Source organism: Dendronephthya gigantea, unplaced genomic scaffold, assembly GCF_004324835.1.
Source record: "Dendronephthya gigantea isolate DGI-Jeju-01 unplaced genomic scaffold, DenGig_1.0 000051F, whole genome shotgun sequence".
NCBI lineage: Eukaryota > Metazoa > Cnidaria > Anthozoa > Malacalcyonacea > Nephtheidae > Dendronephthya > Dendronephthya gigantea.
In genome coordinates this window covers 1,177,153-1,282,225 of record NW_021163061.1, presented here as the reverse complement: position 1 = coordinate 1,282,225, position 105,073 = coordinate 1,177,153, and the positions used below count along the sequence as shown (strand labels likewise).

The window sequence follows — 105,073 nt, the reverse complement described above, 5'->3', positions numbered from 1 at the left end:
TGCTCTAAACAAGTTAAAATGCTCTCAAATGAAGATAACTGACATTCTAACAATATATACGAGTAAATATAGACACATTACATGCTAAGCTATATGAAATATTAATATTTTGTTGACCCTCCTTTGGCCTTATAATTGATGACGGCCTTACACCGGCGTGGCATACTTTCTGTTAAGGTGGTAATCTTCACGGTCAACTGAGAAATTCATCCTATGGACAGTCTTTACAGCAACGTATAAATCATGGACGCTTTATGAATGAATTCCTTTCTTGCACTATCCCCTTGACATTGTCCCATAGATTTTCAATAGGGTTAAGTCTTTTGACTGTGCAGGCCAATCCATTTCTGTCACTCCTTCTTCCTGAAACCATTGTTTGACTATATCTTGGAAGTGTGGCAGGTTGCATTACATTATTGAAATATTGTTTGGAATAAGAGAATTATACAAAATGCCTATGAAGCTCTCTCCTATATTCGCTTCTTTTTTATGAATTTGTATCGAAACAGTTCTTTTTGACCGCTAGTGTACAATAAAAGATTGATTGTTACGATTCCTGTTACATACGACAATAGCAACATTTGAGCAGTTCTTTTTGACCGCTAATGTATAACGAGCAAAAAACAAAGTTTTGGAAGCCACTTCAGTTCTTGCTTGGCGACTGGCTGGCGAAAGAGCCGGCAAGAATGCTGCAGCGCATTGTATAAATAAATAAACTAATATTTTTCTAGTACGGACCTCAAATTCGGTTTTAATAAGTGGTATGTATAATTATTAGTCATTTTGAGAAACAGTGCAAAGAACTGACGTCAAAATCAGCCGTCATTTATGGACCTAGTGCAACTTTGTAACAACCACCATTCCCGATCTTCTGCTTCCGATAAAAACCGCCCAGAAATCCACCCAGAATCTTAATTTCTTTTGAAGGAACTCTCACTATAACAGCACCCTCTCCACCTTTGAAAATAAAGATTCGTATTTAAATATAAGGAACTTCAACCGCGGGTTTTCAGAACTCTGAGAAAATGATAATGCGATGATAATGAAGACCAGAACAATTTGTGTTTATTGTGTGACCACGCAATAAAGCCTCTTACAGACGAGCAAGTTTTCTATGACAAGTTTTTATATGACAAGTTTTAATTGGCAATTGTACGTGTGTATGTACAACAAATTTTCTATGACAAGTTTTTGTGAGACAAGTTTTATTTGTTCGTGTTAACGTGCCAACAATGACAATTTAGTTTGCAGCCAGCGATGTAATCGTACAGCGGACAACGTGAACGCGCCAATGCAAATTACTATAGTCCGCTGGCCAACTGCATAAAAGTGCTCACATTATGTGACAAGTTTTCTTTGTTGAATGATACAGACGAGCAAAATTTGTACTTTGACAATTTTTTCGATGACAAGTACACTTTTTCAAAATCAAGTATACTTAATTTTGAACAAGTGTACTTGTCATAGAAAAAATTGTCAAAGTTGGGCGTACATACGAAGAATTAAAACTTGTAACATCATAGGTAGCCGAGAATTGATATTTTATACAACAATATTATAATAATATCAATATTGATATATCAATATATAATACAGTAATTAATACAGACAGTAGAAGCTGACCGCGCGCGTAAGCAATGTAGTCGAAGACTGAGTAGAAACAGATATCTGGGCTACCTATGGTAACATCCAAACTTGTCACAGAAAACTTGCTCGTCTGTAAGAGGCTTAAGAGGCTTTAACATGGATGATTACTCGCTTGGAGACGGTTCTAAATGCCCGCTAGTATAGCTGGGTAATAAACTAAAACAAACCTTGCATGCTTGATGCAAACGGATATCCGTGACAACTTTCTCCCCGTACTTTTTTCAATTTTGGACAACCGGAGTCTCTTCTGTTCTGTGCTATTTCGTTCGGATCTGTGATGCGGGTTAACATTGTAGGTCTTCCCATTGAGATGGCGTTTCGCATATTATTGCAGACGTTTGGGATACGAGAACAGGGAAAGGTGATGGTCGGACACCATAGAGATTCTTTAAGAAATAAGAAATAACTTCAGTAAAGTTGTTGTGAAAGTTGTTGTGTTTCATCCCGTAAGTTTTTCACAGGAAATATTCGTATATGTAATAGTTAGCGATTAGGTTAGTTTTAATTTAAGCCGATTTTGAGACAAAAGTCAATGGTCACGTGAGGGGTAGTGTCGCAGCTCCTCGCAAGAATGATTTTCATTGGCTGAACTTTACAATACATTTCTGTTTCAACCAATAGCATAGCTTCGTTCTTTAGACAGCATAGAAAAGCATTATCCAATTGGACGAAAGCTTCCGAGAGCTGCGACATACATGAGTACGTATCGTATTTAGCTATATTTGCGTCATTTATAAGAAAGTTTGTTTGGCGGAAAATTATTGAAAAGATTGATTAATTACGTTACTTCGTGGCAAGAATCACATTTATAATTATTAGTCATTTTGAGAAACATCAGTGCAAAGAATTGACGTCAAAATTAGCCGTCATTTATGGACCTAGTGCAACTCTGTAACAGTCACGATTCCCGATCTGCTGCTTCACATAAAAATCGTCCAGTAATTCACCCAGAATCTCGTTTTCTCTTGAAGGAACTCTCACTATAACAGCACCCTCTCCACCTTTGAAAATAAAGATTCGTATTTAAATATAAGGAACTTCAACCGCGGGTTTTCAACTCTGAGAAAATGATAATGCGATGATAATGAAGACCAGAACAATTTGTGTTTATTGCGTGACCATTCAGTAAAGCCTCTTACAGATGAGCAAGTTTTCTATGACAAGTTTTTCTATGACAAGTTTTTCTATGACAAGTTTTTATATGACAAGTTTTTATATGACAAGTTTCTATATGACAAGTTTCTATATGACAAGTTTCTATATGACAAGTTTCTATATGACAAGTTTCTATATGACAAGTTTTTCTATGACAAGTTTTTCTATGACAAGTTTTTATATGATAAGTTTTTATATGACAAGTTTTTATATGACAAGTTTCTATATGACAAGTTTTTATATGACAAGTTTCTATATGACAAGTTTCTATATGACAAGTTTTAATTGGCAATTGTACGTGTGTATGTACAACAAATTTTCTATGACAAGTTTTTGTGAGACAAGTTTTATTTGTTCGTGTTAACGTGCCAACAATGACAATTTAGTTTGCAGCCAGCGATGTAATCGTACAGCGGACAACGTGAACGCGCCAATGCAAATTACTATAGTCCGCTGGCCAACTGTATACAAGTGCTCACATTATGTGACAAGTTTTGGTAACATACTATGTTACTATGGTAACATAAAAACGTGTCACAGACAACTTGCTCGTCTGTAAGAGGCTTTAACATGGATGATTACTCGACTTGGAGACGGTTCTAAATGCCCGCTAGTATAGCTGGGTAATAAACTAAGACAAACCTTGCATGCTTGATGCAAACGGATATCCGTGACAACTTTCTCCCGGTACTGTTTCCAAATTTGTCGGACAACTGGAGTCTCTTCTGTTCTTTGCTATTCTGTTCGGATCTGTGATGCGGGTTAACAATGTAGGTCTTCCCATTGAGATGGCGTTTCGCATATTATTGCAGACGTTTGGGATACGAGAACAGGGAAATATGATAGTGGGACACCGTGCAGATTCTTTAAGAAATAAGAAATAACTTCAGTAAAGTTGTTGTGAAAGTTGTTGTGTTTCATCCCGTAAGTTTTTCACAGGCAATATTCGTATATGTAATAGTTAGCGATTAGGTTAGTTTTAATTTAAGCCGATTTTGAGACAAAAGTCAGTGGTCACGTGAGGGGTAGTGTCGCAGCTCCTCGCAAGAATGATTTTCATTGGCTGAACTTTACAATACATTTCTGTTTCAACCAATAGCATAGCTTCGTTCTTTAGAAAGCATAGAAAAGCATTATCCAATTGGACGAAAGCTTCCGAGAGCTGCGACATACATGAGTACGTATCGTATTTAGCTATATTTGTGTCATTTATAAGAAAGTTTGTTTGGCGGAAAATTATTGAAAAGATTGATTAATTACGTTACTTCGTGGCAAGAATCACATTTATAGTTAGTCATTTTGAGAAATAGTCAGAATTAGCCGTCATTTATGGACCTAGTGCAACTCTGTAACAGTCACCATTCCCGATCTTCTGCGTCCGATAAAAAGCGGCCAGTAATCCACCCTGACAGCTGTTTTCTATTGAAGGAACATTCATGATCTCAGCACCCGCTCCACCTTTGAAAATAAAGATTCGTATTTAAATATAAGGAACTTGAATCCCGGATTTTCAGAAACTGAGACTTAAGCCATATACGTCGTATTTTGAGACAATATATGATTGATTTGTACAAAATATATAGATTCATAGGCAATCATAGCATCAGAATGTCGACGTTAGCATTTAGGCAGTTCTTCTCAAAGACAGGTCATAACATGGACGATAACTCGACTTTGATACGGTTTTAAATGCCCGCTAGTATAGCTGGGTAATAAACTGTTACTAACCTTGCCTGCTTGATGCAAACGGATATTCGTCACAATTTTGTCCCGGTACTTTTGGCAATCTTGGACAACCGGAGTTTCTTCTGTTCTGTTCCATTTTCGTCCGGTCTGTGATGCGGTTTAACGTTGTAGGTCTTCCCTTTGAAATGGCGTTTTGCATATTTTTGCAGACGTTTGGGATAAGAGAACAGGGAAATGTGATACGGGGACATGCTTTAAGAAATAAGAAATAACTTAAAGTTGTTGTGAAACTTATTGTGTTTCATCCCGTTCAACGAGTCTATAAACAAATATCAAAACTAAAATTTTCATCTTGTGTGTCCGAGTCTGCTCCCAAAATCTCGTACACATCTGCTCAGTACTTCAACTCGGTGATAAGATAAAGTTGAAGTAATTTCGTTCATGTTTCACTGCAAGAGAATACTCATGCACACAGAAATACTAAAGGTATATCCACGCATACAGTAAAATGAAACAAAAATTGCATAGTAGTCAATACACACCATCAGACTTCGCCATTAAAGTCGAAATGAAAGCAACCAAACCAATGAATAATAGGATGGACTTCATTTTTAAACTTTCAGATTCTACAAAATAAAATAATTCGCATTTATACCATACTGTATTAAACCATAACTGCATGAAAGCACATTATATATAGCGAGGCGAAAGCCAGTTCTAAGAATATCATTGACTATTTGCTACAGTCTATATCATCTTGTTTGCCAACCTACTAACTCAGCCTTCAGATATCTTACTTTTTAACTTCAAGACTTCCTTTTGTTTTCACTCCTACGAAAACGACGTGGTTATAGATCCAAGCTGCTGACTCAACAAGAAGTTAACCGCGTAGTTTAGCCTACTCGAAACGTACCTTTCAAATGTCCACCGAAGCAGTTTTCATTTACTTAGAAGTACCGCCCCAAAGCCGGAAATCAAGAAAGTGGAGATATTGACATTATTTGTTGTCTCGCTAAAACCCAGGGTTTGGTAAAATACATGTCCTAATAAGGTCTGGATGACTTGACAAATGTTTGGTCAACCATTGACTCACCACGCGACTGTCAACAGTAAAAATAGGCAACAAAAATACCTAAAACATCAGCGGAAAAAAGAGAACAAACGACAGGTGGATCCAGCACAAATTTGCATTACAAAACAAAGTGATTTTAATATATTTTAGCAGTTTTCTTGTGTCATGCAAATTAATTAGTGCTGGATAAGACGCTCACGCAAATAAGACGTTTGTTAAAGAAATGTCGTATTACGTTTCTGACAATATTTATTTTGTGACAGCACAAAAGAAACGTCTACAACACCAGTAGGTATAGACCACACGATATGAAGAACTGAATCTAGCAACTGACTACTCATCCTTGTCCCAAATAAGTTCGATGTCGTAAGAATCGCCATTTTTGATATCATATTTCTTGTAAAATTGTGCCAGTAGGCCATCTTGGATGTCGTGTTCAGTTATCGGAACCACGCTCATAACAGCACCTTTTCCACCTTAGAAAATGAAATCTGTGTTAGATTAATATGTCACATGTGTTTCACGTGCTCATCAGTTACCACTGAACTATATATACTTATCATTACTGTTAAAATGCTTGTTTTGACCGCGATATCTTACCCTGGGCACTGGATGCAAACGGGTACTCGTCAGTATTATAGCCAATTGGTGTCGTTCCATACGTGGTGTACCCAGCATCCACTCTGTTTTTCCAGATTAGGGCCTTGTCTGTAATGCGGGTCAAAGTTGAAGGTTTTCCCATGAAATTAATAGCGTAGTACATGTTATCATAGACGGCAGGAAGTGAAGTGCGATACAGTTTGAAAACCGGGCGTGTGGCAGCACGCTTCTCTGATGATTCCTTGTTACTAGGTCCTTCATGTTTCACTGCAAGAGAATACTCGTGCACACAGGAATACTAATAAAGGTATCATCCATGCATACAGAATACAGTAAAATGAAACAAAATTGCACTGTAGTCAGTACCCACCATCAGACTTCGCCATTAAAGTCGGAATGAAAGCAACCAAAGCAATGAATAAAAGGATGGACTTCATTTTTAAACTTTCAAACTTCTACAAAATCAAATAACTCGCATTTACCATACTGTATTAAACCATAACTGAAATTAAGCACATTATATAGCGAGGCGGAAGTCATATAATTGACTATTTGCTACCCTACAGTCTATATCATCTAGTTTGTCAACCTACTAAACTCAGCCTTCAGATATCTTACTTTTCAACTTCAAGACTTCCTTTTGTTTTCACTCCTACGAAATACGCCGTCAGTGGTTATAGATCCAAGCTACTGAATCAAGAAGAAGTTAACCGCCTTTTAAGACCGTTTTCCACTTCAACAGTATCGTAGCGAAACGTAGCGTATCTTATTGTTTTAAAGTCATTCGTTCTGGTCGAATACTTCGGAAACAAAGAAATACGCTACGTTACGTTACGATACGGTTGAAGTGGAAAACAAGCCTTAGCCTACTCAAAACGTACCTTCAGTCAAATGCCCAGCGAAGCAGTTTTCCTTTTTTCAGAAGAACCGCCCGAGAGCCGGAAATCAAGGAAGTGGAGATATTGACATTATTTGTTGTCTCGCTAAAATCCAGGGTTTGGTAAATGCATGTCCCAATAAGGTCTGGATGACTAAACAAATGTTTGGTCAACCATTGACTCACGGGTCTGGACATTCCTTATTAATTTCTTTTCTCGCATTTTCAATTGTCTTCATACAATTTGACTGGTCGTTACTGCCATAACAGGGAGAGAAATATGAATACAGGAATATCGCGTCAGGACAGTTGCCTTTCGAATTTTGCTTGTACGACTGCAACATTTTCTCCAGCGCCAGAGCAAGAAGAAAATATTCTGAATGACCTGCATTACTTACGGGTTTGTGTAGATTTTGATCAAAACCAGCAGTCGCTACATTAGGATGCTGATTTTTACAATATTTTTCAAGGAGAGTCTTTGTCGGCCATATTGGATCTTTTTTTCCTTTCCAATTTGCTATAGAATCTTTTATGATGTTTGCATTTTCATTCATGCCAGTACACAAGTTCTGAACATCGTATACAACTAAGTTCTTGTTCTTCTGGACTATCAAATTCGTGTTCTGGACTTTCGGCACCTGGTGAAGATAAAGAACACAAAACTGTGGCCCGGGTGGAAATGCGCCGCGAAAGTCGTCGCGAAGGGTCGTCAGTATAGCTGTCTCGTCTTCAAACACCGCAGAGGAAAAAGACAGGATGAGAACAAGACCAATGAACCGTCTGATTTGCATCTTCCTGAAGCTTAACAAAAAGAAAAACATAATCACAGATAACAAAAATGAAATTAAAAACATTAGAAAAAATTCTCTTTTCAACCAGAAGAGGTTTGCATGAAGAACAGTATACTGGAAAATTTCATTTCTAAATTCTTAACCAGGGCCGTAGCTAGAAGCTTAATTGGGGGGGTGCATATTCATATATTCGTCATATGTCCGAATGATTTCTTTTGTATGCTATTGTTCCTATGGTATATAAACATGAATATATGAATATACACCCCCCAATTAAGTGCTCTAGCTACGGCCCTGTTCTTAACCTGGGTAAAGCTAACCGCAGCTCTTTAAAAGCCAATCCCTGGTGTCAAAACGTAAACTAAAACACTGCAACTATACTATATAATGAATAACTTCGCAGTTCGTGTGTGAGATCTTTACATGCGGATGAATACTTTGAATAGAATAAAAACGAACGATGAAAAAGATAAATATATAATTGCATGTTCAATACATCAGTTCTCCACACCTGCTTTCATGTGTCATGTGTCATACGTATGAAGAATTATCACACGGTGTTAATTGTACTAATTTCACACGTTAACGATTTCATTGTTTTCAATGACACTTTAAACACTTTTTTGCGGGTTCTTTATTGTCCATTATCTTGCCATAATCTTGTATGGTTGACAAAATGTCTTCTAAACCATGAAATCGTTACTTTTAAACTGACGACCGTTGCTGCTTCTGTGTTTTCTCACAAAAATATAACATTTCCGTGAGTATTTTAAGTATATTTTCTACACTATTTATTAACAGGCGATATTCGTGTGTATATATGAAGTAGTTCACGTCAGTAAACCCAGGTTTTGAGAGAAATTTCGGCCCCTTAAAATCACTTGAAGTTATTCAAAAACTCAATACCCACATCATGCATCACCAGGGGCGAAATTACCAGAGGTGTGAGCATCGCGGGGATCGTATCTGTGGGGGGGGGCTTGGGGTTACACCCCTAATGCGTAATTCGCAAGCGATTTTGAGAAACATCAGTGCAAAGAACTGGCGACAAAGTCAGCCGTCATTTATGGACCTAGTGCAACTTTGTAACAACCACCTTTCCCAATCTTCTGCTTTCGATAAAAACCGGCCAGTAATCCACCCTGAATGCTGTAGTCTGACTCTACAGACATTTGTTTGTTATTTTTAGTGATGAAAATCACAGTAGTTATCTACAACAAAAGAAAAAGAGAAGAAAGATTGAACTTCAATATTCCCCGAAAATACAACAAAATCAACGAAGATAAACAATAAAAACTTGTGAAATAAATACATACAATTTAGGCCCAAAGTGTACCGGCGAATCAAGCGGCTATACTAAACACAAAATTAACAAGACATTTTAGCAAACTAAGCCGTTCAGTCACTTATATTGAGTTTCTTTTTGAGAATGACGATTATTTTGACGTTAAAAACCAACAAGGATTGTTTCAAAACACTAAAAGAATATCAAAACACTAAGATTTCTCGCTAAAAATACTTAAAAAACGTTCAGTCGTTTAAATCTTGTTATTTCCAAGCGTGTGCCTTATTAGTCGTTTTCTATGCATATACTTGTTAAGGACCGCCCCCCGAGACCAGGAAAAGCTTAAATACGTTAAATTTATCTTCGCTCTCAGGGCTAGTCACTGTAGCTGATTCGTCTATGACGCTAGGCTTGTGGCGATGCATACTCTGTTTCTCACTGAGACGTAACGGTTAGGTGCACATACATCATGGTCTGGGGGCCGTAGTGCATCTCCCCCTTAGACGGCCGTTAAGATGTGAGTTATGGGGGGAGTTCTTCCTATAGCAACCGCCTTGCACCTTTCGTAGTTGTAACTATGCTGAATATTGCAGCCGGTTGTATAACCAGGTTAGATTGTGGCATAGGCTGGATGATCTCTTTTGGGTGTTTTTCCCCAAATTTTTTTTTTCGGCACGCTTTCCAAATTTTTGTTTTACATACAAAAAAAATACTGTTATTAAACATATATGGAACGGATATGGTTCGAAAAAAATTCATATCGACTAAAAACCACCTTAATTAACCCCTGAATACTCTCCCCAGTCTCTGCATGGCTTAGTTTCTGAATTAAACAATAGTACAATACCAGAAATCATTCATAAACATCAAACATCTTCATCAACCTTACAGCAGTAAAACAGCGACAAAGACATTCAGACAGTCAACTCTGTGTTCTCGTCAGTGCCTTCAGCCCGAGAACTGTCAATCAAAAGTCTGGATAAATCCCCTGGCTTTCCCTGCGAGTTTTCAAATTCATATTTCAAAATGTCTGACATTGAAAACAACTCAAGATTTTCTACTAATTGTGGACTTAGTTTATTCATTAATACTGATCCATGAGATAGTTTGAACGAAGACTCCACCATTGTTGAGTATACCAGTGCAGTATGGTAATCCAGGTTATATCCCAATGATAGACCATACTCTTGATGAATCAGCCTGAATTATTCTGTAGCTAAATTTTCATTCAACAACAAGAAACACGGGATATTTATGGCCGTTTTAAGAGCACATTCAATTGTTATTCCCAATTTATTGCATATAAAATCCAACTTTGATTTAATTTCAAATACATAACTTCAAGGTGTGGGACAGCACTTGTAGAGAAAGTGGACAAACCTACTGCGACCATTCTATTCCTCGCCGCAATGAATCGGACCACGCAGGTATTATACACTGAAGCCAGAGTTAGCCAAACTTAACATCAGCGCACGGGGGCTGCTTTTCAACATCTCTCCGCTTAATGAAGGCTCGTCGAGACAATTAACCAAGACCGTTATACACACTTTAATATACAAACATGGACACTTGATCTCTTGCTCAGCACGCAAGCATCATAGAAACCAGTTCTTTGTTTAAAGGCTGCATCAAGTCGGTTCTTGCTCAAATATTCCACAAAACGACAACTTCAATTCTTGACACTAGCTGTTGGAAGATGGAATTGCACTTTGTCCGCCATCTTGAATTGGGACAACTGAGTCAGCACTTTTCCTTTGAAAGGGGAGGCTGGGAGGCCAGGCCAGGGAGGGATCCGACCAAAACCAACACCGTCATATCATGGATAGTTAGTAAAAGAAATAAAGAAGAAAGATCGGACTTAAATATTCCCCGAAAATAGAACAGAATCAGCGAAGATAAAAAATAAAAACTTGTGAAATAAATACATACAATTTAGGCCCAAAGTGTACCGGCGAATCAAGCGGCTATACTAAACACAAAATTAACAAGACATTTTAGCAAACTAAGCCGTTCAGTCATTTATATTGAGTTTCTTTTAGAGAATGACGATTATTTTGACGTTAAAAACCAACAAGGATTGTTTCAAAACACTAAAAGAATATCAAAACACTAAAATTTCTCGCTAAAAATACTTAAAAAACGTTCAGTCGTTTAAATCTTGTTATTTCCAAGCGTGTGCCTTATTAGTCGTTTTCTATGCATATACTTGTTAAGGACCGCCCCCCGAGACCAGGAAAAGCTTAAATACGTTAAATTTATCTTCGCTCTCAGGGCTAGTCACTGTAGCTGATTCGTCTATGACGCTAGGCTTGTGGCGATGCATACTCTGTTTCTCACTGAGACGTAACGGTTAGGTGCACATACATCATGGTCTGGGGGCCGTAGTGCATCTCCCCCTTAGACGGCCGTTAAGATGTGAGTTATGGGGGGGAGTTCTTCCTATAGCAACCGCCTTGCACCTTTCGTAGTTGTAACTATGCTGAATATTGCAGCCGGTTGTATAACCAGGTTAGATTGTGGCATAGGCTGGATGATCTCTTTTGGGTGTTTTTCCCCAAATTTTTTTTTCGGCACGCTTTCCAAATTTTTGTTTTACATACAAAAAAAATACTGTTATTAAACATATATGGAACGGATATGGTTCGAAAAAAAATTCATATCGACTAAAAACCACCTTAATTAACCCCTGAATACTCTCCCCAGTCTCTGCATGGCTTAGTTTCTGAATTAAACAATAGTACAATACCAGAAATCATTCATAAACATCAAACATCTTCATCAACCTTACAGCAGTAAAACAGCGACAAAGACATTCAGACAGTCAACTCTGTGTTCTCGTCAGTGCCTTCAGCCCGAGAACTGTCAATCAAAAGTCTGGATAAATCCCCTGGCTTTCCCTGCGAGTTTTCAAATTCATATTTCAAAATGTCTGACATTGAAAACAACTCAAGATTTTCTACTAATTGTGGACTTAGTTTATTCATTAATACTGATCCATGAGATAGTTTGAACGAAGACTCCACCATTGTTGAGTATACCAGTGCAGTATGGTAATCCAGGTTATATCCCAATGATAGACCATACTCTTGATGAATCAGCCTGAATTATTCTGTAGCTAAATTTTCATTCAACAACAAGAAACACGGGATATTTATGGCCGTTTTAAGAGCACATTCAATTGTTATTCCCAATTTATTGCATATAAAATCCAACTTTGATTTAATTTCAAATACATAACTTCAAGGTGTGGGACGGCACTTGTAGAGAAAGTGGACAAACCTACTGCGACCATTCTATTCCTCGCCGCAATGAATCGGACCACGCAGGTATTATACACTGAAGCCAGAGTTAGCCAAACTTAACATCAGCGCACGGGGCTGCTTTTCAACATCTCTCCGCTTAATGAAGGCTCGTCGAGACAATTAACCAAGACCGTTATACACACTTATACAAACATTGTGGACACTTGATCTCTTTCTCAGCACGCAAGCATCATAGAAACCAATTTTTTGTTTAAAGGCTGCATCAAGTCGGTTCTTGCTCAAATATTCCACAAAACGACAACTTCAATTCCTGACACTAGCTGTTGGAAGATGGAATTGCACTTTGTCCGCCATCTTGAATTGGGACAACTGAGTCAGCACTTTTCCTTTGAAAGGGGAGGCTGGGAGGGGAGGCCAGGCCAGGGAGGGATCCAACCAAAACCAACACCGTCATATCATGGATAGTTAGTAAAAGAAATAAAGAAGAAAGATCGGACTTAGATATTCCCCGAAAATAGAACAGAATCAGCGAAGATATAAAAACTTGTGAAATAAATACATATGATTTAGGCCCAAAGTGTACCGGCGAATCAAGCGGCTATACTAAACACAAAACTAACAAGACATTTTAGCAAACTAAGCCGTTCAGTCATTCATATTGAGTTTCTTTTAGAGAATGACGATTATTTTGACGTTAAAAACCAACAAGGATTGTTTCAAAACACTAAAAGAATATCAAAACACTAAAATTTCTCGCTAAAAATACTTAAAAAACGTTCAATCGTTTAAATCTTGTTATTTCCAAGCGTGTGCCTTATTAGTCGTTTTCTATGCATATACTTGTTAAGGACCGCCCCCCGAGACCAGGAAAAGCTTAAATACGTTAAATTTATCTTCGCTCTCAGGGCTAGCCACTGTACCTGATTCGTCTATCACGCTAGGCTTGTGGCGATGCATACTCTGTTTCTCACTGAGACGTAACGGTTAGGTGCACATACATCATGGTCTGGGGGCCGTAGTGCATCTCCCCCTTAGACGGCCGTTAAGATGTGAGTTATGGGGGGGAGTTCTTCCTATAGCAACCGCCTTGCACCTTTCGTAGTTGTAACTATGCTGAATATTGCAGCCGGTTGTATAACCAGGTTAGATTGTGGCATAGGCTGGATGATCTCTTTTGGGTGTTTTTCCCCAAATTTTTTTTTGGCACGCTTTCCAAATTTTTGTTTTACATACAAAAAAAATACTGTTATTAAACATATATGGAACGGATATGGTTGGAAAAAAAATTCATATCGACTAAAAACCACCTTAATTAACCCCTGAATACTCTCCCCAGTCTCTGCATGGCTTAGTTTCTGAATTACACAATAGTACAATACCAGAAATCATTCATAAACATCAAACATCTTCATCAACCTTACAGCAGTAAAACAGCGACAAAGACATTCAGACAGTCAACTCTGTGTTCTCGTTAGTGCCTTCAGCCCTGAGAATCTAACAAAAGTCGGATAAACCCTGGCTTTTCCCTGAGAGTTTCAAATTCATATTTCAAAATGTCTGACATTGAAAACAACTCAAGATTTTCTACTAATTGTGGACTTAGTTTATTCATTAATACTGATCCATGAGATAGTTTGAACGAAGACTCCACCATTGTTGAGTATACCAGTGCAGTATGGTAATCCAGGTTATATCCCAATGATAGACCATACTCTTGATGAATCAGCCTGAATTATTCTGTAGCTAAATTTTCATTCAACAACAAGAAACACGGGATATTTATGGCCGTTTTAAGAGCACATTCAATTGTTATTCCCAATTTATTGCATATAAAATCCAACTTTGATTTAATTTCAAATACATAACTTCAAGGTGTGGGACGGCACTTGTAGAGAAAGTGGACAAACCTACTGCGACCATTCTATTCCTCGCCGCAATGAATCGGACCACGCAGGTATTATTCACTGAAGCCAGAGTTAGCCAAACTTAACATCAGCGCACGGGGCTGCTTTTCAACATCTCTCCGCTTAATGAAGGCTCGTCAAGACAATTAACCAAGGCCGTTATACACACTTATACAAACATTGTGGACACTTGATCTCTTGCTCAGCACGCAAGCATCATAGAAACCAGTTCTTTGTTTAAAGGCTGCATCAAGTCGGTTCTTGCTCAAATATTCCACAAAACGACAACTTCAATTCTTGACACTAGCTGTTGGAAGATGGAATTGCACTTTGTCCGCCATCTTGAATTGGGACAACTGAGTCAGCACTTTTCCTTTGAAAGGGGAGGCTGGGAGGCCAGGCCAGGCCAGGCCAGGGAGGGATCCAACCAAAACCAACACCGTCATATCATGGATAATTAGTAAAAGAAATAAAGAAGAAAGATCGGACTTTAATATTCCCCGAAAATAGAACAGAATCAGCGAAGATAAACAATAAAAACTTGTGAAATAAATACATACAATTTAGGCCCAAAGTGTACCGGCGAATCAAGCGGCTATACTAAACACAAAATTAACAAGACATTTTAGCAAACTAAGCCGTTCAGTCATTTATATTGAGTTCTTTTAGAGAATGACGATTACTTTGACGTTAAAAACCAACAAGGATTGTTTCAAGACACTAAAAGAATATCAAAACACTAAGATTTCTCGCTAAAAATACTTAAAAAACGTTCAGTCGTTTAAATCTTGTTATTTCCAAGCGTGTGCCTTATTAGTCGTTTTCTATGCATATACTTGTTAAGGACCGCCCCCCGAGACCAGGAAAAGCTTAAATACGTTTAAATTTATCTGCTCTCAGGGCTAGCCACTGTAGCTGATTCGTCTATGACGCTAGGCTTGTGGCGATGCATACTCTGTTTCTCACTGAGACGTAACGGTTAGGTGCACATACATCATGGTCTGGGGGCCGTAGTGCATCTCCCCCTTAGACGGCCGTTAAGATGTGAGTTATGGGGGGGAGTTCTTCCTATAGCAACCGCCTTGCACCTTCGTAGTTGTAACTATGCTGAATATTGCAGCCGGTTGTATAACCAGGTTAGATTGTGGCATAGGCTGGATGATCTCTTTTGGGTGTTTTTCCCCAAATTTTTTTTTTCGGCACGCTTTCCAAATTTTTATTTTACATACAAAAAAAAATACTGTTATTAAACATATATGGAACGGATATGGTTCGAAAAAAAATTCATATCGACTAAAAACCACCTTAATTAACCCCTGAATACTCTCCCCAGTCTCTGCATGGCTTAGTTTCTGAATTAAACAATAGTACAATACCAGAAATCATTCATAAACATCAAACATCTTCATCAACCTTACAGCAGTAAAACAGCGACAAAGACATTCAGACAGTCAACTCTGTGTTCTCGTCAGTGCCTTCAGCCCGAGAACTGTCAATCAAAAGTCTGGATATATCCCCTGGCTTTCCCTGCGAGTTTTCAAATTCATATTTCAAAATGTCTGACATTGAAAACAACTCAAGATTTTCTACTAATTGTGGACTTAGTTTATTCATTAATACTGATCCATGAGATAGTTTGAACGAAGACTCCACCATTGTTGAGTATACCAGTGCAGTATGGTAATCCAGGTTATATCCCAATGATAGACCATACTCTTGATGAATCAGCCTGAATTATTCTGTAGCTAAATTTTCATTCAACAACAAGAAACACGGGATATTTATGGCCGTTTAAGAGCACACTCAATTGTTATTCCCAATTATTGCATATAAAATCCAACTTTGATTTAATTTCAAATACATAACTTCAAGGTGTGGGACGGCACTTGTAGAGAAAGTGGACAAACCTACTGCGACCATTCTATTCCTCGCCGCAATGAATCGGACCACGCAGGTACTATACACTGAAGCCAGAGTTAGCCAAACTTAACATCAGCACACGGGGGTGCTTTTCAACATCTCTCCGCTTAATGAAGGCTCGTCGAGACAATTAACCAAGACCGTTATACACACTTATACAAACATTGTGGACACTTGATCTCTTGCTCAGCACGCAAGCATCATAGAAACCAGTTCTTTGTTTAAAGGCTGCATCAAGTCGGTTCTTGCTCAAATATTCCACAAAACGACAACTTCAATTCTTGACACTAGCTGTTGGAAGATGGAATTGCACTTTGTCCGCCATCTTGAATTGGGACAACTGAGTCAGCACTTTTCCTTTGAAAGGGGAGGCTGGAAGGCCAGGCCAGGCCAGGGAGGGATCCAACCAAAACCAACACCGTCATATCATGGATAGTTAGTAAAAGAAATAAAGAAGAAAGATCGGACTTAAATATTCCCCGAAAATAGAACAGAATCAGCGAAGATAAACAATAAAAACTTGTGAAATAAATACATACAATTTAGGCCCAAAGTGTACCGGCGAATCAAGCGGCTATACTAAACACAAAATTAACAAGACATTTTAGCAAACTAAGCGTTCAGTCATTTATATTGAGTTTCTTTTAGAGAATGACGATTATTTTGACGTTAAAAACCAACAAGGATTGTTTAAAGACACTAAAAGAATATCAAAACACTAAGATTTCTCGCTAAAAATACTTAAAAAACGTTCAATCGTTTAAATCTTGTTATTTCCAAGCGTGTGCCTTATTAGTCGTTTTCTATGCATATACTTGTTAAGGACCGCCCCCCGAGACCAGGAAAAGCTTAAATACGTTAAATTTATCTTCGCTCTCAGGGCTAGCCACTGTAGCTGATTCGTCTATGACGCTAGGCTTGTGGCGATGCATACTCTGTTTCTCACTGAGACGTAACGGTTAGGTGCACATACATCATGGTCTGGGGGCCGTAGTGCATCTCCCCCTTAGACGGCCGTTAAGATGTGAGTTATGGGGGGGAGTTCTTCCTATAGCAACCGCCTTGCACCTTTCGTAGTTGTAACTATGCTGAATATTGCAGCCGGTTGTATAACCAGGTTAGATTGTGGCATAGGCTGGATGATCTCTTTTGGGTGTTTTTCCCCAAATTTTTTTTTTTCGGCACGCTTTCCAAATTTTTGTTTTACATACAAAAAAAATACTGTTATTAAACATATATGGAACGGATATGGTTCGAAGAAAAATTCATATCGACTAAAAACCACCTTAATTAACCCCTGAATACTCTCCCCAGTCTCTGCATGGCTTAGTTTCTGAATTAAACAATAGTACAATACCAGAAATCATTCATAAACATCAAACATCTTCATCAACCTTACAGCAGTAAAACAGCGACAAAGACATTCAGACAGTCAACTCTGCGTTCTCGTTAGTGCCTTCAGCCCGAGAACTATCAATCAAAAGTCTGGATAAATCCCCTGGCTTTCCCTGCGAGTTTTCAAATTCATATTTCAAAATGTCTGACATTGAAAACAACTCAAGATTTTCTACTAATTGTGGACTTAGTTTATTCATTAATACTGATCCATGAGATAGTTTGTACGAAGACTCCACCATTGTTGAGTATACCAGTGCAGTATGGTAATCCAGGTTATATCCCAATGATAAACCATAATCTCAATGAATCAGCCTGAATTCTTCTGTAGCTAAATTTTTATTCAACAACAAGAAACACAGGATATTTATGGCCATTTTAAGAGCACAGTCAATTGTTATTCCCAATTGATTGCATATAAAATCCAACTTTGATTTAATTTCAAATACATAACTTCGAAGTTTGGGACGGCACTTGTAGAGAAAGTGGACAAACCAACTGCGACCATTCTATTCCTTGCCACAATGAATCAAACCATGCAGGTATTACACACTGAAGCCAGAGTTAGCCAAACTTAACATCAGCACACGGGGGTGCTTTTCAACAATTAACCAAGACCATTACACACTTTTACAAACATTTTGGACAGTTGATGTCTTGCTCAGCACACAAAGCATCACCAAAACCAGTCCTTTGTTTAAAAGCTGCACCTACTCCTTCAAAAAGGTTGGGACAAATACTCAAAGCTACAATAAACTGGATAACAGTCTTGATGATTTGTTGATCTTTCACGCCCAGATCCATCACGGGAACTCGTGTTAAGTTTTCAGACCTCTTGAGACTTTTCAAAGACAATTTAAGAGGCTATAAAGAGCTCAGTTCTTGCTCAAATATTCCACAAAACGACAACTTCAATTCCTGACATGATCTCAAATGCTCCTCCGTTTCTAAAGCTCGCCAAAGCAAACATAGATTCAAGTCATTCAACGCTAACAAATCATCAAAATTGGTTGAGGCTTTAACGGCTAAGTGCATGTCTGTAGCTTTACTTCGATTGGTGTTCGATAAAACCTGAAATATTGAAATTATTTCCTTCAAATCCAGATTCCCAATTCCCACTACTAGCTGTTGGAAGATGAAATTGCACTTTGTCCGCCATATTGAATTGGAACAACTGAGTCAGCACTTTTGAAAACACCAAAACACGTGAAGAAAAGAAAACAAAAACTAGCCCAAGTTAAAAAGGGAAAAAAGTAGTTTGTGCTGATGTAATACGTGTGCAACTATAATCATGCAATTTAAGAGAAATGTAAACTATATTTTCTTCTATGGCTATATTTTATTAATAATTGTTTTCCCTTCTAAATTATTGTTTAAAGCCTTGTTAACTATACTACAGACATACTACAGATATACTATAAACAACCGATGTGTTTCCTGTGAAATTTTTTCTTTGGTTGCATTAGACTATAGGAATCAACTGTTCACGAATGAATCACTTTTGCAACAAGTTTTTTTTAATGTCGGAGCGTCTGCCCATGCACTATAGTACTTTAATCAAACGTATCCTTTCCCGTCGCAGCGCCAGGAACGCGGCGTCCCAGTCCTTCTTATTTCCGTGGAACATCGTAGTAAATCCAACATAAAATGGTATTTCTGGTATGCCTGGACATCTTTTATTAATTACTTCTCTTCTGGCTTTTATAATTTCCTTCATACAATTAGACTGGTAGTTACTGCCATAACAGGGAGTGAAATATGTATACAGAAATATTGCTGTAGGACATCTACTATCATACGAGTTATTGATGTACGACTGCAACATTTTCTCCAGCGCCAGGTTAAGAAGAAGGTATTCTGAATGACCTGCATTACTCACGGGTTTGTGTAAACTTTTATCATAACCAGCAGTCGCTACATTAGGATGTTCTCTTCCACAATAATCTTCAAGGAGCGAAAGACTCGGCCATATTGGGGGATCACTCGTCATGATATAATTACGTTCATCATTATACCCTCGAGACCAAAATCCGGCAGTTTCTCTTATGATGTTTTTCCACATACCCAGCCCACTAGTTCTGACACTACACAAGTCATGTACATCGTACTGGACAGGGTCGTTGGCGACGCTTCCTTGGTGAAGATAAAGAACACCAAACTGTTGTCGCCCGGCTGGATATGCGTTGCGAAAGGTGTCGCGAAGGGTCTTCATTATAGCTTTCTGGTCTCCAAGCACCGCGAAGCAAAAAGACAGGATAAGAACAAGACCAAAGAATCGTCTGATTTGCATCTTCCTGAAGTTTAACAAAAAGAGAAACAGAAAAAATGAAATTAAAACATTAGAAAAAATTCACTTTTCAACCAGAAAAGGTTTTTTCATGAACTGCAACAACACTGGAAAATTTCATTTCTGTGGATTTTAATTTAACCTGGGTTAGTTTAACTGCGGCTCTTTGAAAGCGAATCTTTGGTGTCAAAACGTAAACTAAAACACTGCAACTATACAAGTTCATAACATTGATAATAATAAACGATAATATAAATCAATAATAAACGCTTATACCTTGGCTTTGGATAATGAATAACTTCGCCTTTAAGTTCGTGTGAGATCTTTACATGCGGATGAATACTTTGAATAAAGCACAAAGAATGAGAAACAAATATATAATTGCATGTTCAACACATCAGTTCTCCACACCTGCTGTCATGTGTCATGTGTCTTACCGTATTAAAGAATTATCGCAGGGTGTTTAATTGTACTAATTTCATACTTTAACCACCTCATTGTTTTCGATGGCACATTAAACACTTTTTAGCGGGGTTTTTAATTAATGTCCATTATCTTCCCATAATCTTCGACTTGTATTGTTCAGTTGACAAAATGTCTTCTAAACCATGAAATCGCTGTCGACCGCGTTGCTGCTTCAGCGTTTCCTCACCAATTCTAAGTATACTTTACTTAACAGGTTATATTCGTGTGTATATGTAATATAGTAAGCGTCAGTAAACCAGGCTCGTACCCACGCGCAATAATAAAAAATGTTGCATTCAGTTATTGTATACAGGTCAGGTGAAAAAAACGCGAGCGCGCGGGGGTGCTTGGGGTGGTTTTGGCCAAAACTGAAAACCCAGTGAACGATAACTCAGGGGGGAAATCGAAGCCAGTGCTTTTTACTTTTTCTGAGTTTTGAGCTGAAATACTTGACGTCAAATGTTGAGCCGTATATGAAATTAAAGCTATTAAAAAGTTATTTCGTGTAGAAATTTCGGGACTTTAGCTTAAAGGGAAATATCTAGAAAATATTTCAAAATTTCATTCGTAGACTGGGTCTGTGGCGACGCTTCCTTGGTGAAGATAAAGAACACCAAACTGTCCTTGCCCGGGGGGAAATGCGTTGCTAAAGGTGTTGCGAAGGGTCGTCAGTATAGCTTTCTCGTCTCCAAACACCGCAGAGGAAAAAGACAGGATAAGAACAAGGCCAATGAACCGTCTGATTTGCATCTTCCTGAAGTTTAACAAAAAGAAAAACATAGTCACAGATAACAAAAATGAAATTAAAAACATTAGAAAAAATTCTCTTTTCAACTAGAAGCGGTTTGCATGAGGAAAAGTATACTGGAAAATTTCATTTCTAGATTCTTAACATGCATGGGTAAAGCTAACCGCGGCTCTTTAAAAGCCAACCCCTGGTGTCAAAACGTACAACAAAACACTGCAACAATATAAGTTCAATAGTTCATAACATTAAATCACTAAAAACACATTTTAATCAACTCATTCGTCAAGCCGTTCGTTTTTTCTTCACAAGCCGTCTTGACTATTGCAATAGTCTGACTGTACTATCACTACTATGCATATGGTTTGCCTTCGTCTCAAGTATCAACTTATTAACAAGCTTCAACGGATGCAAAATGCAGTAGCGAGATTGATTTGTAATCTTCCTCGATTTGAACATATTACTCCAACCCTGAAAGGTTTACATTGGCTTCCAATTAAGTTCATGCAGGGTAGATTTTAAAACTGATTTTATTAATCGTTTTTAAAGCACTTCATCATCAGTCTTCATGGGCTGTCGTCTAATTAGATTTCGGAGTAAGTTTATAAGTATCAAACCTCCATCATGCATCATCATATAACATCAGATCAAACTAGAAACGTTTGCTTCAGCAACCCACATTCAATTTTTTACCGACTCTTATAGTGCTCGCTCACTTGGGCCTAATTTGTGGAACGCCTTATTCCTCCTTATACCCAAAAGCAGACACTATTGAATGTTTTAAATGAACGTTTAAAAACTTATCTATTTCTAGAAAAGCTTTTCATGATATATAGGATTTTATATATTTTAGAAATATTTTATCTCATCTGTATATTTCGAATGGAACTTGCGAACTATAATATATTTTTATTATTATTATTATATTATTATACCTTGGCTTTCGATAATGAATAACTTCGTCTTTAACTTCGTGTTAGATCGCGGATGAAAATTTTGAATAGAATATAAACACGAACGTTGAAAAACATAAATATATGATTGCATGTTCAACACATCAGTTTTCCACACCTGCTTTCATGTGTCATGTGTCGTACCGTATTAAAGAATCATCACACGGTGTTAATTGTACTAATTTCACACGTTAACGATTTCATTGTTTCCATTCAGGGGCGTCGGAACGCCGCCAGAAGTGAGGGGGGCCACAAAGTGCCTGCCAAGTGCCAAATGTGGGCAACTTTCTAAGAGGTTACACTGTTACAGGGGCATGCCTTCCCTCTGGGAAATTTTTAAAACCAGAGTCTGAACACTGAAACGCCATATCCTGTACTTTGGGAGAAGATTTACCAGAATTCTAACAATTTACCAATTAACAACTTACCTTTGTCAAAAAGTGGGGGGGCCCAATGATACTTAGGCCCCCCCAAATAAAAAAGTGAGGGGGCCTGAGCCCCCCCGGCCCCCCCGCTTCCGACGCCCCTGTTTCCATTTTCCAATGGTACTTTAAACACTTTTTTGCGGGTTCTTTATTGTTCATTATCTTGCCATAATCTTGTATAGTTGACAAAATGTCTTCTAAACCATGAAATCATTACTTTTTTAAACTTTTGACCGTTGATGCTTCTGTTTTTTCTCACAAAAATATAACATTTCCGTGATTATTTTAAGAATACTTTCTACACTAGTTTTTAACAGGCGATATTCGTGTGTAAATGTAGTAGTTCGCGTCAGTAAACCCAGGCTTTGAGAAAAATCTCGGTCCTTAAAATCACTTGAAGTTATTCAAAAACTCAATACCCACGGCGTGCATCACCAGGGGCACCGAAATTACCAGAGGTGTGAGGATCGCGGAATCTTGTCTGTGTGGGGGAGAGGGAGGTCTGGGTGACACCCCTAATGCGTAATTCGCAAGCGATTTTGAGAAACATCAGTGCAAAGAACTGGCGACAAAACCAACCGTCATGTATGGACCTAGTGCAACTTGGTAACAACCACCTTCCCAATCTTCTGCTTCCGATAAAAACCAGCCAGTAATCCACCCTGAATGCTGTAGTCTGACTCTACTGACATTTGTTTGTTATTTTTAGTGATGGAAATCACAGTAGTTATCTACAACAAAAGAAAAAAAAGAAGAAAGATCGAACTTCAATATTCCCCGAAAATACAACAGAATCAACGAAGATAAAAAATAAAAACTTGTGAAATAAATACACACAATTTAGGCCCAAATTGTACCGGCGAATCAAGCGGCTATACTAAACACGAAACATTTTAATAAACTATAAAGCCGTTCAGTCATTTATATTGAGTTTCCTTTCGAGAATGATGACTATTTTGACGTTAAAAACCAACAAGGATTGTTTAAAAATGCTAAAAGAATACCAAAACACTAAAATTTCTCGCTAAAATCACTTAAAAAACGTTTAGGCGTTTAAATCTTGACATTTCCAAGCGTATGCCTTATTAATCGTTTTCTATGCATATACTTGTTAGGGACCGCCCCCGAGACCAGGAAAAGCTTAAATACGTTAAATTTATCGTCGCTCTCAGGGCTAGCCACTGTAGCTGATTCGTCTATGACGCTAGGCTTGTGGCGATGCATACTCTGTTTCTCACTGAGACGTAACGGTTAGGTGCACATACATCATGGTCTGGGGGCCGTAGTGCATCTCCCCCTTAGACGGCCGTTAAGATGTGAGTTATGGGGGGAGTTCTTCCTATAGCAACTGTCCTTGCACCTTTCGTAGTTGTAACTATGTTGGTATATTGCAGCCGGTTGTATAACCAGGTTAGATTGTGGCATAGGCTGGATGATCTCTTTTGGGTGTTTTTACGTTCTTTCCCAAATTTTCTTTTTTTTGGCGTGCTTTCCAAATTTTTCTTTTACATACAAAAAACACTGTTATTAAACATATATGAAACGGATATAAAAATTTGTATCGACTGAAAACAACCTTAATTTACCCCTGAATACTCTCCCCAGTCTCTGCATGGCTGAGTCAGCTCAACACGAATTATTATGCAAGAAAAAAAGTCAAACAACTACTTGAACAACTAATACAATTCCTGTTGAGTATAGGAATCTAAAAAAAACCCCAAAAAAAACTCTGGGATAGACCAGAAATCAACTGTTCACGAATGAATCACTTCTGCAACAATTTTTTTTTAAATGTCAAAGCGCCTGCCCACTATTGTACATGAATTACTTTTATTTTTGCCATAGTCAGCCACATTTGCCCTTGATCCCAATCACCGTCCTCGTCCTGGTACTCAGTTGTGTAACCAACATAAAATGGTATCACTGGGTCTGGACATTTCTTATCAATTTTTTTTCTAGCTTCTCTAATGACATTTACACAATTAGCCGTTGAAACGTCGCGAAAACAGGGAGAGAGATATGAATACAGGAATATCGCTCCAGGACAGATATGGCCATTCGAGTTTTGCTTGTATGACTGTAACATTTCCTCCAGCGCCAGGTTAAGAAGAAAATATTCCGAATGACCTGAATTCAGTGATAAACTTTTATCATAACCAGCAGTCGCTACATTAGGATGTTGTTTTTCGCAATCAATTGCAAGGAGTGGAGTCAGAGTTGGCCATATTGGGGGTTAAACAATGCGACGCTATTATCTGGATCATAATTTGTAGACCAAAACGCTGCAGCTTCTTTTATGACGTTTTTCCGCCTACCCATTTCATCCTTGGTTTTACACAGGTTCTGAACATCGTAGACAGGGGGGTTGGCGACGCTTCCCTGGTGAAGATAAAGAACACCAAACTGCTCTTGCTCAGGTGGATATGCGTTGCGAAAGTTGTTGCGAAGGGTCGTCAGTATTCTTCTCTCGTCTTCAAATTCCGCAGAGGAAAAAGACAGGATGAGAACAAGACCAATGAACCGTCTGATTTGCATCTTCCTGAAGTTTAACAAAAAGAGAAACATCAGGAGTCACAGATCATAAAAATGAAATGAAAGCATTAAAAAAAAACTCTTTTCAACAAGAAGAGGTTTGCATGAAGAACAGTTCTGGAAAATTTCTTTCCTAGATTCTTAACCTGGGTAAAGCTAACCGCGGCTCTTTGAAAGCCAATCCATATAGTGTCAAAATGTACACTAAAATACTGCAACTATACAAGTTGATACATTAAATCATCAATAAACAGTTATAGTCTTATACCTTGGCTTTGGATAATGAATAACTTCGCCTTTAACTTCGTAAGATCTTTACATGCAGATGAATACTTTGAATACAATAAAAAACAAATATATAATTGCATGTTCAACACATGCATCAGTTCTCCACACCTGCTTTCATGTGTCATTTGTCGTACCGTATTAAAGAATTATCGCAGGGTGTTTAATTGTACTAATTTCATACTTTAACCACTTCATTGTACTCAATGACACTTTAAACACTTTTTTTAATTAATGTCCATTATCTTCCCATAATCTTCGACTTGTATTGTTGAGTTGACAAAATGTCTTCTAAACCATGAAATCCTTACTTTTAAACTGTTGACCGTTGCTGCTTCAGTGCTTCTGCGTTTTTTCACAAATTTCAAGTATACTTTCCGGCTATACGATTATTTAACAGGTAATATTCGTGTGTATATGTAATATAGTAAGCGTCAGTAAACCCTGGCTTTGAGAAAAATTTCGGCCCTCAATCAATCGATCAATCAAATTTACTTAAAACACGGTAAAATCTTCAGTATAACAAATTACAAGAACATTAACGAAACATGATTACATATAACTATTGAGTTACATAATATTACAAGGGTTAAAATCTCACTGATTTACAAGATTGCCATGCAATTGAAATAAAATATTTCGTATAGCGGTGAAACTGCATTTCCTGTGCAAGGCAGATGTAAATAACGATATACTTGAATACAGAGTTCTTGAAACATTGTAAAATACCAGTAATCTGTCTGTACTGAAATACAACAGGGCCGGTCTGGTCGTCTTTACCGCAGTGGCGTAGGTCAGGCTGGCTACGCTACTGTTTTAGGCGTACCGTATAAATAAAAATGGTCTAGGAACCTGTAGACCAGACTAAAAATGAAGGATAGACTAGAAATCAACTGTTCACGAATGAATTACTTTTGCAACAAGTTTTTTAATGTCGGAGCGCCTGACTATGCACTATGGTACCTGAATTACATCTACGTTTACCGATTCCAGCGCTTCTTTCTCGGCCTTCCAGTCCTCTTTCTTTCCATTGTACTTCTTCGTGTAACCAACATAGAATGGTACTTCAGTTGTGCCTGAACATTCCACATTAATTGTATCTTTTCTCGCAAATCCAATTGAATTCATACAATTGAACCCGTACTTCCCGTATGGCAGGCTATAACAAGGAGAGTTGTATGAATATAGGAATATCGCTCCAGGACAGACGTTTCCTTCCGAGTTTTGTTTGTACGACTGCAACATTTTCTTCAGCGCCAGGGTAAGAAGAAAATATTCTGAATGATCTGCATTGCTCACGGGCTTGTGTATACTTTGATCATAACCAGCAGTCGCCACATTAGGATGCCGATTTTTACAATCTTCTGCAAGGAGTGGAGTCATAGTTGGCCCTATTGGGGGATTAAACCTCATGACACCATTAGCTGGATTAAAGATATTTGTAGACCAAGATGCTGCGGTACTTCTTATGATGTTTTTCTGCGTACCCGATTTATCCACGAATGTACACAGGTTCTGAACATCGTAACTGACAACTGGGTCTGTGGCGACGCTTCCTTGTGAAGATAAAGAACACCAAACTGTTGCCCGGCTGGATATGCGTTGCGAAAGTTGTTGCGAAGGGTCGTCATTATACTTCTCTCCTTTTCAAATTCCGCGGAGGAAAAAGACAGGATGAAAACAAGACCAATGAACCGTCTGATTTGCATCTTTCTGAAGTTTAACAAAAAGAAAAACATATAGTCACATAACAAAAATGGAATCAAAAACATTGAAAAAAAATTCTCTTCTCAACAGTCGCGTCCCAAATCGTTTTGTAGAGCATAAATATAAACCACACTGAGTGGTATCCTTGTCGCTTTGGCAATCAAACCGCCCGGCCTATACACCTTTTTATGTACCAAAAGTGTCCCTGAAAGCTGGTGCCCCCCCCCCGCGCAATCTCTGGATGCTTCCTACGTCCCAGCTTTTCAACTAGAAGAGGTTCCTGCGTGAAGTGCAACAGTACTGGAAAATTTCGTTTCTAGATTCTTAACCTGGGTAAAGCCAACCGCGGCTTTTTTTAAAAGCCAGCCTATAATGTCAAAACGTACACTAAAACACTGCAACTATACAAGTTGATACATTAAATCATCAATAAACGCTTGTACCTTGGCTTTGGATAATGAATAACTTCGCCTTTAAGTTCGCATAAAATCTTTTCACGCGAATGAATATAATAAATACGAAGGATGAGAAAGATAGATATATATAATTGCGTGTTCAACACATCAGTTCTCTAGACCTGCTTTCATGTGTCATGTGTCTTACTACGTATGAAGAATTATCGCAGGGTGTTCAATTATACTTTTCATACTTTAACAACTTCGTTCACACTTTAAACACCTTTTTTGCGGGTTTTTTAATCGGTCCATTATCTTGCCACAATCTTCGATTTGAATATATTGCTGAGTTGACAAAATGTCTTCTAAACCATGAAATCATTACTTTTTTAAACTGTTGAACGTTGATGTTTCTGTTTTCTCACAAAAATATAACATTTCAGTGAGTATTTTAAGTATATTTTCTACACTAGTTATTAACAGGCGATATTCGTGTATATATGTAGTAGTTCGCATCAGTAAACCCTGGCTTTGAGAGAAAATTTCGGCCCTCAAAATCACTTGAAGTTATTCGGGACGAAATTACCAGAGGTGTGAGGATCGCGGGGATCGTGTGGGGTTTGGGTAACACCCCTAATGCGTAATTCGCAAGCGATTAGGTTAGTTTTAATTTAAGTCGATTTTGAGACAAAAGTCAGTGGTCACATGAATACGTATCGTATTTAACTATATTTGTGACATTTATAAGAAAGTATTATGTTTGGCGGAAAAATATGGAAAAGATTGATTAATTACGTTACTTTGTGGCAAGAACTACATGTATAATTATTAGTTATTTTGAGAAACATCAGTGCAAAGAACTGACGACAAAATCAGCCGTCATTTATGGACCTAGTGCAACCTTGTAACAGTCACCATCCCCGATCTTCTGCGCACGATAAAAACCAGCCAGTAATCCACCTTGAATACTGTTTTCTCTTGAAGGAACATTCATGATCTCAGCACCCTTTCCACCTTTGAAAATAAAGATTCGTATTTAAATATATGGAACTTGAATCACGACTTAAGTTATATGTCGTATTTTGAGACAATTTATGATTGATTTGTACAAAATATATACATTCATTGCATCAGAATCTCGACGTTAGCATTCAGGCAGTTCTTCTCACAGACGGGTCATAACTACTGCTACATGGATGATAACTCGACTTTGATACGGTTCTAAATGCCCGCTAGTATAGCTGGGTAATAAACTGTAACAAACCTTGTCTGCTCGATGCAAACGGATATTCGTCACAATTTTTTCCCGGTACTTTTGGCAATTTTGGACAACCGGAGTTTCTTCTGTTCTGTGCTATAATCTTAGGGTCTGTGACGCGGTTTAACATTGTAGGTTTTCCCTTTGAAATGGCGTTTCGCATATTGTTGCAGACGTTTGGGATACGAGAACATGGAAATGTGATGGTGGGACATTCTTTAAGAAATAAGAAATAACTTAAAGTTGTTGTGAAAGTTGTTGTGTTCATCCCGTTCAGCGAGTCTATAAACGAATATCAAAACTAAACTTTTCATCATGTGTGCCCGAGTCTGCCCCCAAAATTTCGTACACATCTGCTCAGTACTTAAGCGCAGTGAATATAAAGATAAAGTTGGAGTAATTTCGTTCATGTTTCACTGTAAGAGAATACTCGTGCACACAGGAATACTAAAGGCATCCATGCGTACAGTAAAATGAAACAAAAATTGCACAGTAGTCAATACACACCATCAGACTGCGCCATTAAAGTCGGAATGAAAGCAACAAAACTTTCAGATTCTACAAAATCAAATAACTCGCATTTACCATACTGTATTAAACCATAACTGAAAGCAAATTATATAGGAGGCGGAAGTCATATAATTGACTATTTGCTACCCTACAGCCTATATCATCTAGTTTGTCAACCCACTAAACTCAGCCTTCAGATATCTTACTTTTCAACTTCAAGACTTCCTTTTGTTTTCACTCCAACGAAAACGACGTGGTTATAGATCCAAGATACTGACTCAACAAGAAGTTAACCGTGTTTTAGCCTACTCAAAACGTACCTTTCAAATGTCCAGCGAAGCAGTTTTCCTTTATTTATTTATTTATTTATAAATAAATAAATAAATAAATTATTTCCTTTATTTATTTCCGCCCCAGAGCCGGAAATCAAGAAAGTGGAGATATTGACATTATTTGTTGTCTCGCTAAAACCCAGGGTTTGGTAAATGGAAGTCCTATAATAAGGTCTGGATGACTTGACAAATGTATGGTCAACCATTGACTCACCACACGACTGTCAACAGTAAAAATAGGCAACAAAAATACCCAAAACATCAGCGGAAAAAAGAGAACAAACCAGGGCTGGATCCAGCACTAAGGCACAAATTTGCATTACAAAACAAAGTGGTTTATATTTTTAGCAGTTTTCTTGTGTCATGCAAATTAGTGCACTAGTGCTGGATCCACCCAGGAACAAACGTTTGTCTCTGTCTCGCGCACGCAAATAAGACGTTTGTTAAAGAAATGTCGTATTACGTTTCTGACAATATTTATTTTGTGACAGCACAAAAGAAACGTCTACAACATCAGTAGCTTTAGACCACACGATATGAAGACCTGGCTCTAATAAGTTTGATCTTGAAAGAATCGCCATCTTTGATATCATTTTTCTTGAAAAATTGTGCCAGTTTGCCCCCTTGGATGTTGTTTTCTCTTATCGGAACCGGCCTCAAAACAGCACCTTTTCCACCTTAGAACATGAAATCTGTGTTAGATTAATATGTCACATGTGTTTCACGTGATCATCAGTTACCACTGAACTATATATACTTATCATTATGTGAAAATGCTTGTTTTTGACCGCGAGATCTTACCCTGGGCACAGCGCGCAAACGGGTACTCGTCAATATTATAGCCTGCTGGTCTCCATCCTGTGCGTGAGGCAGCAGTCTCGTGAGTTGCGGAGTCTAAATAATAATAACTAGGAGTTACTATCGCAAGGAGATTGCTGCCTTGGGAAAACAACTATATATTAGCTTGAAAAAAAACTTTATCTACAAGTGATATCAGTGATTAAGTCTAAACAGATAAACTTACAGCACTTCAAAACTTACTACTTACACTTATTTGATGAAGTCTGAAATATTTACATCTTAATAGTAACAAGCAATTAATACTGATAATAACTTTTTATTAATAAGGCATTAATAGTAACAAACACTATGTATGCAATACAGTGCTATACATAAGTGTTTGTGATTGACTTATTGGTGGGGGGAGGGGTTTACATTATGTTTTCTCAACTGGTATATTATTTATATGAAGAAGATTTGCAATGCTTTTAAAATAAAAGTAAGATCAATTTATATTAAAGGAAGAACAGGAAATGTCAACATAATCGTACAAAATGTCAAATGCACTATCAAATTTAAATGTCAATTTCAGCAGCACAGTAACATGTGCCATAAATAGTTATTTAATGTTACATGTCAATAACATCTATAAAAGGGTACACAAAAACAAAACTAGAACATTTCTAATGTGATAATGGGGACTGTTGACACAGTAGAAAGACAAATGTCTTGGGGAACTATGTCTACCAAGGCTTTTACATTTGCACTATTAAGTCTATATTGTCAAGCCAAATCAGTTTCATTACACTGTTGTTTGCTTGTATACTCCCTCATATTTTTCATGATCATTTTCCTTTGAATGTTTAGCTTTTTTGTAATTCTCTATTTTTTCGGGGCCTTACACTCTGGATAAAATTCCCAGTTTTAGTTGAGGTGCAATTTTAAAAAAGAAGTTCTGTAAACTGAACAGGCACAATTTCAAACAAATTGCAATGCTATGCCTCAGAAAGAAATACAAATATTGCTCTAAATCTGAAATGTTAAGTTTGCAAAAGTTCTGCAATACTACTGCTGTACCATTAGGCTTGGACATTCCAAAACAATTATGTGCATGAGAATCAAACAGATAGAAACACTCCATATTATGCTTTATCAAAGAACATATTTATATTTAACCAATGTATTTGCAATTGCTATGTGAAGTTTATGAGAGGGAATGTCCTCATGAATGATAACAAGCCCTTGCAGTTCTTCAATTACACAAATTACTTCCCCATCATTTGTTGTGACCATTGAGTCAGCCACAATGGACGACTCATAATTGTCATTTACCACAACAGGTCACTATCACTCACCACGATGGGTGGTTCATTTCGCTCAGATGTCGAAATAAAGCTCATTCTCAAAACATGATACACTAACAAGTTTTGGCAGGTCTTTCGCGGATAAATACACGGCACCTGGTGGCAAATTGTCAAGTGATTTCTGTGATTATTCATCGCTTTTATATACATTTTGTCGCCTTGTATTAATAAAAAAGTGTTTAATGTCGTTAGCGACCATTGATTGCCATTGGCGCAAAGGCTTTTGTGGGCTGTTAAAAGTCCTAATAAACTATTAAAAGCACACTGTTTACCTCTAGAGGTAACATGAAAACAGTCATCAGCCATAATTTGTCGATTGTTTCAGCGTCAAGTCTTTTTTTAATACTTGCCTTGGAGTACGAACTTGCTTGTTATTAAAATACCGCAGCGTCACTGCGTCAAACTCCGCCCGGTCACAAAGCCCGATGTCACAGGATAATTGCCCCCCCCCCGATATATAATTGCATGTTCAATACATCAGTTCTCCACACCTGCTTTCATGTGTCATGTGTCATACCTTATTAAACTAATTAGAGAATTATCACACGGTGTTAATTGTACTAATTTCACATTTTAACGACTTCATTGTTTTCAATGGCACTTTAAACACTTTTTTGTGGGTTTTTTATTGTCCATTATCTTGCCATAATCTTGTATGGTTGACAAAATGTCTTCTAAACCATGAAATGGTTACTTTTAAATTGTTAACCGCGTTGATGCTTCTGCGTTTTCTCACAAAAATATAACATTTCCGTGAGTATTTTAAGTATACTTTCTACACTAGTTTTAACAGGCGATATTCGTGTGTATATGTAGTAGTTCGCGTCAGTGAACCCAGGCTTTGAGAGAAATTTCGGCCCTTAAAATCACTTGAAGTTATTCGGGGCGAAATTACCAGAGGTGTGAGGATCGCGGGGATCGTATCGGGGTTTGGGTGACACCCCTAATGCGTAATTCGCAAGCGATTAGGTTAGTTTTAATTTAAGTCGATTTTGAGACAAACGTCAGTGGTCACATGAATACGTATGGTATTTAGCTATATTTGTGTCATTTATAAGAAAGAATTGTTTAGCGGAAAATCGTTGAAAAGATTGATTAATTACGTTGCTTTGGCGGCAAGAATTACATGTATAATTATTAGTTGAGAAACATCAGTGCAAAGAACTGACGACAAAATCAGCCGTCATTTATGGACCTAGTGCAACTTTGTAACAGTCACCATCCCCGATCTTCTGCGCACGATAAAAACCAGCCAGTAATCCACCCTGAATGCTGTTTTCTCTTGAAGGAACATTCATGATCACAGCACCCGCTCCACCTTTGAAAATAAAGATTCGTATTTAAATATATGGAACTTGAATCACGACTTAAGTTATAAGTCGTATTTTGAGACAATTTATGATTGATTTGTACAAAATATATAGATTCATAGCAACAGAATCTCGACGTTAGCATTTGGGCAGTTCTTCTCAAAGACAGTCATAACATGGACGATAACTCGACTTTGATACGGTTTTAAATGCCCGCTAGTATAGCTGGGTAATAAACTGTTACTAACCTTGTCTGCTCGATGCAAAAGGATATTCGTCACAACTTTGTCCCGGTACTTTTGGCAATCTTGGACAACCAGAGTTTCTTCTGTTCTGTGCTATAATCTTAGGGTCTGTGACGCGGTTTAACATTGTAGGTTTTCCCTTTGAAATGGCGTTTCGCATATTGTTGCAGACGTTTGGAATACGAGAACATGGAAATGTGATGGTGGGACACGGTGCAAATGCTTTAAGAAATAACTTAAACTTGTTGCGTTTCATCCTGTTCAGCGAGTCTATAAACAAATATCAAAACTGAAATTTTCATCACGTGTGCCCGAGTCTGCCCTCAAAGTCTCGCACACATCTGCTCAGTACTTAAGGGCAGTGAATATAAAGATAAAGTTGGAGTAATTTCCTTTATGTTTCACTGCAAGAGAATACGCATGCACTGAGAATCCAAAGGCATCCATGCATACAGTAAAATGAAACAAAACATAGTAGTCAGTACCCACCATCAGACTTCGCCATTAAAGTCGGAATGAAAGCAACCAAAGCAATGAATGATAGGATGGACTTCATTTTTAAGCTTTCAGACTTCTAGAAAACCAAATAACTCACATTTACCATACGGTATTAAACCATATAACTGAAAGCACATTATATAGCGAGGCGGAAGTCATATGAATGACTATTTGCTACAGTCTATATCATCTAGTTTGTCAACAAACTAAACTCAGCCAGCCTCAGATATCTTACTTTTCAACTTCAAGACTTCCTTTTGTTTTCACTCCTACGAAAACGACGTGTTTATAAATCCAAGCTACTGACTCAACAAGAAATTAACCGCGTAGTTTAGCCTTCTCAGAACGTACCTTTCAAATGTCCACCGAAGCAGTTTTCATTTACTTAGAAGTACCGCCCCAAAGCCGGAAATCAAGTAAGTGGAGATATTGACATTATTTGTTGTCTCGCTAAAACCCAGGGTTTGGTAAAATACATATCCTAATAAGATCTGGATGACTTGACAAATGTTTGGTCAACCATTGACTCACCACGCGACTGTCAACAGTAAAAAAAGGCAACAAAAATACCCAAAACAACAGCGGAAAAAAGAGAACAAACCAGGGATAGATCATGCAGTACTAATGCACAAATTTGCATTACAAAACAAAGTGGTTTATATTTTTAACAGTTTTCTTGTGTCATGCAAATACGTGCACTAGTGCTGGATCCACCCCAGGAACAAACGCTGGTCTCTGTCTCGCGCACGCAAATAAGACGTTTGTTAAAGAAATATCGTATTACGTTTCTGACAATATTTATTTTGTGACAGCACAAAAGAAACGTCTACAACACCAGTAGCTATTGACTACACGATATGAAGAACTGAATCTAGCAACTGACTAACTAATTTGTGTCGTTAATAAGTTCGATGTCGTAAGAATCGCCATTTTTGATATCATTTTTCTTGTAAAATTGTGCCAGTTTGCCCCCTTGCCTGCTGTTTTCTCTTATCGGAACCAGCCTCAAAACAGCACCTTTTCCACCTTAGAATATGAAATCTGTGTTACATTAATATATGTCACATGTGTTTCACGTGCTCATCAGCTACCACTGAATTATATATACTTATCATTATGTAAAAACTGTGAAAATGATACTTTGAAATATTTTTACTTGTTTTTGACCGCGATATCTTACCCTGTGCACTGGATGCAAACGGGTACTCGTCAACATTATAGCCTTTTGGTCTCCATCCATACTTAGTACATCCAGAATCCACTCTGTTTTTCCTGATTCGGGCCTTGTCTGTAATGCGGGTCAAAGTTGAAGGTTCTCCCTTGTCATAAATAGCGTTGTACATGTTATCCCAGACGTGCGGAAAGTCACTGCGACGCATTTTTAAAACCGGGCGAAAGAAAGCGCGTTTCTCAGATGATGATTCCTTGTTACTAATCTCGTGAGTTGCGGAGTCTAAATAATTATAAAAACAAATTTGATAGCACTTTTTGCTTTGTTTTTCTTTTCAAGGCCTTTTTTCCATATTTCGCCTCGAGTCATACTTTACGACATTATACAGCTTTACGGTATAAATACAGTAAGTTGATCGGGGTTGAAATAAAATAGACGGTTTAAAAAGTGAATTAGATACAAACCTCTTCCATGAATGGTTGTTGTGAATGCGGCGAGAAGAGCACAAACAAGAAATGGCAAAAAAACTTTCATCTTTAAAACGTTGATGCGAGTGTTTAAAAGCTAATCTTCTGACTTCTGTAAGTCTGAAAAAATAATCATACTCAGTTAGGCTATTGCTGCATGTGTATTTTATGGCATTATTTTCATTAATAAAAGCATACAATAAAACCGCAAAACAAAATGACCCAACAATGTGGTAAATTGTTTAGTTAAAAATGTTGCGTATTTATTGAAGAAAGAAGAAGTTTCTGCATGAAGAAAAGTATTGGAAATTCCTTTTTTTGTTCTTAACCTGCGTTAAACTAACCATGGTCCACGCGGTGTCACTAAAACACTAAAATACTGCAACTATATACAAGTTCATAACATTAAATTATCAATAAAAGTTTATACCTTGGTTTTGGATAATGAATAACTTCGTCTTTTAGTTCGTGTGAGATCTTTACATGCGGATAATAAACACGAACGATGAAAAAGATAAATATATAATTGCATGTTCAACACATCAGTTCTCCACACCTGCTTTCATGTGTCATGTGTCATACGTGTGAAGAATTATCACACGGTGTTAATTGTACTAATTTCACACCATAACGATTTCATTGTTTCCAATGGCAGTTTAAACACTTTTTTGCGGGTTTTTTATTGTCCATTATCTTGCCATAATCTTGTATAGTTGACAAAATGTCTTCTAAACCATGAAATCATTACTTTTTTAAACTGTTGACCGTTGCTGCTTCTGCGTTTTCTCACAAAAATAACATTTCCGTGAGTATTTTAAGTATATTTTCTACACTAGTTTTTAACAGGCGATATTCGTGTGTATATATGTAGAAGTTATTCAAAAACTCAATACCCACATCATGCATCACCAGGGGCGAAATTACCAGAGGTGTGAGGATCGCGGGGATAGTGTGGGGGTTTGGGTAACACCCCTAATGCGTGATTCGCAAGCGATTAGGTTAGTTTTACTGATTTAAGTCGATTTTGAGACAAAAGTCAGTGTTCACATGAGTATGTATCGTATTTAGCTACACTTGTGTCGTTTATAGGAAAGAATTGTTTGGCGGAAAATTATTGAAAAGATTGATTAATTACGTTACTTTGTGGCAAGAATTACATGTATAGTTATTAATTATTTTGAGAAACATCAGTGCAAAGAACTGACGACAAAATTATTAGTTTGTGACAATTTTATGCAGTAGTTACTACATTGAGGAAAGAAAACAAAAACTAGACCAAGTGAAGAAGGGAAAAAGTAGTTTGTGTTGATGTTAGTACAGTGTGTGACTTATCATGATTTCATAAGAGAAATATGTGCAACTATGCAAGTTCATAACATTAAATCATTAATAAACACTTATACCTTGGCTTTGGATAATGAATAACTTCGTCTTTAAGTTCGTGTAAGATCTTTACATGCGGATGAATACTTTGAATAAACAAAACGATGAAAAACATAAATATATAATTGCATGTTCAATACATCAGTTCTCCACACCTGCTTTCATGTGTCATGTGTCATACGTATGAAGAATCATCGCAGGACGCAGGGTGTTTAATTGTACTAATTTCATACTTCAACCGACTTCATTGTTTTCAATGACACTTTAAACACTTTTTTGCGGGATAATGTCAATTATCTTGCTATGATCTTGTATATAGTTGACAAAATGTTTTCTAAAGCATCAAACCATTACTTTTAAACTGTTGACCTTCTGCATGAAGAAAAGTATTGAAAATTCCATTTCTAGATTCTTAACCTGGTTCTTAAGATAACCCCGGTTCTTTAAAAGCCAATCCCTGGTGTCAAAACGTACACTAAAGTCCTGCAACTTGACAAAATTAAATCATGAATAAAAGCTTATACCTTCGCTTTCTATTAATGAATAACTTCGTGTGTGAGATCTTTACATGCGGATGAAAATTTTGAATAGAATAAACATGCATGAACGATGAAAAAGATAAATATATAATTGCATGTTCAACACATCAGTTCTCCACATCTGCTTTCATGTGTCATGTGTCATACGTATGAAGAATTATCACACGGTGTTAATTGTACTAATTTCATACCATAACGATTTCATTGTTTCCAATGACACTTTAAACACTTTTTTGCGGGTTCTTTATTGTCCATTATCTTGCCATAATCTTGTATAGTTGACAAAATGTCTTCTAAATCATGAAATCATTACTTTTTCAAACTGTTGACCGTTGATGCTTCTGCGTTTTCTCACAAAAATATAACATTTCAGTGAGTATTTTAAGTATATTTTCTACACTATTTATTAACAGGCGATTTTCGTGTGTATATATGTAGTAGTTCGCGTCAGTAAACCCAGGTTTTGAGAGAAATTTCGGCCCTTAAAATCACTTGAAGTTATTCAAAAACTCAATACCCACGGCGTGCATCACCAGGGGCACCGAAATTACCAGAGGTGTGAGGATCGCGGAATCTTGTCTGTGTGGGGGGAGAGGGGAGGTCTGGGTGACACCCCTAATGCGTAATTCGCAAGCGATTTTGAGAAACATCAGTGCAAAGAACTGGCGACAAAACCAACCGTCATGTATGGACCTAGTGCAACTTGGTAACAACCACCTTCCCAATCTTCTGCTTCCGATAAAAACCAGCCAGTAATCCACCCTGAATGCTGTAGTCTGACTCTACTGACATTTGTTTGTTATTTTTAGTGATGAAAATCACAGTAGTTATCTACAACAAAAGAAAAAAAAGAAAAAAGATCGAACTTTAATATTCCCCGAAAATACAACAGAATCAACGAAGATAAAAAATAAAAACTTGTGAAATAAATACACACAATTTAGGCCCAAATTGTACCGGCGAATCAAGCGGCTATACTAAACACGAAACATTTTAATAAACTATAAAGCCGTTCAGTCATTTATATTGAGTTTCCTTTCGAGAATGATGACTATTTTGACGTTAAAAACCAACAAGGATTGTTTAAAAATGCTAAAAGAATACCAAAACACTAAAATTTCTCGCTAAAATCACTTAAAAAACGTTTAGGCGTTTAAATCTTGACATTTCCAAGCGTATGCCTTATTAATCGTTTTCTATGCATATACTTGTTAGGGACCGCCCCCCGAGACGGAAAAGCTTAAATACGTTAAATTTATCGTCGCTCTCAGGGCTAGCCACTGTAGCTGATTCGTCTATGACGCTAGGCTTTGTGGCGATGCATACTCTGTTTCTCACTGAGACGTAACGGTTAGGTGCACATACATCATGGTCTGGGGCCGTAGTGCATCTCCCCTTAGACGGCCGTTAAGATGTGAGTTATGGGGGGGAGTTCTTCCTATAGCAACTGTCCTTGCACCTTTCGTAGTTGTAACTATGTTGGTATATTGCAGCCGGTTGTATAACCAGGTTAGATTGTGGCATAGGCTGGATGATCTCTTTTGGGTGTTTTTACGTTCTTTCCCAAATTTTTCTTTTTTTTGGCGTGCTTTCCAAATTTTTCTTTTACATACAAAAAACACTGTTATTAAACATATATGAAACGGATATAAAAATTTGTATCGACTGAAAACAACCTTAATTTACCCCTGAATACTCTCCCCAGTCTCTGCATGGCTGAGTCAGCTCAACACGAATTATTATGCAAGAAAAAAAGTCAAACAACTACTTGAACAACTAATACAATTCCTGTTGAGTATAGGAATCTATAAAAAACCCCCCAAAAAAAACTCTGGGATAGACCAGAAATCAACTGTTCACGAATGAATCACTTCTGCAACAATTTTTTTTTTAAATGTCAAAGCGCCTGCCCACTATTGTACATGAATTACTTTTATTTTTGCCATAGTCAGCCACATTTGCCCTTGATCCCAATCACCGTCCTCGTCCTGGTACTCAGTTGTGTAACCAACATAAAATGGTATCACTGGGTCTGGACATTTCTTATCAATTTTTTTTCTAGCTTCTCTAATGACATTTACACAATTAGCCGTTGAAACGTCGCGAAAACAGGGAGAGAGATATGAATACAGGAATATCGCTCCAGGACAGATATGGCCATTCGAGTTTTGCTTGTACGACTGTAACATTTCCTCCAGCGCCAGGTTAAGAAGAAAATATTCCGAATGACCTGAATTCAGTGATAAACTTTTATCATAACCAGCAGTCGCTACATTAGGATGTTGTTTTTCGCAATCAATTGCAAGGAGTGGAGTCAGAGTTGGCCATATTGGGGGGTTAAACAACGCGACGCTATTATCTGGATCATAATTTGTAGACCAAAACGCTGCAGCTTCTTTTATGACGTTTTTCCGCCTACCCATTATCCACGACTGTACACAGGTTCTGAACATCGTAGACGGGGGGATTGGCGACGCTTCCCTGGTGAAGATAAAGAACACCAAACTGCTCTTGCTCAGGTGGATATGCGTTGCGAAAGTTGTTGCGAAGGGTCGTCAGTATTCTTCTCTCGTCTTCAAATTCCGCAGAGGAAAAAGACAGGATGAGAACAAAACCAATGAACCGTCTGATTTGCATCTTCCTGAAGTTTAACAAAAAGAAAAACATCAGGAGTCACAGATCATAAAAATGAAATGAAAGCATTAGAAAAAAAAACTCTTTTCAACCAGAAGAGGTTTGCATGAAGAACAGTTCTGGAAAATTTCTTTCCTAGATTCTTAACCTGGGTAAAGCTAACCGCGGCTCTTTGAAAGCCAATCCATATAGTGTCAAAATGTACACTAAAATACTGCAACTATACAAGTTGATACATTAAATCCTCAATAAACAGTTATAGTCTTGTACCTTGGCTTTGGATAATGAATAACTTCGCCTTTAACTTCGTGTAAGATCTTTACATGCAGATGAATACTTTGAATACAATAAAAAACAAATATATAATTGCATGTTCAACACATGCATCAGTTCTCCACACCTGCTTTCATGTGTCATTTGTCGTACCGTATTAAAGAATTATCGCAGGGTGTTTAATTGTACTGATTTCATACTTTAACCACTTCATTGTATTCAATGACACTTTAAACCCTTTTTACTCCGGCGTCAGCGACGGAGTTGAAAATTCGCCCCGGTTTTGTTTTGTTTTTGGTTTTTTTTTTTTTATTTTTTTTTTTATTATTTTTCGTCGTCGCAAGTCTGTAATGGCGCGAAATATACTAGTATTTGAATAGTGTATGTGATCGTATTTATCTACGTCCCAGTCTTATCTCCCAAGAGTTGTGGTGCACAGCTTTGGCTAATTTTCCAATGCGCGATTCGATTTCGCTCGCATGATATGGCAATTCCTCCAAGAGGAACAAATAAACCGTTCTTTTTATGCTGTTCGATTAAGTTTAGATTGAATTGGGGTAAGAATATATTTAATACATGTAGACTCGGTCCTATTTTAATAATATCGCTGCTATTTCGCCGTTTAACAAGATGATGTGGTCGTGTATGGGCGCGTTGACACGTCGCGTAGTTTGCACAGGATCGAAGATTTAATACAACTATATATAAGCGCGAATTCCAAAGGCAAAGTGTAAGACGAAGCGAATGTATCATGCGGTTTATTTACATTTTTGAACAATTGAACTTCTATACTGCGATGTGCTTCTGAATTTTGCGATCGAACATTTAGGTTCGCAAGGCATCTAAATGCGAATATGTATGCGAAACAATACGCGAACTGTATTGTTTATGTTCAGAAGCTCTATATTGAAGACTGGCACGTGCGCCGGAGTTAACGCCAGAACGGCGTCTTGTTTTAATTAATGTCCATTATCTTGCCATAATATTCGACTTGTATTGTTCTGTTGACAAAATGTCTCCTAAACCATGAAATCCTTACTTTTAAACTGTTGACCGTTGCTGCTTCAGTGCTTCTGCGTTTTTTCACAAATTTCAAGTATACTTTCCGGCTATACGATTATTTAACAGGTAATATTCGTGTGTATATGTAATATAGTAAGCGTCAGTAAACCCTGGCTTTGAGAAAAATTTCGGCCCTCAATCAATCGATCAATCAAATTTACTTAAAACACGGTAAAATCTTCAGTATAACAAATTACAAGAACATTAACGAAACATGATTACATATAACTATTGAATTACATAATATTACAAGGGTTAAAATCTCACTGATTTACAAGATTGCCATGCAATTGAAATAAAATATTTCGTATAGCGGTGAAACTGCATTTCCTGTGCAAGGCAGATGTAAATAACGATATACTTGAATACAGAGTTTTTGAAACATTGTAAAATACCAGTAATCTGTCTGTACTGAAATACAACAGGGCCGGTCTGGTCGTCTTTACCGCAGTGGCGTAGGTCAGGCTGGCTACGCTACTGTTTTAGGCGTACCGTATAAAAAAAATGGTCTAGGAACCTGTAGACCAGACTAAAAATGAAGGATAGACTAGAAATCAACTGTTCACGAATGAATTACTTTTGCAACAAGTTTTTTTAATGTCGGAGCGCCTGACTATGCACTATGGTACCTGAATTACATCTACGTTTACCGATTCCAGCGCTTCTTTCTCGGCCTTCCAGTCCTCTTTCTTTCCATTGTACTTCTTCGTGTAACCAACATAGAATGGTACTTCAGTTGTGCCTGAACATTCCACATTAATTGTATCTTTTCTCGCAAATCCAATTGAATTCATACAATTGAACCCGTACTTCCCGTATGGCAGGCTATAACAAGGAGAGTTGTATGAATATAGGAATATCGCTCCAGGACAGACGTTTCCTTCCGAGTTTTGTTTGTACGACTGCAACATTTTCTTCAGCGCCAGGGTAAGAAGAAAATATTCTGAATGACCTGCATTGCTCACGGGCTTGTGTATACTTTGATCATAACCAGCAGTCGCTACATTAGGATGCCGATTTTTACAATCTTCTGCAAGGAGTGGAGTCATAGTTGGCCATATTGGGGGATCAAACCTCGTGACACCATTAGCTGGATTAAAGATATTTGTAGACCAAGATGCTGCGGTACTTCTTATGACGTTTTTCTGCGTACCCGATTTATCCACGTCAGTACACAGGTTCTGAACATCGTAACTGACAACTGGGTCTGTGGCGACGCTTCCCTTGTGAAGATAAAGAACACCAAACTGTTGCCCGGCTGGATATGCGTTGCGAAAGTTGTTGCGAAGGGTCGTCATTATACTTCTCTCCTTTTCAAATTCCGCGGAGGAAAAAGACAGGATGAAAACAAGACCAATGAACCGTCTGATTTGCATCTTTCTGAAGTTTAACAAAAAGAAAAACATATAGTCACATAACAAAAATGGAATCAAAAACATTGAAAAAAAATTCTCTTCTCAACAGTCGCGTCCCAAATCGTTTTGTAGAGCATAAATATAAACCACACTGAGTGGTGTCCTTGTCGCTTTGGCAATCAAACCGCCCGGCCTATACACCTTTTTATGAACCAAAAGTGCCCCTGAAAGCTGGTGCCCCCCCCCCCCGCGCAATCTCTGGATGCTTCCTACTTCCCAGCTTTTCAACTAGAAGAGGTTTCTGCACGAAGTGCAACAGTACTGGAAAATTTCATTTCTAGATTCTTAACCTGGGTAAAGCTAACCGCGGCTCTTTGAAAGCCAGCCTATAATGTCAAAACGTACACTAAAACACTGCAACTATACAAGTTCATAACATTAAATCATCAATAAACGCTTGTACCTTGGCTTTGGATAATGAATAACTTCGTCTTTAAGTTCGTGTAAAATCTTTTCACGCGGATGAATATAATAAATACGAAGGATGAGAAAGATATATATATATAATTGCGTGTTCAACACATCAGTTCTCTAGACCTGCTTTCATGTGTCATGTGTCTTACTACGTATGAAGAATTATCGCAGGGTGTTCAATTATACTAATTTCATACTTTAACAACTTCGTTCACACTTTAAACACCTTTTTTGCGGGTTTTTTAATCGGTCCATTATCTTGCCACAATCTTCGATTTGAATCTATTGCTGAGTTGACAAAATGTCTTCTAAACCATGAAATCATTACTTTTTTAAACTGTTGAACGTTGATGTTTCTGTGTTTTCTCACAAAAATATAACATTTCAGTGAGTATTTTAAGTATATTTTCTACACTAGTTATTAACAGGCGATATTCGTGTATATATGTAGTAGTTCGCATCAGTAAACCCTGGCTTTGAGAGAAATTTCGGCCCTCAAAATCACTTGAAGTTATTCGGGACGAAATTACCAGAGGTGTGAGGATCGCGGGGATCGTGTGGGGGTTTGGGTAACACCCCTAATGCGTAATTCGCAAGCGATTAGGTTAGTTTTAATTTAAGTCGATTTTGAGACAAAAGTCAGTGGTCACATGAATACGTATCGTATTTAACTATATTTGTGACATTTATAAGAAAGTATTATGTTTGGCGGAAAAATATGGAAAAGATTGATTAATTACGTTACTTTGTGGCAAGAACTACATGTATAATTATTAGTTATTTTGAGAAACATCAGTGCAAAGAACTGACGACAAAATCAGCCGTCATTTATGGACCTAGTGCAACCTTGTAACAGTCACCATCCCCGATCTTCTGCGCACGATAAAAACCAGCCAGTAATCCACCTTGAATACTGTTTTCTCTTGAAGGAACATTCATGATCTCAGCACCCTTTCCACCTTTGAAAATAAAGATTCGTATTTAAATATATGGAACTTGAATCACGACTTAAGTTATATGTCGTATTTTGAGACAATTTATGATTGATTTGTACAAAATATATACATTCATTGCATCAGAATCTCGACGTTAGCATTCAGGCAGTTCTTCTCACAGACGGGTCATAACTACTGCTACATGGATGATAACTCGACTTTGATACGGTTCTAAATGCCCGCTAGTATAGCTGGGTAAACTGTAACAAACCTTGTCTGCTCGATGCAAACGGATATTCGTCACAATTTTTTCCCGGTACTTTTGGCAATTTTGGACAACCGGAGTTTCTTCTGTTCTGTGCTATAATCTTAGGGTCTGTGACGCGGTTTAACATTGTAGGTTTTCCCTTTGAAATGGCGTTTCGCATATTGTTGCAGACGTTTGGGATACGAGAACATGGAAATGTGATGGTGGGACATTCTTTAAGAAATAAGAAATAACTTAAAGTTGTTGTGAAAGTTGTTGTGTTCATCCCGTTCAGCGAGTCTATAAACGAATATCAAAACTAAACTTTTCATCATGTGTGCCCGAGTCTGCCCCCAAAATTTCGTACACATCTGCTCAGTACTTAAGCGGTGAATATAAAGATAAAGTTGGAGTAATTTCGTTCATGTTTCACTGTAAGAGAATACTCGTGCACACAGGAATACTAAAGGCATCCATGCGTACAGTAAAATGAAACAAAAATTGCACAGTAGTCAATACACACCATCAGACTGCGCCATTAAAGTCGGAATGAAAGCAACAAAACTTTCAGATTCTACAAAATCAAATAACTCGCATTTACCATACTGTATTAAACCATAACTGAAAGCAAATTATATAGGAGGCGGAAGTCATATAATTGACTATTTGCTACCCTACAGCCTATATCATCTAGTTTGTCAACCCACTAAACTCAGCCTTCAGATATCTTACTTTTCAACTTCAAGACTTCCTTTTGTTTTCACTCCAACGAAAACGACGTGGTTATAGATCCAAGATACTGACTCAACAAGAAGTTAACCGTGTTTTAGCCTACTCAAAACGTACCTTTCAAATGTCCAGCGAAGCAGTTTTCCTTTATTTATTTATTTATTTATAAATAAATAAATAAATAAATTATTTCCTTTATTTATTTCCGCCCCAGAGCCGGAAATCAAGAAAGTGGAGATATTGACATTATTTGTTGTCTCGCTAAAACCCAGGGTTTGGTAAATGGAAGTCCTATAATAAGGTCTGGATGACTTGACAAATGTATGGTCAACCATTGACTCACCACACGACTGTCAACAGTAAAAATAGGCAACAAAAATACCCAAAACATCAGCGGAAAAAAGAGAACAAACCAGGGCTGGATCCAGCACTAAGGCACAAATTTGCATTACAAAACAAAGTGGTTTATATTTTTAGCAGTTTTCTTGTGTCATGCAAATTAGTGCACTAGTGCTGGATCCACCCAGGAACAAACGTTTGTCTCTGTCTCGCGCACGCAAATAAGACGTTTGTTAAAGAAATGTCGTATTACGTTTCTGACAATATTTATTTTGTGACAGCACAAAAGAAACGTCTACAACATCAGTAGCTTTAGACCACACGATATGAAGACCTGGCTCTAATAAGTTTGATCTTGAAAGAATCGCCATCTTTGATATCATATTTCTTGAAAAATTGTGCCAGTTTGCCCCCTTGCCTGTTGTTTTCTTTTATCGGAACCGGCCTCAAAACAGCACCTTTTCCACCTTAGAACATGAAATCTGTGTTAGATTAATATGTCACATGTGTTTCACGTGATCATCAGTTACCACTGAACTATATATACTTATCATTATGTGAAAATGCTTGTTTTTGACCGCGATATCTTACCCTGGGCACAGCACGCAAACGGGTACTCGTCAATATTATAGCCTGCTGGTCTCGATCCATACGCGGCACATCCAGCTTCCACTCTGTTTTTACGGATTAGGGCCTTGTCTGTAATGCGGTTCAAGGTTGAAGGTTTTCCCATGATATTAATAGCGTAGTCTATGTTATCCCAGACGTTCGGAATTTTACTGCGAGACATTTCTAAAACTGGGCGTGAGGCAGCAGTCTCGTGAGTTGCGGAGTCTAAATAATAATTATAACTAGGAGTTACTATCGCAAGGAGATTGCTGCCTTGGGAAAACAACTATATATTAGCTTGAAAAAAAACTTTATCTACAAGTGATATCAGTGATTAAGTCTAAACAGATAAACTTACAGCACTTCAAAACTTACTACTTACACTTATTTGATGAAGTCTGAAATATTTACATCTTAATAGTAACAAGCAATTAATACTGATAATAACTTTTTATTAATAAGGCATTAATAGTAACAAACACTATGTATGCAATACAGTGCCATACATAAGTGTTTGTGATTGACTTATTGGTGGGGGGAGGGGTTTACATTATGTTTTCTCAACTGGTATATTATTTATATGAAAAAGATTTGCAATGCTTTTCAAAAAAAGTAAGATAAATTTATATTAAAAGAAGAACAGGAAATGTCAACATAATCGTACAAAATGTCAAATGCACTATCAAATTTAAATGTCAATTTCAGCAGCACAGTAACATGTGCCATAAATAGTTATTTAATGTTACATGTCAATAACATCTATAAAAGGGTACACAAAAACAAACATTTCTAATGTGACAATGGGGACTGTCGACACAGTAGAAAGACAAATGTCTTGGGGAACTATGTCTACCAAGGCTTTTACATTTGCACTATTAAGTCTATATTGTCAAGCCAAATCAGTTTCATTACACTGTTGTTTGCTTGTATACTCCCTCATATTTTTCATGATCATTTTCCTTTGAATGTTTAGCTTTTTTGTAATTCCCTATTTTTTCGGGGCCTTACACTCTGAATAAAATTCCCAGTTTTGGTTGAGGTGCAATTTTAAAAAAGAAGTTCTGTAAACTGAACAGGCACAATTTCAAACAAATTGCAATGCTATGCCTCAGAAAGAAATACAAATATTGCTCTAAATCTGAAATGTTAAGTTTGCAAAAGTTCAGCAATACTACTGCTGTACCATTAGGATTGGACATTCCAAAACAATTATGTGCATGAGAATCAAACAGATAGAAAACACTCCATATTATGCTTTATCAAAGAACATATTTATATTTAACCAATGTATTTGCAATTGCTATGTGAAGTTTATAAGAGGGAATGTCCTCATGAATGATAACAAGCCCTTGCAGTTTTTCAATTACACAAATTACTTCCCCATCATTTGTGTGACCATTGAGTCAGCCACAATGGACGACTCATAATTGTCATTTACCACAACAGGTCACTATCACTCACCACGATGGGTGGTTCATTTCGCTCAGATATCGAAATAAAGCTCATTCTCAAAACATGATACACTAACAAGTTTTGGCAGGTCTTTCGCGGATAAATACACGGCACCTGGTGGCAAATTGTCAAGTGATTTCTGTGATTATTCATCGCTTTTATATACATTTTGTCGCCTTGTATTAATAAACAAGACGCTTTCTCGAGCGTGTAGCCGTTGGGCATATCTACAGGGTGTCCCAAAAAAACGAAAACTATTGAAATCACTCATTGTTAAAATTTGAATGCCGTGTTCACGAATTTCAGCCCGTGGGGATTTAATGCAACTTATAAAATGCTAAATGTTGTGTTGCTAGAGAAAGGGGACGTATCGAAGGTCATGGTCCTTGAGATGCACATTTAAATAATGTTGCGCCCTTAGTGAAACGTTCCAAAAGACCAAAATGAAAATTGTGTACAAACCTACACGCTCCATAGACGGCAGTGAAACGTCTTGATAACTTTATGGGGAATCTTAAATCCCAAAAGAAAAAAACAACTGAACAAAAATTTATTACAATACGCTATAATTGGCGTGCGTACAGGCTATAAATCATCTATGCTATAAATTGTGTATGTTTCATAACATGGTCGCCATTTTGAATTTTATTTCGTAAAAATTACGTAAATTGAATGACGTAATTTGTCATTTTGTGAACTACCAATACCGAAACCTATAGTCGTTGGCGCCGCAGGCGGCCCAACGACTAAAAAGTGTTTAATGTCGTTAGCGACCATTGATTGCCATTGGCGCAAAGGCTTTTGTGGGCTGTTAAAAGTCCTAATAAACTATTAAAAGCACACTGTTTACCTCTAGAGGTAACATGAAAACAGTCATCAGCCATAATTTGTCGATTGCTTCAGCGTCAAGTCTTTTTTTAATACTTGCCTTGGAGTACGAACTTGCTTGTTATTTTAAAAAATACCGCAGCGTCACTGCGTCAAACTCCGCCCGGTCACAAAGCCCGATGTCACAGGATAATTGCCCCCCCCCCGATATATAATTGCATGTTCAATACATCAGTTCTCCACACCTGCTTTCATGTGTCATGTGTCATACCTTATTAAACTAATTAGAGAATTATCACACGGTGTTAATTGTACTAATTTCACATTTTAACGACTTCATTGTTTTCAATGGCACTTTAAACACTTTTTTGTGGGTTTTTTATTGTCCATTATCTTGCCATAATCTTGTATAGTTGACAAAATGTCTTCTAAACCATGAAATCATTACTTTTTTAAACTGTTAACCGCGTTGATGCTTCTGCGTTTTCTCACAAAAATATAACATTTCCGTGAGTATTTTAAGTATATTTTCTACACTAGTTATTAACAGGCGATATTCGTGTATATATGTAAGCAGTTCGCGTCAGTGAACCCTGGCTTTGAGAGAAATTTCGGCCCTTAAAATCACTTGAAGTTATTCGGGGCGAAATTACCAGAGGTGTGAGGATCGCGGGGATCGTGTGGGGGTTTGGGTAACACCCCTAATGCGTAATTCGCAAGCGATTAGGTTAGTTTTAGTTTAAGTCGATTTTGAGACAAAAATCAGTGGTCACATGAATACGTATCGTATTTAGCTATATTTGTGTCATTTATAAGAAAGAATTGTTTAGCGGAAAATCATTGAAAAGATTGATTAATTCATTACTTTGTGAGAAATCACATATATAGTTATTAGTTATTTTGAGAAACATCAGTGCAAAGAATTGACGACAAAATCAGCCGTCACTTATGGACCTAGTGCAACCTTGTAACAGTCACCATTCCCGATCTTCTGCTTTCGATAAAAACTGGCCAGTAATCCACCTTGAATACTGTTTTCTCTTGAAGGAACATTCATTATAACAGCACCCGCTCCACCTTTGAAAATAAAAATTTGTATTTAAATATATGGAACTTGAATTTAAATGTATGGACTTAAGTTATACGTCGTATTTTGAAACAATTTATGATTGATCTGTACAAAATATACAGATTCATAGCATCAGAATCTCGACGCTAGCATTCAGTAGGCAGTTCTTCTCACAGACGAGTCATAACATGACCGATAACTCGACTTTGATACGGTTTTAAATGCCCGCTAATATAGCTGGGTAATAAACTGTTACTAACCTTGCATGCTTGATGCAAACGGGTATTCGTCACAATTTTTTCCAGGTACTTTTGGCAATTTTGGACAACCGGAGTTTCTTCTGTTCTTTGCTATTGTCTTCGGGTTTGTGACGCGGTTTAATGTTGTAGGTCTTCCCTTTGAAATGGCGTTTCGCATATTTTTGCAAACGTTTGGCATACGAGAACAGGGAAATTTGATGCGCGGACACGGTGTTAATGCTCTAAGAAATAACTTAAAGTTGTTGTGAAAGTTGTTGTGTTTCATCCCGTTCATCGAGTCTATAAACAAATATCAAAACTGAAATTTTCATCATGTGTGCCCGAGTCTGCCCTCAAAATCTCGTACACATCTGCTCAGTACTTCAACTCGGTGATAAGATAATGCAAGAGAATAAACTCGTGCACACAGGAATACAAAAGGTATCCATGCGTACAGTAGAATGAAACAAAAATTGCACTGAGTAGTCAGTACCCACCATCAGACTTCGCCATTAAAGTCGGAATAAAAGCAACCAAAGCAATGAATAATAGGATGGACTTCATTTTTAAACTTTCAGACTTCTACAAAATTAAATAACTCGCATTTACCATACTGTATTAAACCATAACTGAAAGCACATTATATAGCGAGGCGGAAGTCATATAATTGACTATTTGCTACAGTCTATATCATCTAGTTTGTCAACCCACTAAACTCAGCCTTCAGATATCTTACTTTTCAACTTCAAGGCTTCCTTTTGTTTTCACTCCTACGAAATACGCCGTCAGTGGTTATAGATCCAAGCTACTGACTCAACAAGAAGTTAACCGTGTTTGAGCCTACTCAAAACGTACCTTTCAAATGTCCACCGAAGCAGTTTTCATTTACTTAGAAGTACCGCCCAAAAGCCGGAAATCAAGGAAGTGGAGATATTGACATTATTTGTTGTCTCGCTAAAACCCAGGGTTTGGTAAAATACATGTCCTAATAAGATCTGGATGATTTAACACTGAAATGTATGGTCAACCATTGACCCACCACGCGACTGTCAACAGTAAAAAAAGGCAACAAAAATACCCGGCAAAACATCAGGGGAAAAAAGAGAACAAACCAGGGATAGATCATGCAGCACTAATGCACAAATTTGCATTACAAAACAAAGTGGTTTATATTTTTAGCAGTTTTCTTGTGTCATGCAAATTAGTGCACTAGTGCTGAATCCACCCAGGAACAAACGTTTGTCTCTGTCTCGCGCACGCAAATAAGACGTTTGTTAAAGAAATGTCGTATTACGTTTCTGACAATATTTATTTTGTGACAGCACAAATAAAACGTCTACAACATCAGTAGCTTTAGACCACACGATATGAAGACCTGGCTCTAAGTAAGTTTGATCTTGAAAGAATCGCCATCTTTGATATCATTTTTCTTGAAAAATTGTGCCAGTTTGCCCCCTTGGATGCTGTTTTCTCTTATCGGAACCGGCCTCAAAACAGCGCCTTTTCCACCTTAGAACATGAAATCTGTGTTAGATTAATATGTCACATGTGTTTCACGTGATCATCAGTTACCACTGAACTATATATACTTATCATTATGTGAAAATGCTTGTTTTTGACCGCGATATCTTACCCTGGGCACAGCACGCAAACGGGTACTCGTCAATATTATAGCCTGGTGGTCTCGATCCATACGCGGCACATCCAGCTTCCACTCTGTTTTTACGGATTAGGGCCTTGTCTGTAATGCGGTTCAAGGTTGAAGGTTTTCCCATGATATTAATAGCGTAGTCTATGTTATCATAGACGTTCGGAATTTTACTGCGAGACATTTCTAAAACTGGGCGTGAGGCAGCAGTCTCGTGAGTTGCGGAGTCTAAATAATAATTATAACTAGGAGTTACTATCGCAAGGAGATTGCTGCCTTGGGAAAACAACTATTTATTAGCTTGAAAAAAAACTTTATCTACAAGTGATATCAGTGATTAAGTCTAAACAGATAAACTTACAGCACTTCAAAACTTACTACTTACACTTATTTGATGAAGTCTGAAATATTTACATCTTAATAGTAACAAGCAATTAATACTGATAATAACTTTTTATTAATAAGGCATTAATAGTAAACACTATGTATGCAATACAGTGCCATACATAAGTGTTTGTGATTGACTTATTGGTGGGGGGAGGGGTTTACATTATGTTTTCTCAACTGGTATATTATTTATATGAAAAAGATTTGCAATGCTTTTCAAAAAAAAGTAAGATAAATTTATATTAAAAGAAGAACAGGAAATGTCAACATAATCGTACAAAATGTCAAATGCACTATCAAATTTAAATGTCAATTTCAGCAGCACAGTAACATGTGCCATAAATAGTTATTTAATGTTACATGTCAATAACATCTATAAAAGGGTACACAAAAACAAACATTTCTAATGTGACAATGGGGACTGTCGACACAGTAGAAAGACAAATGTCTTGGGGAACTATGTCTACCAAGGCTTTTACATTTGCACTATTAAGTCTATATTGTCAAGCCAAATCAGTTTCATTACACTGTTGTTTGCTTGTATACTCCCTCATATTTTTCATGATCATTTTCCTTTGAATGTTTAGCTTTTTTGTAATTCCCTATTTTTTCGGGGCCTTACACTCTGAATAAAATTCCCAGTTTTGGTTGAGGTGCAATTTTAAAAAAGAAGTTCTGTAAACTGAACAGGCACAATTTCAAACAAATTGCAATGCTATGCCTCAGAAAGAAATACAAATATTGCTCTAAATCTGAAATGTTAAGTTTGCAAAAGTTCAGCAATACTACTGCTGTACCATTAGGATTGGACATTCCAAAACAATTATGTGCATGAGAATCAAACAGATAGAAAACACTCCATATTATGCTTTATCAAAGAACATATTTATATTTAACCAATGTATTTGCAATTGCTATGTGAAGTTTATAAGAGGGAATGTCCTCATGAATGATAACAACCCTTGCAGTTTTTCAATTACACAAATTACTTCCCCATCATTTGTTGTGACCATTGAGTCAGCCACAATGGACGACTCATAATTGTCATTTACCACAACAGGTCACTATCACTCACCACGATGGGTGGTTCATTTCGCTCAGATATCGAAATAAAGCTCATTCTCAAAACATGATACACTAACAAGTTTTGGCAGGTCTTTCGCGGATAAATACACGGCACCTGGTGGCAAATTGTCAAGTGATTTCTGTGATTATTCATCGCTTTTATATACATTTTGTCGCCTTGTATTAATAAACAAGACGCTTTCTCGAGCGTGTAGCCGTTGGGCATATCTACAGGGTGTCCCAAAAAAACGAAAACTATTGAAATCACTCATTGTTAAAATTTGAATGCCGTGTTCACGAATTTCAGCCCGTGGGGATTTAATGCAACTTATAAAATGCTAAATGCTTTGTGTTGCTAGAGAAAGGGGACGTATCGAAGGTCATGGTCCTTGAGATGCACATTTAAATAATGTTGCGCCCTTAGTGAAACGTTCCAAAAGACCAAAATGAAAATTGTGTACAAACCTACACGCTCCATAGACGGCAGTGAAACGTCTTGATAACTTTATGGGGAATCTTAAATCCCAAAAGAAAAAACACAACTGAACAAAAATTTATTACAATACGCTATAATTGGCGTGCGTACAGGCTATAAATCATCTATGCTATAAATTGTGTATGTTTCATAACATGGTCGCCATTTTGAATTTTATTTCGTAAAAATTACGTAAATTGAATGACGTAATTTGTCATTTTGTGAACTACCAATACCGAAACCTATAGTCGTTGGCGCCGCAGGCGGCCCAACGACTAAAAAGTGTTTAATGTCGTTAGCGACCATTGATTGCCATTGGCGCAAAGGCTTTTGTGGGCTGTTAAAAGTCCTAATAAACTATTAAAAGCACACTGTTTACCTCTAGAGGTAACATGAAAACAGTCATCAGCCATAATTTGTCGATTGCTTCAGCGTCAAGTCTTTTTTTAATACTTGCCTTGGAGTACGAACTTGCTTGTTATTTTAAAAAATACCGCAGCGTCACTGCGTCAAACTCCGCCCGGTCACAAAGCCCGATGTCACAGGATAATTGCCCCCCCCCCCGATATATAATTGCATGTTCAATACATCAGTTCTCCACACCTGCTTTCATGTGTCATGTGTCATACCTTATTAAACTAATTAGAGAATTATCACACGGTGTTAATTGTACTAATTTCACATTTTAACGACTTCATTGTTTTCAATGGCACTTTAAACACTTTTTTGTGGGTTTTTTATTGTCCATTATCTTGCCATAATCTTGTATAGTTGACAAAATGTCTTCTAAACCATGAAATCATTACTTTTTTAAACTGTTAACCGCGTTGATGCTTCTGCGTTTTCTCACAAAAATATAACATTTCCGTGAGTATTTTAAGTATATTTTCTACACTAGTTATTAACAGGCGATATTCGTGTATATATGTAAGCAGTTCGCGTCAGTGAACCCTGGCTTTGAGAGAAATTTCGGCCCTTAAAATCACTTGAAGTTATTATTCGGGGCGAAATTACCAGAGGTGTGAGGATCGCGGGGATCGTATCGGGGTTTGGGTAACACCCCTAAAGCGTAATTCGCAAGCGATTAGGTTAGTTTTAACTCATTCCCGTCCGGTCTGATTAATTTAGGACTTAGAAGTCCTACTTTTTTAATGTCTAATAACTCCGCGAATGCGCGAGCAAAAAACACAAAAATACCACCAAATTATAGCTTGAGAAAAGTACTATAACCCCATCGTTTCTGTTATAATCCGGAAATTAATAAATATTTCTGTTAACCTGACACCGCCGTGCAGCTGTCAAAATCATATCAAATTACAAAGTGATGACAACCGGAAATATAGCTCGCCTTTGGAATTTCGTTTTTTTCTTTTTTCTTTTTTCATCCTTTCGTATTTTAACCGTTATAGATAAACTAGAAATGCTTTATTTATCTTTTCTGATAGTTTTTAAGTCAGGATGGGCAGAAAAACTCGAAAAATATCGATTTTTCTGATTTGTTATTGTTTGTAGCGAGATGCGTTGCTCAGCGCACGCACATGCGGTTGTCGCGTGAGGTGAAAGGTGTCAAAAACTCAATGATGCCTACCCCCTAGGGGTAAAATAAGCCCGGAAATCGATTTCTGGGGTAAAATTGTCCCTAGAAGACATATATTCGGCCTTTCTGGAGCGAAATTTTTCCGATTTTTTGTCAAATTTTCGCCAATATGGTGATAATTATATGCAAATTTTCGGGTTTTCCGTTTGTAAACACGTTTGTTGGAAATACCACTACAAATCGCCAAAACGACTGTATTTCAAGCAAAATAGATGGAAATATTGATCACAATGTAAGCTACAAACATTTGGAGGTTTTTAGGCGAGATTTCTGGAAGGCTTTGCGTATTTTCGCTTCTCCAAAATTCAATTTCAAAAGTACAAGATCGGCAATTAATATCTTGGCTTATAGGAAAGCTATTGAAATGAACTAAACTTATACAAATAGATAAATGTTTTAGCTTTAAGATAATACAATTTCTAGTTGATTTGATAAAATACTTGCAGATAAAATCGAAATTATCTGCGTGCGTCGTTTACGACCGGACGGCAATGAGTTTTAATTTAAGTCGATTTTGAGACAAAAGTCAGTGGTCACATGAATACGTGTCGTATTTAGCTATATTTGTGTCATTTATAAGAAAGAATTGTTTAGCGGAAAATTATTGAAAAGATTGATTAATTACGTTACTTTGCGACAAGAATCACATTTATAGTTATTAGTTATTTTGAGAAACATCAGTACAAAGAATTGACGACAAAATCAGCCGTCATTTATGGACCTAGTGCAACCTTGTAACAGTCACCATTCCCGATCTTCTGCTTTCGATAAAAACTGGCCAGTAATCCACCTTGAATACTGTTTTCTCTTGAAGGAACATTCATTATAACAGCACCTGCTCCACCTTTGAAAATAAAGATTTGTATTTAAATATATGGAACTTGAATTTAAATGTATGGACTTAAGTTATACGTCGTATTTTGAAACAATTTATGATTGATCTGTACAAAATATACAGATTCATAGCATCAGAATCTCGACGCTAGCATTCAGTAGGCAGTTCTTCTCACAGACGGGTCATAACATGACCGATAACTCGACTTTGATACGGTTTTAAATGCCCGCTAGTATAGCTGGGTAATAAACTGTTACTAACCTTGCATGCTTGATGCAAACGGATATTCGTCACAATTTTTTCCAGGTACTTTTGGCAATTTTGGACAACCGGAGTTTCTTCTGTTCTTTGCTATTGTCCTCGGGTTTGTGACGCGGTTTAACGTCGTAGGTTTTCCCTTTGAAATGGCGTTTCGCATATTTTTGCAGACGTTTGGCATACGAGAACAGGGAAATTTGATGCGGGGACACGGTGTTAATGCTCTAAGAAATAACTTAAAGTTGTTGTGAAAGTTGTTGTGTTTCTTCCCGTTCATCGAGTCTATAAACAAATATCAAAACTGAAATTTTCATCATGTGTGCCCGAGTCTGCCCTCAAAATCTCGTACACATCTGCTCAGTACTTCAACTCGGTGATAAGATAAATGCAAGAGAATATCCTCGTGCACACAGGAATACAAAAGGTATCCATGCATACAATAAAATGACACAAAAATTTCACAGTAGTCAGTACCCACCATCAGACTTCGCCATTAAAGTCGGAATGAAAGCAATCAAAGCAATGAATAATAGGATGGACTTCATTTTTAAACTTTCAAACTTCTACAAAATCAAATAACTCACATTTACCATACGGTATTAAACCATAACTGAAACCACATTATATAGCGAGGCGGAAGTCATATAATTGACTATTTGCTACAGTCTATATCATCTAGTTTATCAACCAACTAAACTCAGCCTTCACCTAACTTACTTTTCAACTTTAGGACTTCCTTTTGTTTTCACTCCTACGAAAACGACGTGGTTATAGATCCAAGCTACTGACTCAACAAGAAGTTAACCGCCTTTTAGCCTTCGCAAAACGTACCTTTCAAATGTCCAGCGAAGCAGTTTTCCTTTACTTAGAAGTACCGCCCCAAAGCCGGAAATCAAGGAAGTGGAGATATTGACATTATTTGTTGTCTCGCTAAAATCCAGGGTTTGGTAAAATACATGTCCTAATAAGGTCTGGATGACTTGAAAAATGTATGGTCAACCATTGACTCACCACGCGACTGTCAACAGTAAAAAAAGGCAACAAAAATACCCAAAACAACACGGGAAAAAAGAGAACAAACGAGGGATGGATCATGCAGCACTTAATGCTATTTTTTGCAGTTTTCTTGTGTCATGCAAATTAGTGCTCTAGTGCTGGATCCATCCCAGGAACAAACGCTTGTCTCTGTCGCGTGCACGCAAATAAGACGTTTGTTAAAGAAATGTTGTATTACGTTTCTGACAATATTTATTTTGTGACAGCACAAAAGAAACGTCTACAACACCAGTAGCTTTAGACCACACGATATGAAGAGCTGAAGCTAGCAACTGACTAATAATTTGTGTCGTTAATAAGTTTGATGTCGTAAGAATCGCCATCTTTGATATTATATTTCTTGTAAAATTGTGCCAGTATGCCCCCTTGCCTGCTGTTTTCTATTATCGGAACCAGCCTCAAAATAGCATCTTTTCCACCTTAGAAAATAAAATCTGTGTTAGATTAATACATCACATGTGTTTCACGTGCTCATAAGTTACCACTGAATTATTTAACACTTATTTACTGCGAACGAAGGAAACATTATGTTTTGTGGACCCGAGACCTGTCGATATTTCACGAGGCGAAGCCGAGTGAAATATCGATGGTCGAGGGTCCACAAAACATAATGTTTTCTGAGTTTTTGGTAAATAAGTGTTTTATTATATACGACTTGTCAAAGAAAAACCAAACTACAGGGTAAAACAACGAAATATCTATTCATAAAAGACATAATTTCAAATGGATAAAAGTTGTTATTTCCCATGAGATAACACGTTATCTCACTCTGCAGGGGGTCGCGCTGGCGACATCAAAATTTCGTCACTCTCGCGTGATTCGCTCTCGACCAATGAAACGCTACGAAAACAAAACTTTGACAAGTGGTATATAATAAATATACTTATCATTATGTAAAAACTGTGAATATGATACTTTGAAATATTTTTACTTGTTTTTGACCGAGATCTTACCCTGGACACTGGATGCTACCGGGTACTCGTCAACATTATAGCCTGGTGGTCTCGCTCCATACTTAGTTACACCAGAATCCACTCTGTTTTTCCTGATTTGGGCCTTGTTTGTAGTGCGGGTCAAAGTTGCAGATTTTTTCTTGGTGTAAATAGCGAAGTGCATGTTATCCCAGACTTGCGGAAATTTACTGCGATACATTTTTAAAACTGGGCGAAAGAAAGCACGTTTCTCAGATGATGATTCCTTGTTGCTAATCTCGTGAGATGCGGAGTCTAAATAATTATAAAAACACATTTTTGATAGCACCTTTCGCTATATTTTTCTTTTCAAGGCCTTTTTTCGATATTTATTTTGGGTTCGCCTCGAGTCATACTTTACGACATTATACAGCTTTACGGTAGAAAATACAGTTGATGGGTTTATAAAATAAAAATAAAAAGTGGGTTAGATACGAACCTCTTCCATGAATGGTTGTTGTGAATGCGGCGAGAAAAACACAAACAAGAAATGGCAAAAAAACTTTCATCCTTAAAATTTTGAGTGTTTAAAAGCTAATCTTCTGATTTCTGTAAGTCTGAAAAAATAATCCTAATTAGGCTGTTGCTGTGTATTTTATGACATTATTCCATTAATAAAAGTATACAATAAAATCGCAAAACAAAATGACCCAACTATGTGGTAAATTCTTCAGTTAAAAATGTTGCGTATTTATTGCAGAAAGAAGAAGTTTCTGCATGAAGAAAAGTATTGGAAATTTCATTTTTTGTTCTTACTTCTTAACCTGCGTTAAACTAACCATGGTCCACGCGGTGTCACTAAAACACTAAAACACTGCAACTATACAAGTTCATAACATTAAATTATCAATAAAAGTTTATACCTTGGCTGTGGATAAATGAATAACTTCGCTTTTTAGTTCGTGTAAGATCTTCTCACGCGGATGAATACTTTGAATATAATAAACACAAACGATGAAAAAGATAATTATATAACTTGCGTGTTCAACACATCAGTTCTCCACACCTGCTTTCATGTGTCATGTGTCATACGTATGAAGAATTATCACACGGTGTTAATTGTACTAATTTCATACTTTAACAACTTCATTGTTTTCAATGACACTTTAAACATTTTTGCGGGTTTTTTATTGTCCATTATCTTGCCATAATCTTGTATAGTTGACAAAATGTCTTCTAAACCATGAAATCGTTACTTTTAAACTGTCGACCGTTGATGCTTCTGTGTTTTCACAAAAATAACATTTCCTTGAGTTTTTAACTACATTTCTACATACACTAGTTCAGTTAACAGGCGATATTCTTGTGTATATATGTAGTAGTTCGCATCAGTAAACCCAGGCTTTGAGAGAAATTTCGGCCCCTTAAAATCACTTGAAGTTATTAAAAAACTCAATACCCACATCATGCATCACCAGGGGCGAAATTACCAGAGGTGTGAGGATCGCGGGGATCGTGTCTGTGTGTCGGGGGGGGGAGGGGAGGTCTGGGTGACACCCCTAATGCGTTATTCGCAAGCGATTAGGTTAGTTTTAATTTAAGTCGATTTTGAGACAAAAGTCAGTGGTCACATGAGTATGTATCGTATTTACCTACACTTGTGTCATTTATAAGAAAGAATTTTTGGCGGAAAATTATTGAAAAGATTGATTAATTACGTTACTTTGTGGCAAGAATCACATGTATAATTATTAGTTATTTTGAGAAACATCATGCAAAGAACTGACGACAAAATTATTAGTTTGTGACAATGTAGTAGTTACTACATTGAGGAAAGAAAACAAAAACTAGCCCAAGTGAAGAAGAGAAAAAAGTAGTTTGTGTTAATGTTAGTACAGTGTGTGACTTATCATGTAATTTCATAAGAGAAATATGTGCAACTATACAAGTTGATAACATTAAATCATCAATAAACACTTATAGCTTGGCTTTGGATAATGAATAACTTTACTTTTAAGTTCGTGTAAGATCTTTACATGCAGATGAATACTTTGAATAAACACGAACGATGAAAAAGATAAATATATAATTGCATGTTCAATACATCAGTTCTCCACACCTGCTATACTGTGTCATGTGTCGTACCGTATTAAAGAATCATCGCAGGGTGTTAATTGTACTAATTTCACACTTTAACAACTTCATTGTTTCCAATGGCACTTTAAACACTTTTTTGCGGGATAATGTCAATTATCTTGCTATAATCTTGTATATAGTTGACAAAATGTTTTCTAAAGCATGAAACCATTACTTTTAAACTGTTGACCTTCTGCATGAAGAAAAGTATTGAAAATTCCATTTCTAGATTCGTAACCTGGATTCTTAAGCTAACCCCTGTTCTTTAAAAGCCAATCCCTGGTGTCAAAACGTACACTAAAATCCTGAAACTTGACAAAATTAAATCATGAATAAAAGCTTATACCTTCGCTTTCTATTAATGAATAACTTCGTGTGTAAGATCTTTACATGCGGATGAAAATTTTGAATAGGATAAACATGAACGATGAAAAAGATAAATATATGATTGCATGTTCAACACATCAGTTCTCCACACCTGCTTTCATGTGTCATGTGTCATACGTATGAAGAATTATCACACGGTGTTAATTGTACTAATTTCATACCTTAACGATTTCATTGTTTCCAATGACACTTTAAACACTTTTTTGCGGGTTCTTTATTGTCCATTATCTTGCCATAATCTTGTATAGTTGACAAAATGTCTTCTAAACCATGAAATCGTTACTTTTAAACTGTCGACCGTTGCTGCTTCTGTGTTTTCTCACAAAAATAACATTTCCGTTAGTATTTTAAGTATACTTTCTACACTAGTAATTAACAGGCGATATTCGTGTGTATATATGAAGTAGTTCACGTCAGTAAACCCAGGTTTTGAGAGAAATTTCGGCCCCTTAAAATCACTTGAAGTTATTTAAAAACTCAATACCCACATCATGCATCACCAGGGGCGAAATTACCAGAGGTGTGAGGATCGCGGGGATCGTATCTGTGTGGGGGGGGGGTTGGGGGTGACACCCCTAATGCGTTATTCGCAAGCGATTTTGAGAAACATCAGTGCAAAGAACTGGCGACAAAACCAACCGTCATTTATGGACCTAGTGCAACTTTGTAACAACCACCTTTCCCAATCTTCTGCTTTCGATAAAACCGGCCAGTAATCCACCCTGAATGCTGTAGTCTGACTCTACTGACATTTGTTTGTTATTTTTAGTGATGAAAATCACAGTAGTTATCTACAACAAAAGAAAAAAAAGAAGAAAGATCGAACTTCAATATTCCCCGAGAATACAACAGAATCAACGAAGATAAAAAATAAAAACTTGTGAAATAAATACACACAATTTAGGCCCAAATTGTACCGGCGAATCAAGCGGCTATACTAAACACAAAATTAACGAAACATTTTAATAAACTAAGCCGTTCAGTCATTTATATTGAGTTTCCTTTCGAGAATGATGACTATTTTGACGTTAAAAACCAACAAGGATTGTTTAAAAATGCTAAAAGAATACCAAAACACTAAAATTTCTCGCTAAAATCACTTAAAAAACGTTTAGGCGTTTAAATCTTGACATTTCCAAGCGTATGCCTTATTAGTCGTTTTCTATGCATATACTTGTTAGGGACCGCCTCCCGAGACCAGGAAAAGCTTAAATACGTTAAATTTAACTTCGCTCTCAGGGCTAGCCACTGTAGCTGATTCGTCTATGACGCTAGGCTTGTGGCGATGCATACTCTGTTTCTCACTGAGACGTAACGGTTAGGTGCACATACATCATGGTCTGGGGGCCGTAGTGCATCTCCCCCTTAGACGGCCGTTAAGATGTGAGTTATGGGGGGGAGTTCTTCCTATAGCAACTGTCCTTGCACCTTTCGTAGTTGTAACTATGTTGGTATATTGCAGCCGGTTGTATAACCAGGTTAGATTGTGGCATAGGCTGGATGATCTCTTTTGGGTGTTTTTACGTTCTTTCCCAAATTTTTCTTTTTTTTGGCATGCTTTCCAAATTTTTCTTTTACATACAAAAAACACTGTTATTAAACATATATGAAACGGATATAAAAATTTGTATCGACTGAAAACCACCTTAATTTACCCCTGAATACTCTCCCCAGTCTCTGCATGGCTGAGCCAGCTCAACACGAATTATCATGCAAGAAAAAAAGTCAAACAACTACTTGAACAACTAATACAATTCCTGTTGAGTATAGGAATCTATAAAAAAAAACCAAAAAAACTCTGGGATAGACTAGAAATCAACTGTTCACGAATGAATCACTTCTGCAACAATTTTTTTTTTAAAAGTCGAAGCGCCTGCCCACACTATGGTACATGAATCACTTTTATGTTTGCCATAGTCAGCCACATCTTCCCTCCGTCCCAATCACCGTCCTCGTCCTGGTACTTAGTTGTGTAACCAACATAAAATGGTATCGCTGGGCCTGGACATTCCTTATCAATGATTTTTTCTCTAGCCCCTCTAATGACATACACAACCAGCCGTTGAAACGTCACGAAAACAGGGAGAGAGATATGAATACAGGAATATCGCTCCAGGACAGATATGACCTTTCGAGTTTTGCTTGTATGACTGTAACATTTCCTCCAGGGCCAGTTTAAGAAGAAAATATTCCGAATGACCTGAATTCAGTGATAAACTTTTATCATAACCAGCAGTCGCTACATTAGGATGTTGTTTTTCGCAATCAATTGCAAGGAGTGGAGTCAGAGTTGGCCATATTGGGGGCTTAAGCACCGCGACGCTATTATCTGGATCATAATTTGTAGACCAAAACGCTGCAGCTTCTTTTATGACGTTTTTCCGCCTACCCATTTCATCCTTGGCTTTACACAGGTTCTGAACATCGTAGACAGGGGGGTTGGCGACGCTTCCCTGGTGAAGATAAAGAACACCAAACTGTTGTTGCTCAGGTGGATATGCGTTGCGAAAGTTGTTGCGAAGGGTCGTCAGTATTTTTCTCTCGTCTTCAAATTCTGCAGAGGAAAAAGACAGGATGAGAAGAAAACCAATGAACCGTCTGATTTGCATCTTCCTGAAGTTTAACAAAAAGAGAAACATCAGAGTCACAAATCATAAAAATAAAATGAAAGCATTAGAAAAAAAAACTCTTTTCAACCAGAAGAGGTTTGCATGAAGAACAGTACTGGAAAATTTCTTTCCTATATTCTTAACCTGGTTAAAGCTAACCGCGGCTCTTTGAAAGCCAATCCATATACTGTCAAAACGTACACTAAAATACTGCAACTATACAAGTTGATACATTAAATCATCAATAAACACTTATAGTCTTATACCTTTGGCTTTGCCTTTGGATAATGAATAACTTCGCCTTTAAGTTCGTAAGATCTTTGCATGCGCATGAATACTTTGAATATAATAAAAAACAAATATATAATTGCATGTTCAACACATCAGTTCTTCTTCACACCTACTTTCATGTGTCATTTGTCGTACCGTATTAAAGAATTATCGCAGGGTGTTTAATTGTACTAATTTCATACTTTAACCACTTCATTGTATTCAATGGCACTTTAAACCCTTTTTTTAATTAATGTCCATTATCTTCCCATAATATTCGACTTGTATTGTTCTGTTGACAAAATGTCTTCTAAACCATAAAATCCTTACTTTTAAACTGTTGACCCTTGCTGCTTCAGTGCTTCTGCGTTTTTTGACAAATTTCAAGTATATTTCCGGCTATACGAGTATTTGACAGGTAATATTCGTGTGTATATGTAATAGTTAGCGTCAGTTAACCCTGGCTTTGAGAAAAATTTCAGCCCTCAATCAATCAATCGATCGATCAAATTTATTTAAAACACGGTAAAATCTTCATTATAACAAATTACAAAAACATTAACGAGACATGATTACATATAACTAATTACATAATATTACAAGGGTTAAAACTGCATGTCACTGATTTACAAGATTGCCGATTGAAATAAAGTATTTTGTTAAGAACATAGCAGTGAAACTGTATTTCCCGTGTTATATGCGAATATGTAATTAACGATGTACTCAGAATACAGAGATCTTGAAACATTGTAAAATACCAGTGATCTGTCCGTACTGAAATACAATAGCCACATGGCCGATCTGGTCGTTTTTACCGCAGTAGCGTAGGCTATGCTATATACTGTTTTAGGCGTACCGTATAAATATAAGCGGTGTAGGAACCTATAGACCAGACTAGAAATCAAGGATAGACTAGAAATCAACTGCTCACGAATGAATCAAGTTTTTTTAATGTCGGAGCGCCTGACCATGCACTATGGTACTTTAATTACATCTACTTTTACCGATTCCAGCGCTTCTTTCTCGGCGTTCCAGTCCTCTGGTTTTCCATCGAACATCCTCGTGTAACCAACATAGAATGGTACTATTGTGCCTGAACATTCCACATTAATTATATCTACTCTTGCAAATCCAATTGAATTCATACAATTCCAACCGTACTTCCCGTATGGCAGGCTATAACAAGGAGAGTTGTATGAATACAGGAATATTGCTTCAGGACAGACGCCTTTCGAGTTTCGTTTGTACGACTGCAACATTTCCTTCAGCGCCAGTTTAAGAAGAAGGTATTCTGAATGACCTGCATTGCTCACGGGTTTGTCTATACTTTGATCAAAACCAGCCGTCGCTACATTAGGATGCTGATCTTCACAATATTTTGCAAGGAGTGGAGTCTGAGTCGGCCATATTGGGGGCTTAAGCACCGCGACACTATTATCTGGATCATACTTTTTAGACCAAAATTCTGCAGCTTCTTTTATGACGTTTTTCTGCGCACCCGATTTATCCGCGACTGTACATAGGTTCTGAACATCGTAGACAGGGGGGTTGGCGACGCTTCCTTGGTGAAGATAAAGAACACCAAACTGTTGCCCGGCTGGATATGCGTTGCGAAAGTTGTTGCGAATGGTCGTCAGTATAGCTTTCTCGTCTCCAAACACCGCAAAGGAAAAAGACAGGATGAGAACAAGACCAATGAACCGTCTGATTTGCATCTTCCTGAAGTATAACAAAAATAAAAACATAGTCACATAACAGAAATGGAATCAGAAGCATTGAAAAAAAATACTCTTCTCAACGTCGGCGTACGAAACAGGGGGGGGATTTTTCATGTGGCGAAAGGTGCCCTTTTTGAGATGAAGGTTAAGCCAAGGATTCGATAAGCCAATGTAGCTGTGAATATTATTTAAAATGGACCTACACGTGCCCAAATCGTTTTGTAGAGCATAAATATAAACCACACTAGTGGTGTCCTTGCCGCTTTGGCAATCAAACCGTCCCGATTCACATTTTCAGCTGCCCTTTTTATGAACCAAAGTGTCCCTGCAAGCTGGTGCCCCCCCCCTCCCGCAATATCTGGATGCTTCTTGCGCCCCTGCTTTTCAACCAGAAGAGGTTTCTGCACGAAGTGCAACAGTACTGGAAAATTTCATTTCTAGATTCTTAACCTGGGTAAAGCTAACCGCTGCTCTTTAAAAGCCAATCCCTGGTGTCAAAACGTACACTAAAACACTGCAACTATACAAGTTCATAACATTAAATCATTAATAAACACTTATACCTTGGCTTTGGATAATGAATAACTTCGCCTTTAAGTTCGTGTGAGATCTTTTCACGCAGATGAATATAATAAACACGAACGATGAAAAAGATAAATATATAATTGCGTGTTCAACACATCAATTCTCCACACCTGCTTTCATGTGTCATGTGTCATACGTATGAAGAATTATCACACGGTGTTAATTGTACTAATTTAACACTTTAACCACTTCAATGACACTTTAAACACTTTTTTGCGGGTTTTTGAATCGGTTCATTATCTTGCCACAATCTTCGACTTGAATATTGTTGAGTTGACAAAATGTCTTCTAAACCATGAAATCATTACTTTTTTAAACTGTTGACCGTTGATGCTTCTGTGTTTTCTCACAAAAATATAACATTTCCCTGAGTATTTTAAGTTTCTACACTAGTCATTAACAGGCGATATTCGTGTGTATATATGTAGTAGTTCGCATCAGTAAACCCAGGCTTTGAGAGAAATTCCAGCCTTAAAATCACTTGAAGTTATTCCGGCAAAAACTCAATGCCCACGGCATGCATCACCAGGGGCGAAATTACCAGAGGTGTGAGGATCGCGGGGATCGCGTGGGGGGGCTTGGGTAACACCCTTTTGCGTAATTGGCAAGCGATTAGGTTAGTTTTAATTTAAGTCGATTTTGAGACAAAAGTCAGTGGTCACATGAGTGCGTATCGTATTTAGCTATATTTGTGTCATTTATAAGAAAGAATTGTTTGGCGGAAAATTATTGAAAAGATTGATTAATTACGTTACTTTGTGGCAAGAATTACATGTATAATTATTAGTTATTTTGAGAAACATCAGGGGAAAGAATTGACGACAAAATCAGCCGTCATTTATGGACGTAGTGCAACCTTGTAACAATCACCATTCCCGATCTTCTGCTTTCGATAAAAACTGGCCAGTAATCCACCTTGAATACTGTTTTCTCTTGAAGGAACATTCATTATAACAGCACCCGCTCCACCTTTGAAAATAAAGATTCGTATTTAAATATAAGGAACTTGAATCACGACTTAAGTTATACGCCGTATTTTGAGACAATTTATGATTGATTTGTACAAAATATATACATTCATAGCATCAGAATCTCGACGCTAGCATTCAGTAGGCAGTTCTTCTCACAGACGGGTCATAACATGGACGATAACTCGACTTTGATACGGTTTTAAATGCCCGCTAGTATAGCTGGGTAATAAACTGTAACAAACCTTGCATGCTTGATGCAAACGGATATTCGTCACAATTTTTTCCAGGTACTTTTGGCAATTTTGGACAACCGGAGTTTCTTCTGTTCTTTGCTATTGTCCTCGGATTTGTGACGCGGTTCAACGTTGTAGGTTTTCCCTTTGAAATGGCGTTTCGCATATTTTTGCAGACGTTTGGCATACGAGAACAGGGAAATTTGATGCGGGGACACGGTGTTAATGCTCTAAGAAATAACTTAAAGTTGTTGTGAAAGTTGTTGTGTTTCATCCCGTTCGAGTCTATAAACAAATATCAAAACTGAAATTTTCTGAGTCTGCCCTCAAAATCTCGTACACATCTGCTCAGTACTTCAACTCGGTGATAAGATAATGCAAGAGAATATACTCGTGCACACAGGAATAGAAAAGGTATCCATGCATACAGTAAAATGAAACAAAAATTGCACTGAGTAGTCAGTACCCACCATCAGACTTCGCCATTAAAGTCGGAATGAAAGCAACCAAACCAATGAATAATAGGATGGACTTCATTTTTAAACTTTCAGATTCTACAAAATCAAATAACTCGCATTTACCATACTGTATTAAAGCATATAATTGAAAGCAAATTATATAGCGAGGCGGAAGTCATATGATTGACTATTTGCTACAGCCTATATCATCTAGTTTGTCAACCCACTAAACTCAGCCTTCAGATATCTTACTTTACAACTTCAAGACTTCCTTTTGTTTTCACTCCTACGAAAACGACGTGGTTATAGATCCAAGCTACTGACTCAACAAGAAGTTAACCGTGTTTTGGCCTACTCGAAACAAACCTTTCAAATGTCCAGCGAAGCAGTTTTCCTTTACTCAGAAGAACCGCCCCAGAGCCGGAAATCAAGGAAGTGGAGATATTGACATTATTTGTTGTCTCGCTAAAACCCAGGGTTTGGTAAATGCATGTCCTATAATAAGGTCTGGATGCCTTGACAGATGTTTGGTCAACCATTGACTCACCACGCAACTGTCAACAGGAAAAAAAGGCAAGAAAAATACCCAAAACATCAGCGGAAAAAAGAGGACAAACCAGGGGTGGATCCAGTACTAATGCACAAATTTGCATTACAAAACAAAGTGGTTTATATTTTCAGCAGTTTTCTTGTGTCATGCAAATTAGTGCTCTAGTGCTGGATCCACCCCAGGAACAAACGCTGCTCTCTGTCGCGCGCACGCAAATAAGACGTTTGTTAAAGTAACGTCGTATTACGTTTCTGACAATATTTATTTTGTGACAGCACAAATGAAACGTATACAACACAAGTAGGTATAGACCACACGATATGAAGAACTGGTTTTAGCAACTGACTACTCATCCGTGTTCCAAATAAGTTCGATGTCGTAAGAATCGCCATCTTTGATATCATTTTTCTTGTAAAATTGTGCCAATTGGCCCCCTTGTCTGTTATTTTCTCTTATCGGAACCAGCCTCAAAACAGCACCTTCTCCACCTTAGAAAATAAAATCTGCATGTGTTAGATTAATATATCACATGTGTTTCACGTGCTCATCAGTTACCACTGAACTATATATACTTATCATTATGTAAAAACTGTGAAAATGATACTTTAAAATATTTTTACTTGTTTTTGACCGCGAGATCTTACCCTGGGCACTGGATGCAAACGGGTACTCGTGAATACTATAGCCTTTTGGTTTTCTCCTGGTATGAATAGCGAAGTACATGTTATTCCAGACGGCTGGACGACTTGGAGGTGTGCTGCGAGACAGTTTAAAAACCGGCACTTGTAAGGCAGGACGATTCTCTGATGATGATTCCTCGTTACTAGGTTCTTCATGTTTCACTGCAAGAGAATACTCGTGCACACAGAAATACTAATAAAGGTATCCATGCATACAATAAAACTGATGAAACAAAATTGCACTGTAGTCAGTACCCACCATCAGACTTCGCCATTAAAGTCGGAATGAAAGCAACCAAAGCAATGAATAGTAGGATGGACTTCATTTTTAAACTTCCAAACTTCTACAAAATCAAATAACTCGCATTTACCATACTGTATTAAACCATAACTGAAAGCACATTACATAGCGAGGCGGAAGTCATATAATTGACTATTTGCTACAGTCTATATCACTCTAGTTTATCAACCCACTAAACTCAGCCTTCAGATAACTTACTTTTTAACTTCAAGACTTGCTTTTGTTTTCACTCCTACGAGATACGCCGTCAGTGGTTATAGACCCAAGCTACTGAATCAAGAAGAAGTTAACCGCCTTTTAAGACCGTTTTCCACTTCAACAGTATCGCAGCGAAACGTAGCGTATTTCATTGTTTTAAAGTCATTCGTTCTGGTCGAATACTTCGGAAACAAAGAAATACGTTACGTTACGTTACGATACGGTTGAAGTGGGAAACAGGCCTTAGCCTACTCAAAACGTACCTTCAGTCAAATGCCCAGCGAAGCAGTTTACCTTTACTCAGAAGAACCGCCCCAGAGCCGGAAATCAAGTAAGTGGAGATATTGACATTTGTTGTCTCGCTAAAATCCAGGGTTTGGTAAAATACATGTCCTAATAAGGTCTGGATGACTTGACAAATGTTTGGTCAACCATTGACTCACCACGCGACTGTCAACAGTAAAAAAAGGCAACAAAAATACCCAAAACATCAGCGGAAAATAGAGAACAAACCAGGAGTGGACCCAGCACTAATGCACAAATTTGGATTACAAAACAAAGTGGTTTATATTTTTAGCAGTTTTCTTGTGTCATGCAAATTAGTGCACTAGTGCTGAATCCACCCAGGAACAAACGCTTGTCTCTGTCTCGCGCACGCAAATAAGACGTTTGTTAAAAAAATGTCGTATTACGTTTCTGACAATATTTATTTTGTGACAGCACAAAAGAAACGTCTACACCACTAGTAGTTATAGACCACACGATATGAAGAACTGAATCTAGCAACTGAACTGACTAACTAATTTGTGTCGTTAATAAGTTTGATGTCGTAAGAATCGCCATCTTTGATGTCATATTTCTTGTAAAATTGTGCCAGTTTGCCCCCTTGCCTGCTGTTTTCTTTTATCGGAACCAGCCTCAAAACAGCACCTTTTCCACCTTAGAACATGAAATCTGTGTTACATTAATATCTCACATGTGTTTCACGTGCTCATCAGTTACCACTGAACTATATGTACTTATCATTATGTAAAAACTGTGAAAATGATACTTTGAAATATTTTAACTTGTTTTTGACCGCGATATCTTACCCTGTGCACTGGATGCAAACGGGTACTCGTCAACATTATAGCCTTTTGGTCTCGTTCCAAACTTAGTACATCCAGAATCCACTCTGTTTTTCCTGATTTGGGCCTTGTCTGTAATGCGGGTTAAAGTTGCAGATTTCCCCTTGACATAAATAGCGTTGTGCACGTTATCCCAGACATGCGGAAAGTCACTGCGAAAATTTTTAAAACCGGACGTATAAATGCGGCACGTTTCTCAGATGATGATTCCTTGTTACTAATCTCGTGAGTTGCGGAGTCTAAATAATTATAAAAACAAATATGATAACACTTTTCGCTTTGCTTTTCTTTTCAAGGCCTTTTTTCGATATTTCGCCTTGAGTCATACTTTACGCCATTATACAGCTTTACGGTATAAATACAGTAAGTTGATGGGTTGAAATAAAATAGACGGTTTAAATAGTGAATTAGATACGAACCTCTTCCATGAATGGTTGTTGTGAAGGCGGCGAAAAGAGCACAAACAAGAAATGGCAAAAAAACTTTCATCCTTGATTAAAACGTTGATGCGAGTGTTTAAAAGTTAATCTTCTGGCTTCTGTAAGTCTGAAAAAATAATCATACTCAGTTAGACTATTGCTGTGTATTTTATCACATTATTTTCATTAATAAAAGCATACAATAAAATCGCAAAACAGAATGACCCAACTATGTGGTAAATTGTTCAGTTAAAAATGTTGCGTATTTATTGCAGAAAGAAGAAGTTTCTGCATGTAGAAAAGTATTGGAAATTTCATTTTTTGTTCTTAACCTGCGTTAAACTAACCATGGTCCACGCGGTGTCACTAAAACACTAAAATACTGCAACTATACAAGTTCATAACATTAAATTATCAATAAAAGTTTATACCTTGGCTTTGGATAATGAATAACTTCGCCTTTAAGTTCGTGTAAGATCTTTACACGCGGATGAATACTTTGAATATAATAAACACGAACCGGATGAAAAACATAAATACATAACTTGCGTGTTCAATACATCAGTTCTCCACACCTGCTTTCATGTGTCATGTGTCTTACCGTATTAAAGAATTATCGCAGGGTGTTTAATTGTACTAATTTCACACTTTAACCACTTCATTGTTTTCAATGACACTTTAAACACTTTTTTGTGGGTTTTTTATTGTCTATTATCTTGCCATAATCTTGTATGGTTGACAAAATGTCTTCTAAACCATGAAATGGCTACTTTTAAACTGTTAACCGCATTGCTGCTTCTGCGTTTTCTCACAAAAATATAACATTTCCGTGAGTATTTTAAGTATACTTTCTAAACTAGTTTTAATTAACAGACGATATTCGTGTATATATGTTGTAGTTCGCATCAGTAAACCCAGGTTTTGAAAGAAATTTCGGCCCTTAAAATCACTTGAAGTTATTCAAAAACTCAATACCCACATCATGCATCACCAGGGGCGTAATTACCAGAGGTGTGAGGATCGCGGGGATCGTGTGGGGGTTTGGGTAACACCCCTAATGCGTAATTCGCAAGCGATTAGGTTAGTTTTAGTTTAAGTCGATTTTGAGACAAAAGTCAGTGGTCACATGAGTACGTATCGTATTTAACTATATTCGTGTCATTTACAAGAAAGAATTGTTTGGCGGAAAATTATTGAAAAGATTGATTAATTACGTTACTTTGTGGCAAGAATCACATGTATAATTATTAGTTATTTTGAGAAACATCAGTGCAAAGAACTGACGTCAAAATTATTAGTTTGTGACAATTTTATGTAGTAGTTACTACATTGAGGAAAGAAAACAAAAACTAGCCCAAGTGAAGAAGGGAAAAAGTAGTTTGTGTTAATGTTAGTACCGTGTGAACTTATCATGCAATTTATAAGAGAAATATATATGCAACTACACAAGTTCATAACATTAAATCATCAATAAACGCTTGTACCTTGGTCTTGGATAATGAATAACTTCGCCTTTAAGTTCGTGTAAGATCTTTACATGCAGATGAATACTTTGAATAAACAGAACGATAAAAAACATAAATATATAATTGCATGTTCAATACATCAGTTCTTCACACCTGCTTTCATGTGTCATGTGTCGCACCGTATTAAAGAATTATCGCAGGGTGTTTAATTGTACTAATTTCATACTTTAACCACTTCATTGTATTCAATGGCACTTTAAACACTTTTTTGAGGGGTTTTTAGTTAATGTCCATTATCTTGCCATAATCTTGTATGGTTGACAAAATGTCTTCTAAACCATGAAATTGTTACTTTTAAACGGTCGACCGCGTTGATGCTTCTGCGTTTTCTCACAAAAATAACACTTCCGTGAGTTTTTAAGTATATTTTCTACACTATTTATTAACAGGCGATATTCGTGTGTATATATGTAGTAGTTCGCGTCAGTAAACCCAGGCTTTGAGAGAAATTTTGGCCCTTAAAATCACTTGAAGTTATTCGGGGCGAAATTACCAAAGGTGTGAGGATCGCGGGGATCGCGTGGGGGTTTGGGTAACACCCCTAATGCGTAATTCGCAAGCGATTAGGTTAGTTTTAATTTAAGTCGATTTTGAGACAAAAGTCAGTGGTCACATAAGTACGTATCGTATTTAGCTATATTTGTGTCATTTATAAGAAAAAATTGTTTAACGGAAAATTATTGAAAAGACTGATTAATTACGTTACTTTGTGGCAAAAATCACATTTATAATTATTAGTCATTTTGAGAAACATCAGTGGAAAGAACTGACGTCAAAATCAGCCGTCATTTATGGACCTAGTGCAACCTTGTAACAGTCACCATTCCCGATCTTCTGCTTTCGATAAAAACCAGCCAGTAATCCACCTTGAATACTGTTTTCTCTTGAAGGAACATTCATTATAACAGCACCCGCTCCACCTTTGAAAATAAAGATTTGTATTTAAATATATGAAACTTGAATCGCGACTTAAGTTATATGTCGTATTTTGCGACAATTTGTGATTGATTTGTACAAAATATATAGATTCATAATCATAGCATCAGAATCTCGACGTTAGCATTTAGGCAGTTCTTCTCACAGACGGGTCATAACATGGACGACAACTCGACTCACTTTGATACGGTTTTAAATGCCCGCTAGTATAGCTGGGTAATAAATTGTGACTAACCTTGCCTGCTCGATGCAAACGGATATTCGTCACAATTTTTTCCCGGTACTTTTGGCAATTTTGGACAACCGGAGTTTCTTCTGTTCTTTGCTATTTTCTTCGGGTCTGTGATGCGGTTTAACGTTGTAGGTTTTCCCTTGGAAATGGCGTTTCGCATATTTTTGCAGACGTCTGGGATACGAGAACAGGGAAATGTGATAGTCGGACACGGTGTTAATGCTCTAAGAAATAACTTAAAGTTGTTGCGTTTCATCCCGTTCAGCGAGTCTATAAACAAATATACAAATATCAAAACTGAAATTTTCATCATGTGTGCCCGAGTCTGCCCTCAAAATCTCGCACACATCTGCTCAGTAGTTAAGTGCGGTGAATATAAAGATAAAGTTGGAGTAATTTCCTTCATGTTTCACTGTAAGAGAATACTCATGCACACAGGATACCAAAGGCATCCATGCATACAGTAAAATGAAACAAAATTGCACAGTAGTCAATACCCACCATCAGACTTTGCCATTAAAGTCGAAATGAAAGCAACCAAAGCAATGAATAATAGGATGGACTTCATTTTTAAACTTTCAGACTTCTACAAAATCAAATAACTCGCATTTACCATACTGTATTAAACCATAACTGAAGGCACATTATATAGCGAGGCGGAAGTCATATGATTGACTATTTGCTACAGTCTATATCATCTAGTTTGTCAACCCACTAAACTCAGCCTTCAGATATCTTACTTTTCAACTTCAAGACTTCCTTTTGTTTTCACTCCTACGAAATACGCCGTCAGTGGTTATAGATCCAAGCTACTGGCTCAACAAGAAGTTAACCGTGTTTTGGCCTACTCGAAACGTACCTTTCAAATGTCCAGCGAAGCAGTTTTCCTTTACTCAGAAGAACCGCCCCAGAGCCGGAAATCAAGGAAGTGGAGATATTGACATTATTTGTTGTCTCGCTAAAACCCAGGGTTTGGTAAATGGAAGTCCTATAATAAGATCTGGATGACTTGACAAATGTATGGTCAACCATTGACTCACCACGCGACTGTCAAGAGTAAAAAAAGGCAACAAAAATACCCAAAAAATCAGGGGAAAAAAGAGAACAAACCAGGGATAGATCATGCAGCACTAATACACAAATTTGCATTACAAAACAAAGTGGTTTATATTTTTAGCAGTTTTCTTGTGTCATGCAAATTAGTGCACTAATGCTGGATCCACCCAGGAACAAACGCTGGTCTCTGTCTCGCGCACGCAAATAAGACGTTTGTTAAAGAAATGTCGTATTACGTTTCTGACAATATTTATTTTGTGACAGAACAAAAGAAACGTCTACAACACCAGTAGTTATAGACCACATGATATGAAGAGCTGAATCTAGCAACTGACTAGTCATCCGTGTCCCGAATAAGTTCGATGTCGTAAGAATCGCCATGATTGATATCATATTTCTTGTAAAATTGTGCCAGTTGTCCCCCTTGGCTGCTGTTTTCTCTGATCGGAACCTCCCTCAAAACAGCACCTTTTCCACCTTAGAACATGAAATCTGTGTTAGATCAATATGTCACATGTGTTTCACGTGCTCATCATGCAGTTACCACTGAACTATATATACTTATCATTATGTAAAAAACTGTGAAAATGCTACTCCGAACTATTTTTACTTGTTTTTGACCGCGAGATCTTACCCTGGGCACTAGATGCAAACGGGTACTCGTCAATATTATAGCCTGGTGGTCTCCATCCATACTTAGTACATCCAGAATCCACTCTGTTTTGTTGGATTTGGTCCTTGTCTGTAATGCGGGTTAAAGTTGAAGGTTTTCCCTTGGTGTGAATAGCGAAGTACATGTTATCCCAGACGGCTGGAAGTGTACTGCGATACAGTCTAAAAACCGGACGTAAGGCAGCACGTTTCTCAGATGATGATTCCTTGTTACTAATCTCGTGAGATGCGGAGTCTAAATAATTATAAAAACAAATTTGATAGCACTTTTCGCTTTGTTTTTCTATTCAAGGCCTTTTTTTCGATAGTTGTTTTGGGTTCATCTCGAGTCATACGTTACGGCTTTGTACAGCTTTACGGTAAAAAACACAGCAAGTTGATGGGTTAAAATAAAAATAGACGGTTTACATAGTGGGTTAGGTTGGATACGAACCTTTTCCATGAATGATTGTTGTGAAGACGGCGAGAAGAGCACAAACAAGAAATGGCAAAAAAACTTTCATCCTGAATTAAAACGTCGATGCGAGTGTTTAAAAGTTAATCTTCTGGCTTCTGTGAGTCTGAAAAAATAATCATACTCAGTTAGGCGATTGCTGTGTATTATATCACATTATTTTCATTAATAAAAGCATACAATAAAATCGCAAAACAGAATGACCCAACTATGTGGTAAAATCCTCAGTTAAAAACGTTGCATATTTATTCCAGAAAAACTTAAAAAGAATTGGTTGCATAGCCAGCTATCGGGAGAGCATCACACCCCCCCGTGTACAACCTGCGACGGTAAAAATAAAAAAAGTTACCTTTGGCTTTGCGTTTCTTGATCAATAATTTTGCGACTATCTTCTTTAAAAAAACGTTGTCTTTCAAGTTGAACAATAACTGAACGCTGGTCGTATGCAGAGTTATAAACTCCGAATGAATCCAATCTAATCTTGTCATCTTTTACACCTGTTTGCGTTCATTTCATAAGAACGGATGAACAACTGCTAAAATGAATCATATCTGATCATGATTTCTTGCCAACCAGTTCCACACCTGCTTTTGCATGTAGTCACGCAATTTGAAGGTCCGCGATTTGAAGATCAGACATCCAAAATCACGGTTCAAAAAAAGTAAACATACAGAGGAAAGTGAAGTCTTTACATTAGAAAAACACTTCGCTGGTTGGACTTTGAATGAATTTGCGGTTGAATGAATTTTGCCCGTTATAAGCCATTCGCGTTATGCATATTTTGACTCACAAAAGACTATACCCAGCAATTTTTAAACGCTTGACATCAAAGCATAGGTTTCCTCTACAGATGATGCTACGATCTTATATAAAACCCCAGTTTGGTTTGATCTCTATCCTAAAATCCTTTAAAAATGCCTCGTGTACGTACATTCTCCCCAGCTGTTCCAAACCTAGCAAACCAAGTTCAGGGTAAACCAAGACGGTTTATGAAGTCTTCGCGTGTTAAGATGCATGGTGTCTCTTAATTTCCATATCAACCAAAGCAATTTACCTGAATCCAAACATCTTCCACTGATTTACTGAACCTCAACAATAACAAGAGGGGAATAATTATAGTCTATCTCATTTTGGATATTTCCACTAGCCACACCAGACCTTGTGGACACTTATACATAAACGTATATTTTTATCTGAATATAAAATACTCAGTCTTTTTTCTTGCTTTATTTTATCATAAATATTAAACAAACGAGTTTTCTAATAGTAATATATACAAACATGCATGTATGCATAGATCTTGCAAACTATGAGTTAAATAAATATAAGCTAAACTTAGACTATGTTATCCTGAACTATATGCGCCTCTCGGGTGACAACATATTCACGACATCATCCTTGTGGGGTTCCTAGTGTTTTCCTCTCAGATTTCTTGAGACGAACCTCTTCCCTGTGTTGCTCTTTTGCTCTGAGCTTCTCTAGCCGTGCTTCCAGCTGTGCCTCGTGATTTTCTTTGTATTTCTCCATTTTCTGTTGAGATTTCTCGGCTTTCTTGCGAATCTCGTTCTCGATATTCTCCTCGCTGACGTGCTTCGCTCGCCTCAGTCTCTCCTCCTCCGCTTCGAATTTTTCCTGAAAACATTTGCGCGGGAAATTTTAGGCTAAATTAATATTGTGCACATCATGCATGCACGGGCGTCGTTTTCGAGCGTTTTCAAAATCGTTTTTCTCTATTTCTCTGTTTAGACGCCGTGTCTGAATGTTGAATTGAAATTGGCTTTAATTTCTATTGTAAATTGACGGTGTTTGAAACCGTTTGGGGATGAGAAGGACCGTGAAAACGCTCGGAAAGGGTACCGTGTGTACATTGCCTTAGAGGCTGGTTTTCATATGTAATTCACGCGTGAGGTCTGAGAAAAGGTTGGTTGATACATTACTTGCACAAATATTGAAAGTACATTTGAGATTACGGATGAAGTGAGCTTTGCAAGCTTAAGAATAGACTCACTATGCGCACACATGCAATACCTGGCGAGCCTTTTCTTGATTTTCCAGAAGCTCCTTGGCCGTTAAAAATTTCTGCTGTGTTTTTTCTTCGAGATCTTTCGAACGATTCTGCTGTATTTCCTCGCGAATATTTTTCGCAATTTCAATCTTCTTAAACCTCGCTTTTTGCTGTTCTTTTATCCCCTTGATTATCGCTTCACGTTTCTCGCTGGAAACTTCCGTCTTCACCGTGATTTTCTCCTCTGTGGACTAGCAATACAACCCACCCTCTCTTAGTGCCGCCTGCATGCCATTAGACACAGAAAGATTGACCTACTATCGCACATGCTCCGGGCGGGCAAATTACCCCCCCCCCCACGGGCAAATTGAGTCAATGGAAAAAGAAATAGCTGTGTAGGACAATAAGGGCGACCTAGAAAATATAAGGCGAGTTTATACGAGAGAAATTTCCCTGCTTGTTTCACAGCATTGTGTTTTTCACTTGCAAAATTTACGCATTAGAAACAATAGATAATCAGTTGAGATGCGTCATTATCTATTGATTTAAAAAACATCGCATCAATTGTGGTATAACAGCATCAAAAGTCGTAGAACAAATTTCTGCCTAAAATGGTGATATAGTGGTTATATAACGATGCACCCTTGCCAGCAGCCTCATCAGTCATCCTACCTTGACAAGCTTCTCTTCTTTCTCGTGAGCATGTTGTAACACATCTTTAAAACGTTCTTGCTTCGCTTGTCGTTGTTTCTCCAGCTCTAATCTGGCCGCTTCTTGCTTTGCTTCAACCGTCTTTCGTTTCTCCTCCAGTTTTACGGCGACCAGCTTCGTCTTTTGCTCCACTATCTCGCTGCGAACGTGATGCACTTGCTTCACGTGTTCGATTTCCGTTGTGATTCTATGTCGTCTCTCGCTCACGAGGATCTACATCAAAAGTTTCAACTATTTTAGCACAAACCTCGGTCAAACTAGACGTCGGAAGTTCCACGAAAGTTTAAGAAAGTCACAAGTAAATCAGGTTGGAGAACTAACCTGTCTTCTATGAGCAGCATCGCCTAGTTTCTTCTCGACAATTTCCTTGGAGATTTCTTTCGCGGGCGACTCAATATTTGGTTTCTTTTCTGGCTCAAGGGCAGGTTTTATGACTACTTCATATGCCACACCATCTTTCACTTCTTTCGCGTTCGTCACTGAAGAGAAAAACAAAGGTTGACACGATTTATTGACAAAGAAAAAAGTTGATAAAATTTTGACGTCACTCCTCGGTCGGACATGTATATAGGGCCGTCTTTTTAACGCTACTATCTTAATAAATCAAATTAATTTGATTTCCTAAAGGTTAACGACTTTTCACGGGTCGAAAAACAATGAGATTTTCAATGAAAATGGGACAATTTTGATCACTGGATCATGACTGAGTGTTATATTAAATATGCATAACAGCGATATTTTCAAAACAAACAAAAGACAATCGGGGTTACTCTGAACTAATCATGACATGGGAAACAATGAGGATTTCAAAACAACGTAGTGAAGGAACAAAAGAAAGTTATCTTCAAAAGATCATGACTGGACGATACGAAGTCGAAGAACAGCGAGATTTCCCAAATTACTAGCTCATCAACCGTGAGATTGGGCCACGTTACAATTCAACACTTATTGCCAGCCATTATCTTATATTTTAGCGTAAGAATACCAGTATATATTGGGTATAAACTACATCTAAACTAAGCATTTCAGCAGGCAATCTCTCCATACCTAATTCCTGAATTTTTTCATCGTCATTCTGTGTGTGGACAATATCACCGTCATTGTGCGATGTTGCTTCTTTTTCCACCGGCAAAGCTGCTTCCATTTTATCTTGATTAATAATCGTTTCCGTGGCTTGCTGATCAGAAACAGCTAAGGTTTTTTTTGTTTTACTATAAAGAGGATAAAATGACTTAATACACCAATAAAACTTCATTTCTGAATCACTACAAACACCATGCATTACCATTCAACAGAACAGTCAGACTGGGTTCATTTTAACACAACCTAGCGGCTGTTTTTAGGCTGGTAGATTGTGTCGAAACAACAATTCCTGTATTTCATTGTAAGTCCAAATCATTTTATTTGTTTACGATGCTATACAATATGATAGAAAAGCGTTATCCAAGGTACAGCGAACGATATGCAATTTAGAAGAAACGGTTGAATTGTCGCAAACATGCAAAACAACAACATCGTGGTTGAATTTGTAGAGTTTTTTTTCCAGCTCAGTATTTTACTTTTCCTGGCAGTCGACTTTTCACGATAAGTACAACAAAGCCCTGAATGAATACCACATAAAATATCACATCATTTTATTTAACAAAAGAATACTTAAAACAGATTAAACGCCCAAGATTAAACAATCTGTACCGTCTTTGATATAGACAAACTTGGTATCAAGCCTTCCGCTTGGTCAAAAGAACGCTTTTAAAACGAGGATAACAACTTTATAAGACAAACTATCGCACACCTTACCAAAAACGTTATCTCTTGAGGATATAAACGTAAGAAAATAGTCGAAAATTCTCTCACCTTTGGCGTTTCCCCATGAAGTTCAGTTGAAAATGGCTGACCAGCTCTTTAAAAATCACGAATACCAAAATGATTTCATAAAAGCCGCGTGGATTGGTCACGTGCAAAATACAGCCACGTTGATTGGTTGAAATCTTCCAGGAGACATTCAATGGGCATTGATTAAAATTCATTGGTTAATTAAAAAATTTTATCACAAATAGCGCACGTTCCAGGCTAAACACAGGAAAAGGTAAAACGCTGCAGGGTGTATTGAAAGACGAGGACAAAATAAATATAGGGACAAATCTATGCACTTCATGAACATCTAGTTAATCCCCATAGATCTAGCGTTAGCCCTGATAACAACAGGCGGGTGTTAATAAAATTATTCACATTCAGGATTCCAAACTAATTAACTAATTAGAGTACAATCATTTCTTGGACAAACGATTCATATTTCGAAAAATATTTCCAAGAAGCGAGCCTGGTGAGATACTCCTTTTTAACAAACAAAGTCAAATAGTTTTTTTAGACATTTGTCTGTCATTTTAGTTTCTACCGCTATACCCATTAAACATTTTCATCTTTGTCATAATTGCATTAGGAACAGCGACTTTTTTGTGAAAGATGAAAGAGAATTCTGTAACGCGTTTGAATAATCGTTCAGTTGATATGTCTCGTAATCCGGAGGTGTTAAATCTCCAGATGTTGCCATCTGACATAAATCTTCGAGCATCGCCGCTCTCTTTGGACCTAAAAGAAAAAAAAATTACCAATAAAGAAAAAACTATATTAAAAAGTCAACGTCTTCTATTTCTCTATAACTAAACCCCCCCCCCCGGGTTTTAAAACTTTAGGGGGGGTGATGACACATGAATGTAGGTGATTGCTGAAGGAGAGACCACGCACTTCACATGCAAACGAGTCATTAGAACTCACATATAATATCAAAACCTGAATTACTGTTGAAACTTACTCTCGGAGTTTCGTTCATTCCATTTCGTCATCCAAAAACCACGCAATTTAACGTCTTTGAAAATAAACGCACTCTATTGGAGAAGAAAAGTCATTTTTACCCAACTAAATCATTTTAAAAAAAATATGATGATTGAACTGGGTTAATTCCGTAGCACATGACTGAGATGCAATTTTGATGAAAAACTAACCGTAGGGATGGTAATTGGTTTCCGAGACATTCCACCATAAGTGACCATCGTTCCTCTTTCACTGATAAAATACAAGAAAGCTCAGTTAACCAGGAGAACACCAGACGTGATATACAGAGGAATGCCAGACAATTAATTCATGCAGGAATGGCGTAAATGATATATATTTAAGCTATATGCCTTTGCTTCCAAATCTTACCTTAAATATCGTATTAATTGAGTTGAACTTTTCCCTCCGACACAGTTTAGAGCCAATCTTGGAGCCTTGTGATGCTATGTGAAAATGGTGAGCAAGATGAAGCATTTTCATGGACATATATTAGGATTCATGACCTGGTCAAACCGCGAGAACAAGAGTTGCATGAGAGTTGACTGGATATTACCACACGTAACAGTCAAACGAGGGAAAACTCTCGTCAACTCTCATGATCTGCTCAAACAAGAACAAGAGTTGCACGAGAGTTGCCTGGATATTACCACACGTAACAGTCAACATAAAAACTTAGCTGATCAAGTCCACAGTATAAATCTACCTTCAAAATTTCCTTTATCCTATTTGCGTTCTGAAATTCGTCTTCTGTAAAGACGTAGTTTGCCCCAAGTGACGTTAAATTTTGTTTTAACTCCTCAATATTTTCTCTGTGTCCAGAAAACAAACATTGTAAGCAATTCCTTAGCTAAATACGATGCAGAATAACGAAAGAAAATGAGGAGAGATTATTTACCGATCTCTGACAATGTTTACTGAAGTGATGCCCCAAGATGCAGCAAGTTGTATAACAGACTGCCCTACACCGCTGTTAGCACCATTTTGCAGAATTACATCACCTGTGATCAAATATTGTTTAAAGTATTTGCAAGTAAACATCTCTGAAACAACATCAAACCACATGGACATTAGGATTACCTCGCTGTAAACGTTCAAAGTCTTTGAGCATTCTGTAAGCCGTGCAGGGGTTGACAGAGAGCATAGCTGCGACTTCTATTTGTAGACCTTCTTTATATGGGATCTTTAAAACATCCTTCTTATTCAAAACCTTCTTCTCTGACCAACACCCTGGAGATATTCATTATTAGAATCAGAAATTTCTGTCCAGCACTTCTTTCAAAAGAAATTCTGCTCTTCAATGTGCCATCACAAGTACAAAAAATGCTTTAATTCAGGTATTAAAATGCTGGGTTAATTATGGAGCTATGTAAAATGTATGGTTGTTACGATTACCAAGTCCTGAATCAGCCATTAGTACCCAGTCTCCAACATTAATGTTCTCTACTCGGCTACCAACAGCTATAACTTCACCAACACCTTCGTTACCACCAACCGCAGGCAAGCAAGGCTTGATGGGATATGTTCCTGAGGGAATTAGAGATGATAACTGAACCAATGGACAATATATGACTCTTTGTCCGAAGAGACCCCTTACCCCTTGTTGTGGTGGAAATATCATGTTAGAAACACACCCTTCATTCAACCATCCCTGTCTACTGTTAAGTTACCTTGCACCATGTTGATATCTGCTGGATTTACGGGTGCAGCCAGCATTTTCAGGAACACACTTTGTTCAGTGAATTCAGGCAATTCATGATCCTGCAAACTGTCATACCATGAAATTACTACAACATTCATATACACCAACATATTGACGTATATGGTGGACATAAATGCAAACTATGCTACCCCAAACTATTCTACATAAAGAAGACTATTAGACAGGACTAAACTCTGTGAAAAACTCCCATGCAAAAATCACAAAGCCGTTGTTCACGAAGGCCCACTTCTGATAGTCTTCTATAGTCAGAGCATGTGCATTCCATATGATATGGTGCACTCCTATGGTGCACCCTAACTCTGTCATTGTAAAAACTAATTGTTTATACCTGATAACTTTGGTAGGATCGCCATATTCTTTATAAACTAAAGCTTTGCATGTTCGTGGTATGTTAACTGCAGAGGAATAGCATGTTTTCCAAATATACTTCTTATAAAACCGCACACCATAGCTCAGGAACCTTGCAGGAATCGCCATTTTTCATCGTCTTTCGAGCGATGTGAAATAACGGTTGACTTGACAACAACGAAATGTAAATATTTACAAAATGTTACAATCGAAGGAAAACAAATCATAAAAACAACCACTTTATATTAGGATTGATCGCGGTTAAAATAATGATCTCCAGCGAGTAATGAATGGCTCTTTCTGAAAACGACAAGGAAAGATGGAAGGTAGGCTTTTTATCTTTTCCCTTTATTCTGAAATTATACAGCTATCGATCCTCCGATATGGCGATATAAAGGATGCAATTGATGCAAAAGCTGTGCAAACAATGTAGGCTCGAAAATAGGCTTTTTTAATAAAATACTTGCTATAACTGCGGTAGGATTCTGTGGCTGAACGGTTTATTAACGTAATGTTTTCAAACGTACTGTATCTGTTTCAGATTTTCCATCAGAGCTGACCAAAGATAATCTGGTAAGAGTCACGTGCACTGGTTATATGCGTGTATTCATGGTAGTAAATAGAAATAATCTAATGTGTATAAATTTGCAAACCCTAGGAGGAATTTCTTCATGATGACAGTGCATTTGTTGATTATTTCAACACTTTCCTTGCTCTACCAGTAAGTATATTACTACCTGAATTAACCATTGTCGTATGTATTGCCCAGATCACCAGATGAATGCCATAATTAAGAACCAGTTGGTTATTTAGTTTGTTTACTAGTTATTCTGTCGGTCGATTTGTTGGGCTGCACATTGAATTGTTGGTAATTGTGTGGTTAGTTAACTGTACCAGTATGTTGGTTAAAGTTCCCACGGGGCTGCCTTGTCTGTAGACACAGTATTATATATGGTATAATAGTCAGTCAATCTGTAAATAAATTGTTACATGGTTATACCCATTATCAAATTACCAGGCTGTCAGATTGATTGCGGTCTGTTATAAGTTTTCTTATATACTCATTATATCATAATTATCCGATATCTAGTGTTTTCCTGAAAGGATTTTCTACAACAGAGAAAATGACTTATTGGAACAGTTCACACAAAAACTAGTGAAGGATGAAAGTGACAATGTTCAATTGAAATATGATTTATCCAGTAATAATGTACAGATCAGTTATTGTGTCACTGTTCTTGAGAGGAACAAAGCCTTGGAATGGTTGAAGAAATACAGACTACCGGAGTTCATCAAGAGTGGACTTTATGCAGAGTATAAACTATCAAAAACATTGTCAGCAGCTCAGGTAATCACAGCTTCTTCACTATCAGTGAGGTGTTTCCATGTACTCCATAGCTGTCAAATTATTGTTTTCACGATTTTGATCCTAACCTTACAATGATATTGACCAATCTATATGTTCGTACTATTTAATTTCAGGCGGTCTACATAGACACAATAAAAAACGACTTGTCAAGAGCGATTGTCAAGAGGTTTTCTAAACATGGACTTTCGAGATCTTCAGGAGATGATGCCTCATCAGGTCGCCACTCGGCTTCTGAACAAAGTGAAGATGTTTTTGATGAGTTTGAAATAACGAGTGATTCCTTACGCCCCTCAACTACGGTAGAAAATAGCGAAATACGAGATCCTACAAATGGAGAAGGCTTTGCAACGAAAATCACAAGTGGAGTGGAATCAGAATATCCAAGAAGTATTTCCGAGAATTTCGGGCAATCTTTCCCGCCAATAATTGTTAATAAATTGGAGAGAATGTCTGTTCAAAGTACCGGAGATAAAGCGAATGAATCAAGTGAAGTTTCGGAGAATTTTATTGGGTCGAGTTCAAATACTACGGGAGAATCGAGACTTTTTGTCAACAAAGAGGATGATGGAGACGCCAGTTTGGATCAACCAAAAAGCAACGTTGATACATCTTGGTATGATGACGTTATGTCTGATGACGTCATGTCTGATGACGTCGTGGTCGATGACGTCATAGTTGGTAAAGTTACAGACGATAACGCTCATACATACAAAAGTGTTATCTCTAGACATGAAGGTAATGTACTTGACACAAAGGAAAAACCTTTGATGATTATCGTGACAAGCGCTGATGACACTACTGATGGACAGCTGAAAGAATCCTTGGGCGCAGACGAAGATCTCAAAGACAAAACTGAACAATGCAGGTGTTTTCAGAATAGTGAAAGGGTAGAAAATAATAGTAGAAACCTTTGCTTTCAAGAGCAAACAAACGCTACTGATATGGAGAGAACTAACACGGATTCGACACAAGAGAATGGCGTTGCATATAACAATAGAAATATACCAAATACTAGGGAGGATAGTTCTGAAAATATAACAGTTGACGAGGATAGTCTAGCATGGGAGAACAGTTCATTTCTTTTAAAAACACCATCGCCAGTTTTGAATATAATTGAACAAGATATAGTAGCTATTGATAGGAGTAATGATGTAAGAATGAAGGAACCAAACGGCGATGAAAACGCTTCCCTCGAGGCAAAAGAGTTTGTCATTGACACACTTGATGTAACATTGCAAAATAATGTTGTTCATAACTCAGAAATCCAGGAAACTACAGACGCCGCTACGATGGTCAATTTAGAAAATTTGCACCCTGATACGAAACTTTCAATGGTGGATGATCAGACGTCAATTATTTTAGACGATAAAAGTGGATCATATAAATCACTAGATAAGCCTTTGATAGAGCGTACTCGTTCCCAAAGTTCCATCGCAAGCAGCGATATTTCGGTTAGCAGAAAATCCAGTTTTGCAGATGATGAAAGAGATGAAATATTGGAGAACGAAGCGAGCCTTGCTTCCAAAGCAGGAATGGATAAATTCAAAGAATTTCTCGTCAACACGAAAGGTGAAGCCTTGTTGTTGCTCTGGTTGCAAGTTGAAACGTGGAAAAACCTCGGGAGTGAGGGAAACAAAGTGAGGTAAGTTTCAGTAACGCTGTGGAATTTCAGAAGTGTTAGAGGATCATTGTAATATTTGTGTTTTTATTCAGATTACTTCAAGATATCAAAGAACAGTTTCTCCGCAATGGGTCGCCATTAGAGTTACCAGAAGAAATAAAGAAACGAACAGGGAAATATTTCACAAGTGATTTGAATGAAACACAAAGGGTTATAACAGAACCTTTGCGGTGTTATTGGTGAGATCTGCCTTGGCTACATATTATCATACATTATCCTCATGTGTACTATCATTCACCCTCTCAATTACCCTAGGTGTCCTAGATTTACCCTGCATCATTTGAAATCGCAAACATCAGACAAACATGGAGCCAAACCTGGTCCAAAATCCATCAGGACTGCTGTCCAACCAAGCACCAGTCCCTACCATCTAGTAAGACCTCACTCCAGTTCTCCACGCCTGACCGCGCACACGAGTGATCCACATCACGAGGGTGTTCCACGCGAAAGCCCACCACAGGCGAGTACCTCGCGTCTTAAATTAAACACGAGTTCTCCACGAGTCACTCCGAGTCTCTCTCGCGGGAAAGATGAGAAACCCCACGCGAGATCAAAGTCGGCTCAGAGTCGAATTATAACCACGCCATGCCACACGAACGCTGGTAAAAAGCAACTCGAGGTAATGACACTGATCTCAAAATAAACCAGAAGTATTTTCACGAGGGTTTCTTTGAAGGCTTAAACGAAATAACAGAGAACTTTCATTTTTTTTCACAGCTCTACGCGACTCCTCAGCTATCACAGTACGGTTATCAGAAAGGTCCAGTTAGTGTGTTTCCACCTTGCAACGATCAGGAATATCTCTCGTCCGTCAGATTAATCATTAACCCAAGGTGTAAGCCACAAGCACGCACGGCTTGGCCAGTTAGGTGAATATCCCGCCTTTTTTGACGGTCACTGAGAGTAGTTTTCAAGCATGTTTCCTCAGTAGAGTTCTTCATCATGGTTCTCACTTTGTTGGGGAAACAATTTCTTAACTACTTTTGTTTTCGTTTAAAGGCAAGAAGATGGCAGAAACACCGATGATAATTTCTTCAATTACCAAAGAGAAAATGGTTTTCACGAATCATTGTTTGAGAGCTTGACGTACCAGAACGAATCTGGATGCTTCTTCAGGAAATATGTTTCCAAGCAAAATAACCAAGTATGTTTTAAACCAACCTTTTGTTGCTAAAGTTTTGATAAAGGATTTAAAAATAATGCCAAATTCTTGTTATACGTAGTTGTGGTTGAATTGTCTGTCGTTTTGGCAAGCTGTCATGGACTACACGGCGTTATTTGAAAACGATACGTTAAATCCTGCAGACATCTTGAGGAAAGCACAGGTTTGTTTTGAATGGTTTCTTTTAAGATGTGGTTATGTATCGAGGACTAACGTTCAATGAGATCTTCAAGAGAATATACGACAAAGAAATATATCTTTTAACAAAATTAACCGGCGGAATATCTTTGCAGTGGATCTACGCCAGATTTATAACGTCAGGCAGTGTCAGTGATATCAGGCTGGATTGGAAAACCCAAGATGATATTCGGAGTAGATTGGATCCACCATTTGAAGAGCTTTTCGACTGCGTTGAGGATCACGTGCTGGCGTGCCTCAAAGAACCATGGGATAGCTTATGCCGCGACGAACGACGGGAATATAACATGGTAACCGGGAACATGGGATATATAATTAATATCAATAAATTATTTATACTTTTTGTACGTTTTTTTCCCATTTCAATGGCCACCTGTACCTGTCTCGACTAACCCTGCAGAAGTTTACTGCGGGTGGCCTCCACTTCACCTGTAAATTATTGATTTATCAGACGAAAATCAACAAACCATTCATAGTCTCATCCATTCCATCAAACTAATACTCTAAAACTCGTCGTTTAAAAGTGCTCAAATGCAATAAATATTTCGTCTTTTTTTAACAAGATTCCTAAGAAAGAAACTGTCCGTTATCTGGATGTAAAACTGAAGCGAATACAAGGACGAAGTAGAAATCCTTTTATGCAGGAAGAGGCAAGTGCATTCATCATTGCATGAGGGAATTGAGAATTGGGAAAGATATTGTTTCTTTGTTGAACTGTTCTTGTTAATGCCTCACATCTGGAGGCAGGGAATTTTGAAGGTGAACCTACTTTCATATGAAAGTTTTCAGTTCGCATTGCCTAACAAATGTGTGGGATATCTTGCGGTGCATAGATGATTTGTCTGGCATTGTGGGATACATTACTATCTAGCATTCCAAGGTCAATGACTTTCCTTCCAGACCTGAAGGAAATTTCCTTGAAAATGACCACCATTACAGGGATTAGTCTTAATAGAATATATTAATATGCATTATTTACAAAAGTTCTTTGCTTCTCTTTTTTGTCATTACCATCCCCTATGAGGACAGTCTTATGCAAATAAGTTGTGGAAACGCTGTTCCAGAATCCAGACAGCTGTCCAATTTTTCACAATAAAACCTGAACCTAAAGAGTTAAGACCCTTAACCGGATGACAGATCAAAGGTAATGTCGAGCTGGCAACTTGCATCTTGCGTGTAGAACAGTTGGCGGTTGTTTGATGTGGGATATCTTTTACCACAGTAATATAAACTCTCGATGATAAATTAATTGCCATTATTCATCAGTCGTCTGGTGGAATTGGATAGCTTGCTATCTCGACCACATTCCAATTTCAAAACTGCTAGGTTTGGAAGAGACTGCCAGATATACGTTCTCTCTAAAGTCTAAACCATTTCAAATACTCTTTTATCGCAACGCTTTTTTTGCGCAGAAAACCAAGGATGAGACCTTGATTGTCCTTTGTCCACCAGTGGCGTAGCCAGCCTGACGATTTCTCATGCTATGCAAATTTCAAGTCATTAAAATTATTAAATTCTTTAGAAATTTATTGTTTTCACAGTCAATGAACACCAAAATATTAGTATAGCGGGACAAATCGTCAGGCAGGCTACGCTATATACTGTGAGACCTTCATTGTCCTTTATCGACTATACTGCAACTACACTACTCTGTAGAATGCGGAAGTTTTAGCGAGTCTATCATCACCAACAAAGTCACACAAAGAATGTAATGTTCCTGTAGAGAGGATGACCCTGATACAGCTGTGCACTTCCTTGGTCATTCCACATCGCACTTGGACTCGATACAACGATGAAGTCTTTCGTGTTTTTGCTAAGTTTGATTCTAATCGAGCAAGCTTATTCTTTGGATTGTCCTGCTGGATCTTACCGCCGAAGATTCTTCTGGAAACAATCATGCAAGACCTGCCCGACTGGTAGTTATTGTCCTGGAGATAACACACGGCAAAGATGCGAGTCAGGGTATTATGCAGATACTCGAGGAAGTACATCTTGCACAATATGTCCAGTCGGTCACAGTTGTTTCTTTAAATCCAGAATGCCAAGAGAATGTCCTAAAGGACGATATCAAGACGAAAGAGGACAAAGATATTGCAAACGGTGCCAACGTGGTGAATTTAACGATCGAATTGGTCGCTCAACAAGGTGTGAACAGTGCCCGTTGGGCCATGTTTGTTTCTCTACGACCACTGCGCCAAGAAAATGTCCCATAGGATACTACAAGGACCAAAGAGGACAAAGATATTGTAAGGAATGTAACAGGGGCGAGTACAGCATTCAAACTGGTCGTTCAACAAAGTGTGATATTTGTCCCGTTGGTCATAGCTGTTACTCAAAGACTGACCTACCGATAAAATGTTCAAAAGGGCAGTATCAGGACGAGCAGGGACAAAGATATTGCAAATCGTGTCTGCCTGGCGAATACAGCATTCAAATTGGACGTTCAACAAAGTGTGATATTTGTCCTGCAGGTCATAGTTGTTTCACTACGACAGCCCTGCCGACAAAATGTCCCAGAGGAAGATATCAAGACCAGACCGGACAAGTTAATTGCAAACTGTGCAGCCAGGGATTTAATATGGAATGTCTTTTTTGTTTATATGGGATGTTTTGTCCAAACAAAGATACTCTTGTGAAAAGCGAGATTCAGAATGCAGTGAAGTACGCAGCCGAGGCTTACAGTGAAAACCTCCAGGATGATTCTGTATTAAGAAACAATAGTGATAACAAAATCCGTGGTTTTGTGAAATATCATAACGAGGCAATCATTGTATCATTTCGCGGCAGTGTCAAAGACGACGACAATGATACGATAAGCAACCGCGAGTTCAGGAGACGCGATTATCGATCCACGGGTTGCAGCGAATGCGAGGTACACACTGGATTTAGCAAATCTTACCATTCTGTGAAAGAGCAGATGAATAGCAAGGTCGGAGCTTTATCACGTCTTCATTGGAACGCGAGGCTGATCGTCACTGGGCACTCGCGTGGCGGGGCACTGGCAACCCTCGCCGCAGTTGATTTGACCAGATCTGGTTATAATACAAATCTGATAACGTACGGTTCCCCTCGAGTTGGGAACAAAAGGTTTTCAGATTATGTCAACAAAATTCTGAGAGGGCTGAATCTACGAGTGACGTACAAAAACGATGTTGTGACTGTACTTCCTCCCAAGATTAGTGGATATAGGCACGTTGGCCAGGAGATACATTACACATCTCCAAGCACGAGCTATAAATTACCTAAAAACACAGACGTTGGATATATAAGAACAAGCCGTGAAGATCACAAACTCATTAATTATCAAAAATTGCATTGAACATTTGTTTATCAAAGAATAATATACCAAGAATACTTGCATGCATAGTGATTATTATTGATATATTTTTGTACGATTAATTTTAAAAATGATTTGTCACACTATTGAATAAAAACATTAAAAACATGTACTCCGTTTCACTTGTTAATAAATAGTTCTTGCTTAAATAAAAGTCATAAAGTTTGTTTGTCATCAACGGTGGAATGTTGTTGGCGGGTGAGGATGGATTTTCAAAAAGTTCGGAGTCTCTAGTACTCTTGCAAAGAACAGACACTTTCTAGAGTCCGGGAGGGTTAGTTATAGTGTAGAAGAGTAACCATCGACTGGATATTTCCCTGGAGAATTCATTTGTTTTTCTCAACAGCTTGAAAGTCAAGATGGACGCGGACAATCACAGCAGGGAAAGTACAGCATTGAGGAAGCAAATCAGCCTTTCCCTGTGCCACACGATGGCATCAGTTTTGAAAATGTTATCAAAGATAGAAGTGAACTCGAAGGATTTCAGAAATACTTGGAAAAGAAAGATCCTAAAGGTTTGTGATTCCAGGAGTTAAATATATGAAACTATTCCTCATCAACGGCCATCTCAGTAGTCATTTCACCGCGACTTTGTGAAGTTATGTTTGAACGATTCTGGTGGTTTTTTTTTGAGCAGGTGTGATAGATTTAATGGCATGGACCGATATGGAGACGTTTCAACGAATACCAAGGACAATCGAAGACAAAAGAAATAAGAAAGCGAAAGAGATTCGTCAGGGGTACTTAAACTCCCGATATTTCTTTGGACCTGACAGTCCAGCTACTAAAGAAGCTCAGAGTTTAGTAAGTAAAGAATATGACTTGCTAGGACAATGCTGTCTCTCATGAAATCCTATCAACCCTCTCATCATCCTCTCATCATCTCTTATCAACTGTTATCAATCCTCATCAATCTCCCCAACACTTACATTAACCCTCATTAACCATCGTCAATCTTCACCAGCTCACTTTAAACAACGTTTTCCCTACCAGATCCTATCAATGAATGGTTCCCATCGTGTGATGAAGGAGCGTCCGTCATCTTCAGTCATTTCAGAATGTCAAAAATACGTACGCTGCCGAATTGAGAGACGATGGCTGGCGCTGTATAAAGCAAGCGAGGAATACAGAGAAAGACAGAATCCAAAACAAAACGTTTCCGAGGTTGTGGAAGATATCATGCTGAGAAGAAGACTGCAGAGAAGCGAGGCTGCTTGGAGGGTGAGATTTTCTTCTGCTCCAGGAAAACTTAAAGGCTTTATAAATGAAACAAGAAAAACTTGTGAAGTCTAATTCTTCCTAAGTCTAATCTTCTTTTTTGTTGTTTGATAAATCTGTAGGTGTTTGATAGAACAATAAAAAGTTATGAAGGATAGTTATTCCTATACCTCATCTTCGTTAGGTCAAAGCAGTTAGTTACCTTATGGCTACCATGCAAGCAATCAGTAAAACACCTGATATACACGCGCTCATCTTTGGTTTCAGGTTCTCAACAGCCGCTGGGTTTCCTCGTCACGTGATATTGTTGCCTTACGTCAGACTCTGAACAACCCAGAATCCTGCCTGGCCTTTAGAAAGTTTGTCGCATTGAAAGGCGATACCTATGAGAATGACGTATTGTTTTGGATTGAAATACAGAAATACAAGGTTTGAGAAACTAAAGTTTGTATTCATATTCTGCCTTTTCATAGAGTTCACGATGAATCATCTTTCTCAATCAATAACTATTTTCATGTTTACAGGATTTGTGCCACCGTCACGCTTCAGAGCAAGCAATCAAAAAGAAAATTCAAGCAATAACTGATTGTTTTATCGCATCATCGATTCCACCTGAGCTACAGGTTGATGTTCCAATTGAAATGGCCGAGAAATTGATGGAGCGTATAACCAGCAGAAATCAAAACATTGGACCATATTTATTCAGAGAAGTGCAGGTAGATTCCTAGAAACAGAAAATGGTCCTTGCTGGACTTCGAAGAAGATCCTCAGTTATACTAACTCTCTCTCTCTTTGCTTCATTTATTCAGATGACTGTATTTCGGGTTTTATTCAATATGTGGAAGGATTTCTGTAGCTTTCGCAGCTCGATTAACGACGAGAGTTTGCTGAAGGTGCTGGACAAGAGATTGCTTCAGCATCGCGCGGAGATGAAGGCAAAAAAAGAAGCTCAAGAAAGAAGGAAAATCGCGAAACAAGAGGCAGAAAGAAAGAAAAAGGAAAAAGAAGAAAAAGAGAAGAAAGAATTAAAATCAATGGAACAACTTATGAGGTTGTTTGAATCACTTCGTCACACGTTTTCATTTCTCTGAAGTTTCGAGTTATACCGAAATACTGTACATTAGAACAAATACCATACATCAACCATCTTACACAGGATTAGAACATCCCAGAATGGGTGGAATTCAGACAATTTTAAAGGTTTCATCACTAATTTTAAAAGTAAAGGAACTGCAGGAGCCCGTCTTCGTATATTAAAGAACTTTTAAAGCCTTTAGTTTCTACCAAAATTCAAAGGCACTCAACCCAACAGACAGCTGGCCGGATATGAATTTATTTATGTTTTTTCTGGTATATTTTCCTAGCTTGATGTCAGAGAATACGTCATGGGAACAGGAGGAGAATGACGTCATACTGTGGAAATACTCGAAACACATTTCAGCCACTGTTGAACCAACGTCACGTCAGAAGAAGATAAGCACGCAAGATGACGTGACGTCATTCATGGAACTAGCCAATCAGAGAAGCGTTGCGACGAAGTCAACCAATCATCTCACGAGTAGCTTAAAAAGCGAAAAGAATGGTAAGTTAAAATGTATCCCAAGTGATTTGAAATGGCGGGAAACGGCTGGAACTGGTTCCAGACCACTGCAAATCTCAAACTAAATGCGAAATTATTGGTTTTTCTCCAACAGTTTCGAAGGCGAAGCGTGTCAGTTCAGTTATGGCAGATTCAGCGGTCAGTGGATACAGCAAAGCTTCTGTGAAAGGAACAAGTTCAACCACTTCGCGGATCCCGAAAATCAGCAAATCACGACGCAGCTCTAGAGCACGTGGTATGAAAAGAAATGACGTCATGGATAGAAATAGCTCCGATAGCGAGAAACAAAATATTGCAAAGAATAAACTCTTGAAGAGCAGAGAACGAAAAAAAACTAAAAAGATCGTAGATCATGAAATACTTGAACGTCTATCCAATGTTGACAGGGAACCGACCCCCGGGGATAAAGAGGGCAGGATAAAGAGCCCTGCAATAAAAGAACCTCGGATAAAATCCCGGGGGAAAGATGCCCCCTCGGTAGATAGTACGAAGACGCTTGGGGATGAAAGTGTAGTGGTCGAGCGTCCTGGAAGTCTGAGAACCAGTGTGTTACGACGTCAATGGAATCACAGTCTTGATAGGACTAGGTCACCTGTGCCGCTGACGTCACAGTTATTGCAAGATTTCACAAATTCCCCTGAAGGTAATCTATAGGGATACAACTTACCTTAAACCTGGGAGCAAGGTTGTGTCACTACAGGAGGAAACCTAAACTAAACTAACTTTATTTATACTGGATAACTCTATCAGTCCTAAACTGTTCTTCCTAGAGATCCAGTAAGGATCATCTCTTATTGATTCAGTGTTACTACATGAGGAAACCTAAACTAAACTAACTTTATTTATACTGGATAACTCTATCAGTCCTAAACTGTTCTTCCTAGAGATCCAGTAAGGATCATCTCTTATTGATTCAGTGTTACTACAGGAGGAAACCTAACTAAACTAACTTTATTTATACTGGATAACTCTATCAGTCCTAAACTGTTCTTCCTAGAGATCCAGTAAGGATCATCTCTTATTGATTCAGTGTTACTACATGAGGAAACCTAAACTAAACTAACTTTATTTATACTGGATAACTCTATCAGTCATAAACTGTTCTTCCTAGAGATCCAGTAAGGATCATCTCTTATTGATTCAGTGTTACTACAGGAGGAAACCTAAACTAAACTAACTTTATTTATACTGGATAGCTCTATCAGTTCTAAACTGTTCTTCCTAGAGGTCCAGTAAGGATCATCTCTTATTGATCCAGTGTTACTACAGGAGGAAACCTAAACTAAACTAACTTTATTTATACTGGATAGCTCTATCAGTTCTAAACTGTTCTTCCTAGAGGTCCAGTAAGGATCATCTCTTATTGATCCAGTGTTACTACAGGAGGAAACCTAAACTAAACTAACTTTATTTATACTGGATAGCTCTATCAGTTATAAACTGTTCTTCCTAGAGGTCCAGTAAGGATCATCTCTTATTGATCCAGTGTTACTACAGGAGAAACCTAAACTAAACTAACGTTATTTATACTGGATAGCTCTATCAGTTCTAAACTGTTCTTCCTAGAGATCCAGTAAGGATCATCTCTTATTGATTCAGTGTTACTACAGGAGGAAACCTAAACTAAACTAACGTTATTTATACTGGATAGCTCTATCAGTTATAAACTGTTCTTCCTAGAGGTCCAGTAAGGATCATCTCTTATTGATCCAGTGTTACTACAGGAGGAAACCTAAACTAAACTAACTTTATTTATACTGGATAGCTCTATCAGTTCTAAACTGTTCTTCCTAGAGGTCCAGTAAGGATCATCTCTTATTGATCCAGTGTTACTACAGGAGGAAACCTAAACTAAACTAACTTTATTTATACTGGATAGCTCTATCAGTTATAAACTGTTCTTCCTAGAGGTCCAGTAAGGATCATCTCTTATTGATCCAGTGTTACTACAGGAGGAAACCTAAACTAAACCAACTTCACTCACTGTTTTTCTCTATTTCCAGGTGCTCCGCTAAACACACCATTATCATTGGGTCGTATATCAGACTCTGATGAACTTGTAGCAACAAAATCATCAGAAATTTTTCACAAAGTTCCGCAAATAACTATCAGTAAAACTTCAAAAGAGAAAAACTTGATATCCTGGAGAACTAAGCGTGCAAATCTTCGCCAAAAAGAAATGAAGCAATTTATTCCTGATGTCATAGTTAATTAAATGGAAATATTTCTATATTTTAATTTTTGAAAAGAAAAGCAAGGATTAGGCTGTTGTTTAGGAAGAAATGAAAACGAAATACAGTTAAAGACATACTGTTCTTTATTTCCCATAAATATTGACTCTTAGGAAGATTATACAATAGTTTTGAAAAATAAAATGTGACAAAAGATATCCATGGATTAAACCAGAATTCTTCAATTTGTAGAAACCATTAACACAAACATTTCAACCTAAGGAAAAGCAAAATGGATGAAGGTATTATTTTACTCCTCTACTAAAACAAATCTTCTTTTCTATAACAAGTTAATCAAATTGATCTTTTTCTAAAGAGATTTCTTTTGAGTCAACCCATGGAAGCAAGCCCCAAAGTACTTACCTATCATCAAACGGCTCTCATTCTCTTTCCATTTCCAAAGCAGCTTTTTCAGCGTTAAAATTCTTGTAATATTTTTCATATTTTCTTCTTAATGGATCGGAATAACCAAGCTTCCAGATAGCCCCGGCAATCAAACCAAAGACCGTACCAACTATAAGATCATTTCTTATCCTGGTTTGTACAAATCCTCGAAGTTGGGGAGCCATGATAGAAAATATTGTAGATCTATTAAAATTAATACGATTGTTATGCACAAATTGAGAATAGCAAAACAGAATCTCACTGCAATAGCATTGTTAAAAACGATTGGAAGAACAAAATGAAGCATTCTCAGAGTCAGATGTAAAGAAAAGGTACGACTATAAATATTGGTTGAAATTCATAATGCAGATTGCAGAACTTGCCAAAGTATATTCATGTTAAATTGATAATTTACTGTGAATAATTTTGAGGCAAATGAACGATTGAATACTGAAAACACACAAACGACATAAAAGCCACATAATCATAATACAAATGCTGCAATAATACATATAAAAAGATCAATATTACCTTGAAAAAAAACGATATTTTCAACAGAAAACTTTCTTCTGTTTTTCTCTCAAGTAAAGTACTTTCTACGCGCATGAAATAATATAAGAAACCGCTTTCCAAAATTGGCGGACGTCGAAAATAATGCTTCCACTGAAAAATGTTAAGAGTTCAATGACTTTTTGGGGCTGTTTTTCCCAGTATTTTTCCACAATTTTAATCATTTCAAAATCAAATATTAATTAAGTAGAGTGTGAAAAAATTATTTATGGTACTAAAATTATAACATAGCACAGGAAATTTTAAAATCCCAGCTAATGTGTAATCGTTTTGTCTATTAACGGAGACCTTTTTACGATTGAGAAACAGTTTCTCAATAGAGTAAATAAATTGATGAACAGCTTAATTCCCAATCCAGAATCTTAAGAAAGGTAATGAAAGAAGTCGAGAACCAGCTTACTAGAGAGAAATTTCACGAGAGGGAAACCTTGAGAATGAGTGGAAACACCGGAGTAAAAAGAACTAGAACGTAGTCCTCCTATTCCGTCCAACCTGCTCGGTCATTGATAATAACAGGAAAAAATGGTGGATTTGTGTGGATATTTCTATCGGTTTATTCAATTGGAGAATTTTTTCATTTCCTCGAGGAGTTTTTAAGCGATCTGCAGCTCATGCAAAGGAGGGATATCTAAAGTTAATTTAGCAATGGATAAATCAAAAAGGAAAGGGATCACTTGGGGAGAAGCGGCAAAAATGGTAGGAGCAAATTCTTTGCAAGTGTAGTTTCTTTATGTTAAAACATTGAAACTAATGCTTTGCCTGCAAAATTTCTTATACTGCGATGTAATCATGCATTGATTCCACTTTCGATTTGCCCAGATTCTCTTTATACCCTATGAATTTCAAATTCGAGATCAGTGATCGCAAAATATAAACAAAATTAAACATCAATGGGATTATACGATATTGAAATACGTCAGGGAACAACTCTTTAGTAAAATGTAAAATCTTCGTCCTATTTTATAAAAAGAATGTGAAATATTTAATAAACAGTCGTGATCAGTAGAGAAGGTCTTGTTTGTACCCGAGACAAATTGTCATTCATTATGCAGCAGACTTTATGATAATTTCTGTGAAACAACGGAAACAAATATTAGAAGTGGTTTTAGGTCAGACAATCAGACATGAAATTTTTTTAAACTTGTTTCATTTGTAAAGTACAAGAAGGTGAATTAGACTGGATTTCAAGTGATATGACAGTAGTGTAGTGGCTAACATTCCTGTCTTGTGCATGTTCATCTCTAGGTTCTGGCCTTGTATTTGACTATTTGCAATTCCTTGCACTTTCATTTTTCTTTCTTCTATTTACTTTTTCTATGAATATTTGAACCCACCTCCATCACTGAATGCTTTTCTCAGTTGCTATCAGATAATCTTATGTCCATGGCATTTCATAAGTACTGATTAATTCTGTCATCAAAGGTAAAATATGGTGGTCAACTTTGATTCTAGGTTTTAGAACAATCTCCTGAGCCACTCAACCATAAGGAAATTCTAAAGGCAATACTTGATGGAAATCTCAAGGAAGTTAGTTTGAAGTAAGTGTTTTCATGGTTGTATATTTTGGTCAGGTGTGTGGTGAATTCAAACAATAATTTCTCGTGATTTGTAGAAATCCGCAGGCTTTGGCTTGTCTTAATGCAATGCTCCATGCAAACTCAAGAACACCCTCGTCGCTTTTTGTAAAAGTCAGCGGACGTGGTACTTGCTATCGATTGAATGTAAGTCTTGGATTTGACAGAAATGCATATCCTGACTTTGTGTGGCTAATTCAGTTACAAATGAGTCATGATTTGATAGGCAAGCGAAGATTATCTTTGGTTTAATCTGTGCGGGTTTTTTTTTAGAAAAATCGCACAGACCTACTGGATTCATCTGACACAGATTCAGACTCACCAGGTACGATGATATTAATTGCACTTCATGTCTTGTCTAGAAGCAAGTTTGCATGGATAGGAACCAGTACATAATGCATCACTTAGCACTGCTTGTCCAACTAGACCTGAAGAATCTCAACCACAGTTTGTATATTTGAAGGTTCAAGCTCGAATGATGCGCTGTCGGATGGCAAGGAATCAGGAGAAAGATCATCTCATTTCACTGGAATTTTATCAAATGAAAACTCAACTCCATCTTGTTCATTGCCGCCAATTAGCAGTAAGTCACATTAATGTTACCTGTCAATCTTCAATGTAATAAATTATATTGTTGTAAACCTGATATATTCATTAAAAATCTTTTTTAATAACTGAACCCTTTTCCAATCTAAGGTATATTGGGCTCCTATCAGAGCCAGGTGACTTCAACGTCAGTGTCCTCCTCAATTGCTTGTGCGATAGCGGACTCACGTCTCAGCAGCTTGATCGCACCCACACCTGACACCATGCCCATACGATCCTCCCTGTCCAAGAAGAGAAGCGTGAAGCCCTGTTTCCGAGATACTCCCGCCACAAAGAAGCCTCGCGTCACATTTAAGCTAGACGATGAAAAGAAATCAAAGAGCAGTAGACCGACCAGACCACCTGTTAAAACCAAGGCCGAGGTGATAAATTCTTGCCATGTTGTTTCTTCATGTCAAATACTGAGAGTTCATTATTCATACATACCATGATTCATATATTCCATAGTGGACATCACATTAATTTCAATCCTGGTCTTCTCTTTCCTGTAGTTGAAGTACATGGGTGATGACACCGCTGCAGTGTCGCAGAACTTTATCCCGCCAGTTCTCAGGCCTCCAATGTATCCAACGCACACGGTCGTCAAGAATTCATCTTCAGGGTATTTCGGGGTAAAAGACTTTCTCTCTCTCTCCAGCCAACTTTCTATAGCTATAGACAATCTAATTTGCCATGTATAACCACATATCTACACCCAGTTAAAACTCTGCAAATGTATTTATATTATATCCTATTTCAACTTATCCATATCTGTTTTTTGACAGCAAAAAAGACACAAGAAGATGAGCATTGGTAAGAAAGTTTGACGCCTCGAAATTTTTACTGCAGGAAAAAAATAACAAGTTGTTTCATTACAATGATCTTTCCACCTCTTATTATCCATAAGCAAGCCTGTTGCTCCACTGCCTCCACATACATCTAAGTTTTGCATCTTGCATTTAACTCTGGCCAAAAACGCATGGCCTATCAGTACAGTATGTGTCATTGTGAGCCATGTCTGTTAATCTATCTACCTTTCACAAAATTTACCATTGCTTCCAGATTGGAAACGTTTCGTGTACATTAAAAAACTTCAATTCCATCCGCATTCAATTCCATCCGTTTGGGATTTTTCACTCCGTTTATCTAATCACGACTTTAACTTCACAGCTGCCCAAGTGAAGAGGTCTAAGGAAGGACAAGTAGATTTGGTTTCCCCAGATTCCATATTAGCAAAGATTAACTGCCGGGTAAGGGAAAGACAGACGCATAGGATATTACATGTCGGATGCAGCTGTCTGTCTGTCCGTATTACATAACCAGGTCATCTGTTTCATTTGATCATAAAAACACTTCAACTGTCTGCCATTTTCTATTTTAGGCTTTAATTAACTTCCGCACTTTTAATTTGCTCCCAAAACATTATCAGTACCAGTTGGTGAAACTGCTTCCTGAAGTTGATCGTGAAGTTGGTAGCAAAGGTGAAATAAGGTGGATATAGAACTTATTTATTTAATTATAGAACTTAACTTTAAGCTGTTATCACGTGTAGCTACATAACTCTGATATAAAAGGAGATTGGAAAGAGATATGGTCAACTAATAAAATTAAGACGAGAAATATTTTAAGATTAACGAATGATACGCTGAATCTGCCGACCAAGTTAACATCATCTTTCATCAGATTTATTTCGCTCGAGCACAACATTTTTGAACCATATGTAATCAATGCATGCTGATTTATAAGGGCGCTTTCCTTTATACGGTAAAAACGACCAGACCGGCCCTGTTGTATTTCAGTACAGACAGATTACTGGTATTTTACAATGTTTCAAGAACTCTGCATTCAAGTATATCGTTATTTACATCTGCCTTGCACAGGAAATGCAGTTTCACCGCTTTATTCTCAACAAAATACTCTATTTCAATTCAAAATGTGATCAGTTTCACGTTTTTGACCGCTTAATGCAAATCGCCCTAAGATTCGTGAGACCGTTATGTAATTCTGTCTGCAACTGTTTGAACATTAACGGGCTTTAGGCGAGCATATCTTGAAGTTTTTTCCAACCATGCAATGTACAATTTGTTTCATTTCCAGACCAACCAACACGGCGTTCAGTAACGAGTTCTTTACGAGTGCTTTTGAGTCTTGGAAGGAGCGACTAACAGAAGGTGGACCATTTTAAAAAATTCTTCCGAATTTAAACTAGTCAGGTCTGAGTATAGTGGCTGTGAAAAGGTTAACATCAACATCAGCTGGTGTAAATTTAATTGCCGGTAGACTGAGTGAAATGCTCGTGAATTGCAGATCTATAAATAAATGCTCTAATGACAGATTATGAAATGTTTTTTCAGGAGAGTTCACACCAGAAATGAGTCAAAAGATACAACAAGAACAAGAGAAACTCTTCAGTCAAGACCCTTGGAAGGTAAATAAACTGTCGCAGTGAAAGAAATTAAGAAAATTTATCAACTTTATTTAAACCAATCACTTTCATTGTAAATATTTTTTTGTTGTTTTTTTATTTCTAGACAAAGCATTTTGAATCGTCCTGGGGAGAAAAGTAAGTGTTATTTTAGGAAAGGCAAGAGAAGTTAGTTTTGTAGTTCATGTAAGGAATGGATTATTACGGAGTAGTTTATGTATGGAATCAGTCATCAAGAAAGGCGTGTGTATTTTTCTGAGATATGTATTTCTAAATTCGTAGGTTTATGGAAAGTGAGAGATATATCTCTCCTGTAGAAAGAAGTCACCAAATTATGGAACAAGTCCACGTTGAATGGCAGAAAGAACAGGAAAGATTGGCGAAAGAAAAACTCGCGCAGGAGAAATTAGCAAAAGAACAAGAGAAACTAAAAGAAGCTGAAAATACGGACTTAAGTGCCCCGAATAAACTGCCCAAAGGCAAGACCTTAAACGAACAAGATGCTAAAAATTTAAATTCCAAGCAAAAAGCGGCGTTGGTTCGACAGCAAAAGCTCGCGAAAGCGAAAAGTGTTTCAAATAAAGCGCATAAAAAGACGTCTGATGGAAAGACTTCAAAGAGCGGGAAAACTGCCAGCAAGAACGGAAAAGAAAGTGTTGCTAAAGATAGAAACAGAAGTAGACCAAGAGCAAAACAAGTCAAAGTTAAAAGTGAGGATAATACACGCACCGTTGTGCAACCTACGAGTTCTGATCCTGTTATTGATGTTGTTAGCGTTCAAGCGACCGAGGCTGTTGGTACAGCTAGTACTACTGTAGAGACAGGTATGCTTGTCGTGTTTTTAACAACGAGGTTTATAACTAGTAGAAAGACCAATAAGCATTGTTTTTTAACCAGATGTAACACTAAACGAACGAACACGTCCTAGACATGTTTGTTATAGATGGACAAATCATTAATAGTATTATTCCAACAATGGCTTTTTAAACTATGGCCTTCATAAGCACTCATTCTAAGCAATAATGTTTTCAGATGTCCAAGAGCAAGAACCCAAACCAAGCACAACTGAACCAGTTCCCATCTCACAAGAACTATCCACAGTTCCCACTCCTATCAGCCCTATGGTTGGTGAACAACCAACTTCAAAAGAAAAAGCTGTCAAGAAAACCAGTAGAAAAAAGAAAGAAACAAAAACGGTTAATAATACATTAGGTTTCCCATGCATGTGTGTCTTGAAACCTATGGTCATGTGCAGACGTTGTGGTGCTTTCTGTCATTCAGATTGTATCAATCCTATGTCAGTATGCGCTTCATGTGTTGCCTAGAGTTAGTTACGAACATCTATTACAGATAAAACAGTCTTATATTAAAGAACATTGATATTAAATTTTTTATTCCAGTAAAAGGATTTTTAAGACTGTAATCATTTTTAGATCCAGCCATTAGTTTTACCTTAATGGCAAGGGCAGCCTCAATGGTGTTCAATTGAACTTTTCAATGCTTTTTCATTCAAAAAAACATCAGAAAAATATTCATTACAGTTTTAAAAGTTCTTTAAGATAAGCATAATTATGAAATAATCAACTTTTAAATCACAAATCGAATAAATAACTAGTGTAGATAGATTTGAAATTTGTAGAATAAACATTTGTGTACAGCAGAATTATTTCTTGTAAAAGGCAGTAAAATAATACTTTTTGTTGTGTAATTTTTTCATGTGATTGAAATGTAACCTTTGCAAAGCAATTAAAAAGTACAAGCACAGATTAGGGGGATTAGGTCCCCTTAATCTATGTCCTAATCTGTTGTGAGTGTGTAGCTTTTTTGCACTGAAGATAGGAAAGTCAAAGCACAGATTAGCTCCCTTTAATCTGTGTGTTTAGGCATTTTACACAAAAGCTAGGAGTTCTATACTTTTTTTAGCCTGGATAATGAACAAGCTTTATCATGAACAGTTGTAAACTTGTTGTGAATCTAAATTTCACCAAGAGAAGAATAATTTTAGATTTATTTGATTTAATTTCTCAATACAACAAATTACGTAGAAATGGCACTTTCGTTCTTGATTTATCTGCAGTGCAAGAAATATTCTGAATCTAGACAAGAGCAGAACATTAAACTAGTATTTTGACAAAAATGTTGAGCGAAACTCCTTTAAAAAAGGGCGATAATGTAATATACTAACTTCATGAAACCATCTTGAGACATTGATATACTGTTCTTTTTCTTGATGTGTCAATAAATGCTGTCAAATAATGCAATATGTTTTAATTTTATAAGCTGAAACTTTAGACCTAAACATTACAATATACAGATACTCACATAAACAATGCATAATGTTGAAAACAGCAGTAAATCAACCACAGTAAGGAAATGGCCAACAAAGAATACTTTATCCACTAAATATGAGTCCAGTAACTAGAAAAATATTCACATGAGTAGCTTTAGTATTTTGCTTGAACTTTGAATTGGTAAAAAAATCATTAAAAAACAAATTGCATGATGAATTTTGTACATTTATAATATCCTTCATCTCCCTCTTATCTTTGCCGAAAGGATCAATTTTTGTAAGACAGTATTCCAACCATTGGTCAATTTCTGCTTCATGTAAAATATTTTGTCCTAGCAAGTTACATCCTGAGATTCTGGCAATCGCTTTAATGGTGGTTGCTATTCCTCTGCAGTAAATCCATTCGTTAGATTGATGTAAGGTTCCTGGAATTTGTGATGGTGATGATAATTTTATGTTGACCGTTGGTAATCACTGAGATAATAGTAGCAGAGGCAACAAGTGTGGAAAGTTTGTATTGCACAAACTGTGTGTGATATTGGCTATGCAATTTGCATAGTTTCCAATCAGGAGTGGAGATATGGTTCATTAGTGATTATTATATTTTTGATTACGATATTGCTGCTGATTATGCAATCAATCATGCTAGGGACAATCACACTATTGATTTTATTGATGATGATGACTGCATTAATACTGGCATTCATGATTATGGCATAAATACTGATGATGATGATCACGCTATTGATGATGTTATTAGTGATGACATCAGGACAATTGAATATGGCATCAATGGTGATATTGGTGATGACGATCATCTAATTGACTATGCTCAAATTATGGTGATTTATATGATGATATGATAACCATAGAAACGATGAAGTTATTGATGATGATTGATCATATTAAATCATATTGGCATTGGTTTCATTTGTAAGGCAATTTAAGTATTTAACCAGTGCATATCTCGTAATCCATGCCAATAATTACCTGACAATTTGAATCGCCCTTATCGCGCTTCATGCAAAGCTTATTCTTGTCAGGCTTGCAATATTTATATACGATCTCAACAGCTGGATTACCACAAGAATGAACAGCAGCGACGGCCATGTTGGATTCCGCGAAGTGAACTCCGACAAAATCCGACAACAACCGACAATTACCGACAACCGACAACGATACATAGAGATTATAAAATATAAATAACCACAATAACACACGAATTGTATATGAGCACGAAACATGCTTGAATCTTTACATAGGACAAGCATTTGACAATTAAAACAGCGTGGTTATTCATATCAAAATATTTGTCATCATAACCAAAGCATGGTTATATTGTTTAAAAGCCAAAATTGCCCAAAACCGGAAAAACTCGTACAAAACCGGAAGTAATCGTACAAGACCGGAAGTGATAAATCCCAAAACAATAACAGGAAAAAATTTCTGGCCTTCTAAAAATTAATTATAAATCGTATTTCTTGCTCAATTTTGTCATTTTTCAGCAGAATATCACAGTTTTATTTATACTCCAGTGTGTATTTTAACGAACGTGGTCATAAAACATGACAGAAATTCCTGAAAGCCGGTTT

General features: G+C 37.4%; 12 protein-coding genes and 2 long non-coding RNA genes across 22 annotated transcripts; 3 read left to right on the top strand and 11 right to left on the bottom strand.

Moving 5' to 3' along the window:
• Positions 1-736: 736 nt before the first annotated feature.
• Positions 737-5,639, bottom strand: LOC114528866. 5 transcript variants are annotated; one of them, XM_028550587.1, is made up of 9 exons: positions 5,402-5,639; positions 5,286-5,319; positions 5,031-5,114; positions 4,531-4,740; positions 4,138-4,260; positions 3,445-3,666; positions 2,526-2,648; positions 1,815-2,033; positions 737-957 (listed from the first exon to the last, which is right to left on the bottom strand). In XM_028550587.1, exons 3-9 carry the CDS (start codon positions 5,095-5,097, stop codon positions 827-829), a joined length of 1,095 nt encoding a protein of 364 aa, XP_028406388.1. In that variant the 5' UTR covers positions 5,098-5,114; positions 5,286-5,319; positions 5,402-5,639; the 3' UTR covers positions 737-826. The 5 variants fall into 5 exon arrangements, with proteins under 5 accessions (XP_028406388.1, XP_028406387.1, XP_028406390.1 ...); XM_028550586.1 differs by having other exon boundaries at positions 5,286-5,639; XM_028550589.1 differs by having other exon boundaries at positions 2,595-2,648; positions 5,286-5,639.
• A 27,061-nt stretch (positions 5,640-32,700) lies between these two features.
• On the bottom strand, positions 32,701-34,152 carry LOC114528870 (DNA-entry nuclease-like). Of its 2 annotated transcripts, none has more exons than XM_028550594.1 (4): positions 33,922-34,152; positions 33,678-33,762; positions 33,192-33,458; positions 32,701-32,951 (listed from the first exon to the last, which is right to left on the bottom strand). In XM_028550594.1, exons 2-4 carry the CDS (start codon positions 33,742-33,744, stop codon positions 32,821-32,823), a joined length of 465 nt encoding a protein of 154 aa, XP_028406395.1. In that variant the 5' UTR covers positions 33,745-33,762; positions 33,922-34,152; the 3' UTR covers positions 32,701-32,820. The 2 variants fall into 2 exon arrangements, with proteins under 2 accessions (XP_028406395.1, XP_028406396.1); XM_028550595.1 differs by having other exon boundaries at positions 34,038-34,152.
• Positions 34,153-34,444: 292 nt separating this feature from the next.
• LOC114528869 lies at positions 34,445-35,823 on the bottom strand. Its single transcript, XM_028550593.1, has 4 exons — positions 35,755-35,823; positions 35,322-35,444; positions 34,867-35,139; positions 34,445-34,712 (listed from the first exon to the last, which is right to left on the bottom strand). The coding sequence occupies exons 2-4, from the start codon at positions 35,389-35,391 to the stop codon at positions 34,573-34,575; spliced, it is 483 nt and encodes a 160-aa protein (XP_028406394.1). The 5' UTR covers positions 35,392-35,444; positions 35,755-35,823; the 3' UTR covers positions 34,445-34,572.
• A 5,927-nt stretch (positions 35,824-41,750) lies between these two features.
• On the bottom strand, positions 41,751-43,085 carry LOC114528868. The gene is made up of 2 exons (XM_028550591.1): positions 43,034-43,085; positions 41,751-42,595 (listed from the first exon to the last, which is right to left on the bottom strand). Exon 2 carries the CDS (start codon positions 42,589-42,591, stop codon positions 41,836-41,838), a length of 756 nt encoding a protein of 251 aa, XP_028406392.1. The 5' UTR covers positions 42,592-42,595; positions 43,034-43,085; the 3' UTR covers positions 41,751-41,835.
• A 2,044-nt stretch (positions 43,086-45,129) lies between these two features.
• Positions 45,130-48,323, bottom strand: LOC114528872. 2 transcript variants are annotated; one of them, XM_028550599.1, is made up of 3 exons: positions 47,818-47,910; positions 45,886-46,128; positions 45,130-45,761 (listed from the first exon to the last, which is right to left on the bottom strand). In XM_028550599.1, exons 1-3 carry the CDS (start codon positions 47,828-47,830, stop codon positions 45,607-45,609), a joined length of 411 nt encoding a protein of 136 aa, XP_028406400.1. In that variant the 5' UTR covers positions 47,831-47,910; the 3' UTR covers positions 45,130-45,606. The 2 variants fall into 2 exon arrangements, with proteins under 2 accessions (XP_028406400.1, XP_028406399.1); XM_028550598.1 differs by lacking the exon at positions 47,818-47,910 and adding an exon at positions 48,206-48,323 and having other exon boundaries at positions 45,142-45,761.
• Positions 48,324-48,500: 177 nt separating this feature from the next.
• LOC114528875 lies at positions 48,501-53,563 on the bottom strand. 3 transcript variants are annotated; one of them, XR_003687540.1, is made up of 6 exons: positions 53,446-53,563; positions 51,125-51,367; positions 50,347-51,000; positions 49,989-50,073; positions 49,513-49,791; positions 48,501-49,260 (listed from the first exon to the last, which is right to left on the bottom strand). XR_003687540.1 is itself a non-coding variant. In XM_028550602.1 (3 exons), the coding sequence occupies exons 1-3, from the start codon at positions 53,067-53,069 to the stop codon at positions 50,873-50,875; spliced, it is 384 nt and encodes a 127-aa protein (XP_028406403.1). In that variant the 5' UTR covers positions 53,070-53,230; the 3' UTR covers positions 50,757-50,872. The 3 variants fall into 3 exon arrangements, 2 of the variants coding, with proteins under 2 accessions (XP_028406403.1, XP_028406402.1); XM_028550602.1 differs by lacking the exons at positions 48,501-49,260; positions 49,513-49,791; positions 49,989-50,073; positions 53,446-53,563 and adding an exon at positions 53,057-53,230 and having other exon boundaries at positions 50,757-51,000; XM_028550601.1 differs by lacking the exons at positions 48,501-49,260; positions 49,513-49,791; positions 49,989-50,073 and having other exon boundaries at positions 50,758-51,000.
• A 14,522-nt stretch (positions 53,564-68,085) lies between these two features.
• LOC114528686 lies at positions 68,086-68,945 on the bottom strand. The gene is made up of 4 exons (XR_003687523.1): positions 68,820-68,945; positions 68,580-68,664; positions 68,285-68,482; positions 68,086-68,128 (listed from the first exon to the last, which is right to left on the bottom strand). It is a non-coding gene; the product is annotated as an uncharacterized LOC114528686 (long non-coding RNA).
• Positions 68,946-74,316: 5,371 nt separating this feature from the next.
• On the bottom strand, positions 74,317-75,651 carry LOC114528860. The gene is made up of 4 exons (XM_028550579.1): positions 75,591-75,651; positions 75,221-75,347; positions 74,750-75,022; positions 74,317-74,592 (listed from the first exon to the last, which is right to left on the bottom strand). Exons 2-4 carry the CDS (start codon positions 75,288-75,290, stop codon positions 74,450-74,452), a joined length of 486 nt encoding a protein of 161 aa, XP_028406380.1. The 5' UTR covers positions 75,291-75,347; positions 75,591-75,651; the 3' UTR covers positions 74,317-74,449.
• An 896-nt stretch (positions 75,652-76,547) lies between these two features.
• Positions 76,548-80,376, bottom strand: LOC114528845 (uncharacterized protein At1g10890-like). Its single transcript, XM_028550562.1, has 6 exons — positions 79,812-80,376; positions 79,005-79,168; positions 78,279-78,436; positions 77,919-78,170; positions 77,270-77,497; positions 76,548-76,873 (listed from the first exon to the last, which is right to left on the bottom strand). The coding sequence occupies exons 1-6, from the start codon at positions 79,982-79,984 to the stop codon at positions 76,634-76,636; spliced, it is 1,215 nt and encodes a 404-aa protein (XP_028406363.1). The 5' UTR covers positions 79,985-80,376; the 3' UTR covers positions 76,548-76,633.
• Positions 80,377-81,508: 1,132 nt separating this feature from the next.
• LOC114528846 (enoyl-[acyl-carrier-protein] reductase, mitochondrial-like) lies at positions 81,509-82,998 on the bottom strand. The gene is made up of 5 exons (XM_028550563.1): positions 82,838-82,998; positions 82,457-82,554; positions 82,182-82,313; positions 81,867-82,016; positions 81,509-81,787 (listed from the first exon to the last, which is right to left on the bottom strand). Exons 1-5 carry the CDS (start codon positions 82,984-82,986, stop codon positions 81,681-81,683), a joined length of 636 nt encoding a protein of 211 aa, XP_028406364.1. The 5' UTR covers positions 82,987-82,998; the 3' UTR covers positions 81,509-81,680.
• Positions 82,999-83,047: 49 nt separating this feature from the next.
• Positions 83,048-95,791, top strand: LOC114528735 (regulator of G-protein signaling 22-like). Its single transcript, XM_028550417.1, has 21 exons — positions 83,048-83,183; positions 83,399-83,430; positions 83,516-83,578; positions 83,948-84,205; positions 84,340-85,868; positions 85,940-86,086; positions 86,163-86,526; positions 86,625-86,776; positions 86,907-87,051; positions 87,131-87,232; positions 87,363-87,557; positions 87,831-87,917; positions 90,951-91,119; positions 91,242-91,408; positions 91,598-91,825; positions 92,090-92,251; positions 92,347-92,538; positions 92,632-92,873; positions 93,187-93,404; positions 93,517-94,065; positions 95,426-95,791. Exons 1-21 carry the CDS (start codon positions 83,177-83,179, stop codon positions 95,635-95,637), a joined length of 5,220 nt encoding a protein of 1,739 aa, XP_028406218.1. The 5' UTR covers positions 83,048-83,176; the 3' UTR covers positions 95,638-95,791.
• LOC114528736 (proprotein convertase subtilisin/kexin type 5-like) lies at positions 87,951-90,896 on the top strand. Its single transcript, XM_028550419.1, has 2 exons — positions 87,951-88,411; positions 88,991-90,896. Exon 2 carries the CDS (start codon positions 89,060-89,062, stop codon positions 90,584-90,586), a length of 1,527 nt encoding a protein of 508 aa, XP_028406220.1. The 5' UTR covers positions 87,951-88,411; positions 88,991-89,059; the 3' UTR covers positions 90,587-90,896.
• Positions 95,792-97,121: 1,330 nt separating the features above from the next.
• LOC114528665 (putative Polycomb group protein ASXL2) lies at positions 97,122-102,992 on the top strand. Its single transcript, XM_028550337.1, has 15 exons — positions 97,122-97,303; positions 98,060-98,145; positions 98,220-98,328; positions 98,455-98,506; positions 98,645-98,764; positions 98,878-99,149; positions 99,279-99,398; positions 99,552-99,579; positions 99,937-100,016; positions 100,148-100,257; positions 100,864-100,937; positions 101,121-101,194; positions 101,298-101,329; positions 101,474-102,015; positions 102,224-102,992. The coding sequence occupies exons 1-15, from the start codon at positions 97,253-97,255 to the stop codon at positions 102,514-102,516; spliced, it is 2,043 nt and encodes a 680-aa protein (XP_028406138.1). The 5' UTR covers positions 97,122-97,252; the 3' UTR covers positions 102,517-102,992.
• LOC114528678 lies at positions 102,980-104,605 on the bottom strand. Its single transcript, XR_003687521.1, has 5 exons — positions 104,472-104,605; positions 103,707-103,906; positions 103,514-103,609; positions 103,377-103,436; positions 102,980-103,287 (listed from the first exon to the last, which is right to left on the bottom strand). It is a non-coding gene; the product is annotated as an uncharacterized LOC114528678 (long non-coding RNA).
• Positions 104,606-105,073: the final 468 nt, after the last annotated feature.

Coding starts and splice junctions, on each gene's coding strand:
- LOC114528866 (XM_028550586.1), bottom strand. CDS start 5,097: ATGAAGTCCATCCTATTATTCATTGGTTTGGTTGCTTTCATTTCGACT. Junction 4,741..5,030: donor TTTAATGGCGAAGTCTGATG/GTGTGTATTGAC, acceptor TATTTCTTAAAG/CATGTCCCCGTATCACATTT. Junction 958..1,814: donor GTTTGCATCAAGCATGCAAG/GTTTGTTTTAGT, acceptor TTATTTTCAAAG/GTGGAGAGGGTGCTGTTATA.
- LOC114528870 (XM_028550594.1), bottom strand. CDS start 33,744: ATGAAGTCCATCCTATCATTCATTGCTTTGGTTGCTTTCATTCCGACT. Junction 33,459..33,677: donor TTTAATGGCGAAGTCTGATG/GTGGGTACTGAC, acceptor ATTTGTTTATAG/ACTCGCTGAACAGGATGAAA. Junction 32,952..33,191: donor TTTTGCATCGAGCAGACAAG/GTTAGTAACAGT, acceptor TTATTTTCAAAG/GTGGAGCGGGTGCTGTGATC.
- LOC114528869 (XM_028550593.1), bottom strand. CDS start 35,391: ATGAAAGTTTTTTTGCCATTTCTTGTTTGTGCTCTTCTCGCCGCATTC. Junction 35,140..35,321: donor AACAACCATTCATGGAAGAG/GTTTGTATCTAA, acceptor ATAATTATTTAG/ACTCCGCAACTCACGAGATT. Junction 34,713..34,866: donor GTTTGCATCCAGTGCACAGG/GTAAGATATCGC, acceptor TCATATTCTAAG/GTGGAAAAGGTGCTGTTTTG.
- LOC114528868 (XM_028550591.1), bottom strand. CDS start 42,591: ATGCAAATCAGACGGTTCATTGGTCTTGTTTTCATCCTGTCTTTTTCC.
- LOC114528872 (XM_028550598.1), bottom strand. CDS start 48,239: ATGGCTGATGACTGTTTTCATGTTACCTCTAGAG. Junction 46,129..48,205: donor TTTTCATGTTACCTCTAGAG/GTAAACAGTGTG, acceptor ATTATTATTTAG/ACTCCGCAACTCACGAGACT. Junction 45,762..45,885: donor GTTTGCGTGCTGTGCCCAGG/GTAAGATATCGC, acceptor TCATGTTCTAAG/GTGGAAAAGGTGCTGTTTTG.
- LOC114528875 (XM_028550601.1), bottom strand. CDS start 53,479: ATGGCTGATGACTGTTTTCATGTTACCTCTAGAG. Junction 51,368..53,445: donor TTTTCATGTTACCTCTAGAG/GTAAACAGTGTG, acceptor ATTATTATTTAG/ACTCCGCAACTCACGAGACT. Junction 51,001..51,124: donor GTTTGCGTGCTGTGCCCAGG/GTAAGATATCGC, acceptor TCATGTTCTAAG/GTGGAAAAGGCGCTGTTTTG.
- LOC114528860 (XM_028550579.1), bottom strand. CDS start 75,290: ATGAAAGTTTTTTTGCCATTTCTTGTTTGTGCTCTTCTCGCCGTCTTC. Junction 75,023..75,220: donor AACAATCATTCATGGAAAAG/GTTCGTATCCAA, acceptor ATAATTATTTAG/ACTCCGCATCTCACGAGATT. Junction 74,593..74,749: donor GTTTGCATCTAGTGCCCAGG/GTAAGATCTCGC, acceptor TCATGTTCTAAG/GTGGAAAAGGTGCTGTTTTG.
- LOC114528845 (XM_028550562.1), bottom strand. CDS start 79,984: ATGAATTTTAATCAATGCCCATTGAATGTCTCCTGGAAGATTTCAACC. Junction 78,437..79,004: donor TGAAAAAATTCAGGAATTAG/GTATGGAGAGAT, acceptor TTTTCTCTTCAG/TGACGAACGCGAAAGAAGTG. Junction 77,498..77,918: donor AAGAAGAGAAGCTTGTCAAG/GTAGGATGACTG, acceptor TTGTATTGCTAG/TCCACAGAGGAGAAAATCAC.
- LOC114528846 (XM_028550563.1), bottom strand. CDS start 82,986: ATGGCGATTCCTGCAAGGTTCCTGAGCTATGGTGTGCGGTTTTATAAG. Junction 82,555..82,837: donor GATCCTACCAAAGTTATCAG/GTATAAACAATT, acceptor ATGGTATGACAG/TTTGCAGGATCATGAATTGC. Junction 81,788..81,866: donor CTTTGAACGTTTACAGCGAG/GTAATCCTAATG, acceptor ATTTGATCACAG/GTGATGTAATTCTGCAAAAT.
- LOC114528735 (XM_028550417.1), top strand. Junction 86,527..86,624: donor CTGGTAAAAAGCAACTCGAG/GTAATGACACTG, acceptor TTTTTTTCACAG/CTCTACGCGACTCCTCAGCT. Junction 87,233..87,362: donor ACATCTTGAGGAAAGCACAG/GTTTGTTTTGAA, acceptor ATATCTTTGCAG/TGGATCTACGCCAGATTTAT.
- LOC114528736 (XM_028550419.1), top strand. CDS start 89,060: ATGAAGTCTTTCGTGTTTTTGCTAAGTTTGATTCTAATCGAGCAAGCT.
- LOC114528665 (XM_028550337.1), top strand. CDS start 97,253: ATGGATAAATCAAAAAGGAAAGGGATCACTTGGGGAGAAGCGGCAAAA. Junction 97,304..98,059: donor GGGGAGAAGCGGCAAAAATG/GTAGGAGCAAAT, acceptor CTTTGATTCTAG/GTTTTAGAACAATCTCCTGA. Junction 100,938..101,120: donor GAAGGAGCGACTAACAGAAG/GTGGACCATTTT, acceptor ATGTTTTTTCAG/GAGAGTTCACACCAGAAATG.